General features: G+C 31.6%; 3 protein-coding genes across 11 annotated transcripts; 1 reads left to right on the forward strand and 2 right to left on the reverse strand.

The window, feature by feature from the left end:
- Positions 1-3664: 3664 nt before the first annotated feature.
- On the reverse strand, positions 3665-14719 carry LOC143242890 (glucose-6-phosphatase 2-like). 2 transcript variants are annotated; one of them, XM_076486496.1, is made up of 7 exons: positions 14590-14663; positions 13730-13907; positions 12598-12762; positions 11485-11600; positions 9875-9968; positions 7402-7523; positions 3665-7246 (listed from the first exon to the last, which is right to left on the reverse strand). In XM_076486496.1, exons 2-7 carry the CDS (start codon positions 13780-13782, stop codon positions 6726-6728), a joined length of 1071 nt encoding a protein of 356 aa, XP_076342611.1. In that variant the 5' UTR covers positions 13783-13907; positions 14590-14663; the 3' UTR covers positions 3665-6725. The 2 variants fall into 2 exon arrangements, with proteins under 2 accessions (XP_076342611.1, XP_076342610.1); XM_076486495.1 differs by having other exon boundaries at positions 3666-7246; positions 13730-13834; positions 14590-14719.
- Positions 14720-31809: 17090 nt separating this feature from the next.
- On the forward strand, positions 31810-76562 carry LOC143242206 (glutamate-gated chloride channel subunit beta-like). Of its 8 annotated transcripts, none has more exons than XM_076485572.1 (11): positions 31810-33165; positions 34345-34385; positions 45098-45831; positions 49749-49957; positions 50639-50709; positions 55047-55111; positions 55914-56134; positions 56509-56591; positions 60265-60405; positions 73127-73518; positions 74801-76562. In XM_076485572.1, exons 4-11 carry the CDS (start codon positions 49860-49862, stop codon positions 75053-75055), a joined length of 1326 nt encoding a protein of 441 aa, XP_076341687.1. In that variant the 5' UTR covers positions 31810-33165; positions 34345-34385; positions 45098-45831; positions 49749-49859; the 3' UTR covers positions 75056-76562. The 8 variants fall into 8 exon arrangements, with proteins under 8 accessions (XP_076341687.1, XP_076341685.1, XP_076341690.1 ...); XM_076485570.1 differs by having other exon boundaries at positions 49832-49957; XM_076485575.1 differs by having other exon boundaries at positions 49832-49957; positions 56100-56134.
- Positions 76563-90377: 13815 nt separating this feature from the next.
- Positions 90378-124384, reverse strand: LOC143242314 (uncharacterized). Its single transcript, XM_076485675.1, has 4 exons — positions 123991-124384; positions 100536-100639; positions 94400-94494; positions 90378-91227 (listed from the first exon to the last, which is right to left on the reverse strand). Exons 1-4 carry the CDS (start codon positions 124382-124384, stop codon positions 91005-91007), a joined length of 816 nt encoding a protein of 271 aa, XP_076341790.1. The 3' UTR covers positions 90378-91004.
- Positions 124385-144179: the final 19795 nt, after the last annotated feature.

The raw sequence follows: 144179 nt of genomic DNA on the forward strand, positions 1-144179 counted from the left end.
TTTCTAGTAATTGTTGAGTATCAGTACATGAGAAAGAGATAACTATGTTTCTGGTACTTGTTGAGTATCAGTACATGAGAAAGAGATAACTATGTTTCTGGTACTTGTTGAGTATCAGTACATGAGAAAGAGATAACTATGTTTCTGGTACTTGTTGAGTATCAGTACATGAGAAAGAGATAACTGTGTTTCTGGTACTTGTTGAGTATCAGTACATGAGAAAGAGATAACTATGTTTCTGGTACTTGTTGAGTATCAGTACATGAGAAAGAGATAACTTTGTTTCTGGTACTTGTTGAGTATCAGTACATGAGAAAGAGATAACTATGTTTCTGGTACTTGTTGAGTATCAGTACATGAGAAAGAGATAACTATGTTTCTGGTACTTGTTGAGTATCAGTACATGAGAAAGAGATAACTGTGTTTCTGGTACTTGTTGAGTATCAGTACATGAGAAAGAGATAACTGTGTTTCTGGTACTTGTTAAGTATCAGTATATGAGAAAGAGATAACTATGTTTCTGGTACTTGTTGAGTATCAGTACATGAGAAAGAGATAACTATGTTTCTGGTACTTGTTGAGTATCAGTACATGAGAAAGAGATAACTATGTTTCTGGTACTTGTTGAGTATCAGTACATGAGAAAGAGATAACTGTGTTTCTGGTACTTGTTGAGTATCAGTACATGAGAAAGAGATAACTATGTTTCTGGTACTTGTTGAGTATCGGTAGGTGAGGAACATATAACTGTGTATCTGGTACTTGTTGAGTATCACTACATGAGGAACAGATAACTGTGTATCTGGTACTTGTTGAGTATCGTTAGGTGAGGAACAGATAACTATGTATCTGGTACTTGTTGAGTATCGGTACATGAAGAACAGATAACTGTGTATGTGGTACTTGTTGAGTATCGGTAGATGAGGAACAGATAACTGTGTATGTGGTACTTGTTGAGTATCGGTACATGAGGAACAGATAACTGTGTATGTGGTACTTGTTGAGTATCGGTACATGAGGAACAGACAACTGTGTATGTGGTACTTGTTGAGTATCGGTAGATGAGGAACAGATAACTGTGTATGTGGTACTTGTTGAGTATCGGTAGATGAGGAACAGATAACTGTGTATGTGGTACTTGTTGAGTATCGGTAGATGAGGAACAGATAGCTGTGTATGTGGTACTTGTTGAGTATCGGTACATGAGGAACAGATAACTGTGTATGTGGTACTTGTTGAGTATCGGTACATGAGGAACAGATAACTGTGTATGTGGTACTTGTTGAGTATCGGTAGATGAGGAACAGATAACTGTGTATGTGGTACTTGTTGAGTATCGGTACATGAGGAACAGATAACTGTGTATGTGGTACTTGTTGAGTATCGGTACATGAGGAACAGATAACTGTGTATGTGGTACTTGTTGAGTATCGGTAGATGAGGAACAGATAACTCTGCAAAATTTTACAAATGAATTAATTTATAAAGATTTAAAATGACCGTAAAATCACATTTTTTATATAGCATGTTTATATAGCATGGTGAGCATGTTTAGCGCAACTCGGGCGCGAAACTGCGACCCTCAGATTACGAAGCGCACGCCTTAACGCGCTAGGCCATGCCAGGCCCAAAAACAAACAAACAAACAAAAAAGCAGCGAATAAAGAAACCCTTTTCATTTTAGCTATGAGCATGAGGGCTATCTGCCATAGCCGTCCCTAATTTAGAAGTGTATTACTGAAGAGAAGGCAACTATTACACCACCCACCACCAACTATTGGGTTATTCTTTTACCAACAAATAGTGGGATTGAACGTCACATTAAAACACCCCCACGGCTGAAAAGTCGAGTATGTTTGATGTGACGGGGAATCAGAACGCCAACACTCAGATTACGAGTCAAGAGCCTTAACCATCTGGCCATGCTGGGTCTTTTTTATTTTGATAAATTTAATTTCTGATTATTACTAGTTTAATTGTTTTGTTTGTTTTGTTTTTGAATTTCGCACAAAGCTACTCGAGGGCTATCTGTGCTAGCCGTCCCTAATTTAGCAATGTAAGACTAGTGGGAAGGCAGCTAGTCAACTATTACACCACCCACCGCCAACTCTTGGGCTACTCTTTTACCAACGAATAGTGGGATTGACCGTAACGTTATAACGCCCCCACGGCTGAAAGGGCGAGCATGTTTGGCGTGACGGGGATGCGAACCCGCGACCCTCAGATTTCGAGTCGCACGCCTTAACACGCTTGGCCATGCCGGGCCCTTTTATATCTAACAACCATAACATTCATAAATCTTTTTCGTATTTACTTTATTAGTGATTTAATCACCTCATAGCGAATGTCACTGATTCTTTGGTTCTGAGAAGTTTACCTAAATAAAGCGAACAAAAATATTATTCATTTTAGATAAACGTAAATAAAGACAAAACTCGTTAGAAAAATTTCATTTAGTATGCTATTAATATTAATTGAAAGTATCATAATGACAGTTTCAGAGTATAATAAAATCGCAGGATATTGTAGGGTCATGTTAATCAGGCAATGATTAACAGACTGTACTTAATTAAATACACATGGTAACGGCCGAGCCACGCAAGTTTTTATTTCTTTGGCTTTCTATCTTTTAATTAATTCTATAATTCATCACTTTAGCGAAAGAAAGTACTAAATAAAATCTGTATAGAGGTCGTCACTGTAGTAGTCAGTTTTCCCAGTTCACTTGACACCAGGTCTTGTGATAAAACCAGCTACAGCGTTCTCCAAGACTTATCACAACATTCAATTTTGAGTGTTTGTTATTTTAATCCATCACGTTAACTTTGTTCGCTACTGAGAGAATGTACAAAGTCGACATTTAATCTTCTTAAATGGATTTTTTCTTCGTATCATCCTTTCCATACTAATTATTTGGAATCCTAGAACGTGCGTTGATTTAAATATTACTTCCATAAATCAAAGTAGATGAAAATTAAAAGTGAACAAAATCTGAAAGACAGATATCAGATCAATCCACTTGAAGTTGAGTAAAAAACTATATCATAAATCAATATTAGTTTATTTGTCAAACTAATAAAGCTGATGGGTTATGTTAAGTTAAAATGATCAGTTATATATAAGTTATATATAACTTATTAAAGTTACTTATATCGGTAACTACGTCAGGGTAAATTAATATATCATAACAAGTTACTTACGTCGGTAACTACGTCAGGGTAAAATAATATATTCGAGTTACACACACCTTTGTGGATAACTAATTCGTAATTTGTTTAAGTTACACACATCTTTCTGTGAATTTGATTTTTAATTTGTTTAAGTTACACACACCTTTGAGTGCACAATGATTTTCTGTTGAAATGAAAACAGTAAATAAAGTTTAAGAGTTGTGTCATCAAGTATAGAGTAAATAAGACTATAGTTTGATACCATTTGAAACCATCCATTTGTTATATTAAAAACCAGAATGAAATAAGAGTTGGAATCTATTGTATAATACAATTCCACTGATATAAAAATACAAAATAGACGTATAAGGTAAAAAAATATATAAAACAGCGAGGCAATAAGTGAATTAACATATTACCTTAGATTTGATAAATATTCTAGAAATTAAAAATGATATTAATAATGACAATGACAATCTAAATTGTATTAAAACAGATTTATGCAACATTAGTAGGTACCACATCAAACAATACAACGGGTGTTAAAAGGCACATGCTAGTATTTTTTTTATCTTAAATAAATTTGTGTGTACCTAATTTCTTGTATTTAATGGCAGATAAACCTAGTGAAATGTTGTAACAGTATTAGCAAAAGTTTAACTCTGTACATCCGATAAAATTTGTTTGAAATTTTTAACAGTATTTCAACTACACTTTGTCTGCTGTGGTCATCGTCGGCGACACGTTTTGCTCAGTACCGTATGCCATCAGGCAGGTTCGGATACAGCAAATATATCAGTGGTCGTCAAAATGTTATAATTGTATGTTGATTGCGATAGTAACTACTGTGTATATCCGAAGGGTAAAGAAACACTAACAACGAAGATTAAATATATGCTATAGAATTTATTATATGAAACTACCGTCTACATAAATATATAATAAGGCAACACTTTTTACTATGGACAATTACGTCTGCGTCAAATAACTTCCCTCACAAACTTGTCAGAGAATGTAACATGAGTCAAATACAAAATAAAATTTAATATTTCTTACAATATTATGACAACAAAACCAGCTCTATATACTACGTCATAGTCGACTTTAAGTTTATTGTAATTGAAATAAATAATTTAAGCCAATTTTTAAAGGATTGTCTTTGATTACCATAATGTAGACATGAACTGACACATGTAATGACAGTTAGACATCAATGGGACGAAAACTGTTGATAAAAAGAACAGTTTACATCAACTAATTCAACTTGGTATAATTCAAAAAGCTCAATACATTTAATAAACATATGTATATTAAATCATTAAACGTAGATTAAGATGCAACCATAGAGTAGCTTATTGCCGTGTTACAACTTATATATATTCCAGCACCTTTGGTTCTAGTTAAACTATTCATATTTATTAATTCAGTGAAACAACAAGTAGAATAGAAAGTGTCCTTCATTATTCAGTGAAACAACAAGTAGAATAGAAAGTGTCCTTCATTATTCAGTGAAACAACAAGTAGAATAGAAAGTGTCCTTCATTATTTAGTGAAACAACAAGTAGAATAGAAAGTGTCCTTCATTATTCAGTGAAACAACAAGTAGAATAGAAAGTGTCCTTCATTATTCAGTGAAACAACAAGTAGAATAGAAAGTGTCCTTCATTATTCAGTGAAACAACAAGTAGAATAGAAAGTGTCCTTCATTATTCAGTGAAACAACAAGTAGAATAGAAAGTTTCCTTCAATATTCAGTGAAACAACAAGTAGAATAGAAAGTGCCCTTCATTATTCAGTGAAACAACAAATAGAATAGAAAGTGTTCTTCATTATTCAGTGAAACAACAAGTAGAATAGAAAGTGTCCTTCGTTTTTCAGTGAAACAACAAGTAGAATAGAAAGTGTCCTTCGTTTTTCAGTGAAACAACAAGTAGAATAGAAAGTGTCCTTCGTTTTTCAGTGAAACAACAAGTAGAATAGAAAGTGTCCTTCATTATTCAGTGAAACAACAAGTAGAATAGAAAGTGTCCTTCATTATTCAGTGAAACAACAAGTAGAATAGAAAGTGTCCTTCATTATTCAGTGAAACAACAAGTAGAATAGAAAGTGTCCTTCAATATTCAGAGAAACAACAAGTAGAATAGAAAGTGTCCTTCATTATTCAGTGAAACAACAAGTAGAATAGAAAGTGTCCTTCATTATTCAGTGAAACAACAAGTAGAATAGAAAGTGTCCTTCATTATTCAGTGAAACAACAAGTAGAGTAGAAAGTGTCCTTCATTATTCAGTGAAACAACAAGTAGAATAGAAAGTGTCCTTCATTATTCAGTGAAACAACAAGTAGAGTAGAAATTGTCCTTCATTATTCAGTGAAACAACAAGTAGAATAGAAAGTGTCCTTCATTATTCAGTGAAACAACAAGTAGAATAGAAAGTGTCTTTCATTACTTAACACAACATTCAACGGTAGAATTAAGGTGCATAACAGGCGATATTTATCAGCTTTGTGTCCACCAAAACAATTGACATTTTTCAAGTAAACCATAAAATAACCTGCAGCACTTCCCAGGTGGTCTAAATTACAAGTTTTAATTATAACATAAATATCTTAGACTTACTCTCTGCACCTCATCACACACGCTCCAAACGAGAAGTTTTAAATAAGACATCATATACCTTAGGCTTACTATCTTCACCACTTCCAAGACGATCTAAATTACAGGTTTTAAATAGAACTTTATATAACTTAGTCTGCGTCACTTCCATGATGGTCTAAACTACAGGTTTCAAATAGTACATCATATAACTTAGACTTATTTGCACCATTTCCTAGACAGTCTAAATTACAGGTTTTAAATAGAACATCATGCAAGTTAGACCTACTATCTGCACCACTAGGTTTTAAAAAGATTGTAAAACAGCTTAGATTTAATAAATGTATCATTTCCCACACATTCTAAAGACATGGTATTATCAGAATATAAAATGATCAATTATTTACAAATTTATTCTATAAGTAATTACTAATTGGTGAGATATAACAAACTAGCAAACACATTTAGTCTTTTTAGATTGGTTTACCTCTAACTCTAATGTTAATATTTTAATTAGAATTTAAAACAATGTCCAAATTGCTCTTTGTAATACTGTTTAAGATATTTCAAACATACAATTACGTGTAATTCATTTAAATTTGTAAAAGTGGAAAATCCATTTTTGAAAACTAGAGAGTAATAAAACCAGGAGATTCAAATTTTAAAAACAGAGAAAAAATAATTAGGTGTGCTTCCTGGAGACGTACTTAACTGGATTAAAATCTATGGTAATCAATTTCGACCCGATTAGTATTATTTCTAACAAAGCCAGAAATAACCATTTTCAAGCTTACGAATTATGAGAATGTTTTGTTTTATATTTCAAAATAATATCCGAGAATTGAGTATTATTACAGAAACTCTGAAGTTTTTTTACTTTGCTAGTATCTAAAGGAAAAACGTCATTTTTAACATAAATTGTTCACAAACATCTGTTTGTTTGAGTAGTTTGCAACATTTTTTATTTTTCCTTCTTAAATTGTTCGGACAAACAATAAAAAGTCGACTTTCCTTTTATAATGCCATAAGGCACCAGGGCCACAAACAATACTGGCAAGAATATATTTATCAAAAATGTTGAAATATAAAAGAAAACGGCGCTTGATCTGGGGAGAGGTATCCAACCCAACATCATTGACAGCGTGACAGATAAAACCATCATCCAGAGCTTCATAACTGGAGTAAAATGGACTTTGGCTGCTTCTCTGTTGAAACGGCTATTGAGACCGACTCCTAATCCGAGCATATAACCACAATAACGCATCACAGAGAAGAAAGGAGTGGTATCCAGACGTATATATTCTTGTTTCACGCACCACTTCATAGCTCTTTCCACTGACCAGAGAGGGTTCAGTCCTACTACCCACAGAGCAAAGTAGGTGGACAAAGCACTGACAAATAAACTTATTGTCATAATCACGTAGTGTCTCAGTTTCAGACCATCCAACGAAATCTTTGTCATCGTTAAAGCAAGGTAGAACCCTGAAAATAAAACAAAATTTTACTTATTTGATATACAATAACTACAAAATACTGAAATGTTGAAACTCTCTTCTCAACTTTTAAACTCGGCGAAAGATCTTGAACAGTTACTACGTATAAACAATTATTAAAGAAAATGTACCCTTTTTCCTTACCGAATATTATTCCTAGAAAACACTGATGAGGGAAATGGGCCGCAATGTAGACCCGGGAAAGGCTAACTACACATAAGAGGAGGGTGTAGGCTGTCCAGCACACAGATGTTATCAGGTTCTTACTGAAAAAAATCAGTGGTTGTGTTCACTGCGAGAATCGAACTGTCCAGTTAATATATTCTTAGTGAAAAAATTAAAATCGATAGTAGATTCTAAAATGATTTTATTGAAAACTTAAAATCTATAGTGGGTTCTTAATATGTTCTTATTGGAAAACTAACTGATATTTAGAGTTTTGTATATTTCAACTATGTTTGTTTAGAATTAAGAACAAAGCTACACAATGGACAATCTGTGCTCTGCCCACCACGAATATCGAAACCCGCTTTTTAGCGACGTGAGTTCGCAGACATACCGATTTTCCGCTGGTAGCCTTTCAGTTATGAAAAACATGATTACTGTTATTGAATAACTGAAAGAATACCTTTAGTTTATTTGTGTACATACCAAGTGACCATTGACCATTCATGTGATTTTACATCAATATGTCTATTACTGGAGTCCATCTTCATGCCCCTGAGCTCGTTCTTAAATAAAACGTTAACACCAAAAAAAGTCAAATAGCTTTATTCTGGCCAGCAACATGCCTCTTGCTAAACAAAAGTTCTGTTTATGAACCACATACTGAAACAGGTATATACACTGCTGGCCAATGAACATAAAAAAAAAAATATGCATTTTGCGTTGTTAGACTCAACCACTTATTTGAGTAGAGCTTCGAAAGATGAAAATAAGAAAAGGGAAAATAAAAATAAAAAACTTTTTAGCATTTAATAGGGAAAATGTGAACACTATGAAATTAGCCTAAATATTAGCTGGTCAAATGTTTAGACCATAATGAAACGAAGCGTTAATTGGTAAACACGTAACGAAATTTAGCCATTTATGTTCAAGCATTAGCGTTGTCAACATCTCCCACCGATATCTCCTGTGTTACATTGGGTAAAAACATGACAAAGGCTAAAAAGTTGGCAGAGTTTGAACGTGGCAGAATTGGCGAGCTGCAAAAGGAAGTTCTCTCTCGACGTGCCATCGCCGGTGAGATTGGGCGTAGTAAAACTGCTGTTGAAATTTCTTAAAAGACCCTAAGGGATACAGAACGAGAATTTCAAGTGGCCAGCCCAATAAAATTTCGCCGGCGTTGAGCAGGAGAATTCGACGGGTTGTCCGGCAAGACACCAGCCGATCGTTGAACCAGATTAAGGCCCTCACGGACGAAGAATGCAGCTCAAGAACAATCAGATGGTATCTACGAGAGCTTTAAAAGCCGTAAACGTCTTCAAAGGCCACGCCTCCTTTCACACCACGAAACAGCTCGGTTAAACTTTGCTGAGAAGCACCAAACATGGGACGTAGAAAAGTAGAAAAAGATTTTGTTCTCTTATGAGAAAAAAATTAACCTGAATGGTCCAGATGGCTTCCAACGTTACTGGTTCGATAAGGATATCCCACCAAAGACATTTTCTAGATGACACAGTGGAGGAGGTTCCATCATGATCTGGGGTGCTTTCTCAATGGAACAATGGAGCTTCAGGTTATATAGGGACGTCAAGCAGCAGCTGGCTACATTGGCATGTTAGAGAGAGCATCCTTATTGACTGAAGGCCCTCGCTTGTGTGGAAATGACTGGATATTTCAGCAGGACAACGCTACAATCCACAATGCCCGCAGGACAAAGGAAATTTCCATGGCGAATAACGTGATTCTTTTGGACCATCCTGCGTGTTCGCCCGAACTCTGAACCCCATTGAAAATGTTTGGGGGTAGGTGGCCAGGGAAGTCCATAGAAATGAACGTCAATCAGAAACAGTGCATGATCTTCGTGAAGCCATCTTCACCACGTGGAATAGCATTCTAGCCAGCCTTCTGCAAGCGCTTCTCGACCATGCCAAAGCAAATGTTTGCAGTTATTCGCAATGACGGCCGTGCAACTCACTACTGAGACCTCTTGTTGGGCATTTCCTATCCTGTTTAGGACTTCTTTTTGGCATGGTCTTAAACTTTTGACCAGCTAGTATTTAGGCTAATTTCGTAGTATTCACATTTTCCCTATTAAATGCTAAAACAGTTTTTTATTTTTATTTTCCCTTTTCTTATTTTCATCTTTCGAAGCTTTACTCAAATAAGTGATTGAGTCTATCAACGCAAAATGCATATTTTTTCTTTATGCTTATTGGCCTTAAGATTTTGGCCAGGAGTGTATTTTCGCTAAAATATAAAACTAAGACAACTTTTTTTTTCAGTTATCGGACCTAACCAGTCAAGAGGAAATAAACAATCGAACAAAGAACGTAATTTTTCTTTTTTAGAGTTTTCATCAGACAGAGTAATTGATATTGCCTGTGAAATTACAAAATCAAAACCAAGTAATTAATAAATGTAACAACGTATTTGATTTGTCTTTATCACTCACATACTTGTAGAAACGCCTCCGGACTTTTCAAGAAGTATATTAACGAGGATGTACCAAACAGCAGCAGTAACCATAGCATGGCCAGATGGATTACCTTTTGTGATAAACACAAAGAAATTAAAAACAAATAAAATTTAAAGCGCCGATAACTAGAAATATAGTTTCTGAAATTGTATCACATGAAAGATTAATAGCATTATGTCGAATGGCACTTATTAGTTGCAAGTAAAACATGATAAAATAATATACGTTTGTTTGTTTTGAATTTTGCGCAAAGCTATATGAGGGCTTTCCGCGCTAGCAGTCCCAATGAACAGTGAATTTGATCGAGCCTTATATCGCCCTTACGACTGAAAGGACGAGCATGTTTCGTGGAAGAGGAATTCGAACCTGCGACCCTCATATTACGAGTCGAACGCCCTAACCACCAGGCCAAAATAATATTCATGAACCCTCTTATTGGTTACCAACATTTTAATTCTATATGTACCTGACACAGCTTTTCTTTTCATATAAATATATTTCACACACCATCGTCTGCAATCTTGAACTAGGTCAGGTTGTCGTGTCAGTTCACACACAGTTAGAACAGTGTTTAACAGACCGATGAAATTTAAAGCAATATTTATTTTCCAGATGATCTCGTCAGAAGATAGAAAATATTCTTTCAGAAAAGCTGGAACCAGATCTAATCCCATTTTCATACAAGAACGTGGAGGTGTTGGTAGCATGGTCTGGACAGGACTATGCCCTGGTAAACATACCAGCCCTTACATTCTGAAGATCATACCAACCCTAATATTCTGAAGATTAGTCCTACACATTCGGCGATTTGAGCTATGTTGTGTTAGTTGAATAGGCCTAACTTTAGCCTGATACAAAATAACCTTTATCAACTAGTCGAAACGTTTCTTGAAGGAAAAGCAATTTGTCGAACGGGTGAGTTTCAGGCCCACCTGTCTTGAGTCCCAACGTATATGGAATACATCCTTCCAAACGACATTACAGATGCTCGATAAACATTATTTTCGATGAACCTCTTACTAAACTGTAACGGATCGTTGAAGTGCAAGAACAACGATGAATATACTGTTAGTTTTCATGGAATCCCCAGCGGTTTAGAAAGGCCTTGAAAGCGAAAGCTCTGACTTTAAGCATACATCATTGGTGTTAGGTTGTTCATAGTTAGTGACCTCACTGAATATTAAAGTAAAATGATGTAAGGTTATGTATACTATTTGTTCGTTTAAGGTCAATCATCAAATGCTTGGTTTCTCAAGACATTAAATGACGGGTAATAAATAACCAACTTATAAAACTGGTTTATCTTTCCACACTGCAATTGGTGCAGATAGCCTAGCTGCTTTGTGCCATAAAACACTAAACCAACCAACCAACCAACTTTCAACACTGTAAGATATTTAACTTATAGAACTAGTTTGTCTTTTCACACTGTAGGATAGAGAAAAAACAATATGATTTATTAGATTACAAGGCTAATACCTCCTTCAAAATTATAGAGTTACTGTCATTGTTTCTGAATATGAAAAAAACACACATTAATTTAACAACTGTTACAACTAGTTTTTAGTACTAGTTGACGTACAAACCTGGTCCTGTTTCGCAAGTCATGAAGTATTGCTGAAGAACTGGAGTGATAGCGCCAGTCTTGTTGTAAACATCAGTATCGTGGACCCACCAGTAAGGACGTTCACCGTGTAATATCCTGGTTTAGAAATATAATAAAACATCCTAAAATATAGTACTAGTACAGGACAAATTACCAAATAATAGGCCTGGTTTCAATACTCTTAGATTTAATGTTAATTATTTTAGAAGAGATTATTTATCACAGGTTAGCTTACGCAACTGTTTACAAATCATTTATTGTGTAATTTATTTCTTGTGAATTTACGTCACGTTACTCAAAATGCCAGCTAATACAATTCTATATATTAATAGGTTTGGCTCAGACAAAATAGCAATTAATAGAATATTATACAGCATTTGGTTTGTTAGAGAATGAATTACCCAATAACACAATTTTATGTAGTAAAATGTTTGATACAGACAAAATACTAGGTTTCGTACAACATAACACGATTTTATATTGTATATAGTGATTTATATTTATATATAATAATATGGGTGCTATCTTGTTATGATGGAACTATCAATGTATGACATTTAAATCAATAAAAGTTTCACACAAAGAGTTAGTTTCAAATATAAAATAATCAAAAACCAAACGTCATCTTATTTTGTTTTTCTTTAGTGAAAATGTCATGAGTGTTGCAACAGAAAAGCAAAGTGTTTTAAAAGATAACTAAAAGTGCTTTTAATGATAGCTCATTTTGGTGAACAATATTGAATGTCAAGTGTGATTATACTGTCCTAGAACTGTGAAACAATTCCAGAAAAGGCATCAGGCCCAACAGCTATCAGCAGAAACTTGCAGTTAAACTTGTATGGAGAGTGGATATTTCTGTGCAGGGTTCATAGTTGTACCTGTTATTATAACTGTGTTGTGAAGATATCAGTGTTTACATCTAACAATATATCTATTACTTAGAGAATATTGTTTTATTTTCTTCGATACAAAAATATTAATAATATTGTAATAATGTTTGTTTTACACCATTTTTAATATATTCATACTTAGGTATTTAATGCTATAAACTTGTTTAAGTTGAGAAAGAAATTTATGTATGTGTTATTTCTACCACTTTAAGAGTTGATTGGACCACTCAGCGGTGATGATAACCCATATCAACTGTTTTCCAATCTTCCAGTCGAAGGAGAAAACTAGGGGTGCATAGATGAGGAAAGCGTATCTAGGATCGGCCAGGTTGGAGATGGTGAAAAATGCGTTTTGTTGTTGCTGAAACCTAGAAACAGTAAAGATACTAGTTTCAAATTACATGCCCTGTAAAACGCTATTTATTTCACGATCTTTGGCAAGATAAAATTTAAGGGTAGCTATTATGTATTCTCTAAAATTTGTCGTTTGGTAAGCACCGTTTCTTTAATCTAGAATATATATATAATAATTACTGACTACCGGGCCTAAATGAGTAAAGTTTGTTCTGATACTTCTAAAGTGAAGCAAACTGGAGTACATTTCCTATATTGACGGTGGATTGCCTTAATCAGATGATTTTTTGAAAACACACACAATATTTAACTATTACGAATGACTGCTGATATAAAAATATTTCAAAACCTTTATTAAGTTTGTAATAATAAGAATAATACTGTTGAACCAAATGTTGCAAGTTATATATTGGTGTTCTAATAATTTTACAATCGATAATTAACGTTTCCAGCCTCATCTTTGAGACCATACTGTTCGAACAATTTAGTATTAAATTGAGTTAATTAGTCCTTTCTATCTCTCCATTTGCTATACATGTTCAGGATTTATATATTTAAATTGTTATTCTTTAGTTTGAAAATCGTATTGAAACGTTCTCACAGTTTAAAACCAGCCTGAAAAATATCTGAAGAGTAGTATCATGAATAGCATGATTGGGATAATAATAACACCTTCTGGGTTACTCTTTAACCTGTGAAAAATTAACTAACCTTAATTAAGAGTAGCATCATGAATAGCATGATTGGGTCTAATAATAACACCTTCTGGGTTACTTTTTAACCTGTGAAAAATGAACTAACCTTGTTTAAGAGTAGCATCATGAATAGCATGATTGGGTCTAATAATAACACCTTCTGGGTTACTCTTTAACCTGTGAAAAATTAACTAACCTTGTTTAGGAGTAGTACCATGAATAGCATGATTGGGTTTAATAATACCACCTTCTGGGTTGCTCTTTAACCTGTGAAAAATTAACTAACCTTGTTTGGAGCATCTCGATTGCAGAAATGCTATTTTTGTGCAAAAAATCCATTTCATTCGCTGGTACTGAGTTGGTCACAAACAGAGCGGTGAATAGCAATTACCTGTAGAGTCACAGTTCAGATTATAAATATAGAATTTTTATATGTCTAACTTGAGTGACATTCTGTATTCAACCTGTAATTACAGATAAGACAGTGATGAGTTTGCTAAAACTTAGATTTGCTTTACTTACTCACGATCTTGAGGCGGAAAGCCACAAAAGTGTGTTTATAATTTCTTTAAGAAAGCGAAATGTCGTAAAAGTATAAATATACACACTTAAATGAAGTGAAAAATTAATACATCAGATTAAAACCAACGTGTTTTATTCATTTTTCCACATTCTTTACAACCAACAAAAATAATAAAATATTAAACAGTAATAATAAACTTTTCATACAATGATATAATGATTTCCTTGTGAACATTGAGCTACGAATAACCTCAAATATATTACATCCTTCCAAGTTCAGGAACATCTTTAATCTGTCAACAGACGAGTAAATTGAACAAATAACAAAGCAACATTGAAGATAAATAAACACTTCTATTTGTCAGTTTATTCTGTCAACAGAAGAGTAAACTGAAGAAATAACAAAGTAATATGAAGATAAATAAACACTTTTATGTAATATCAAAGTTTAATCTGTCAACAGAAGAGTAAACTGAACAAATAACAAAGTAATATGAAGATAAATAAGCACTTCTATGTAATATCAAAGTTAATTCTGTCAATAGAAGAGTGAACTGAACAAATAACAAAGCAACATTGAAAACAACTAAAACACTTCTATATGTTAAAAGATATACTACACACCCATGAGCCGAGATCCAGGTCCTATCCTATTCACTTGAACTTGCTCTGTGGTGACTCTTGACTTGAATAAACACTTTTTTGTTCGTCCAACATTTTCGGTTATTGGTCCAAACTCATACGACATGATGACGTAACATCTGGTGCAGGGATGTTGGAAAGCCTAAGAAAGGTTGTTAGACATGATCATTTTAGTTTAATTAACAAATTAATGTGTTAATTAAAACTGTCTTTTAGAAATAGGATTTATAATATGATCTTTGTACGTCCAAAAATTGAATAGATTCGGCTGATAATTATCTAGTCATTTTCAACTAGGGGATTTGAATGAATGAAAATCAATTGTGGTTACAAGGTCACATACATGCGCATACAATAAAGTGGTTCATTGTTAATCAAAAAGAGCATAATCAACCTTATTGACATACAATGATTTGTGACATGTTAAAACGTGCTGGCGTGATAAATGAATGTCTTTCATCACGTGCTCCACCAGTGTATTTTCATGGTTGGTCATTGTTTGCTTCTTGAGTTTCCCTCAAAAGCTGCTCGACGTATATCTGTGATAGATGACCCTAATTGTTCAAAAAATAATATACTAAAGGAAAGTCAACGTCACTAACTTTTAGACTCTCTTTACCAATGAATACTGGGACAGCTACTCGACGTATATCTGAGATTGTTTTCCCTAATTGTTCGAAAAATAATATACTAAAGGAAAGTCAACATCACTAACTTTTAGACTCTCTTTACCAACAAATAGTGGGACAGCTACTCGACGAATATCTGAGGTAGTTGTCTCTAATTGTTTAAAAAAACAATATATAAAGGAAAGTCAACATCACTAACTTTTAGACTCTTTTTAACAACAAATAGTGGGACAGCTACTCGACGTATATCTAAGGTAGTTGTCATTAATTGTTTTAAAAAAATACACTAAGACTCTCTTTACCAATGACTAGTGGGACAGCTACTTGACGTATATTTGCGATATACGTCCCTAATTGTTTAAAAAAAACAAAACAATATACTAAAGGAAAGTCAACATCACTAACTTTTAGACTCTCTTTATCAATGAATGGTGGGACAGCTACTCGACGTATATCTGAGATAGTTGTCCCTAATAGTTTAAAACAAACAATATACTAAAGGAAAGTCAACATCACTAACTTTTAGACTGGCACATTACTTTGTCACACCGTAGACACAGACAGAACAAAAGGTGGTATTACTTACATATTACTGTGTCACAACATAGACAGAGACACAAGAAAAGGTGGTTTTACTGGCACATTACTGTGTCACAACGTAGACAGAGACACAAGAAAAGGCGGTTTTACTGGCACATTACTGTGTCACACCGTAAACAGAGACACAACAGAAGGTTGTTTTACTTGCACATTACTATGTCACAACGAAGACAGAGACACAAGAGAAGGTGGTTTTACTGGAACATTACTGTGTCACCACGTAGACAGAGACATGACAGAAGGTGATTTCACTGGCACATTACTGTGTCACAACGTAGACAGAGACACAACACAAGGTGGTTTTTCTTGCACATTATTGTGCCACAATGTAGATAGAGACACAAGAAAAGGTGGTTTTATTGGCACATTACTGTGTCACAACGAAGACAGAGACACAAAAGAAGGTGGATTTACTGGTACATTACTCTGTCACAAGGTAGACAGAGACACAAGAGAAGGTGGTTTTACGTGCACATTACTGTGTCACAACGTAGACAGAGAATGCTGCCTCACTCTGATATTTTTGTGTCTTTATGTAAAGAGAGATGGATATTTCACTCATATATTGCTGTGTTGCGACGTAGAATTAACATGACCTTACTTGCCCATTGATGTGTCACGACTATGTTGCTATAGCATGACACAGAGAAGAAGTGTCCTTACTCGTGTATTGATATCAGACTTATTTGGTAACGAAAGAAACTACAAATAAGCGAAGTGTTATATAATTTTAATTCAGTAAATATATTAAGAGACTCACGTGGAATTAACATACTCATAGTCTTAGAGGAAACATAATGGTGATTAAGTAACACGTTTAACGTACTTAAACCTTAAATATCTTATAAATGTTGAGGAAAACTGTAGAAGTAAGAATACTAGAAGATTTGTCTCTTAGGTTTCACGCTTAACTAGTCAAAGGATAATCACTCTTAATGTCCTTAATTTTGAAGTGAAAGACTAGATAGAGATAGACCATACATCTCCATCTCTTTTGTCAGAATGAATACCGGGATTTGAGTAACCCTTAAGGCTCAAAAGTGAGTTTTGTGTGTGCTGTAACCACATGGTACAGCAACCAGAGACACCTAAGAACAATACAGTGGTGAACAACATTTCATAAACTCATCATATCTTACTCCCCAAGAGGGTTATTAATGTATGTGTGCTCAACCTTTATTTCACTGATTACAGCTTAGTGAATGGAAATATAAAATCAAGTCTTAGAATACCGCTTTCAAAAAGGGACATCAATAAAATACGTCTTTCAATATAGTTTGACGTCACGTTTTTCTGTATAATAATTTTATTGACTAGTAATTATAAAGCAAAGGAAGAGACCACACGAATATAAAGGAAATGTAGTTAATTACTGTTAAATACGTTTGGCCACAAATATTATCTTAATAATCTCAAAGGGATTTCCCTATTAAACTGGTTCTTTGTTGTTACACAAAAGAATGCTCTTTGGTTGAATAATAAAAACAGACTCTAAAAGCCCATTTCAAGTTGTTTCATATTTATATTATTAATATTGTAACGAATTTTTACCAGAATGTTTGAAATGTTTGATAGTTTCTTGTAACTCAATGGAAAACATATTTTCGAAATGGCAGTTGGAGAGTAAGGTCATTAACATTTTAAAATTGTTTACGTTAGTGTTACAGGAATATTCTTATCAAATTATAAGTTACCATCTCACTTACATTACAAGTTACAGGAATATTCTAATCAAATTATAAGTAACCACATCTCACTTACATTAAGGGTTACAGAAATATTCTAATCAAATTATAAGTTACCACATCTCACTTACATAACAAGTTACAGGAATATTCTAATCAAATTATAAGTTACCACATCTCACTTACATTGCAAGTTACAAGAATATTCTAATCAAATTATAAGTTACCACATCTCATTTACATTACAAGTTACAGAAATATTCTAATCAAATTATAAGTTACCACATCTCAGTTACATTACAAGTTACAGGAATATTCTAATCAAATTATAAGTTACCACATCTCATTTACATTACAAGTTACAGGACTATTCTAATCAAATTATAAGTTACCACATCTCAGTTACATTACAAGTTACAGGAATATTCTAATCAAATTATAAGTTACCACATCTCATTTACATTACAAGTTACAGGAATATTCTAATCAAATTATAAGTTACCACATCTCACTTACATTACAAGTTACAGAAATATTCTAATCAAATTATAAGTTACCACATCTCACTTACATTACAAGTTACAGGAATATTCTAATCAAATTATAAGTTACCACATCTCACTTACATTACAAGTTACAAGAATATTCTAATCAAATTATAAGTTACCACATCTCACTTACATTACAAGTTACAGGAATATTCTAATCAAATTATAAGTTACCACATCTCATTTACATTACAAGTTACAGGAATATTCTAATCAAATTATAAGTTACCACATCTCACTTACATTACAAGTTACAGGAATATTCTAATCAAATTATAAGTTACCACATCTCATTTACATTACAAGTTACAGGAATATTCTAATCAAATTATAAGTTACCACATCTCACTTACGTTACAAGTTACAGGAATGTTCTAATCAAATTATAAGTTACCACATCTCACTTGCATTACAAGTTACAGAAATATTCTAATCAAATTATAAGTTACCACATCTCATTCACGTTACAAGTTACAGGAATATTCTAATCAAATTATAAGTTACCACATCTCATTTACATTACAAGTTACATGAATATTCTAATCAAATTATAAGTTACCACATCTTACTTACATTGCAAGTTACAAGAATATTTTAATCAAATTATAAGTTACCACATCTCATTTACATTACAAGTTACAGAAATATTCTAATCAAATTATAAGTTACCACATCTCATTTACATTACAAGTTACAGGAATATTCTAATCAAATTATAAGTTACCACATCTCATTTACATTACAAGTTACAGGACTATTCTAATCAAATTATAAGTTACCACATCTCACTTACATTACAAGTTACAGGAATATTCTAATCAAATTATATGTTACCACATCTCATTTACATTACAAGTTACAGGAATATTCTAATCAAATTATAAGTTACCACATCTCACTCACATTACAAGTTACAGGAATATTCTAATCAAATTATTTATAAGTTACCACATCTCACTTACATTACAAGTTACAGGAATATTCTAATCAAATTATAAGTTACCACATCTCATTTACATTACAAGTTACAGGAATATTTTAATCAAATTATAAGTTACCACATCTCACTTACATTACAAGTTACAGGAATATTCTAATCAAATTATAAGTTACCACATCTCACTTACATTACAAGTTACGGAAATATTCTAATCAAATTATAAGTTACCACATCTCATTTACATTACAAGTTACAGGAATATTCTAATCCAATTATAAGTTACCACATCTCACTTACATTGCAAGTTACAAGAATATTCTAATCAAATCATAAGTTACCACATCTCATTTACATTACAAGTTACAGGAATATTCTAATCAAATAATAAGTTACCACATCTCACTTACATTACAAGTTACAGGAATGTTCTAATCAAATTATAAGTTACCACATCTCACTTGCATTACAAGTTACAGGAATATTCTAATCCAATTATAAGTTACCACATCTCACTTGCATTACAAGTTACAGGAATATTGTAATCAAATTATAAGTTACCACATCTCATTTACATGGTAATTAAAGTCACGGTACGAGTTTATACACACTGCTCAAAAAATAATACCACCTTGTGATCACTTTTTATAATGAATACAGCAGAAAATATATGGCAAGTAGCTAACCAAAATTTATATAATTTATTTCTTTTATACATTATTAGATTCAAACACAGCTATAGTCATTACGTCTTTACATAACTGAACCTGGACGGGAACATCCATAAAACTTTATTTGTACGGATATTTTAACGTTGATCAGAAAATAATAAATCAAAAAAATAAATGCTATCAATAGCTAGTGTCAAAAGAAGGTTTTGTTCAATTGTTTAGTTGTGTCCTGGTTTTTGTACTGAAGAGCGACCTATAATGGTACACAAGAAAAAGAATGTTTTGTTAAATTGTTTAGTTGTGTCCTGGTTTTTGTACTGAGGAACAACCTTTAATGGTACACAAGAAAAAGAACATTTTGTTACATTGTTTAGTTGTGTCCTGGTTTTGTACTGAAGAGCAACCTATAATGTTACACAAGATAAAGAACGTTTTGTTAAATTGTTTAATTGTGTCCTGGTTTTTGTACTGAAGAGCAGCCTTTAATGGTACACAAGATAAAGAACATTTTGTTAAATTGTTTAGTTGTGTCCTGGTTTTTGTACTGAAGAGCAACCTATAATGGTACACAAGAAAAAAGAATGTTTTGTTAAATTGTTTAGTTGTGTCCTGGTTTTTGTACTGAGGAGCAAACTTTAATGGTACACAAGAAAAAGAACATTTTGTCACATTGTTTAGTTGTGTCCTGGTTTTTGTACTGAGGAGCAACCTATAATGGTACACAAGAAAAAGGAATGTTTTGTTAAATTGTTTAGTTGTGTCCTGGTTTTGCACTGAATAGCAGCCTTTAATGGTACACAAGATAAAGAACATTTTGTCATATTGTTTAGTTGTGTCCTGGTTTTTGTACTGAGGAGCAGCCTATAATGATACACAAGATAAAGAACATTTTGTCACATTGTTTAGTTGTGTCCTGGTTTTGTACTGAGGAGCAACCTATAATGGTACACAAGAAAAAAAGAATGTTTTGTTAAATTGTTTAGTTGTGTCCTGGTTTTGTACTGAGGAGCAACCTTTAATGGTACACAAGAAAAAGAACATTTTGTTACATTGTTTAGTTGTGTCCTGGTTTTTGTACTGAAGAGCAACCTATAATGTTACACAAGATAAAGAACGTTTTGTTAAATTGTTTAGTGTGTCCTGGTTTTTGTACTGAAGAGCAGACTATAATGGTACACAAGATAAAGAACATTTTGTCACATTGTTTTGTTGTGTCCTGGTTTTTGTACTGAAGAGCAACCTATAATGGTACACAAGAAAAAGAATGTTTTGTTAAATTGTTTAGTTGTGTCCTGGTTTTTGTACTGAGGAGCAACCTTTAATGGTACACAAGAAAAAGAACATTTTGTTACATTGTTTAGTTGTGTCCTGGTTTTTGTACTGAGGAGCAACCTATAATGGTACACAAGAAAAAGAATGTTTTGTTAAATTGTTTAGTTGTGTCCTGGTTTTGTACTGAGGAGCAACCTTTAATGGTACACAAGAAAAAGAACATTTTGTTACATTGTTTAGTTGTGTCCTGGTTTTTGTACTGAAGAGCAACCTATAATGTTACACAAGATAAAGAACATTTTCTTAAATTGTTTAGTTGTGTCCTGGTTTTTGTACTGAGAAGCAGCCTATAATGGTAGACAAGATAAAGAACATTTTGTCACATTGTTTAGTTGTGTCCTGGTTTTGTACTGAAGAGCAACTTATAATGGTACACAAGAAAAAGAATGTTTTGTTAAATTGTTTAGTTGTGTCCTGGTTTTTGTACTGAAGAGCAGCCTTTAATGGTACACAAGATAAAGAACATTTTGTTAAATTGTTTAGTTGTGTCCTGGTTTTTGTACTAAGGAGCAACCTATAATGGTACACAAGATAAAGAACATTTTCTTAAATTGTTTAGTTGTGTCCTGGTTTTTGTACTGAGGAGCAGCCTATAATGGTACACAAGATAAAGAACATTTTGTCACATTGTTTAGTTGTGTCCTGGTTTTTGTACTGAGGAGCAGCCTATAATGGTACACAAGATAAAGAACATTTTGTCACATTGTTTAGTTGTGTCCTGGTTTTTGTACTGAAGAGCAACCTATAATGGTACACAAGAAAAAGAATGTTTTGTTAAATTGTTTAGTTGTGTCCTGGTTTTGTACTGAGGAGCAACCTTTAATGGTACACAAGAAAAAGAACATTTTGTTACATTGTTTAGTTGTGTCCTGGTTTTGTACTGAAGAGCAACCTATAATGTTACACAAGATAAAGAACGTTTTGTTAAATTGTTTAGTTGTGTCCTGGTTTTGTACTGAAGAGCAGCCTATAATGGTACACAAGATAAAGAACATTTTGTCACATTGTTTTGTTGTGTCCTGGTTTTGTACTGAAGAGCAACCTATAATGGTACACAAGAAAAAGAATGTTTTGTTAAATTGTTTAGTTGTGTCCTGGTTTTTGTACTGAGGAGCAACCTTTAATGGTACACAAGAAAAAGAACATTTTGTTACATTGTTTAGTTGTGTCCTGGTTTTTGAACTGAAGAGCAACCTATAATGTTACACAAGATAAAGAACGTTTTGTTAAATTGTTTAGTTGTGTCCTGGTTTTTGTACTGAAGAGCAGCCTATAATGGTACACAAGATAAAGAACATTTTGTCACATTGTTTTGTTGTGTCCTGGTTTTTGTACTGAAGAGCAACCTATAATGGTACACAAGAAAAAGAATGTTTTGTTAAATTGTTTAGTTGTGTCCTGGTTTTTGTACTGAGGAGCAACCTTTAATGGTACACAAGAAAAAGAACATTTTGTTACATTGTTTAGTTGTGTCCTGGTTTTTGTACTGAAGAGCAACCTATAATGTTACACAAGATAAAGAACGTTTTGTTAAATTGTTTAGTTGTGTCCTGGTTTTTGTACTGAAGAGCAACCTATAATGGTACACAAGAAAAAGAATGTTTTGTTAAATTGTTTAGTTGTGTCCTGGTTTTGTACTGAAGAGCAGCCTTTAATGGCACACAAGATAAAGAACATTTTGTTAAATTGTTTAGTTGTGTCCTGGTTTTTGTACTGAGGAGCAACCTATAATGGTACACAAGATAAAGAACATATTCTTAAATTGTTTAGTTGTGTCCTGGTTTTTGTACTGAGGAGCAGCCTATAATGGTACACAAGATAAAGAACATTTTGTCACATTGTTTAGTTGTGTCCTGGTTTTGTACTGAGGAGCAGCCTATAATGATACACAAGATAAAGAACATTTTGTCACATTGTTTAGTTGTGTCCTGGTTTTGTACTGAGGAGCAACCTATAATGGTACACAAGAAAAAGAATGTTTTGTTAAATTGTTTAGTTGTGTCCTGGTTTTGTACTGAGGAGCAACCTTTAATGGTACACAAGAAAAAGAACATTTTGTTACATTGTTTAGTTGTGTCCTGGTTTTGTACTGAAGAGCAACCTATAATGTTACACAAGATAAAGAACGTTTTGTTAAATTGTTTAGTTGTGTCCTGGTTTTGTACTGAAGAGCAGCCTATAATGGTACACAAGATAAAGAACATTTTGTCACATTGTTTTTTGTGTCCTGGTTTTGTACTGAAGAGCAACCTATAATGGTACACAAGAAAAAGAATGTTTTGTTAAATTGTTTTGTTGTGTCCTGGTTTTTGTACTGAGGAGCAACCTTTAATGGTACACAAGAAAAAGAACATTTTGTTACATTGTTTAGTTGTGTCCTGGTTTTGTACTGAAGAGCAACCTATAATGTTACACAAGATAAAGAACGTTTTGTTAAATTGTTTAGTTGTGTCCTGGTTTTGTACTGAAGAGCAGCCTATAATGGTACACAAGATAAAGAACATTTTGTCACATTGTTTTGTTGTGTCCTGGTTTTGTACTGAAGAGCAACCTATAATGGTACACAAGAAAAAAGAATATTTTGTTAAATTGTTTAGTTGTGTCCTGGTTTTTGTACTGAGGAGCAACCTTTAATGGTACACAAGAAAAAGAACATTTTGTTACATTGTTTAGTTGTGTCCTGGTTTTGTACTGAAGAGCAACCTATAATGTTACACAAGATAAAGAACGTTTTGTTAAATTGTTTAGTTGTGTCCTGGTTTTGTACTGAAGAGCAGCCTATAATGGTACACAAGATAAAGAACATTTTGTCACATTGTTTTGTTGTGTCCTGGTTTTTGTACTGAAGAGCAACCTATAATGGTACACAAGAAAAAGAATGTTTTGTTAAATTGTTTAGTTGTGTCCTGGTTTTTGTACTGAGGAGCAACCTTTAATGGTACACAAGAAAAGAACATTTTGTTACATTGTTTAGTTGTGTCCTGGTTTTGTACTGAAGAGCAACCTATAATGTTACACAAGATAAAGAACATTTTGTTAAATTGTTTAGTTGTGTCTTGGTTTTTTGTACTGAGGAGCAACCTATAATGGTACACAAGATAAAGAACATTTTCTTAAATTGTTTAGTTGTGTTTTGGTTTTGTACTGAGAAGCAGCCTATAATGGTAGACAAGATAAAGAACATTTTGTCACATTGTTTAGTTGTGTCCTGGTTTTTGTACTGAAGAGCAACCTATAATGGTACACAAGAAAAAGAATGTTTTGTTAAATTGTTTAGTTGTGTCCTGGTTTTTGTACTGAAGAGCAGCCTTTAATGGTACACAAGATAAAGAACATTTTGTTAAATTGTTTAGTTGTGTCCTGGTTTTTGTACTGAGGAGCAACCTATAATGGTACACAAGATAAAGAACATTTTCTTAAATTGTTTAGTTGTGTCCTGGTTTTTGTACTGAGGAGCAGCCTATAATGGTACACAAGATAAAGAACATTTTGTCACATTGTTTAGTTGTGTCCTGGTTTTTGTACTGAGGAGCAAACTTTAATGGTACACAAGAAAAAGAACATTTTGTCACATTGTTTAGTTGTGTCCTGGTTTTTGTACTGAGGAGCAACCTATAATGGTACACAAGAAAAAGAATGTTTTGTTAAATTGTTTAGTTGTGTCCTGGTTTTTGTACTGAATAGCAGCCTTTAATGGTACACAAGATAAAGAACATTTTGTCATATTGTTTAGTTGTGTCCTGGTTTTTGTACTGAGGAGCAGCCTATAATGATACACAAGATAAAGAACATTTTGTCACATTGTTTAGTTGTGTCCTGGTTTTTGTACTGAGGAGCAACCTATAATGGTACACAAGAAAAAGAATGTTTTGTTAAATTGTTTAGTTGTGTCCTGGTTTTTGTACTGAGGAGCAATTTTTAATGGTACACAAGAAAAAGAACATTTTGTTACATTGTTTAGTTGTGTCCTGGTTTTTGTACTGAAGAGCAACCTATAATGTTACACAAGATAAAGAACGTTTTGTTAAATTGTTTAGTGTGTCCTGGTTTTGTACTGAAGAGCAGACTATAATGGTACACAAGATAAAGAACATTTTGTCACATTGTTTTGTTGTGTCCTGGTTTTGTACTGAAGAGCAACCTATAATGGTACACAAGAAAAAGAATGTTTTGTTAAATTGTTTAGTTGTGTCCTGGTTTTGTACTGAGGAGCAACCTTTAATGGTACACAAGAAAAAGAACATTTTGTTACATTGTTTAGTTGTGTCCTGGTTTTGTACTGAGGAGCAACCTATAATGGTACACAAGAAAAAGAATGTTTTGTTAAATTGTTTAGTTGTGTCCTGGTTTTTGTACTGAGGAGCAACCTTTAATGGTACACAAGAAAAAGAACATTTTGTTACATTGTTTAGTTGTGTCCTGGTTTTTGTACTGAAGAGCAACCTATAATGTTACACAAGATAAAGAACATTTTCTTAAATTGTTTAGTTGTGTCCTGGTTTTTGTACTGAGAAGCAGCCTATAATGGTAGACAAGATAAAGAACATTTTGTCACATTGTTTAGTTGTGTCCTGGTTTTTGTACTGAAGAGCAACCTATAATGGTACACAAGAAAAAGAATGTTTTGTTAAATTGTTTAGTTGTGTCCTGGTTTTTGTACTGAAGAGCAGCCTTTAATGGTACACAAGATAAAGAACATTTTGTTAAATTGTTTAGTTGTGTCCTGGTTTTTGTACTAAGGAGCAACCTATAATGGTACACAAGAAAAAGAATGTTTTGTTAAATTGTTTAGTTGTGTCCTGGTTTTTGTACTGAGGAGCAGCCTATAATGATACACAAGATAAAGAACATTTTCTTAAATTGTTTAGTTGTGTCCTGGTTTTTGTACTGAGGAGCAGCCTATAATGGTACACAAGATAAAGAACATTTTGTCACATTGTTTTGTTGTGTCCTGGTTTTTGTACTGAAGAGCAACCTATAATGGTACACAAGAAAAAGAATGTTTTGTTAAATTGTTTAGTTGTGTCCTGGTTTTGTACTGAGGAGCAACCTTTAATGGTACACAAGAAAAGAACATTTTGTTACATTGTTTAGTTGTGTCCTGGTTTTGTACTGAAGAGCAACCTATAATGTTACACAAGATAAAGAACGTTTTGTTAAATTGTTTAGTTGTGTCCTGGTTTTTGTACTGAAGAGCAGCCTATAATGGTACACAAGATAAAGAACATTTTGTCACATTGTTTTTTTTGTGTCCTGGTTTTTGTACTGAGGAGCAACCTTTAATGGTACACAAGAAAAAGAACATTTTGTTACATTGTTTAGTTGTGTCCTGGTTTTTGTACTGAAGAGCAACCTATAATGTTACACAAGATAAAGAACGTTTTGTTAAATTGTTTAGTTGTGTCCTGGTTTTTGTACTGAAGAGCAGCCTTTAATGGTACACAAGATAAAGAACATTTTGTTAAATTGTTTAGTTGTGTCCTGGTTTTTGTACTGAGGAGCAACCTATAATGGTACACAAGATAAAGAACATTTTGTCACATTGTTTAGTTGTGTCCTGGTTTTTGTACTGAGAAGCAGCCTATAATGGTAGACAAGATAAAGAACATTTTGTCACATTGTTTAGTTGTGTCCTGGTTTTTGTACTGAAGAGCAACCTATAATGGTACACAAGAAAAAGAATGTTTTGTTAAATTGTTTAGTTGTGTCCTGGTTTTTGTACTGAAGACCAGCCTTTAATGGTACACAAGATAAAGAACATTTTGTTAAAGTGTTTAGTTGTGTCCTGGTTTTTGTACTGAGGAGCAACCTATAATGGTACACAAGATAAAGAACATATTCTTAAATTGTTTAGTTGTGTCCTGGTTTTTGTACTGAGGAGCAGCCTATAATGGTACACAAGATAAAGAACATTTTGTCACATTGTTTAGTTGTGTCCTGGTTTTTGTACTGAGGAGCAGCCTATAATGATACACAAGATAAAGAACATTTTGTCACATTGTTTAGTTGTGTCCTGGTTTTTGTACTGAGGAGCAACCTATAATGGTACACAAGAAAAAGAATGTTTTGTTAAATTGTTTAGTTGTGTCCTGGTTTTGTACTGAGGAGCAACCTTTAATGGTACACAAGAAAAAGAACATTTTGTTACATTGTTTAGTTGTGTCCTGGTTTTGTACTGAAGAGCAACCTATAATGTTACACAAGATAAAGAACGTTTTGTTAAATTGTTTAGTTGTGTCCTGGTTTTTGTACTGAAGAGCAGCCTATAATGGTACACAAGATAAAGAACATTTTGTCACATTGTTTTTTTGTGTCCTGGTTTTTGTACTGAAGAGCAACCTATAATGGTACACAAGAAAAAGAATGTTTTGTTAAATTGTTTAGTTGTGTCCTGGTTTTTGTACTGAGGAGCAACCTTTAATGGTACACAAGAAAAAGAACATTTTGTTACATTGTTTAGTTGTGTCCTGGTTTTTGTACTGAAGAGCAACCTATAATGTTACACAAGATAAAGAACGTTTTGTTAAATTGTTTAGTTGTGTCCTGGTTTTGTACTGAAGAGCAGCCTATAATGGTACACAAGATAAAGAACATTTTGTCACATTGTTTTGTTGTGTCCTGGTTTTTGTACTGAAGAGCAACCTATAATGGTACACAAGAAAAAGAATATTTTGTTAAATTGTTTAGTTGTGTCCTGGTTTTTGTACTGAGGAGCAACCTTTAATGGTACACAAGAAAAAGAACATTTTGTTACATTGTTTAGTTGTGTCCTGGTTTTTGTACTGAAGAGCAACCTATAATGTTACACAAGATAAAGAACGTTTTGTTAAATTGTTTAGTTGTGTCCTGGTTTTTGTACTGAAGAGCAGCCTATAATGGTACACAAGATAAAGAACATTTTGTCACATTGTTTTGTTGTGTCCTGGTTTTTGTACTGAAGAGCAACCTATAATGGTACACAAGAAAAAGAATGTTTTGTTAAATTGTTTAGTTGTGTCCTGGTTTTTGTACTGAGGAGCAACCTTTAATGGTACACAAGAAAAAGAACATTTTGTTACATTGTTTAGTTGTGTCCTGGTTTTTGTACTGAAGAGCAACCTATAATGTTACACAAGATAAAGAACATTTTGTTAAATTGTTTAGTTGTGTCCTGGTTTTTGTACTGAGGAGCAACCTATAATGGTACACAAGATAAAGAACATTTTCTTAAATTGTTTAGTTGTGTCCTGGTTTTTGTACTGAGAAGCAGCCTATAATGGTAGACAAGATAAAGAACATTTTGTCACATTGTTTAGTTGTGTCCTGGTTTTTGTACTGAAGAGCAACCTATAATGGTACACAAGAAAAAGAATGTTTTGTTAAATTGTTTAGTTTTGTCCTGGTTTTTGTACTGAAGAGCAGCCTTTAATGGTACACAAGATAAAGAACATTTTGTTAAATTGTTTAGTTGTGTCCTGGTTTTTGTACTGAGGAGCAACCTATAATGGTACACAAGATAAAGAACATTTTCTTAAATTGTTTAGTTGTGTCCTGGTTTTTGTACTGAGGAGCAGCCTATAATGGTACACAAGATAAAGAACATTTTGTCACATTGTTTAGTTGTGTCCTGGTTTTTGTACTGAGGAGCAGCCTATAATGGTACACAAGAAAAAGAACATTTTGTTACATTGTTTAGTTGTGTCCTGGTTTTTGTACTGAAGAGCAACCTATAATGTTACACAAGATAAAGAACGTTTTGTTAAATTGTTTAGTTGTGTCCTGGTTTTTGTACTGAAGAGCAGCCTATAATGGTACACAAGATAAAGAACATTTTGTTAAATTGTTTAGTTGTGTCCTGGTTTTTGTACTGAAGAGCAGCCTTTAATGGTACACAAGATAAAGAACATTTTCTTAAATTGTTTAGTTGTGTCCTGGTTTTTGTACTGAGGAGCAACCTATAATGGTACACAAGATAAAGAACATTTTCTTAAATTGTTTAGTTGTGTCCTGGTTTTTGTACTGAGAAGCAGCCTATAATGGTAGACAAGATAAAGAACATTTTGTCACATTGTTTAGTTGTGTCCTGGTTTTTGTACTGAAGAGCAACCTATAATGGTACACAAGAAAAAGAACATTTTGTTACATTGTTTAGTTGTGTCCTGGTGTTTGTACTGAAGAGCAACCTATAATGTTACACAAGATAAAGAACGTTTTGTTAAATTGTTTAGTTGTGTCCTGGTTTTTGTACTGAAGAGCAGCCTATAATGGTACACAAGATAAAGAACATTTTGTCACATTGTTTTGTTGTGTCCTGGTTTTTGTACTGAAGAGCAACCTATAATGGTACACAAGAAAAAGAATGTTTTGTTAAATTGTTTAGTTGTGTCCTGGTTTTTGTACTGAGGAGCAACCTTTAATGGTACACAAGAAAAAGAACGTTTTGTTAAATTGTTTAGTTGTGTCCTGGTTTTTGTATTGAAGAGCAGCCTTTAATGGTACAAAAGCTGTCCAAACGTTTTGTTAAATTGATTAAAATAAGTTAAGTTCTCTTATACTTACTCACTTCAGGTGAAGAATAATTTATGTATAAAAGTACTAGTTATATGTTAACTACATTCAAATATTAGCACAGTACATATATACCACTTTTACATTTGGTTATTGTACACGAAACACAAAATTCCCTGATTTGCATGACAGACAGTTATTAATGTCAGTATATGGACTAAGGTTGGGGGAGTTAATCACTATTACAAACTAATATTACTGTAGTAATACAAATCCTGTAGTAATAATACTTTGTAAATCTATTTAATTTTATGTACTTGTATTTTTATGAGATTTATTTAGCAGAAATCATAAAACTATAGATTTTTATCAAAACTGGTTTTCAGTTTGATTTTTGGTTAGTACTTATTATTAAAATAATATCTTGATACTTTCTTGCTATAGGAATAAAGTGTAATTTTTGAAGTGTTTCATCAAAAAAAAATGCTAGTAATAATAATAACTGCTGTTTACACAAAACCAGTGAACATTTTAGAGGGATTCTTGTACCCAGAGTTCAAGTTATCCAAGTATGCATTGTTAAGGAGGCAGATGAAAGCCCATCTTAATCATGTCGTCTTTGTTATAGATGCTTCAGTTTTATTTGTTGTGATTTTCTCATTTTGATTTTACCTACTGAAAACTCAATACAAACAAGACAAACTAATGTGTGAAGTTAATTCTGACTAAACTTGCTGTGAATTCTTGCTGTGAAAAACTGAAGGTGATTTGGGGTTATTGGTTACTAGATGACAAATGGTTTAATTTCTTACAAATTGTATCAGGCTTACAATATTTGTAAAGTAAAATAAAAAACCTGCCAGTTTGAGCTCATTTAAAAAAAAACCAATACAAAATGAGTTAAATACCTAATCAGCAAGACTGTCATGTTGGCCACCTCCATGTTTCACAAATATATCTGCCAAAGTTATCTTAGATGATTCACAAAATGGGTTAGTATAATATAGAAGAACAAAAAACTGTCTTGAAACATACGTATTGGACATGAGAAAAAAAACCTATACCAGAAATTTCTGCCATGTTTCACTTTCCAGAACTTGTGGAAGATCAAATCAACAATTATGCTCACAGAACTGAGAAAAGTTAAGACAACTGTACATTTCACAAATACGTAATTTATTCACTACTGTAGCTATTGATAAATAAAGTATTTGTGAAAGATATAAATGTCTTCACCAAATACTGATGATTTTAAATATCAATCATAGAATTAATGGTGGAAAATCTTGTTTACAAAAAAAAGGCTCAAAAGAAAACAGCATTCAAAATAAAAAAATCTCTAATAATTAAAAACTGCAAAATATGTAGTTTGGTATTAAGTAATGCTAAGAACATTCTGAAATACCTTTTGATTTCTTTTGAACAAACAGAAACACTGTGTTATTAAAAGCTCTTTTTTTATTATTGGCATAACATTCTGTAATATTTTCTTTTTCATTGAATATACGTCTTTCCTACAAGAAATAACAAGAAACTGATAAAAATTTCAAAAGAGAAAATGATTTTTATTTTTAGTTAGCTCAATCAACTAGTGAAAGATTCGTGTGGATTCATTTATATAATATAAACTTGTATAAAAAATTAATATGAGCTTTCTATTTGTGGGAAAAAGACAAGAAAATAAAAGCAGTTTTTATGTACCAAATACAAACTAATGTGAATAAATTATTATAAACTTTATTTCTGTTGAAAAAGACATGAAGGTTAAATAACCTTAGGAGAAAAAAACGTTGTATAATTAACAGAAACTTTCAAAGAGAAATACTTGATGTATTTCCTAGAAAGGAAATCTTCTAAAACAAACTTATAATTTCTATTAGAAATATTGTTTGGATTCAGTTAGACACTATACTTGTAATAACAACCTTCATATTTAATACATAGATTATCAAATATTTAACAACATGCTCCTTACATCTTGTTCAGAACCTCGCGATGTAAGGCGGCTATATAACCACAAGAAACGAAAATTAACATCTCTGCTGTGCAGAGTTACATTCAACAGATGATTAATATAAAACTGTTGGTTTACACAAAATCTCTGATACCCAGTATTTAATAAAACCCTATTAATTTAAGATACGTATATGTTTGGTTGGATGAAAAACATTTCAGTGCTTTGGCTGTATAGGAGACATGATGTATGCCTACATAAGAGTGTAATTTTATCTTAGTGATATTAGAATATTTTAATGTAATACCATTTTTATGGTTACACTGTAGACTGATGATGTAAAATACTAGAGGGCGCTGCGGATGAAAGCGGACGTGTGGTTTAACTTGGATTTCTAAAAGTTATTTAATATTAATAATATAATTTGTAGTAAGTTGGATTAAATAACAAAAGAATAACAATATTTCGTAAGACTATAAGATAAAAATATAAGGTTCAAAGTATTTAATTTAAGAGTTTAGTGGTGTTAATTGTAATACAACGTTAAATTATGTCAATGTATGTAATGGTACTTAAAGCTTGGCTAAAATTCAACTTACAGGTTAAAACATTGTTTTATTAAATACATACAACCTAAAGACTAGTTTACTGTCTCCATGTGTTCTAACAATTAACTTGTGCACTTGAATTTTGGATCGTTAGTATAAATTCAACTTACAGATAGGTTATAATATAAGATCGAGATAAACACACTGTATTAGTATCATTAACGTTATGCGTACATCGAAGTACAGTTATACAATAGACTGATGTAAGCAAGATATTAATCTAATATCCATGTTATAAAATAGACTGATGATATTAACAAGGTATTTACCTGATACCCATGTTATATTATGTATTAGCCTAATACACATGTTGTGTTATACAACAGACTGATGATATAAACAATGTATTAACCTAATACCCATGTTATGTTATACAATAGATTGATGATATAAACAAGGTATTAACTTAATACCCTTATTATGTTGTACAATAGAATGATGATATAGACAAGGTGTCTATATGGACACCTGGTGTCCATATTATGTAAAACAATAGACTGATGACATAAACAAGGTATTGATCTAGTATCCATGTTATGTTGTACAATAGACTGATGATTCTTTGATGTAAAAAAGGTATTAGTGTAATCCTGATACTGGAATCAGTGATTGTAAATGATTTATCATTTATATGTTTTTTGTCTTTATCATGTTTAGTGTACATACTTTATTATTTACTACAAATATTTGGTACTCTTTGTTAATTTTTATGGTAACTCACACATTTTTTTTATTCTTTTAGTTGTATCTACTATATGTTTTCTTGTTAATAATTTGTATATCACATTTTTATCTCATTGTATTGCTAGTCATTATAGTTTCTCTTAAAATTTTTCTTTTTTTAACAAGATCTTTTTATATATTATTTCTTGCTGTATTGCACAACATAAATAAGTCATTCTTCTATCAGTCCTTTTAAAGCTAATCAAAATGCTTCTGGAATGTCAAGGTAGACCACTATGAAATGGCTTCAGTCTTCTCGCATTTAGTTTGACTTGTTGTTTACAGTTTGCTATAGTAAAGGAAGGTACACTTTTCAGAAGCACTTAGACCAAAATTATAGATGTAGAGAGATGACACTTTGTTGGACATACAAGGCCATTTAGTGTAAGTGTTGTCATTTAGTTTACTTTGTGATTTAATATCTAATAGTTATGTAGTTTTTTATAACAAGATTTTAAAGTTAATTGTTTTAAAGGTAATAGTTATAACAAATTTCTTTACTTATATCCAGTAGGAGTCATAAGGTATGTGTGTGTGTTTGTAGTTCAATTGTTTATGTCACATTTCTTGAAACCTCTTAAGTTTTTCTTACTATGTGGGTATTGTTACATCTATGTGTTTGTAGAAAGTTTAAGGCCTTAGTTAGGCAAGGTATACATACAGAGATCAAAGACAGAAGAAAGTTCATTAGTGGAAAAACATAAAAGTTAGCCAGTGTGTGAGTGATTAGCCTTAATGGTTGATTTCTGTAGTGTGTTTAATAGCTGTATTGTAATAACAGAAATAAGAAAAATAACTTGTATTGTCTATTGTTCTATATTATATGAACCAGCCTGAATTGACTCTTGATGAAAATAAGAATTGTGTAAACATCCAGATATAACTCTGATTACCAAAAAAAAGAAGTTAAGTGAGAAAACATGAATTTAATAAAAGTAAAATTAGACTAGAAGATTGTGTGATATTTTAAAGTGAGTGTAACAAAGGTAAGAACAATTTGTCTCACCAGAGGGTGTTGTAAAGTAATTGAACCAACCTGTGTTAAATTATTTAGGGTTTTAGATAAAACTGATTTTCTATAACGTAAATAATTTTTGCACATATATGTTTGATTTGCTTTGAATATATATTATTTTAAAACAAGTGGATTGTGTGCTGTTTGTTTATTGTTCAGATTTATCACCAACAAGTTGCAGACACGTATTTAAAAGAATTCAGCCTCTACGTAAACTGTGACACACCAAAGTTGTACTTATCAATTGTTGAATTACACTTAGACCACAGTTATACTGAGCAGTAGCGGGACTGTATTTTTAATTATATAAGGTAGTAGTTTGATTGCAATTACACCTAGAACATAAGACTTTAGTTCATATCTACAGAAATACTAAATACAAATCTAAAGAATTTATCATGATCATATTGTACAGGTTATTGGGTAGGCCACATTTTGAGTGCTGTGTTTAGGACATTAGAAAGGATGTTCATAGGACAGCTACTAGGTTGTTATCTAGTATATTATTGTTTTTATCTTCTTTCATTGATATATATACTGTATTTCAGGATCCTACCTTTTGGCAGGTGTTGCCTGGTCTGGTATTCAGGTATGCTTATTATTATACTAGCACTAAATCTCTATACTTCTGTAGTGTGTGTGTGTGTATGTATATAGGTATGTATGTGTTTTAATCACAATTTCATACATGAAGGACCATCACTAACTTCATAAGTAAAGTAAACAGGGATTTTTGCCTATTCCTACTGACCTATGATTCCTACAGTTGAGGTTTCTTCTGCTTTTCAAAGTAAGGAACTGTAGACATCCATTGTGTCATTTCTCCAGACTTCCCAATGCTCATTCTTTCCTTTCTTCTAGCTGAGTATAGAAGTCTTTCCCTCTTCTGGTTTCCAGTTGTTTTAGTGATGAACCATGGAGGTTTCATCCTGAGTGAGGTTTGTACAATAAACTGAAAGTTATAGCTCATGCATTACCCACTCAGAGGGCTGTGGTGTCTATTCTGTGATTATCCAATACATAATATCCTGAATGCAAGGCATTTCTCCTGGATGTTTTTGCCAATGTTGTCTACACTTGTTGATCATAAAATAAATTTCTTTTGTAAGGTGCTTACACTGGATTTTCTTCCCAGATGGTCTGCACTTGACATACTTATTAGTATTCCAAGGTGCCTTCCCTGGATGTTTTGCATGGGCAGACAGCATTTGGCCTAATCCTATGTATACATGATGCTTTCCCCAAGGTTTTACCCCTGTGAATTTCACTTGTTGATCTCTGTATCATGTGCAACGTGATTGTATTGGATGATTTTTGCCTGGATGGATCAAACTTGGGATAATAATACAATGTATTCCAAGGTGCTTCCCCTGGATGTTTTTGCCAGGAAGGGCTGCACTTGGCCTATTCATATCCAATTTATGTGCCTTTAGCCCTAACCATGTATGCTTATATCACATTATCAGACACCTTACTATGGCTAACTATCACTATGTTCCATGCTAATGCTTGCTACATATATTGACAAATTATGCACTATCTCATCACAATGGACTGGTAAAGAATTAGCTGGCTGTTTGTTTGTTTTTGGTGGAGAGAATCATTCTTACTGCTCACAGTATTTTTTACAGGGAATTTCCACTAGTGTTTTGTATGGCTGGACAGCAGTTGACATGCTCTGGGGTGCACTAAGAACCTCCCTTTGGCACATATTTATTTGGCCATGTTGTCAACTGCACATTAGATATTCGATTTTTGTCTATGCTGTGTCGTTTCTTGTAATAGGTGTACAACATTTGTTCATACAATGTACACCTCTTTCTTAAGGCTATGGTGCCCGCTTGCTATGTTCCACCCTTTATATATTACTGTGTTTGTTACTGGGCTAAGAGCATTCCTGTTCCAAAATTAATGTGTTTGTTACTGAGCTAAGAACATACTTGTTCCCAAAGTAGTGCTATACACCCCGTTGTGCCTTCTATTCTTGTTGTGGCACACCTTTTCTTTTCAGACTGTTGCTATTTGCTTGATTGAATACTGTCACAGCTTCATTCGCTCCCTTCATCTTTGCAGTTTGGGATTTGGGTGAGTGGAGTTAGAAGCATTATGGAAGTTAACATTCTTTTACACTGAAAATGTATTTCTCATAGGGTTTTTAAGTACTGGTGTGGTGTTTCCAAAAATGTTTTTGATAATGCTTGGAGAGTAAACCAGGATGGAAGGTAGAGGAAAGTATCTATCAGAAACACATTTTCAGGACAAGAAAATGTTAATATCAGCACAATTAGATAAAGTAAAATAAATAAATACATATCAGCACAATTACATAAACTACAATAAATAAATATTTCAACACAGTACAGAAAAAAAGAGTGTAAAACCAAACTAAGTCCTCATTTTTCTGTTTTAAAACCTTGTACAGCATACTAAGGAAACTAACCCATTTAGTGACATGAAATTCATGGTACACAACCTGGAAACAAACTCTTTCTAGCTAGCTTCAACTGGAGAGAAATGTCTATAAACTATTTAACAAAATCACCAAAATTTAAGAAGCCATCTTATAAAAACAGAAAAACAAAATTGTGTATTCCAGAAAAGTAATGATAAACACAAATAATAATACAACCTAAACCGTTTAAGAGTGTAGGATCCACAAAACACTGTGCACAATACATAACAGTGTATATTCAACAATACACTCACTGTACACTATACATCACTAAGCAGTGAAATCTTTAAACCTTTTAACATTGTACATTCAACAATATCTTACATCACTAAGGTCCGTATTTTAATAATCATTGGTTTTGTTTTAAGATTTTGGATAAGGATTATTCTATGGTAGTTTTCCATGGACCAATCTCCAATGCATATTTTATTCTTTGATTGTAAAGAACTAAATACAACAATAATTACAATTTTGAAAGCCTTACTATTTCATAATTAATATTCTTTGTATACAGAGAATTGAAACACTTAATAATTTGGACAATAAAAAAATGCAGGAATATTTGAGCAACTGAAATAACTTAGAAACCACATATAAACTTAATTATACAAACAAAGCAATTTGAAACTTTATTACTTTTGCAAATGAAAATAATAAACACTTAAGCATTAATACAAATAAAAGTGAACAGAAACTCAACCATTAGCCCTGACAACTAGTGGAAATGAAGTTACTTGGACAGATGAAATCATCTAGACACTCAACTACTTGGAATATTGGAATCTGATAAATAGGCAGTCACTTAAGCACCTAGATTTTGGGAAACCAACAGAAACTTCTTGGACTGTTAAAACCAATGGAAGCTTAACTTTTTGGAGTGTTAAAACCAATGAAAACTTAACTTCTTGACTGTTAAAATCAATAGAAAGTTAACATTCTACTTCTATTAATGACAATGGGTAGAAATTTTACACTTTGCTAAATTATAATCAGGAGAAGCAGCTTAATATTTCTATAAAAATCAAATGAATAAATGTTGATGTTCATACTAAATATGTAAATAAAGCAGTAGCAAACAATTCAATGTACTCACCTGGCTGTTGGCTATATATTAAAGAATTGAAAAAAATTATAACTTCTAGTTATACATTAAAGTTTTTAATAACTATTCTGTAATGACTGATTAAATTCATGGTGTTTCATCCATTTCTTGGACAAAGAGGTAGTGTAACAATAAAGTAGGTTATTGGTAATATTTATTTTATTGGTACTAAATATTATTAGTGACATTTTTCATGATGGTTCTAAGTATTATTAGTGACATTTTTCATGATGGTTCTAAGTATTATTAGTGACATTTCTCTTTATGGTTCTAAGTATTATTAGTGACATTTCTCTTGATGATACTAAGTATTATTAGTGACATTTCTCTTGATGGTTCTAAGTATTACTAGTGATATTTCTCTTGATGATACAAAGCATTATTAGTGATATTTCTCTCAGGGACACTAAGTATTATAAATGATATTTCCCTTGATGGTACTAACTATTAGTAGTGATATTTACCTTGATGGTACAAAATATTATTAATGATATTTCTCTTTATAATACTAAGTATTACTAATGATATTTTTCTTGATGGTTCTAAGTATTACTAGTGATAATTTTCTTGATGATACTGAGTATTAGTAGTGATATTTGTCATGATGATACAAAGTATTATTAATGATAATTTTCTTGATGGTACTAAGCATTATTAGTGATATTTTTATTCATGATACTAAGTATTAGTAGTTACATTTTTCTTGATGATACTATGTATTACTAATGATATTTCTCTTGATGATACTAAGTACTGTTAACGATATTTCTCATGAAGGTTCTAAGTATTTTCAGTGATAAATCTCTAGATGGTACTAAGTGTTATTAGTGATATTTCACACGATGATACTAATTATTAGTAGTGATATATCTCTTGCTGCTTCTAAGTATTATTTATGATATTTCTCTGGATGATACCAAGTATAACTAGTGATATTTCTCATTGTAATACAAAATATTATTAATGATACTAAGTATTACTAGTGAGATATAACTTGTTAATTGTAAGTATAACTGGTGATATTTCTCTTGATGATACTAAGCATTATTAGTGATATTTCTCTTGATGATACAAAGTATTATTGATGTGATTTCTCTTGATGGTTCTAGGTATTATTAGCAATATTTCTTGTGATGCTAAGTATTATTAGTTGTATTTCTCTTGATGATAGTAAGTATTATTAGTTATATTTCTTTTGATGATACTGTGTGTTACTAGTGATATTTTAATGATACTAAGTGTTACTAGTGATATTTCTTTTAATGATACTAAGTGTTACTAGTGATATTTCTCTTGATGACACAAAGTGTTACTAGTGATATTTCTCTTGATGATAGTAAGTATTACTGGTGATATTTTTCTTGATGACACAAAGTATTATTAGTGATATTTCTCTTGATGACACAAAGTGTTACTAGTGATATTTCTCTTGATGACACAAAGTGTTACTAGTGATATTTCTCTTGATGACACAAAGTGTTACTAGTGATATTTCTCTTGATGACACAAAGTGTTATTAGTGATATTTTTCTTGATAATACTAAGTGTGACTAGTGATATTTCTCTTGATGACACAAAGTATTATTAGTGATATTTCTCTTGATAATACTAAGTGTTACTAGTGATATTTCTCTTGATGATACTAAGTGTTACTAGTGATATTTCTCTTGATGATACTAAGTGTTACTAGTGATATTTCTCTTGATAATACTAAGTGGTACTAGTGATATTTCTCTTGATAATACTAAGTGTTACTAGTGATATTTCTCTTGATGATACTAAGTGTTACTAGTGATATTTCTCTTGATAATACTTAGTGTTACTAGTGATATTTCTCTTGATAATACTAAGTGTTATTAGTGATATTTCTCTTGATAATACTAAGTGTTACTAGTGATATTTCTCTTGATAATACTAAGTGTTACTAGTGATATTTCTCTTGATAATACTAAGTGTTACAAGTGATATTTCTCCTGATGATACAAAGTGTTACTAGTGATATTTCTCATTGTGATACAAAATATTATTAATGATACTAAGTATTACTAGTGAGATATATCTTGCTAATTGTAAGTATAACTGGTGATATTTCTCTTGATGATACAAAGTATTATTAATGTGATTTCTCTTGATGGTTCTAGGTATTATGAGCAATATTTCTTGTGATGCTAAGTATTATTAGTTATATTTCTCTTGATAATACTAAGTGTTACTAGTTATATTTCTCTTGATAATACTAAGAGTTACTAGTGATATTTCTCTTGATGACAAAGTGTTACGAGTGATATTTCTCTTGATGACACAAAATGTTACTAGTGATATTTCTCTTGATGACACAAAGTGTTACTAGTGATATTTCTCTTGATGATACTAAGTGTTACTAGTGATATTTCTCTTGATGATACTAAGTGTTACTAGTGATATTTCTCTTGATAATACTAAGTATTATTAGTGATATTTCTCTTGATGACACAAAGTATTACCAGTGATATTTCTTTTGATGATACTAAGTGTTACTAGTGATATATCTCTTGATGATACTAAGTGTTACTAGTGATATTTCTCTTGATAATACTTAGTGTTACTAGTGATATTTCTCTTGATAATACTAAGTGTTACTAGTGATATTTCTCTTGATAATACTAAGTGTTACAAGTGATATTTCTCCTGATGATACAAAGTGTTACTAGTGATATTTCTCATTGTGATACAAAATATTATTAATGATACTAAGTATTACTAGTGAGATATATCTTGCTAATTGTAAGTATAACTGGTGATATTTCTCTTGATGATACAAAGTATTATTAATGTGATTTCTCTTGATGGTTCTAGGTATTATGAGCAATATTTCTTGTGATGCTAAGTATTATTAGTTATATTTCTCTTGATAATACTAAGTGTTACTAGTTATATTTCTCTTGATAATACTAAGAGTTACTAGTGATATTTCTCTTGATGACACAAAGTGTTACGAGTAATATTTCTCTTGATGACACAAAGTGTTACTAGTGATATTTCTCTTGATGACACAGTGTTACTAGTGATATTTCTCTTGATGACATAAAGTGTTACTAGTGATATTTCTCTTGATGACACAAAATGTTACTAGTGATATTTCTCTTGATGACACAAAGTGTTACTAGTGATATTTCTCTTGATGATACTAAGTGTTACTAGTGATATTTCTCTTGATGATACTAAGTGTTACTAGTGATATTTCTCTTGATAATACTAAGTATTATTAGTGATATTTCTCTTGATGACACAAAGTATTACCAGTGATATTTCTTTTGATGATACTAAGTGTTACTAGTGATATATCTCTTGATGATACTAAGTGTTACTAGTGATATTTCTCTTGATAATACTAAGTGTTACTAGTGATATTTCTCTTGATGACACAAAGTGTTACTGGTGATATTTCTCTTGATGATACTATGTGTTACTAATGATATTTCTCTTGATGATACTAATTGTTACTAGTGATATTTCTCTTGATGACACAAAGTGTTACTAGTGATATTTCTCTTGATGACACAAAGTGTTACTAGTGATATTTCTCTTGATAATACTAAGTGTTACTAGTGATATTTCTCTTGATGATATTAAGTGTTACTAGTGATATTTCTCTTGATGATACTAAGTGTTACTAGTGATATTTCTCTTGATGATACTAAGTATTACTAGTGATATTTCTCTTGATGATACAAAGTATTATTAATGATATTTCTCTTGATGGGTCTATGTATTATTAGCAATATTTCTTGTGATGACACAAAGTATTATTAGTTGTATTTCTCTATATGATAGTATGTATTAGTTATATTTCTCTTGATGATAGTAAGTATTGTTTGTGATAGTTCTCTCAGTATTATATTCTGAAAGGGGTTCATTTTAATTGAAAACACTCCAGTAAATTAGATAATAATTATATTAATATTTTTATTTTAATACTGAATTATTTTGTTAATTATAATAATACACTGTACATGATACGTCACTAAGCAGTGCAATCTTAGAGCCTTTTAGCATAGTAGATTCAAGTGGATTGTAATGTATCATGTAAAAAGCTTATAACAAACTACTTAATATCAGTTTTCAAAAGGTTTGGGGTTTCTACTTCAACCAATTGTCTTGTGAAGAACACTAGTTTCACACACATTCTACTCATAGTTTTTATACAGCTTCTACTGGTATATGAAATTTCACCTCAGAGTCTTTCATGCTTTATTCACATCCAGAATGTTTATTAACAGATGTATGTTATGTGGAATTTCTGTTTTTGAATCCACAAGTGTACTCTCACACAATTATTATTCTGTACTGTGTATCAGTATGTTTATAGGCATTATACTTATTTAGTTTGATTGGTTTAATAACAGCTAATTACAATGTACAATGTCACTGTATTTTGGTGCAGTAGAGAGGAAGAAATTCTATAGCATTTATATTTATATCCATTATATTACAATATTTCTATAATTTTTTCTACTTCTGAGCATTCAATAACAAAACAAATAGACTAACAGGAACGTATTTGTATATTTCCATAACAATTATGGAACTTAAAATTTTTCATACCAAACTGCAAAGATAAATTTTACTGCAGAGTGCACGACCTGAAGAGGATTATGTGATACCGTTTTGGTCTTTATTACAGAATGAAAATATTACACTTTCTTTTATTTTTTAATATCAAGCTAGTACTTCATGCTTTTGTCCTATAACGTAATTGTATGTTTTTATTATTGTTATGCTTTTACTATGTAACACATCTAATATAAGTTATGGTCATAACTATCAACTAAATGTGAACCTGAAACTGGATATTTAAACCTAAAGCAATTAGGAACAACTTTCAGTCTTTCTACATTCTTTTAGTTCATATCTTTACAGTTAACAATTATAAACAACTTTCAGTCTTTCTACATTCTTTTAGTTCATATCTTTATAGTTAACAATTGTAAACAACTTTCAGCCTTTCTACATTCTCTTAGTTCATATCTTTAAAGTTAATTATAAACAAGTTTTAGTCTTTCTACATTCTTTTAGTTCATATCTTTAAAGTTAACAATTATAAACAAGTTTTAGTCTTTCTACATTCTTTTAGTTCATATCTTTACAGTTAACAATTGTAAACAACTTTCAGTCTTTCTACATTCTTTTAGTTCATATCTTTATAATTAACAATTATAAACAACTTTCAGTCATATCTTTATAGTTAACAATTGTAAACAACTTTCAGCCTTTCTACATTCTCTTAGTTCATATCTTTAAAGTTAACAATTATAAACAAGTTTTAGTCTTTCTACATTCCATTAGTTCATATCTTTAAAGTTAACAATTATAAACAAGTTTTAGTCTTTCTACATTCTTTTAGTTCATATCTTTACAGTTAACAATTGTAAACAACTTTCAGTCTTTCTACATTCTTTTAGTTCATATCTTTATAATTAACAATTATAAACAACTTTCAGTCATGCTACTTTCATTTATACTGACATGTTGTAGAGTGCCATCAAGTATGATATATGATGCAAATACATGTACTCACCTGTTGTGTAGTGCCATAAAATACGATATATTGTGTAAAAATATATACTGACTTGTTGTATAGTACCACAAAGTATGATATATGATGTAAAGACATATACTGACCTGTTGTATAGTACTATAAAGCAAGATATATGATGTAAATACATATTCTGATCTCTTGTACAGTACCATAAAGTATGATATATGATGTAAATATATATATATTGACCTGTTGTATAGTACCATAAGGTATGATATATGATATAAATATCTATAATGATCAGTTGTAGTGTACCATAATATATGATATATGATGCACGTACATATACTGTCCTGTTGTATTGTACCAAAAGGTATGACATATGATGTAAATTCATATACTAACCTGTTGTATAGTAACATAAAGTATGATATATGATGTAAATATATATGTATATACTAACTAGTTGTACAGTACCATAAAGTATGATATATGATGTAAATATATATACTAACATTTGTTCCATATGAAAAAGTATGATGTATGATGTACACATACATACTTTCCTATTATACTGTAACAGAAAGTATGGTGTATGATGTAAATATGCATACTTACATTTTATACAGTACCAAAAAGTATGACATCTGTTGTAAATATACATACTTACCTTTTGTATAGTACCATAAATTATGATATATGATGTAAATACATATACTGACCTGTTGTACAGTACCATAAAGTATGATGTATGATGTACACATACATACTTTCCTACTATACTGTAACAGAAAGTATGACATGTGTTGTAAATATACATACTTACCTTTTGTATAGTACCATAAATTATGATATATGATGTAAATACATATACTGAATGGTTGTACAGTAGCACAAAGTATGATGTATGACATAAATATATATAATTTATTGTTAGTAATATAAAGTATAATATATGATCTAAATACATATAGTGACCAGTTGTACATTACCATAACGTATATTTGGTGTAAATACATACACTGAACTGTTGAACACTACCATAAAGTATTATATATGATATATATACATATAGTGACCTGATGTAAAGTATCATAAAGAATAATATATGATGTAAATATACATACTGACCAGTTGCACAGTACCATAAAGTATGATGTATGGTATAAATGATATTCTGACTTATTGTATAGTACCATAAAGCATGATATATGATGTTGATACATATACTGACCAGTTGTATAGTATCATAAATTATGATATATGATGTAAATGCATATACTGAACGGTTGTACAGGACCATAAAGTATGGTATATGATGTAGATACATATACCGACCTGTTGTATAGTACTACAAAGCATGATATATGATGTAAGTACATACACTGACCTATTATATAGTCCCATAAAGTATAATGTATGATGTAGATATACATATGTATCTATTATGCAGTAGTAGTAAGTACGGTGTATGATGTAAAGATACATACCTGTTATACAGTACCATAAAGTATTTTATATGGTGTAGATACATATACTGACCAGTTGTACAGAACCATAAAGTATGATATATTGTGTAAATAAATATACTGATCTTTTGTACAGTACCATAAAGTATGATGTATGATATAAATACATATACTGACCTATTGTTTAGTACCAAGAAGTATGATATATGATGGAAATACCTATACTAACCCATTGTTTAGTACTATAAAATATGATACATGATGCAAATACATGTATTAACATTTGTTCAGTATCAGAAAGTATGTTGTATGATGTAGACATACATACCTATAATACAGTATGAAACGTATGGTGTATTATATAAATATACATACCTATTATACAGTACCAGAAAGTGTGGTGTATGATATAAATATACATAATTACCTGTTATAAAGTACCAGAAAGTATGATGTAAATATATATGCTTACCTGTCTCTCTCTCTCTCTCTCTCTATATATATATATATATATATGATGTTTCTAGTGAGTTTATGGGAAAGTGTCTTATCAATGATGTCATGTGAATGATGAAAATCTAACACTTTCATCATTGTGAATGCCTTTCACTTACCACAGGGAACCTACACTTATAAAATATTTTAAACGTATATAATATTACTGAGAATTATTTAGTGAATAAACTTCTTAAAATAAGTATGATTAATGCCCAGGCTATCATTCGAATGAATTATTCACATTGTGTTCTTCCATATTAAGACATGTTGGTTAATTCGCCATATGCAACACTTGTGGATGTTTTTGTGATCAGACTGTCATTTCACTGAACGAAGTGTGGAAACCGTACAACGACAAGTGGTGCGTTTTGTCTTTACGATGGAAACTACACTGCAGGACTACTGTCCGATAGATGTTGGTAACGAAATGCAGAACTCTGAGACTGCTATTTTAGTGAAACATTAGATGAATACATAATATACTCTATCATCACTCATGGAAGTTTATCTCACCGCCTCCTGTTGTAGTGAAACCCATCACGTAACGCATGAATTGTATTTGTTTACTACATCTGGTATTTTCAGTAATCATAAGTATTTCACCAAGATATATATGTTGTTAAATGTAGTGAAGTTTATAGTATCGTGTATATTTCATTAAAATATAAATAGAAACAGAATAGTATAATCTACTACTGAGTGTTTCAGCATTTTCTTTAACGACAGAATAAATACAGTGACTAATACAAATTTTATGGAGTTTTTGTTTAAGCTATTAGATAAATGAAAGTATGTAAGACGTTTAAGAATGTACGGGAGAAATGTGTATAATTTTGCACGAACACCACCCTTAACCAATCAATATAAGAGGTAACTAGGCGCGCAGTCAACCTGGTTTCTGCAAACCTAGAATGCCTGTAGCAGAGTCATGTGAAGGCCATGTTGAAAGAATAAAATTCACTTTGAAGGAAGCTGGTAAAGAAACTACTACTACCGGTAAGGAATTTTCAAATGTTTTCCTTAGTTCTGTCACAAGCTTTTCAAATGACAGATAGTACAAAACTAAAGAGCTAAAATAATGTAAATTTACTTCTACGACTTGTCATTAATATGTTTTAATTTATACAGATATCTCCGGTGTATGAAAAACAATAGATCGTAATGTCGTCGCATTACAGAAATATAATTATTTGAAAATAGTAAAAGTTTATTTCTCTTCTTCTAATATAATATAAAATATATGAATGATATTTGGTGATAATGAAGATACTGCTAAGCTTGTTTTAATTTGTATCAACATAAAGAGTTTAGTCATAAAGGTGTGAAAAGTAAATTTTGTTGACAATATGACTACATCAAATTTAATAACATGGGAACAGTAAAGAAATGATTGTAATTTTAGTCAATGTATATTTATTTGTTAGTTTTACCCATAACACAAATAAATAAAAAATCTTTTCAAGAGATGTAATAAAGGTATGCTTGGCTAATACCAATTTTTCAAAAGCAAGATAGAATAGACGACATTTGTATCGTCTTATAATAGCACCAGCACAGTGTAGTTGAATGTAACAACACGTATAGGATAAATTACATGGAACTGTGCCCTCCAGCGGCATAGCTGTCTGTCCACGGACTCACATATCTAAAAACCTGGTTTCAATACCCGTGGTAGGCAGCGCACTGATAATCCAAATACACGTAACTGTTATTGGATAGTTATATATATGTTGCCATACGTCAGTTCTTCCATTATCTCTAAAAGACTGATATTCTTGCATTTACTTCCTTATCTTCGTAGTTTTTCCTTACATCTTTGGTTGTTTAGTTTTAATAAACATATGAAGGTTGCACTAAGTTCTAAATGAAATGATATTCCAACTGTAATATATATTGTTTATCTATTATTGGCTGGTTCTTCTTATTTCACCCTGTAATTACATTTTTTAAATAAACTCCACATTTCTGTCAGGAGTTTATAATAACGTTTTTAGAATTATGATTTTTAAAATTACTAGTTATTAATACTACTACCATAGTGGATATTCTGTTTGAAACTATGCTGTTCCTCAAGCGGTAAGTCTACGGATTTGCAACGCTAAAATCAGGGTCTCGATTTCACTTGGTGGACTCAGCAAACTATGTTATCTCATTAACCTGTTGACTGCCAAGTATTTCAGCTGTTACAATACAACATTAATGGTTCTTTATTTTGTAACTTTTTCGTGACGCCATTTTGGATCGAAAGTGAAACAATTTGTAAGTAGGTCAAATGCATGTATGATGCTGACATTTAGCGTTGAAGTTAGGTATTATTGGGAACGAATTAACTCGTCCGTGGCACTGTGTTACCGATCGGCTTGGACGAGTTATCTCGTCTACGGCACTGAACAGGTTAGAACTGGTTGACATCATTGTTTTATTCCTGAGTTATCACATAATAAAAATGAATAAGAATTTAAATTATTTATTTAGATATTTACAAACATCCTCAGAACTTGTGACTCAGTCATTATATAGATGTTCTAAAAGGAAACGCTGTATAGTTGCGATACCCAGAACTTGTGATTCAGTCATTATATAGATGTTCTAAAAGGAAACACTGTATAGTTACGATACCCAGAACTTGTGACTCAGTCATTATATAGATGTTCTAAAAGGAAACACTGTATAGTTGCGATACCCAGAACTTGTGACTCAGTCATTATATAGATGTTCTAAAAGGAAACACTGTATAGTTACGATGATCTATGAAAGAGATATTAAAAAATAAATCAGTGATCATTCCGAGCGATCCCAATAGTACTACTGTTTGATCTTAATTCTGAAAGTGGTAACGTTTGAAAGTAAAAGTTGTGTTTGTTATTGTTATTAAACTACGATATACAATATATATTTATCTCCTAAACTATTTACATATGAGGGTAAAAATTGTGATTGTTATTTTTATTGAGCTATGATATAAAATGAATATCACAAACTAGTAACATAAGATAATTTTTTTCAGTTTTCTATTTAACTAATAATTAATATACTGAAACATCTGAAACGAAAGAGAATAAGTGAATGTTCTATGTATATCGTGTTTATTATAAAACTAGCGACGAAAATGTTTATATAAGTAACGTTCCTACAGCTTCCAACAACCTAGTTTATATGATATTTGTTTTCTCGGAGAGCTGTGTTAAACTTTGTCGATTTCTCTTGTACATGTTTCTCCTCCATCATTTATTTGTAATTATGATGGCGCACCTTCTGTACCAGACTTTATTATTTTACTCTTCTATTTTCCACACCCTCCAACTTCAAACACTATTTCAAAAATGAGCCCACAGATCAAGCGAAAATTGTCTATGTATTGACAAGATCCACAGTCGTGTTTTCTAGATATTGACAAATCTGGAATTTATCGATCGAATACATTGTGTGGTGATAAAGGCGCCACTGTAGAGCAAAATGGTCGATTTTTGTGTCTTACGCTTTATCTATAAATTGAAATTAGAATTTTGTAGCTTAGCTTGTAATGTTTCAAAATTACAAGGATATTTTTATGTAGTTTTCACTTCTTCTCAATAAACCACAAATAATATTTTATCACACAATTACCAAAAGTGTAACAAAAGCGTTTCTAATGTGTTTATAGACTGTTTATGAAATGATTATTGTCATACGGTTTCAACAATTTCCTTAGAAGAAGACACAGTAAGAGTCTTTCTTCAAAGACAAATAGCTAATAGTAAGGTATACAGATACATAATTTTTATATGATGGTTGTGCAGGTAGAAGAAAGTAAGATATACTGAAAGATAATTTTTATATGATAATTGTACAGGTACAACAAAGTAAAGTATACTGAAAGATAATTTTTATATGATGGTTGTATAGGTACAACAAAGTAAAGTATACAGATACATTATTTTTATATGATGGTTGTACAGGTACAACAAAGTCAAGTATACTGAAAGATAATTTTTATATGATGGTTGTACAGGTACAACAAAGTAAGGTATACAGATACATAATTTTTATATGATGGTTGTGCAGGTAGAAGAAAGTAAGATATACTGAAAGATAATTTTTATATGATGATTGTACAGGTACAACAAAGATATACTGAAAGATAATTTTTATATGATGCTTGTACAGGTACAACAAAGTAAAGTATACTGAAAGATAATTTTTATATGATGGTTGTATAGGTACAACAAAGTAAAGTATACAGATACATTATTTTTATATGATGGTTGTACAGGTACAACAACGTCAAGTATACTGAAAGATAATTTTTATATGATGGTTGTACAGGTACAACAAAGTAAGGTATACTGATAAATTATTTTTATATGATGGTTATGCAGGTAGAACAAAGTAAGGTGTACGGATAGATCAGTTTTATATGATGGTATAGGTAAAGTATGTTACATAGATCATTTTTACACTATAGTTTTACGTAAAGAACTAAGTAGGTTACACAAGTAGATCATTTTTACATGGATGTTAAATGTATTGATTAGTTTGGATATTTGTTGCCGTAAAATATTTATATCATTTAACTTCTCGTGATCCATTTAAAGGAACTGTCCGAATTATGTAGTTTAATATCGTTTAATGGAACTTTCGGTATGGTACTGAAAATTAACAAATGGCCTTAATTTTCAGATATGTACTATCGTTTTCTCTTTTGTTTCGTGATACTAGCGTTTTCAGATAATTGTCTGGTGACTAAAACAGAATATGTGTTTATTTGATAGTTTATTTGGGGTTATTACGTTAATGGAACAATTTTCAACTTTATTCTACATTACTCTTACTTGATGTACATATTATGTACTCGCTTCCAGTTAATAGTTCCCACAATGAAAGTAAAACGAGAATGATTACAATAACTGATGATAACATGGGTTCTGATGCAGGTGAGCCGGGTTTGTTGATAGGTTGGACCTTAGAATAGAGAGGAGTTGAAGGTATCAAATTAGTGCTTCGCATATATTTACAGTAAGGACTGACATGTCATTGAGAAGAGGATGAGAAAACGGCATTGGAATAGTAATGCTCTCTTTTCTTTCTGTCTTCTACTGTCCGGATATGTTTGTAGCGCCACCTATGAATCATTTTCTAAAGGGTAAGTCATTAATGTTCATTGTTTTGTCTGTAAAAATCTCAAAGTTAAACAAGAATATAAGCTGCCAGTTGAGTTATTATAGCAATATTTTCTTCAGATATATGAAAAAGGACTTACGAATTGCATAAAATCCTGTGAGGATGAATATCTAGTTGATTTATAAAACCCTGTATGGAATAACTTGCTGGCCCTAAGTAATATACTTTAATGCTGAAACTTCGTAGAATGAACGGCAACTACTTGTTGTGGAGACATAAGTGTGGAGGACGGCGTTTTGAAAGTCTTCCGCCTAAACAGAATACTTCATTGTTTCTCTTTCGCTGTAACTTCTTTTAAATGTTATTCTAAAATAGAAATGTAATAGTAGCAACAAAACTGGTCTTTAACTAAACCTTAGGGAAACTAAACTCTAAATGAATACACTTAGTAACCATAAATTCAAAACAGAGGTGACTTTAGAGAAACTGAAGGCATTTTTTTAATTGGCCAGTGAAAGTTTCATTCCTTCAAGACGTAGGATAATCTGACGTATAGCCAACACTGAAACATGAACAAAGTCAATTTTTCTGTTAATAAGTTAACCTCGAAAATGAATTAATCAATAAAAAGAATACTATTAAATACTGTTCAGTTTAGGTTATTAAATAAGTGTTATTCTTAAACTATATTATTTGTAAACAGCGATACAGACAAACAGATATTGGACTACCTAGTAGATCCGAAAAGATACGACTTCAGAGTAAGACCCAAGGGTAAGTCTGTCGTGGTCACTGTGTATTAGAATTTCAGGCGTTGTGAAGTTTATAACCTTTTGTCTAAAGTATGTTTATGTATAAATGTAACATAAATATTGTCTGTGTGAGAAAAACACCACGTTTAGAAAAGATTGTTGTTGTTTTTAATTTCGCGCAAAGCTTCATGAGGGCTATCTGCTCTAGCCGTTCCTGATTTTGCAGTGTAGGACTAGAGGGATGCAGATAGTCATCACCATCCACCACCAACTCTTGGGCTACTCTTTTACCAACGAATAGTTAACTCCATGGTATTTATCTAACCAGGTTCTTCGTTCCTACCTTAGTTATTTTACTAGACGTCGTTGTTAGTTCCATGGTATTTATCTAACCAGGCTCTTCATTCCTACCTTAGTTATTTTACTAGACGTCGTTGTTAGATCCATGATATTTATCTAACCAGGTTCTTCATTCCTGCCTTAGTTATTTTACAAGACGTCGTTGTTAGGTCCATGTTATTTATCTAACCAGGTTCTTTATTCCTACCTTAGTTATTTTACTAGACGTTGTTGTTAGCTCCATGATATTTATCTAACCAGGTTCTTCATTCCTACCTTAGTTATTTTACTAGACGTCGTTGTTAGGTCCATGTTATTTATCTAACCAGGTTCTTCATTCCTACCTTAGTTATTTTACTAGACGTTGTTGTTAGCTCCATGGTATTTATTTAACCAGGTTCTTCATTCCTACTTTAGTTATCTTACTAGACGTCGTTGTTAGGTCAATGATATTTATCTAACCAGGTTCTTCATTCCTACCTTAGTTATTTTACTAGACGTCGTTGTTAGTTCCATGGTATTTATCTGAAAACTGAGAAACGTTTTACTGTATATTATATTTTTCGATTGTTGCTTCCTGAATCTATCAGATTAAGAACGGATTTTGTAACTAAGACTTTTAAAATGTGTTTTTTTTTTCAAAGGGATTCTAGCAATATATAATGCATTCAACAAGTTAAATAGAAATACAGTCCATATTACAAGCAGTAAACACTTTAAGGAACACTGCGGGTATTACATGTAAAATAAATGGTTTGGATCAGTTCTATAATTTCAGTATTATAAAATAAAATTATTAAACAGGATGTAGTTGATGGAAAAAGAACAAATCGTGCATTTTAGTGTTAATATATATTTTACATACTTTAGTTCCACAACATATTTTCTCAATGACTAAATATTATCTACCATATTTATAAACATTGTGTTGGAAATAGTGCTATTATGTGTTAAAATAGTGGTGTATATGCAGTGTCTTTACTGCACTATCTATAAGTATATATATGTATGCTTAGCTGTCGTTGAGCTTATGATACCATTAGTAATCGATTGACATATGGCACTATACCCCCTTGTATAGATTAACAACTGCTCAACAGCATACGGTTTATTAAATTTGAAAATATAGTCTGTGTATTTTACAGTACGTGAACTGTGGGTTGATCTTACGTCCAACACTAAACATGATAATGAGGTTATCGTAAAATCACACCAGAATAAAACATACATCTTCACATAATTTCAGTGCAATGCACAATACATCATTTACACAACTGATTGTGAAGTCGATCTTCATGCATATTATACGTGATGAAACTTTGTGGAAAGTTTTTCGTCTTTATGTCAGACTTTTGAAGCGTCGTTCTCTTCATTTATGTCTCCACAACAGGCAGTTGTTGTCCATTCCACAAAGTTTCATCATGAATACTCTGCCTAAATAATCTACCAAAGAATACATTGTAAATTGTAAGAATGGTTAATTGATTGTATTTTCACAGTTTCAGTAAAGTAAGCTAATATTAAAAATAATGAAAACCTATTTTTAAGTGCTTCCAAAGTTAAGAAAACAAACATGATTTTAGAGCTGTAAATTTAATTATTAGATACGGGATGATTGCCATTATTTGTTAATGTAATATTTTTTTCGATGTCTTCAATACTTTGGTTTTATTTAAAAAATAGAGAAACTAGAAACTACAGGAGCAAAGCACACTGCTGTACACAAATTAAGGGAAATTATTAGAGGCAATTTGTACACATAAGTTTCGATCCATACAGTTGTGTTAGAGAGAGAGTTCGTCTTATAGATAAATCATTAATAAAGTGATTTCATTGTGGTTAAACATCTCTTATTTGGTGTGTGTTAGAAAGGCAACATATTGCTTTTCCTTTACATAAGCCCCCAGTAGCTCAGCGGTATGTCTGCGGACTTACAACACTAAAAACCTAGTTTCAATACCCGTGGTGGGCAGAGCACAGATAGCCCATTGTGTAGCTTTGTGCTGAATTCAAAACAACAACTTTTCCTTTACATAAGTCTAAAATTCACACCTGATGTTACTTGTGTTAACTATATTCCTGAAGATTTATAGTTTTACCGTTGGTATAGTCCAACTATACTTGAGAACCAAACCTTTCCTCTCAGTGTTATATATTTTCCTGCAGATAAACAGATTTACCGTTACTATAATTCAGCTTGCCTTAATAACGAAACATTTCGTGCGAATTTTATCTATTTCTCTGTATATAAACAGCTTAAATGTTAGTCCAAGTTTCCTTGATAAGCAACTACATCTTGCGAGTGTTATATATTTATCTGTAGATCAACAGTTTTCCATTAATATACCCCAGCTTTCCTTGAGAACCAAACCTTTCCTTCGAGTGTTATTTTTTTCCCTGTACATGAACAGTTTTAACGTTACTGTAGTCCAGCTTTACTTGTGAATCAAACTCCTCCTGCGAGTGTTATCTATTTTCCTGTACGTAAACAGTTTTAATGTTAGTATAGTTCACCTTTCCTTGTGAACCAAACTCCTCCTGCGAGTGTTATCTATTTCACTGTACGTAAACTATTTTAATGTTAGTATAGTTCACCTTTCCTTGTGAACCAAACTCCTCCTGCGAGTGTTATCTATTTCCCTGTACGTAAACAGTTTTAATGTTAGTATAGTTCACCTTTCCTTGTGAACCAAACTCCTCCTGTGAGTGTTATCTATTTCCCTGTACGTAAACAATTTTAATGTTAATATACAACAGCTTTCCTTCAGGTCTAAACTATTCCTGAGAGTGTTATCTATTTCACAGTAGATAAACAGTTGTAACGTAAGTATAGTCCAACTTTCCTTGAGAACAAACTATTTCCTGTGAGTGTTATCTATATCCCTGTAGATAAACAGTTTTCCTTTAGTACAGTCCAGTTTTCATTAAGAACCAAATATTTCTTGAGAGTGCTATCTATTTCGGCTAGAGATAAACAGTTTTAATGCTAGTATAGTCTAGCTTTCGTTGACAACCAACTCTTTCCTCAAGTGTTATCTATTTTCCTGTGGATGATTAGTTTTAAGGATACCATAGTCCAGTTTTTCTTGAGATCTTAATATTTCCTGCTCTGTTATCTTCAGGGAAATAGATAAACAGTTTTAACGTTAGTGTAGCTCAGCTTTCTTTGTGAACCATGTATTTTTTGCGACTGTTATTTCCCTGTAGATATATAGTGTTAACGTTAGTATAGTCTAGCTTTCCTTAAGAACGAAATCTTTCTTGCGAGTGTTATATATTTCCATGTACATGAATAATTTTAACGTTACTAATGTCCAGCTTTCCTTGAGAATCAAACCTTTCTTGTGAATGGTATCTTTTTGCCTATCGAGTGTTGACGTTAGTATAGTCCAGATTTCTCAGAAAGGAATTTTTTCCTATGAGAGGTAAGTATTTCTCTGTATATAACTTTAGTATAGTCAGAACAGTTTTAATCCAAACCTTTCCTGCGAGTGTTATCTGTTTCTTTGTACAGTTTTAGTACAATCCAGCTCCTTGAGCCCTGTACATTTTTAACGTTAGTACTTGTCAACCAAATCTTTTCTGCGAGTGTTATCTATTTCCCTGTATATGATCAGTTTTAATGTTAGCAATGTCTAGCTTTCCATGAGAACCAAATCTTTCCTGCGAGCGTTATCTATATCCCTGTAGATAAAAGTTTTAACGTTAGTATAGTCCAGCTTTCCTTGACAGCCTAATCTTTCGTGCGAGTTTTATGTATTTCCCTGTAGATGAACAGTTTTATTGTTACTAAAGTCCAGCTTTACTTGTGAACGAAATCTTTTTTGCGAGTGTTATACATTTTTTGTAGATAAACAGTTTTAACATTGGTATAGTCTAGCTTTCCTTGAGAACCAAACTTTTGCTGCGCGTGTTATCTGTTTCCCTGTAACTTTTATTGAGAACCATTCAACATGTAAAGCCAATAAATATAACTTCATTCAGTATACGTAATCAACGAAACTTTAATTTTTTTTTTAGAACAAACTCTCATAAATGTGAGCGTAGTTCTACTTTCCTTATCTTCTCCGGACGAATCTAGTCTTGTAAGTAAACTTTTTGTTAATATAAATATTTATAGTTATATCATAATTGGAATAATGTATCTTTTTTGATGGAGGAAACGTTATGCGAACATGATACGTGTTCACAGATGCTCTAAGCCTCAAATACAGTGGTGGTCGTGCTTTATTACAACCGAACTGTACCTGCTAATTCAGTGATTCTTTAGCTGTATCGTATATGAAGTGATAACATGGAGGTCTGTGCGATTGGTGAAATTTGACTGATCTCCTGTATGAGACAAGACAGAAATATAGATGTAAAAAAGAGTTTGCTCCCAAACTTTTTGAAGCGATCGTGTTCTAAGGTTTTTATTTCATTTTAAGATCTTGAGTGTGGGAAACATTATAGTTAATATGGGTTGGAAATGGATTAATCAAATAAACTAGAATAGCTGCTATGGTTATTTCAACTTTCTTCCATGGGTGAATTGAAAACAACCAGAAAGTGTAAAAGTTAGTGAAGTGGCGTTATGAGATCATGACAACATGGTGTGATTCCGTTAGTTGAAGGTGTTCTCGGTGCGCCAACAGGAGCTTGAGGAATATTATAGAGAGAAGGAATAGAGAAATGGTTTTTGATATGAAATATAATAAGAGTAACAGAGTTAGCTTTGAAAAGTTGTTTAGGTTATTATTGTGTTTCTTATGCTCGCTTTTATCGCACTCTTCCTGGGTTTCATATATCGAAATATTGCAACTTTAACATAAATAGTTTGTAATTTAAATTTTGTTCTTCACTTCTTAACTTTATATTTAATGATTTATTGTGAACTTTACCCTGAAGGAGTACGAAGTTGAATTCCTACTGCATCAAGTGTGGTACGACCCGAGACTAATTTACAGCGATAGAGGGCGCTATAGGTACTTAAACGGAATGAATCACTTTGACAGAATTTGGACACCAGACACTTACTTCATCACTCACGGCGACTTCAAAGAACCACTAATGCCAATTCATCTTGCCTTACAGGTGTCTCCAGATGGAAAGGTGTTCCACACTCAAAGGTGTGTATTCCCATACATATGCACATAAACATTTCAAAAGTAGGGATATTTGAAATATAAGTGAATAATGCACTTAGCCATGACATTTTCTTAATTTAATTTTTATAATTAATAAATGTGGAAAACACTTCTTATGCTTCATAAAAATGAAATACATGAGTAAAGTATAAATAAAACCTTTAAGCATGTATGAAATTTAAAGAAGAGGCTATTATACATAAGACCTTGGTCTCTATTCTTTCCCTAGCTGGAAACCACTGGTATTTCTCATTTGTTAAATCAAAATTAGCTGAGTAATTTACATGATAAATATCAGTTGTGATCGAAGTAAATCATCTGTTTCACATAATTTCTATATTTTATCTCATTTTCAGGAGAGAGGTTACTTTGAACTGTGAAGGCAATCTGGGCATATTTCCATTCGACAATCCAAAGTGTCCTTTTTCCCTCGAAAGTAGTATGCTGGTTTCTATAAGTTATTAACTAATTAGTATATGAATTATTGATTAATTAATACATGAATGATTAACTAATTAATACGTGAATTATCAATTAATTAAAACAAAAATTATTAACTAATTAGTACATGAATTATCAATTAATTAAAAGAAGAATGATTAGCTAATTAGTATATGAATTATTAATTAATACATGAATGATTAACTAATTAGTTCGTGAATTATTAATTAATTAAAACAAAAATAGTAACTAATTAGTGCATGAATTGTTAATTAATTAAAACAAAAATTATTAACCAATTAGTACATGAATTATCAATCAATTAAAACAAGAATTATTAACTAATTGGTACATGAATTATCAACTAATTAAAACAAAATTATTAACTAATTAATACATGAATTATCAATTAATTAAAAAAAGAATTATTAACTAATTAATACATGAATGATTAACTAATTAGTTCGTGAATTATAAATTAATTAAAACAAAAATATTAACTAATTAGTGCATGAATTATTAATTAATTAAAACAAAAAATATTAATTAATTAGTGCATGAATTATTAATTAATTAAAATTATACATGAATTATCAATTAATTAAAACAAAAATTAACTAATTATACATGAATTATCAATTAATTATAACAAGAATTATTAACTAATTAGTATATGAATGGTTTTATTATATTGTAATTCCTGTACGCTAAATCTGAAAATTTTATCAATTTTTCACCCTCAAGTTTAGATTTTTCACAAAGTTATATGTACATATAGATAAAGGAATCATTTTCATTGAAATCTGGTCACATTTTGTTATGCTTAAGATAGTGACAACCACTGGCTATAGATTTGTCTAGACCAATTACGTCTTATATATCAGTATAGACCTAAACATTAAAAATACGATAATAAAATATGTTTGTTCACTGAACGAAATAACAATTTTATCTGAGAGTTTTTCTTCCCGATTTGTAAAAAAAAAAAAAATTCTTACGTGATAGAAAAAAATGAATATTATATTCACGATCTACGTAACTGAATTACAGAAAATCTGTTATTAAAACCAAAGAAACTGGCCCGGTATGGCCTAGCGTGTTGAGGCGTTTGACTCGTAATCTGAGGTTCGTGGATTCGAATCCCGGTCGTACCAAATATGTTCGCCCTTTCAGCCGTGGGGGCGTTATAATGTGCGCTCAGTTCCACTATTCTTTGGTAAAAGAGTAGCATAAGAGTTGGCGGTGGGTGGTGATGACTAGCTGCCTTCCCTCTAGTCTTACACTGCTAAATTATGGACGGCTAGCGCAGATAGTTATCGTGTAGCTTTGCGCGAAATAAAAAAAACGAACAAACAAAAAATTAGTTTGAGTAGATAATTTAATTCATGTTAACATCAAGAAAATTAGTTTGAGTATGTAAAACAATAGCCATTTAAAACATCTGTTAACTTGAACAAAATCAGTTTTAGTATAAATAGTTTGAGTACACAAAATAAAACAATAACCATATAACACGTAAAACATCTTTTAGTATAAAAACAATAACCATATAACACGTACATTAGCATACACAAAATCAGTTTCGGTATAAAAACAATAACCATATAACACGTACATTAGCATACACAAAATCAGTTTCGGTATAAAAACAATAACCATATGACACGTACATTAACATACACAAAATCAGTTTCGGTATAAAAACAATAACCATATAACACGTACATTAACATACACAAAATCAGTTTCGGTATAAAACAATAACCATATGACACGTACATTAACATACACAAAATCAGTTTCGGTATAAAAACAATAACCATATAACACGTACATTAACATACACAAAATCAGTTTCGGTATAAAAACAATAACCATATAACACGTACATTAACATACACAAAATCCGTTTGAATATATAAAATAACAATAACGTATGTGAACTAATAGAACAATAACTTCTTAACACATATGCTAACTTCAACAAAATCAGTTGGAGTATATAACACAATAACCTTTTTAAATATATGCCAACTTCTACAAAATCAGTTTGGGTATATACAACAATAACCTTTCAACACATATGTTACATACAACAAAATCAGTTTGTTTGGGTATATAAAATAATCGTTTAACAATAAGCTTTTATAAAAACAATATATGTACTCAAATAAGTATATAAAACAATCAGTTTGGGTATATAAAATAATCAGAATTTAACACACATGTTGTCAACATCAATAAGTATATGAAAGTCAGTTTTGACAAAATCAGTATATAAAAACAATAAACATATGTCAATTTGGACAAAATCAGAATAAGTATATAAAACAATAAACATATGTCAATTTGGACAAAATCAGAATAAGTATATAAAACAATAAACATATGTCAATTTGTACAAAATCAGAATAAGTATATAAAACAATAAACATATGTCAATTTGTACAAAATCAGAATAAGTATATAAAACAATAACCTTTTTAAATATATATTGACTTCAACAAAATCATTTTGAGTATAGAAAACAAAAATCGTTCAGTACAATACAATTCAAAACCAAAGCAATTTTTATGAAGTTTAAACTTGTAGGCCTGTGTATTCCGCGTGTTTAGTGCAAAATAAATTTAACCATAATATTTTCAGCAATACAACATAGTGTTCAAGGAAGGGCTTGTTTTAGATCATGAAGAAACTCGTTGAATGACAAATAGATGCAGTTTCTTATAGTTACAACATCTACAGTTACAGCTTACCTTTACGTGATAAACCTACCTGAGACGAGGGTTAAAACAAGTGATGAAGATTTAGAAAACTTAGGGATGCTATCAGTAGTTAACAGTTAAAATCGACTCTTTCTTCATATATATGTATAAAAGTATGAAATATTTTGTGATTGTATTTAGAAAGTCAATAGTTTTCCTTTTTCCTCTAACACGATCAGTCATTCCCAATATCCAGCAATTATAATTACATAAGAACTTTTTGTGTTAAAAATAACATTGATAGGTTAACAAAAGTCAAGTTACATGTTGAGCCTACAACACAAAAGCTACTTATTTGTGATGTAAGGTACTTTGTTGTTTCGTTTGCCACAATGAACTGGAGCGTTATGTTACCAACAGCAAAACGAGACACAGCAAGATTATGTTACCAGAGGCCACTAAGCAACAGATATTAGCGACATACGAATACTGTCTCTGGTTTAGTTAGATGACTTGAGTGTTTTTTTTTTTTTTAAACCGATGCATACCTGTGATAATAAGTGGTATTGTAGCACTAGTGTTGTGCGTATTGAAGGATTTCACATCCACCACGACATTAAAATTCCTTAATATAAGAGAATAATGGATTTCCAGTCCATTTAATTTCATTAATCTGCTTCTCTGACAGGAGCATTTCAAAAGCTGTAATATAATATCCTTTTAATTTCATACAAGCACTTTAAAGTCATTATCTATATATCCTAAAGTGGTGCATTAAAATGAAGCAGCGCCATCTATACTTTGTACATAAAAATACAATATTCATATGTACATTTAACAAGAAAACCGATAAAGTAACCGATTTATTACTATTATGTTCTGATACAGCAATGTTTTAGATTAATAGATACAATCTATATATTTTTCTATATAGTGTTTCAATTTCATATTTTTGTTATGAACCAGCTTCCCACGAAAATTCCGAAGTACAGTTTGAGTGGTCTACTTCGACCCCAGGTCTTCAGGATGCTACCTCACTAAGGAAACATAATGCTTATTTAGTAAAAAATGAAACCGGGTTATGCGATGAAAGACACACATGGCGAGGTAAGAGGCTTGTAGACTGTCAACTACCACTAACTTGGAATTACAGATAGGAACTATTGTTTGTTGACCATCAACTGCTATTAACTTGTAATTACAGATAGGAACTATTGTCTGTTGACCATCAACTGCTATTAACTTGTAATTACAGATAAGAACTAGTGTTTGTTGACTGTCAGATCCTATTAACTTGTAATTACAGATCGTGACTATTGTATGTTGACGGTCGGATCCTATTAACTTGTAATTACAGATAGTAACCATTGTTTGTTGACTGTCAACAACTACTAACTTGTAATTACAGGTAAGAACTGCTGTTTGTTGACTATCAACCACTGATAACTTGTAATTACAGATAGAGATTATTGTTTGTTGATTATTAACTACCACTAACTTGTAATTAAAGATCGTGACTATTGTTTGTGACTATGAAATATCACTAACTTGTAATTACACACTTAAAATATGAACTAGTGAAGGCGACGACTTTTAAATAGTAAATCAGGTAGTCAAGTGGTGACAAAAGAGATCCTCCATGTAGTTGCTAAAATCGATGACTGCCTAATATAACTATTAATTTAGCCATTTTTACAATTGCGTAGTCAGAAAATAGTCAGGTGATGGTGGCAGGGATACCTGGCAGGTAATAAATTTGACTGCTCTATGATAGTCGTTATGAATTTCGTTAGGTAATCATTCTGACCAATGTTGACTACCTGACAATAGTCGCATTGCCTACCTGCAAACCACTACAGAGTAGTCATGACATAGTCAGTGTGACCCTATTCGTCCAAGGAGCAGTTGTCATTATGACCATCCATTAACAATGGACTGTTATCATTATGGCTATCCAACGACCATGGAAGATAAGTCATGTTGACCCGGTCAGGACCACCACTGCAATGTCACTGTTAGGCAAAGAGACCATCCTCAGTCAGATGTGGTCAGCAAAACAATCACTGAGTAGTCAACCCCGCAGCCATCTGATGATTCAACCTAAGTCCCAATAACCTGCCACCATCCTGAAAAATATAAAATGCATTTTAGCAGCACCATTTTTATTTCAAACTGAACACAAGTGTACATCAATATACATGTACCAAAATAAAATTCAAAATACAGTAACAACAACTCTCAGCAGGTTTCCTAACTTCAGTACCCACCATGATACTTTCACTTTCTTTTAGAAGAAAAGAGATACCAAGAATGGTAATACTAGATGTAACATCAGGCATGTGTGAGGACTGTTTCATAAGAAATGGATTATTTTCTGGTAATATGTTTCTTTCCTGCAGGTGAGAATTTACTGAGTCCTTATATTGAGAAAGTTGGATACTCCTTTTCTGCATCTCTTCCTAGCCGCTTAAATTCATTCAATAGCTGTGCTGGTGATGCCACAAGGAAAGGATAATGCTTTATTAGTTCATTGACAGGAGTGTTGTCAATGACCAGTTTCCCACGATCATGTAGAGTTTTGTCCATAAGCAAGTCCACTTTACAATGATCACCCTTTTTTTCTACAATTCAGAGGAGTTTTCATCCATTCCTTGTGATTTTCGGTGGAAGTTTCATCCTTCCCAACTGGCTTTTCACACAAGTATTGCTTTAATCCATATATCCTCACTTCTGAGATGTGGTTTGGAGATGGGATTTCATCTGTTGCAGTTTTCGTTTTTTCTTTCTTTCTTGGACAATGATGAATCCTTCCACTTTGTATTATTCTGGAATTTCTGACGAAGCCTCATCCTCTACAGCTCCTGCAATTAGAATTTACAGAATTAGTTCTATTGAGAATGAATAACTATGGTATAACTATAATTATTTTAAACAGTATTTCTTTTAAACCACTTTTGGCATTTTTCAGGTATAATCTGAGAAACTGAAAGTCATACACATACTGGTTAATAAATCAGTTGTACGAGTTCATCTTGACAATGTATTCTCTTTAGCATCAAATTAATTGAGTCATGTTACATCGTATACAAACAAAACAAATACTTCAAAGTATCAAAATAGTATTTCCCCTCCTTGGTAGATATATGTACTTGTGTGTATTTTAAAACATATAACTTCCCACAAAATTTCACTTGTTTCTTCACTAATATTATTCAACATAAAATATGCCATTTAAGTTATTTTATAACTAATGAACATATTTCTTGCAGAATACATTTACACCCTTACAAGTGGTGATATGGTCATTCCTGTTATGCACTTTAGGACGAATTTTATTGTCACATTGGCTATTGGGCTCATAAAGCCAAATGTATAGATAAAAGAATATATTTGTGATGAAAATATATTTCACAACAAACATAACATAATGCACATGTGGATAGAACTTACACGAACACCTTGGGGTGTTAGATTTGGGGCATCTGACAGCTGAGGGTAGTGCTTAAATATTTCATCCACTACTTGGTAATACTGCCTTGACGTGGGATATCTGGAAAATAGAGGTTGGGCAGGATATCAAGTACAGATGAAGACACCTGAAGAGATATGATTACACGCTTGTAATCAGAAATGGTACACATGGTATTCACTGCACAGCACTTACAAGGTATAGTTGGAAACCTCAGTGTAGACTGCATTCAGTAAATGGAAGTGACCTTCTTTCTCAACAGGCTTCCCTTGCGACAACAGCAAAGCAGTAGATCTAGGCAGACTTGACAACTTTTCCAGCTTAAAGGGTACTGGTACTGGCCAAGGCTTGAATGCTAAGATGCTGACCAAAGAAAATATCAAATAGTTCAAAACACTTACAAATTGGGGTTGATTGATTGCAATGAAATACTAACTAAGGCCTAATTGTTTCAAGTGAAAGATAAAACTATTTCTCCAACAGATTGAAAGATCTGTTTGACATACATTAGGACATACATGATGATATGGACTGAATTTTTCAGTACTGGGTACCGGGTGAAGATGCATTCTGCTTGCTTGAAGGCACTTCAGGGTTTGGTGGATTCTGGTCAAAAATACATTTTAAATGGGTCTAAATTTGTAATTAAAAAATTAACAACAGTAATTGTGCTATGTTGAATAATGTATATTGAACAATTTTACTTCTTTTCTTTGGAATAAAGTTTCCACAGAGTGATTTTCAATGACTACATAAATGATTATAATCACTTAAATTTAAATGAGTTGCACATTCTTACAAACGACTTATCACAACAGCTATCTCTCTGTCAGAGGCCCCAGCATTAGAATCCAGAGAAATGCACAACTTTGCTCATGGTTTTGGAATGTCAGATCATTGAACATCCACCCAGTCCTGCCAGTCACTGGCACTGCCATGTACACTTGAGCTGACAAGTTGGTAGCATCTACATCCAGATTTAGATTGTCAGACATCTTACTGGGCAACAATCTCAGATCAGCCACTAACACCACAATTTTTTTTTATTGTAGGTAATGTGGTAGGATAATCTCTAGAATCTAAAAGTATGGTTCTGATCAAGAATGATTTATATGAATACACATGCAGAAAAGTTGTCATTGAAGAACAACACCAAAAAAATATATTAAATTTCCATAAATTTAACATCAGCAGGACTGGTATAAATCAGCTAAATAAGTAATTTGATTTTTCCCTAACAAATAGTAGCCTTTAAAAGGTGAAAGCAAATATAAGTAGTCTGACCTCAATAGATGGTGATGATAATGGTGATTTTGGTGCAAATATGCATAATACATATTAATATGACAAAAGTTCTCTTTGTTTGAAAATTGTGATGAAATTTGTCACAAAAAGGCAGAAACAAATTGACATAAAATATGTCAAATATTTTGATGAAATTTGTCACTGGAAGTTACACACTCCAAGTTACATAAAATAGGTTAAAATTTACCACTGATTACCAAGTTATGTTTAAAATTTGTCATCATTCAGTCGCCACGAATGTAGTTGTGTAGGATGATCATATTTTTACCTTTGTTCACATAACAAGGCAATGATCATAAAGATCTGGAATGCTCAGGAATTCATAGCTTCTCATTGGCTCTACAATGTAAGCATGAAGATGCCTGTGATGATCAACAGTTTGGTATCTTTAACAATATAAAAAAGGTTTTGTCCAAAGAACAAAGCAACAGATCACTGAAGAAAATTGAAGACTGTCGAATTCATAGCTACTGACAACCATTGTCCTTGTGTTGTACGTGAGGCAGGTGACTGTACAACCTGATGCTTTAATGACAAAATCGCCTTCCCCAACAAATGCACTGACAAGGTTTTGCTCTTCTCCGAGTGAATTTACAGGCATTTTGACAGGATTAGTTAGGTCAAAGGCATCTATTCTAAGAATTCCATTGCTTTCCAAATGTGAACATTTGTTTGGTGTCTCATTGCCATTGTTTTGGCTAGATTCCTCCTGTTTTTGGTATGTCTTGCAACATCAACAAAAAACTATTTGACCTAGAATCTCTTGGTCCACACATTCCTCAGTGGACCAGATCTGCAGGTCATCTCTGGGTAATGCAAAGTAAAATGTTCCTTTGGGTTGAGAGTCCTATTTGGAAATTCTTTTTCATAAAGAGAATGGAAATGTTGTATCACATCATTTAAGAATTCAATGATTGCATATGACATTGATGGACACATTATCAATTCTACCATATCCAGCAGAGCCAACAGAACCTCCTATTTGTTGTTGCATTCTGGCACTGCATCACCCACCAATAATGGAAATAACCTTAAGAGACACCAAATTTGCACAGCATTTTGCTTAATGTGTACAGATCCTCTCAAAATAACAAGCTCAAGCCTATTGATTTTATCAGTTCCTTTGTAGTGGAACTCCTTCACTTTGCCTGCAAAGTACTGAAAGCTGAAGTATCCAGACAAGACATACTGATCTATGAGTAAAACTAAAATTTCTGACACCAAGCCAGATTCAAAAAGGTCATGTTATATATCAGGTGGTAGAGCAGTTGCCACATGAAATTGCTGCAGAACGTTTACGGGCGATCTTTTTTTAACCCCATATTAATTGACAAAGTCGGTTCAGTTTTGACCATTGCAACTTGGTAATTATAGGATGCAATAGATCTCTCTGAACATTTTGAAATATCAGTCAACTTTCTTAAATCATCCCGAGTTACCATGCAGAATCTACATGATCTGAGAGCAGAAAATGATTCAAGAAACCTCCAATTACATGGCTTCCCAAATTACCTGCAACAACAACAAGAGGTGCACCTTTGAATTTGAATGTTCCCTCTGGTTTGACAATGCCAATACCAATGTTTTCAAGAACAGATAGTTCTTCAATCATAGGTCTCATCACTGTATTTAGCCCATGTTTTTTTACATTTTGGGTCTTCACCAAGATTGCTAAGAATACACAATGAAGTTGAGATCTCAAAGCAGGTTCAGTATTGCCTAACTGATAGTAGAAAGCAGCATATTAGTAAGCAGGAGCTCGTATTCCAGCCTGGTTCACAGCTGTAAACTCATCAAAATAGAGAATGATTTGAAGGGCAAGGGGAGTTTCTTGCCAGAATGGATGGTTTTTGAAATGTTCACCATCAACGACATCTCTAAGACAATCATCAGCTGACTGGTGAGGATAAACAATCTGGCTAAAAATATCATCATGTTTAAGCAAACACTTCAGAGTATCTAATAAAGAAACTTACTGCATTCTGTCATGTTTTCCATCATCAGCAATTCCCAGGTCATAAACAATAGCTTTTGCAAATGACAAATTATCTTCATTGTAAGACTGGAAACTGTTGTGGTCAGGGAAATTTTCAGTCATGGAATGAAAGTCAAGAATTTCTTTCTTGCAAGCTTCCATCACTGTAACTATACTATTTCTAGGAACCTCCTCACTGATCAACGTTCTTGTTATGATTTGGAATAAATTTTCATCTTTGGCAGCCATAACAGAAAAAGACAAATTTAAAATAATTACTTGCAGTTTTGTAAGTAATGTTTTCATTTTCACGCAGCCGCAGAATTGTTTTAGTTAAGGTTCTTCACTTGTCTGTGAAAACCATCTCCTTATTACCATCAACTGTCTCATCACTGTTTCACACAGTGCAGAATTGTTTTAGTTAAGGTTCTTCACTTGTCTGTGACAACCATCTGCTTATTACCATCAACTGTCTCATCACTGTTTCACACAGCTGCAGAATTGTTTTAGTTAAGGTTCTTCACTTGTCTGTGACAACCATTTCCTTATTACCATCAACTGTCTCATCACTGTTTCACACAGTGCAGAATTGTTTTAGATAAGGTTCTTCACTTGTCTGTGACAACCATCTCCTTATTACCATCAACTGTCTCATCACTGTTTCACACAGCTGCAGAATTGTTTTAGTTAAGGTTCTTCACTTGTCTGTGACAACCATCTCCTTATTACCATCAACTGTCTCATCACTGTTTCACACAGCTGCAGAATTGTTTTAGTTAAGGTTCTTCACTTGTCTGTGACAACCATCTCCTTATTACCATCAACTGTCTCATCACTGTCAGAGTTTTTATACCTCTGTTCCATGAAATGCTTAGCACATTCACCACCAGCTTCATTATCATGCATACTGGTAGTAGCAAACCATCCATGCTTTTTATTTATATGTCTTTTCAAACATCTGATGCTTTTGAATGGTTTTTCACATCCATTAACCCCACATGGGACAACAAATCCAGGCTCATGCTCATGAACCAAAGAAATATGTGAAAGAAGCTTGCTAAAATGCCTAACTTTATAATTACATTTGGTGCAAGGGAAAATATTGAAAACTTCTGACTGTTCTGCCATGTTTAACTCCAAAGTTTACCAAACTTCACAGTGTCTATTAATAAATATCATGCAACACATGCATCCAAATGTCACGGGTTTTCATTCTGGAACGTAAAATGTATTATTTATTTAACTAAATTTAATGATAAATTTCAACAATAACAACTAGCAAATGTTGGTCGCCCACGAACCGACGGTGTATCCTCGGACTTGCCCCCAACCTAGCGAATGAAAAAGGTACTTCAAAATGCAAATTCTTGCCACAACCTTGCCAAAACATTCATTGGCCAGACCTCAACATAACTAACATATTCACCAAATTGGACAGAAATCCGAAAGGAATTGTGGACTGTAGAGTGAACAAAATAAAATCTCTGCAGACGCATATGCATGCTGATGCGTGATCCATAGTATCCCCCGATTTTCGTCAGGGTATACAACTTTTATTATTTTAACTACACAACTCGGTTGCTTCTGACTCGATGAAATATCCCCCGGATCCTACATTTCTCTCACCGGTATGGATTATGGGAGGGACCCAAAGTCTGAGAAAGTTCCCTGGGAGCAAAGAAGCGAGAGAGGTTGGAAGAATATTTTGCGGGATCACAGGCCTTCTATTCATAGTGTACGGCCTAGCGCTGGCTCCTATCTCGCACCATCCGATTTCAAAGTATAGAGTTTAAAAATTTAAATACATTATGTACCTAAAGAGATCTTTAGATAGTTTGTAATATTAAATAAAAAAACACATTAAACACAATATATGTTTCACTGTTTTCAAATGATTTGTCTTGCCACCCCCATTTGTAACTCCATTGTTGACTGTGTCAGTGGATCCCGCCATAACACACACATCGCATAAAGTGTATACGCTTTAGCATTTGTAGCTCTGCTGATTTATAACAAACAAGGATTTATTTAAATAATAAATTACGTATTATCGTATGTCATCCTTTATTATCAAAGGTCTATAACATAATAACAGACGAGGTCCATTTTAATGAGTATACAACTCTCATCTGTGGAGCGGTGGCCGTAACAAATCTTTTTAGCAGCGGTGTAGTTGGCGCTAAATTAAACAGAGCAGCATCATGGATCGTTGCGGGCTTTTGATTCTGCCACAGGATATGCATTCAAGATACCAAATATGTGCATTTGTGATGTCAAGACTGGGGAATGTTTTCGATTTCATACTTGCTTCAAAGCAATTCCTTAATATAAATATGCCTACTCTACTACTACTAGACTACAGTAGTACAGATCTACACAATGTAACCATCCTTGTTTACACATAACGAGCTGTACAAAAACATACGGATGGAGTCACTTCAGCTAATCTAGAAAGTTAAACATTCGTATTCTTATATTGTTTTATTGAAACATAGTATAGGAAAATAAGACATAAACAATTAATATTTACCTGGATTTCTTTCCGTCATCTGTGCGGTTGCATGGCAATTGTGCAATGTCAGTACAAGTTTCGGTCATTATAAATTATATAAACGTCATATGTAATTCTCCAATGTGCGACAAAATATTTCTGTGTGTGATTTCTCCCCCCCCGCCCCTTTGGGTTTATAGTGTCATCCCTATCTTCGGCTGCCGCAAAGGAGTGGGCCGTGCCGTCTTCACCCCCCCCTGTGTATGTATTGTTGTATGTGAGGCCCTAAATCCCCTCTGACTATCTTAAGGAATGATCAACCTTTCTCAACAAATAACACCTACAGCCCTCCTTGCACAAGGAACTACCGCCTTCAGATAAACTCCACTTGGTACACCCCTCTGGAAAAGAGATAGTCTCGCTCGCGCCTAATGTAGCTGCTTTCCATTTGAACTCGATTTGCACTGCGGACCACTAGACGAATCGGATGCATTTCCCGGATGTGTAGTGTCAGCGCGAGTGTTAACCACGTGGGGAAAGCTTATTTCAGTCATAACTTAGGTCGTTGCGGATTGTAATAAAAATGTATTGATTATTCGATGTCATATTCAAATATTCCAACATACCCACACAGCAATATAAAAACACAATTGTCAAATAAAACTGAAGAAATAGTAGTGGTCGATAAATAAGATTTATTTATCTAGTATTTATTTTGTGTGAAAGTAATTTATTCTCCCCCAAATAAAAGTAAATAAATAAATAAATTCTTGCAAAGTTTAGCCCTGGTCACGTTTCAGTTGTTGTATTTATTGAACAAAATGCATGTATACAGTCATCTGTTTGAACTGCACCTTAATGCTATAAGAAACATGAAAGGTGGCAGTTCATGAGTTAATGTTGACTATGGTGTTGGTCTTACTGACCACAAAGTGAGACCTTTTAAGACTAGCATAGCAGTGTTGCTATCAAGTAGTCAAGGAGACTGGGATATTTCTTGTTGACTGTCAACTATCACTAACTTGTAATTACAGAGAGAGACTATTGTTTGTTGACAATAAACGAACTTGTAATTATAGAGAAGAACTATTGTTTGCTGACTGTTAACAACTGCTAATTTGTAATTGTAGATATGAACCATTGTTTCTTCATTGTTAACTACTAATCTAGAGATAGAGACTATAGTTTGTTGACTATCAACTGTCACTTACTTGTAATTACAGATAGTGACTATTGTTTGTTGAATGTTAACTACTAATAACTTGTATTTACAGATATAAATCATTGTTTGTTTACTATCAGCTATCACGAACTTGTAAGTATAGGTGGTAACTATACATTGTTCACTGTTAACAACTACTAACTTGTAATTACAGATAAGAACTACATTGTGTTGACTGTCAACCATTGATAACTTGTAATTACAGATTGTGACTGTTGTTTGTTGATAATTGACTATCACTAACTTGTAATTACAAATAGTGACTATTGTTTGTTGAATATCAAACAACTAACTTGGAATTACATGTAGGAACAATTGTTACAACTATTACTAACTTGTTTTTAGAGATAGTAACTATTGATTCTTGACTATCAACTGCTACTATTTTGTTTCATGACTATATATTGTTTCATGACAATCAACAACTAGTAACTTTCTGTTACAGATTAGAACTATTGTTTGTTGATTGTCAGTTACTGCTGCTTTAATTACAGATGTGGACTATTGTTTGTTGTCTAGCAACTACTAATAACTTGTAATAACAGATAGGAACTATTGTTTGTTGTCTAGCAACTACTAATAACTTGTAATTACAGATAGGAACTATTGTTTGTTGACTAGCAACTACTACTAACTTGTAATTAAAAATAGGAACTATAGTTTGTTGAATGTGAACTACTAATAACTTGTAATTACAGATAGGAACTAATTTTTTTTTACTCTTAACTACTACTAACTTATAATTACAGATGGTGACCATTGTTTGTTGACTAGCAACTACAACTAACTTTAACTTGTAATTATACATAGAGAGCTATATTTTGTTGACGATAAACTACTACTATCTTGTAATTACATGTACGAAATATTGTTTGTTGACTGTCAACTACCATTAACTTGTAATTAGAGATAAAAACTATATTTCTTGACTTTCAACTTCTACTAACTTGTAATTACAGATTGTGGCTATTATTTATTGACTGTCAACTACCTCTAACTTGTAATTAGAGATAGTAACTATTGTGTGTTGATCCTCAAGTACTACTAATTTGTAAGTAAAGATAGGGACTATTGTGTGTAGATCCTCAAGTACTACTAATTTGTAAGTAAAGATAGGGACTATTGTATGTTGACTGTAATTAGAGATAAAAACTGTATTTATTGACTCTCAACTACCTCTAACTTGTAATTAGAGATAGTAACTATTGTGTGTTGATCCTCAAGTACTACTAATTTGTAAGTAAAGATAGGGACTATTGTATGTTGACTGTAATTAGAGATAAAAACTATATTTCTTGACTTTCAACTTATACTAACTTGTAATTACAGATTGTGGCTATTATTTATTGACTGTCAACTACCTCTAACTTGTAATTAGAGATAGTAACTATTGTATGTTGATCCTCAAGTACTACTAATTTGTAAGTAAAGATAGGGACTATTGTATGTTGACTGTAATTAGAGATAAAAACTATATTTATTGACTGTCAACTACTAATAACTTGTAATTAGAGATAGTAACTATTGTGTGTTGATCCTCAAGTACTACTAATTTGTAAGTAAAGATAGGGACTATTGTATGTTGACTGTAATTAGAGATAAAAACTATATTTCTTGACTTTCAACTTCTACTAACTTGTAATTACAGATTGTGGCTATTATTTATTGACTTTCAACTACCTCTAACTTGTAATTAGAGATAGTAACTATTGTGTGTTGATCCTCAAGTACTACTAATTTGTAAATAAAGATAGGGACTATTGTATGTTGACTGTAATCAGAGATAAAAACTATATTTGTTGACTGTCAACTACTAATAACTTGTAATTACAGGTAGTGACTATTGTTTATTGACTGTCAATTATTTCTAACTCGTAATTACAGCTAGAGAATCTCGTTTGTTGACCATCAACTACTAATATCTTGTAATTATAAATAGTGACTATTTCTTGTTACTATCAACCTCCTTTAACTAGTAACTACGGATAATAGTTATTTTTGTTGACTTTGAAATACTGCTGAGTTGTAAGAACAGATTGTAACTATTGTTCATTGACTATCAACTACCACTAACTTGTCAATTACTGCTGAGTTTTAATTACAGATAGATACTATTGTTTGTTGATTATCTTCTACTAATAACTTGTAATTATAGATAGTGACTATTCTTTGTTGACTATCAACCTCTATTTACTTGTATTTACAGATAGGAACTATTTTTTATCATCAACTTCCACTAACTTATAATTACAGATAGGGATTATTGTTTGTTGTCTATAAACTACTTCTAACTTGTAATTACATATAGGAACTATTTGTTTGTTGACCATCAACTTGTACTAACTTGTAATTAGAGATTGCTACTATTGTTTGTTGACTATAAACTACTACTAACTTGTAATTACATATAGGAACTATTTGTTTGTTGGCCATCAACTTGTATTAATTTGTAATTAGAGATAACAACTGTTGTTTGTTGACTATAAACTACTACTAACTTGTTAATACAGGCAGGAAATATTGTTTGTTGACTGTCAACTACCACTAACTTGTAATTACAGATAACAACTGTTGTTTGTTTACTATAAACTACTACTAATTTGTAATTATAGATAGGGACTGTAGTTTGTTGACTGTCAATTACTGCTAACTTTTAGTTACAGATAAGGAGTTTTGGTTGTTGACTATCAACTGTTATTAACTTGTAATCTCAGATATTATTCTTTGTTGACTGTCAGTTTCCCTTAACTTGTAATTACAAAAATGAAGTATTGTTTGTTGACCATAAACTTCTTGCAAATTGTAATTACTCATAGGGAATATTGTTTGATGACCATGAACTACTACTAACTTGTAATTACAGATTGGGACTATTAATTGTTGATGATGAACTACAAGTAACTTGTAATTACCAGTAGAAACTATTGTTTGTTGACTATCAACTACTTGTAACTTGTAATTACAGATAGGAACTACTGTTTGTTGGATATAAACTACTACTAAATTGCAATTATAGATAGGAACTAAAATTTTTTGACTGTCTACTACCACCAACTTGTAATTACATGGAGGGACACTAATTTGTTGAATACCAACTGTGTATTGATTATTGTTTGTTAATTGTTTATCCCTAATACACTGTGTACAGATCAAACGTTTAATAATGTTTTGTTTTTTTCACAAACTTTCTTACATTTTAACACCAAACCAGTGATTAGGAGCTGTTATTTCATTTCGAAACTTATGTATCCTTGCTTTACTTTGACAATTATATACATATGTGGTACCAACTGATACCAACTTTGGTATGTATAGGAATACTTATGTGATACGTCTAGTTGTGTTGTAAGTAATTTTTTTCCATAGGTAACTACAGTTGTCTAACTGTTCTTCTAGTCTTCACCAGAGATAAATCCTACTATTACACAGCTGTTTACGTTCCTGGAACCCTTCTTGTAACCAGTTCTTTTCTTAGTTTCTGGCTTGATATAAACGCTGTACCAGCACGTGTGATGATTGGTGTCACAGCTATGTTAAACTTTTGTACCACCACCAATAGTTTTCGGTCCACACTTCCTGTCGTGTCAGATCTCACTGCCATGAACCTGTGGGACGGGATTTGCATGTTTTTCATCTATGCTTCATTACTAGAGTTTATTGCAGTAAACTACCTGTATAGAAATAAGGAAAGCCCTCTTTATAACACAATCCAAGACTCTTTGGGGAAATGCCTTTCTCAGGATCGTTATCGGAGGCGGGTAAGTCCTAACCTATTACGTTATAAAGTAATACTTATTAGAATTAATTTCTTAACAAATGATGTTTATCTGTTGTTTTTTTTTACTCGTCTATAAACAGATTTCAGTTATTATATAGACTTTTTATCATTCTCTTATTTATCTACAAAATTTGTCAGGTATCAATTGTTTCGAATAATGCTGCGCCCAGCATGGCCATGTGGTTTTGAGCGTTCGACTAGTAAACCGAGGGTCATTGGTTTTAATTTTCAACGTACCAAACATGCTCGATCTTTCAGCCGTAGGGGCATCATAATGTGTATGGTTAATCCCACTATTCGTTGGTAAAAAGAGTAACTCACAATTGGTGGTGGATGGTAATGATTAGTTACATTTCTTGTAGTCTTTCACTGCTAAATTAGAGATGGCTAGTGAAGATAGCCCTCGTTACATAGTTTTGTACGAAATTCAAAAGAATGAAGTTTAATTTTCTTTTATTTATTGAAAATACGTATCATAATGTTGTTACTAATAACCTCTAATCAAAATAACTGAGAATTATATTACAGTCAAACAATTTCCTTGTTCTACGGTAATTTCTTTTAGTGGATATAAATACCATTGTTTCGAATGGGTTTTTGTCACTGGTTTCTGGATGGTCAGTCTAGTTGTCCCCATATTGTCGTTTAATCTATTTCTTTGACTCAACCTAGTTCGTGCGAAAATACATACACTGGAGAAACATAAGGAAAAGACAGCATTGTCGTAATGTATTTGCAGAATAAACTATATGATACACAGGAACCAGCATGATATGGGTAATACTGTAAAATTAGGAAAATTAAAACAATTGCTTTACATCAAATTACGAGAGAACACTAAGATAAGAAATAGACCAGAGAAGAACTCTACTAACAGAAGAGGGCAGTTCAGCAAGTCACGTGATAATCACATCCAATATAAAGATGTGACAGAATGCCACGTTTTCACATGTTTTGGTGTTGGGTAGGTAGTGTGATGTTAACAAACATTGTTTGTTTTCAGGAAGGGTATGTAACAGTTGTAAGATACTTTGATTATAAATATCTATTGGTAACCCTCCAGTGACACATTGGTATGTCTGTGGACTTATACCACTATAAACCCGTGGTGGGTAGAGCACAGATAGCTCTTTGGGTAGCTTTGTGTTTAATAACAAAAGACAGACAAAAGTTATTAGCATTCTAAAAGAAAACTATTATAGAATACATTACTATAGTTATATATGCTTTTGATATATAAATATTTATATGTTGCTTTCTAGGCTAAAAGCGATAAGATTGTATCTGAAGTACGGAGTCCTGAAATGGAAATGAATTCACCATCCTCTGTCGTTTCTGAACAAGATAAAGAGATTTCTAGATTTACTATTCCGTATTCGCACCCAGTCTTAGCTGTAAAAATTGATAAAGTGTCCAAGCTGTTATTTCCCGGCTTCTTTTTTATTTTTGCCTTTGGGTATTTCATAAACTACGCGGTTGTCCAAACTGCTGAGGAAGAGAACTGGGACCTTACTTAAGAAACAAAGCTTTGAAAAATGATATCTACAAGAAAAGGTCAAAGTTCATGTTGATATTCGACCACAGACTTTTTGAAATTTTGGGCTAAAGCTTTCTTAGACTATCGTTCTGTGAAAAAATGTACATAACACGAAGTAAATTTTTGAAGTAAAATAAACTGATAAAACAATATTTGATAATATACTTAATTCAAGTTCACTGGAAGTTTTTGCTCAGTAATAATTCAACCTTTTTACTCAGGAATAATTAATGTTTTTTTTTAATATTATCCGATCAGAAATACTCAAAACTGTATAATACTATTTTATTGAGCATAATACATAATTAAAGCTATTTATTTTGTGTTTCTTCCTGACTGGAAACATTAAATAGTTTGTTATGTAGTTATTAAATGAGTAAGAACTAGGAGACAAACCTGTTATATGAAACTAGTAATTTACCAACAAACTTAATAAGGCGTTTTGTGCTGTAAACTGAGCATTGCTACTGTGAAATTAATTGTAATAACGTTTATCAAGGTAATCTTTTGTATATTGAAATTGCGCTGTTAATTAATTATTTTTATCTGCACTTCCGCTGTTAAATCAGACAAATAACTTTATATTATTAATGTTTGAGTTTCGATGATTCAGTCATGTTAAAAATCCTATATTATTAATGCCAACACTAGATTTTTAAATCACGCAAATATAATATCAACACATTTATACTACTGGTATTCCTATTTGTCTTGTTTAATTTGTAGCATTTTGTTTTTACACTACGTTTGTAAATAAAACAACATACCATATTGTAGCTCATAGCTCCGTCATATCTTCTTCTAGTTTTGGACTCAGGAAGTCAAACCCTTTTTACTGATGTATCACGTTCAAGGTCTGCTCTAATCCTGCTTGTAAGTATATCAATTTCAGGGTAGTCTGGTAGAAATCCTAATGAGAAATAAAACTGAAACATATATACGCACGCCTCACGCTTGTTATTGTTAGCTAACAACAATAGAGCCAAATAGAAATGTAAAAATAGTCTCATAGGTTGATTTACTCTAATCCTGCCTAAAATAATTTAAGGTACCGCGGCTACTGAAGGTTCCCTCTTGTTATTTCCAGACTATGCACCGACGTTATTTCGTTAATGGTGATTAAAAAGAACAATAGTTCCAGGTTTTGTCCCTTCTTTAATGACAATTACTTGCATATTACATGAAAAGTTCGTAACTCTCAGGATGTAACGAAACAGTGAAACTGACAAGAAATTCCATGTTTTGGTTCCTCAAAGATTTTCTCATATTACATGCAACGTTCGTAACTCTCAGGATGTAACGAAACAGTGAAACTGACAAGAAATTCCGTGTTTCGGTTCCTCAAAGATTTTCTCTACATTTTTTCCTTTGTAAGTCGAATGGGAAATATCTTTTGTGATTATATAATTGTGATAAAACTGTCTTTCAATACATGTTTTACTCTGACTAAATATACGTGTCTTCTCAATAAACATAATTTAGGCCAACTTAGCGTGTTGTGTTTAATATTTTATAATACCAAGCATTACAACTATACTTTACCCAAAATAAACATGTTTGTCTCTGATATTCGTTAACCAAAAGAGGAAGCCTGGGGTTAGTAAACGATGCAGTGTAGAAAGAACACTTGTGTGTAGCGCTCTAACACATAGTAACAGATGTAGTGCGGCAAAACTTTGTTCTGTTTACACTACAATTTACTAGGAACAGAAACGTAATTTTAATGTGATCGTAATCGTGTAGGTCTCTACACAGGGTAAAAGTAAACTCTACCACGTGAGTTGTGTACGCGTCGTATATGTGTTCATAGCGGTAATATTTAATCATTCATAATTTTCTACAGGAGGTACATTCCATAAAGAAAATATATTTACAGGTAATATTTATTTCTAGAATAATCGTTATTTTAAGGCATGACCGTACAAGGGGTAAACCATAATAGACGGTCTGCTTACGTCCCGTGAAATACATGTTAACCATTCCAGTTTCATTCTGTACAGTTTCATCTAATATTTCGAATAATTTATCTTATATCAGTATTTTAATAAATTCAATTTTTGTCTTTGTCCATATGATGAATGTCTTAAGGTTTGTTGAAAATTTTTAACGACAACGTAATGCGAATGTAATTTATAGGAACTTTTCAAATCGCTATATAACCAGCATATATAATTACAGACAGTTTCATAAAAGGAACACAAGTCTTTTTTCAAATGACAGAAAATTAATTTTATCTGATTGAATTGTATTCTATGGTATAGAAGTTGTCAAACATAACCTTTTGACATACACGTTAAATTCAACAAAATCAGTTTGGGTATATAAAACAATAACCTTTTAACACATGTTAACTTCAACAAAATCAATTTGGGTATATAAAACAATAACCTTTTAACACGTGTTAACTTCAACAAAATCAGTTTGAGTATATAAAATAACCTTTTTTTTTCAAATTACCATATGTTTTGAACAAAATCAGTTTGAATATATAAATAACACATATGTTAACTTCAAAAAAATCAGTTTGAGCCCAAAAAGAAATAATACGTTTAATACAAATGTTTACTTGAACGAAATCAGTTTGACCGTATACAACAATAACCTTTAAAAAAAAACATATGTTAACTTCAAGAAAATCAGTGCGAGTCCAAAGAGAAATAATACATTTAACACATATGTTAACTTGAACAAAATCAGTGCGAGTCCAAAGAGAAATAATACATTTAACACATATGTTAACTTGAACAAAATCAGTGTGAGTCTAAAAATAAATAATACGTTTAACACATATGTTAACTTGAACAAAATCAGGTTGAGTATATAAAAGAATAACCTTTATAAATATATGTTAACTTCAACAAAATGAGTTTGAGTATATAAAACAAACCTTTTAAATATATGTTAACTTCAACAAATTCACTTAGAATTTATAAAAAATTCATCGTTTAACACATTATCTTGAACAAAATCGGTTTGAGTGTATGAAAATATAACTTTTTGAAACATATGTTAGCTTCAACAAAATTTGTTTGACTGCAAGAAACAATAACCGTTTAACACAATTATTCAGCAAAACAAAATGAGTTTGTGGACAATGACCGAAGAAGGTCGAAACATTGTTCGCTCCTCTATTAGTGCCTTTTCTACCCATACCAGCCGTTTTAAAATATATAGTTTTGTTAATATTTAAATACATTTATCTGTAAATAAAAGAATATTTGCCCTTGCCACAATAGACAACTTTTATTATTATTTATATGCATTTATTCATTTCTAATTGAGAAGATTTAACTTTATTACCATAGGCAACATTTGTTAGTATTGGAATACTTTTAATCACCTCCAATTTAGAATATTTGACCTTGTTACAATTGGAAACTTGTTAATGTTTAAATTTTTTATTCATCTTCGACAAATAAAATCTGACCTTGATAGAAAAAGAAAATTTTGTTAATATCCATATATTTTTATTCATCTCCAATTAAGATTTGATTTTGTTACAATAGGTAACTAACTTTTGTTAATATTTAAATAATTTTATTCATCTCGAAATGAGAAGATTTGACATTTTTAAAATAGGCAACTTTTTAACATTTAAATACTTTTAATCATCTTCAGTGGAAAAGCTTTGGCTTTATTACAATAGATAAGTTTTGTTAATATTTAAATAATTGTATTCATTTGAAACTGAGAAGATTTGATCTTGTTACAATAGGTATATTTTGTTGATATTTAAATAATTTTATTCATCGCTTATTGAGATGATTTTCACTTTTTACAATAGTGAAATTTTGTTAGTGTTTAAATACTTTTATCTGTCCCTAATTGAAAATATTTGAATTTGTACAATAGGCAACTTTTGTTAATATTTACATACTTTCATTCATCTCCTGTTAAGGATATTTGATCTTTTTAGAATAGGCAACATTTGTTAATATTTAAATTTATTTAGTCATCTCTAATTGAGAACATTTGACCTTGTTACAAAAGGCAACCTTTGTTAATATTTAAATACTTTTATTCACCTCGGATTGAGATGATTTGACCTTGTTACAATAGTCAACTTTTGTTAATATTTAAATTCTTTTAGTCATTTCTAATTGAAAATATTTGACCTTGTTACAATAGGAAACGATTGTTAATATTCAGGTAAGTTTATTAGATGTTTTTTCTGAAGCATGAGAAGTTAAAGTATCATATTTGTTGTATATTTATTTGTTTTATTTCGAAACTTGTAATCGAATGGTATATAAAATATTATAGTACTTCACACCTAAAAATATGTTCAAAACGTTATCTTTTTCATGTCATTTAATCTGATTTTAACTTTATTTTCGATGTATTGAAACGTTTTTCTTGTGAAAAAGTATTTTGACTCAGCGAGATCTCTTTAAACTTATAATAAAGGAGTTTCAAGGATGCGTAGGAACAAAAGTAAAATATTAATTAATTTCGATGACGTAATAGAATGAAAATATATTTGACGTGTAGTCGTCAGATCATTTGAAGTTCTAGAAGAAGCCACAGTGATTCCAAGTAGAGAATAATTTATAATTATTAGGCTTAGCAATTGAATTGTGTGTGAAGTCGATAGCAGGTGAAGAACTAAAGTGGGTATTCATAGTAAAAGAACATCTGTTAGTATATGAGATACTCGAGAATATGAACATATACATTATTTCAAACACTAATACACACGTACAGCTATTAAGACTACAAAACCTCACTATTTTCGGTATAATTTACGTTGCTAAAGGAATTATATTCCTTCTTTATTGGTGTCAAAATGAGATATAAAGGAAGGAGAGACAGAGTTTCAAGACATATTCGTTTGGTTAGACCATCTGGAACGAGTTCACAGACACATTGGTTTACTTAAGTCGAGTGTAATATGTTCATTGTGTCTTGACAAGTGAGTAACACGCATTGTTCTGTATCACAAACAGCAGATTATATATTATATATGACATTAGTATATAATTTGATGAACCATACTGAAACACAATATTTAAAGTGTTTAGTATAACATTTAGCTAGAATAATTGCTAATCTTTGTACAAATATTTGAGACACAAGTGGGCTTAAACATAATGCACTCTTCTGGGTTAATATTAGTTAGGGCCCGGCATGGCCTAGCGCGTAAGGCGTGCGACTCGTAATCCGACGGTCGCGGGTTCGCGCCCGTGTCGCGCTAAACATGCTCGCCCATCCAGCCGTGGGGGTGTATAATGTGACGGTCAATCCCACTATTCGTTGATAAAGAGTAGCCCAAGAGTTGGCGGTGGGTGGTGATGACTAGCTGCCTTCCCTCTAGTCTTACACTGCTAAATTAGGGACGGCTAGCACAGATAGCCCTCGAGTAGCTTTGTGCGAAATTTCCAAACAAACAAACAAAATATTAGTTAGTGTTTTTATTTTATTTTTTATAATATGTGCAACATAGCATAAAACAGATAAAAATAGAATTATATTCTTACATAAAGGCACTTATCACTCTTGTGTATTCTAATTTAAAACCGACAAAAAATTGAAAATAATGGAAGGGAAATCAAATTTTAGTATCGTGAAAGGAGGTGAATGTACCGAATTTATTAGACTTAAGTAGTTAAAAGAAACTTCAGTAGATGTCAGCACATACTCATGTTAAAACAAAACGAAAATTATTGTAGCGTTCAGTGGTTTAGTAATAACGTAAAATGTTTTAAAATATGATAATAAATAACAAAAGGTAGTAGAAGTTGAGATGTTGTGAGTATAAGCACTCAACTCTACAACCTCAGTTGGATTTCCATGATTGACAACTAGTTTTTCATCTGCGTTTGAATTTTGTCAGTTATATAGGAAATTCCCAATGCTTTTGGGTGCTATCACCATAGCCAATTTTCGTTATTACTTCAAATATATGACCGGAAATGACAATGAACTTCATAAAATAACTCGGAGACTTATTGTATATGTATATACATGCAAAGTGTTTATTACATCATATGACATTAACCATCTTATTACTGTTTTTTGCAAGTTGTTTGCTTTGATGACAACTTAATATTCATTTTTATAACATTCTTTTAATACAGACAGTATGATATCCTGTTTTTGTTTCAAATTTATATCTACTTTAACATGAGTCAATACCGGAATACAATCAATTTAAAAATGCTTGTACTTAGAAATGAAATATAACCATTTTGTTTACCTTTATATAAGACTGAGTTACGTGTAGTGATTACAAAGTAACGACCTCTATGATTTTCCCAGTTTTTTAACACGTATTGCACATAGCCTCGATATTGATGTTCATTTCAAGTAATTATCTAATAATTACGTGTAGCTTATCCATACAATTTCTTTAAGTAACACATTTGATATGTAATGTAAATAAAAACTTTCTTTGGGGTGGATGAAGAAAAATATTTTTAAGACACTGAAAATGTAAACAAATTATTCATCACGTCATGTGATATTTTGTTTGTAAATGTATACAAACTATTCATCACGTCTCGTGATATTTTGTTTGTAAATGTAAACAAACTATTCATCACTTCTTGTGATATTTTGTTTATAAATGTAAACAAATTATTCATCACGTCTTGTGATATTTTGTTTATAAATGTATACAAATTATTCATCACTTCTTGTGATATTTTGTTTATAAATGTAAACAAATTATTCATCACATCTTGTGATATTTTGTTTGTAAATGTAAACAAACTATTCATCACGTCATGTGATATTTTGTTTGTAAATGTAAACAAACTATTCATCACGTCATGTGATATTTTGTTTATAAATGTAACTGTTGGGTCACTCACCGTAAAGAATATTACCTGTGATCTATTAACATGTGAATACAAGGCCATTTTTACCTGAGGACATTAACTATCCAGCATTTAATCTCTGAACGAAGAAAAAGGAACAACTTTCGAACTTGGACAACATTCAAAACGTGGAAATTGTGATGCACCAATAGAATAATTAATCAAATGTTTACTTATAATAATCAGTTGAATATATTTGACATAGATTTAAGCTGTTTATCACACAAAATGTCATAAATGAAGAAACAAAACATGGGAAAAGAAACGTGCAAATTCTCTCTCAAGACTTTTAATCTAACGATTTTTGTAACTTTCTGTTAAAATACCTCGATCAAGATGTGTATACTCACAAAATCTCTTGTTTAAAAATGAAACTCCTGTAAAGCTGTCTGAAGAAGTATTTGACATTTAGACCAGAGTATTTACATAATTTCATTTTATTAAATCACGATTATATTTAACAACCAGAGTAACAGTAATACATAGATTACAAAGATCGTTTTTAAAACAAATAGGATTCTCAACTATTATATTCAGTTATAACGAGTTCATTACCTGAAACAAACTTACTCTCTTAACCGTACATATTATTTGAACGTACAAGAAACTTTGTGTAACCGAGTTCGTACCTAAATTTAAATAAATCAAATATGCTTCATCATTATATAAAAAGCAATGTTATTATTTAAAGTTATTTATAAAATAAAAATAATGAGGGATATGATGTTAAGGAACGGGTTTTGAACATTTTCCATATAAGAAGAAATATTTTCGTATGTAAGCAGTGGAGGATAATATCGTCAGGTGTCTAATATCGTCACCTGTGACGTAACTAATTTATTAACCAATGAGAATTCAATATACGGGTTGAATAGTGCGGGAAATTTTCATCGCGAGAGTTTTGCTTACCAACGATTATGTAATCATTCCAATTACGGGGCCTCGATAGAGGCCCATGTCGTTATTTTTCGTCACTACCTCCCCGTTCTGGGAGTGGGTAATTTGCGCGCCTGCTGCCTTCCTTGGATGTGGTAGCCGTTTCTCAGGCTCCCTCTCCGGAATCGAACCTTGATTCCCCGTTACGACCATGGTAGGCGCATAACCTACCATCGACAGTTGATAAGGCAGACACTTGAAAGGTGCGTCGCCGGTGCTAGACCGTGCGATCAGCCAAAAGTTAGTAATAAAAACACAAAAAACAAAGCACCAGGTAAAGATGAAATACAAGCCATCCTTCTAAAAAAGGGCACTCCGAAATTGTTTGACCACCTTAGTTCACTTTTTAACCTATATCTATCCTCAGGATACATCCCAGTTTCTTGGAAGCTTGCAAATATATTAATGTTCCATAAGGAAGGAAAACCAACAAATAAACCTAATAGCTACCGACCAATCAGCCTGACCAGCTGTGTAGGCAAAATTCTTGAAAGAATAATCAGTAATAGACTCTCCACATTCTTGGAGATAACATCGAAATTACCAAAAGAACAAAATGGATTCAGGAAATTTAGACAAACGACAGACCACCTAATCAGATTAACCGAAACCATAATAGATAGCTTCAATAAAAAAGAATGTACTGTCGCTTGCTTCCTTGATATCGAGAAAGCATTCGACACTGTTTGGCACGATGGTCTAAGGTTCCGAATGAATGAAATGGAACTACCGCGAGGAATTATTCGCTGGTTATCTAACTTTTTGTAAAACAGAAAATGTAGAGTAAATGTTGAAGGAACTTTTTCTGAATACTTTACTCCTGAAGCTGGTGTCCCTCAGGGAGGGGTGGTTAGCCCTATACTCTTCATCATGTATGTAAACAATATGCCACTGAGGGATCCGAATCATGGATTCTCTTCACAGTTCGCAGATGATGTGGCAGTCTGGAAAAGTGCCGCAACACCCACGACAGCAGCCACTAACATACAACCGTAACTAAACAGAATAAGTGAATACTGTCAAAAATATAGAATAAAAATAAACACAGCAAAAACACAACTCGTAGTCTTTACGAAATTGACAAAACACAAAAAACAACAGCCAGAATTATATATGAATGACACAGTACTCCAGACTGCCCTATCGGCAAAATTTTTAGGTCTGACCTATGATTCAAAACTGACTTGGATCAATCATGTGAACGAAATTAAAAATAAAGTCTGGCGAAGAACTAACTATGCTAGGAGTCTAACTGGTAACAGTGGAGCATCTACAGATAACATACTAAAAAATCTATAAAACATATATTAGACCAGTAATAGACTATGCAGCTCCAGCATGGATAACTGTAAGCAATAAAATAATTACAACCAAACTACAAACAATCCAAAACACACTCCTCACAACAGCATACAGAGTTCCAAGAACTATATCATCTCAATTCATTCACAAATACTCGAACATACCAACCATACCAGATAGACTCCTACATAGTTCAATAATGTACTTTAATAAGAATTGGATAAAAAACGAATTACTATGAGAACCAGACAGGTACCTCATACATGATGAAGCTAGTCTTAAACATCTCTCCCCAGTTAACTTATATTTTAAATATAAAAATAAATTAAAAAATATATGTATATTAAATAATAAAAAATAATAAAAATATATATACATATATATATATATATATGTATTAAACAATAAATAAATGCCACCAACAAACTTGACATTCTGCTGATAGATTAAAATAATCAGTGTATACGATTATTGCATGTTCACAATACATGGACATTGCCCTGAAAAGGATCAAAATAATATTCAGTTCTACAATTATAAATACCAATCCGTCAAGAACATACGTACGGGGAGGAGGAAGAGTCATAGAGAACCTGACCCTCCAGGGTATGAACTTTTCTTACCCAAACACCGACAGAGATTCGAACGATTGTGTTTCTCTGGTGCCATGTCCGTACGAGATATCTGTCGGTGTTGCATCATTTAACAGAATCAGTTGCGGTCAGAAATTTATAAATTATTTTACCATTAGAGTTTGTACATCTACAGTTGAAGATGATATGTTTACTATTTAAATCTCCTATAATTACTATATTGGGGTTGTGGTTATGTATGGAATGTAATAGATTGGCATTCATAGACCAAATTTTACTGAAGGAAGTACTCAACTTTGCCGCATCAGATATAGATGTATATAGTCATATGATCTCCGAGTGCCTAAAACATGCAGCCAACAGCTCAATACCGAAACAAAAACACTCCACATCAACACTCATATGACAACCACATCAAGAAATAATACACCTAATAAAAGACTACTAGACTACATAGAAAACTACGCAGACAGTACATACAAAATCGAAATCCGACAACAAAAACAAGACAGTTGAGACACAATTAAAACAGATCAAAAACAATTGTGGACACACTTGAAAAGATATACCAACACAGGAAAAACAACCAAAGAGTGGGTACCACTCGAATTACATGGAAAAACAGTTTACACTAACTATAAAAAGCAGAAATGTTTAAAGATTACCTGAAAAACACGTTCAAAACACACCATAAACCAGACATGAACAGATGCTTGTATAATAAAGTCAATAACTTCATTGAACAGAACAAAACCATATATATGCCAAGATTCCCAGTAAACACAATAAACACATTAATAAAACCAGATAAAACAACAGAATGGAGCACTCATCAACTGATAAAAGATATAACAGTAATGGAGGTATCGATAGCCATCAAACACAAAGTACCTGAAGAAGATGGTATACAACTACCTGGAGAACATGGTATACAGGGTACTAAGAAATTATATGAACACCAAACAGCTCTATTTAACTTATCATTTTCAGCTGGATATATCCCTGTTTCTTGGAAAGAAGCAGTAATATTAATATTCCAGAAAGAAGGAAAGCCAGCAAATAAACCAAATAATTACCGCCTGATTAGTCTAACCAGCTGCATCGGAAAAATTTTAGAAAGAATAATTAGTAACCAACTATCTATACACTTGGAAACAAAATCAAAATTACGAAAGCATTCGACACGGTCTGGCATAACCGATTACGTCACCGGTTAACGGAAATGGATTTACCCCAGGATTCGCTGGTTATCTAACTTCCTGTACCACAGAACGTGTAAATAGATGTGAATGGGACCTACTCAGGGTCTTTTTCACCTGTGGCAGGAGTCCCACGGGGATATAGTTAGCCCTGTCTTATTTATCATGTGTGTAAGTAATACGCCACCGTCGGACCAAAACTTAGGTTTTTCATCACAGTTTTCTGACAATGTAACGGTCTGGAAATGTGCCTCCACTCCTTCAATAGCAGCAACAAACCTCCAACCAGTCCTGAATAATTTAGAAAAACACTGCCAGAAATATATAATACAAATAAATATTCCGAAAAACCAAGTAATACTATTCACCAGATTAAATAAACTGAAAAATATCCACCAAAGTTATACATGAACGAATCATTTTTACAGACTGCTACTTCGGCTAAATTTTTGGGATTAACTTACGATACCAAATTAACGTGGATACAGCATACTAACAATATCCTGACTAGAATCTGGAAAAGAGCAAATTATGCAAGAAGCCAATCGAATAAAAATCAAGGCACATCACCTGATAATACAGGGTGTTCGGAAAGTTACTGTGCAGTTTTGTAATCATATGTCTATTCAGTCTGTTTCAAGCCAGCAACTGATAGCGGTGCTTAGAAACAAAATATGAAGGATCCAGGCCTGTATTAATGCAAACGGGGGTCACTTTCAACATTCTTTATAATTGTCATTCATATTTACCTCCTGTATTATATATTTAAACATGTCTCTTAATAAATATATAAGTGCACAGTGACTTTCCGAACACCCTGTATAATAAAAATCTACAAAACATACATAAGACCCATTATAGAATACGCATGTCCAGCCTGGATAAATATGACACAAAAACAACTACAAAAACTACAAAAAATGCAAAATTCAATCTTAACCTCAGCTTGTAAAGTACCCCAAGGTACTTCATCTACATTTATGCACAAGTATGCAAACTTAGAGACAGTATCCGATAGACTCTGGCATAATGCACTGAATTATTTTAATGAAAATTGACATAAAAATGATTTATTGTGTGATCTCGACAGATACTACGCACATGATTAACATAGTCCTAAGTACCTCTCTCCAATGGATATATATTTAAGAAATATAAATCAAGCTGACCACCATGCACTAGACGTTTAGAACTAGTATAATATTCATAACTCTTTTATTTTATTTTTTTCTTTTCTTTCTCTATTTTTTGTTATTAAATATATATGCACATAAATAGATTTAAAAATATAATAACGAAAAAAACACATACATTAAAAGAAGGTAACTCAAGCTAATATATAAACATTGCCCTGAAAAGGGCCGAAGTACGTGTGTGTTACTCTGGCCCTAAAGCACTATATCTACAACATAGTAGTAGCCAACATGAAAGTTAGGGGTGGAGGACGTGCACCTGACCCTCCTGGGTATCTATAATCCAATATACATACCCAAATAACCATAAAGAAGAAGCGAAGCGAACGATTGTGTTTCTCAACGGCGAGTGATAATACGTCAAAGTGAGTATGATCGTTTATAATTCCTTACCTATTGATGATACATGGGAAATTGCATAATAAGCAGTGTTCATAAGGGAAACAGTAAAAACTTATATCCCACTAAAGTTCAGAAGTAGAACAACAAACTTCAGCCATTATTCATTTAAAAAGTGCACAACAGATTGTTGGAGGCCGCCATGACAAATTACCTTGGAACGTGACAGGACCAGGCATGACGGTATTACCCACCCAAAATTTCAATGTTCGGGTAATATCGTCACCTTGAAGATCGAAGGAAAATCCTGAACATTCTTAATTTACAATTTAACTGTTCCTGATAAATAAACGAAATATCACACGTGAACATTTAAGTTACAATATCAATTCTGCGAAAGGGATTATTTTCACATATAGTGTGTTTGTAGCAGCAATCATGCATGGCGTATGAGAAACCTGAGAGGGAAAGACTAATCAATGCTCTATATGATTCAATCTACAACGCTTATTCTGAATTTTACAGATATCATCTCAATTAGTCATCGGGAAGAAGAGGCGGCAGTATGATGAAGAATCAATCAATGCTCTATATGATTCAATCTACAACCCTTATTCTGAATTTTACAGATGTCATCTCAATTAGTCATCGGGAAGAAGAGGCGGCTGTACGATGAAGGGCAAATGGCACGAGCCATTGCAGTCGTCAGAATACTTCCTCAGCAGGCAACATGTCCAGTAGAGATGAGGAGGACTTGAATCTGGGTGGCGCGTTACGCCAGAGTATTTTCATCCCTTCCCCAGACTCACCGCCATCATCCACATATTATTCTTCCAGCAATTTGCAGACTCCAACAAGTCAAACCAAACCGGAGTTCACTGATCCCAGACTTCCGGGAGCTCAAAACATCCAAAATATCTTTGGCACCCATGAAAAATCAAAAGAAACAAGAGGCCATGCTGAAAGCTCTGTCGGGCAAGGCTGCGCTGGAGTAGCATGCCAAAAAGGAAGAAGAGAAGAAAAAATGAAAGGAACGCGCGAGGATGAAAAGAAAGAGAAAGAAAACCAGAAACTGGAGCGAGAGGAATAAAAGAAAACAGTCAAGAAATGAGAGGATATCAAGGAGGATGGTTGATTCTGAGAGTCAGGAGGAAGATGAAATTCAATACATGAAAGAATGGTATTAACACCAATGTGTGCACTGGATGTGGGGACAGCCACACGAAGGAGAAAGTGAAAGGCTGGGTAGGATGTGACAGATGTCCCCGTTATTGGTACATCATGTGCACGGACTATTGTTTCCCTGATAACAACAGAGGAGATTGCTAGTTTTATTAGTTGCATTTTGTAAATGATTCAATGACGATCTTGTTGTTATTATTATATAGTTATTATTGCAACTGTTCATCTACATCAGTCATTATGCATTAAAATTTTTGAGGAAGACTCATAATGAATTCCATATTATTGCCAACATTGCTTCTACCTGACAACATAGTATTTTATATATAAAAAAGATACAACAATTCATAGTTAGCTCTTTTAATTCAAAATGATACGAGTGGGAATATTGAACACGTTCAACAAAAAAACTTCAGTGACGATGTCAACCTCCCTATGACAATATTACCCACAATGCTCCACTTGAAAAATAATGTCCCTCATTCCATTGTATTCAGTTAAACATATGTTTTATTCATCACTCATAAGGCTGCTGCCATAAAGCACCACGAACAAATCAGTTTGTATGATAATACTAATGAGCGACTTTTCCTTTAAAGTGAAGATATTACACTCCACTGCTATACATATATCGCAATAAAAGTAAATAAATTATTTTATAATCACAATAGCATTGATTAAAATAGCCTTACCTATGGTATATTTGGAATAAATCAAACAAATAATTCAAAAGAAAACCCTTTTACTTTTTTATATCGATTTGATTTTAACTCATATAGAAGAGTCGATCATTTATAATTAGTCAAAGGAAATCTATCAAATCTGATTCAGTAAATCAGCACAATGAATCAAACTGACTACTTTAACACAAGTACAGTCAATCAGTTTGACTCTTTTTTAACACAAATATAGTCATTCAATACATCTGTATAGTGAGTCAAACTATTTTAACACAAGTACAGTCAATCAGTTTGATTCTTTTTAACACAAATATAGTCATTCAATACACCTGTATAGTGAGTCAAACTATTTTAACGCAAGTATAGTCAATCATTTTGACTCTTTTTAACACAAATATAGTCATTCAATACACCTGTATAGTGAATCAAACTATTTTAACGCAAGTATAGTCAATCAACACACGTGTACATTGAGTCAAAGTAACCTCTTGCGCTCGGACACGGCAAATAAACAAAAAATAACGAACTAAGCTGACCACTTACACTCAGGTACAGCCAATAAACACCTCTAAATAATGAACCAAGCTGACCACTTACATTCAGGTACAGCCAATAAACACCTCTAAATAATGAGCCAAGCTGACCACTTAAACTCAGGTACAACCAGTAAACACACTTAAATAATAAACCAAGATGACCATTTGTACTCAGGTACAGTAATTGCGTCTGAACAATGAATCGAACTGACCATCCTGTGTTGTAAATTTTGATTTTGTTTTTTAAAGCTATCTCCAGTTGGAAATGTTCTGTTTTTAGTATCATTTAAATTGTTGTTGTTAACGAAAGAAAAGTTTGGTTTTAATCTTCTTCGTGATTTGTGTTTAAAAAATAAGGTAAACAGTTTAACGTTTAATATCCTTGACTGTTTAACGTAATTTGTAATGAGACGTTTGTATAAACGTAAATAAAATTATAAGTTGTATATTCATAGTTGTAGTACTATTTGTGTTGAATATAGAATATATGGGAGCTTAAGTTCTTATGGTATTTTTATAAAACGTGTACCTAAACTACATCGTGAAACTTAATTTACTAAAAATCAGTTTCATAATAACAATATATCAAAATGGAGCACAAAACTAGTGCAATTGTAACAGTATAACAACAAAATCACGCTAAAGCTACATACAGTACCTTTCCTTTCAAACACAGTAAAGTTCATAGACTTAGAGCAGTTTTTCTTAACATATATTTTAATATTGTAACATCACTTATTTTTTTCGGGGGAAGACAAACACGATGAGAGAAAGTTTTTCGTCCGTGATTTGTCTACTTTACGTAAGGTGTTGCTTCTATTGAAACATGTATTCTAAGATTATCAAGACATATCAAACGGAGAATTTTGAAAGTTTGCCAAAACATTTAACAACATGAATGGTTAACAAATTGTCTTTTACTTTCATCTTGCACAGCGGATTAAACATATTTGTTTGAACGAATCTTTGCTTCTGTCTAAATCACGAAGTGATGTGTTGCTGCAACACTGACCAGTAATAATTGACAAACATGTTTGTAGTGTAAAAATTCAATTGTTTTCATTGCCAGTCATTTAGAGTAGAAAGTCCAAATAATAAATTATTATATATATGTGCACATTTATGAGTATGTTTCCCTTTTGTTCTTCTTATTAGGGTAATTCTTTTTTTTTTCCCTGCTCTGACACTGGAGAATCATTTCCACAGACCAGACCCATGGCAGAAGTAGACTCTTCCGAGGCCAGAAGAGGTCTTATTCCTGCGGAACCTAGAAAAGGACTAAAGGCATGACTTGCTGTTAAGTATGGTGCTGACCAGATGCCTTGTCGTTGGGCCATCTTCATACGAGCGGTCATCTGTTTCTTCCATTTCGTTCTAGTTTGGAAATCGACACAAGAGAGGAAATATATATCTTGTCATTCTAATTAAAACAGCAATAAAATCGAACAACTTTATGATAAAATAATTACAATACTAGCAACACTACAATGTAAAGATAAACTAAATTATAAACACAGGCATGTTTGTTTCTTTAAGATGTGAGAATAAATAAAATTAAAAGCACAGGAATCTGGTATTATTTTTAGGATATGAGGATAACCTGAATTACAACTCACGGAATGTGAGGGTTTTTAGGATGTTAATATAGCCTGAATTACAACTCACGGAATGTAGGGGTTTTCAAGATGTTAATATAACCTGAATTACAAAACATATGAATGTGGATGTTTTCAGAATGTGACGATAGCCTGAAATACAAAACATGGAATTGGGGGTTTTTAGAATGGAAATACAGCCTGAATTATAAAACACGGAATACGAAGGTTTTCCACAAGTGCAGATAGTCTAAATCACAAAACAGAGGAATGTGGGGGATTATCGGATGTTAATATAGCCTGAATTACAAAATACAGAAATGTAGACTTTTTCAGGATGTTAATATAGACTCAATAACAAAACACGAAATATGAGGGTTTTCAGGATGTGAATATAGCCTGAATTACAAAACATGTAATGTGGGGGTTTTGAGCATGTTAATATAGCCTGAATTACGAAAAACCGAGTGAGGAGCTTTTAGGATGCTAATATAGCCTGAATTATAAACACTGAATATGGAGGTTTTCAGAAAGTAGAGAAGTGGAGATAGCCTAAAATATTTTTTTGTTTGTTTTGGAATTTAGCACAAAGCTACACGAGGGCTATCTGTGCTAGCCGTCCCTAATTTAGCAGTGTAAGACTAGAGGGAAGGCAGCTAGTCATCACTACCCACCGCCAATTCTTGGGCTACTCTTTTACCAACAAATAGTGGGATTGACCGTCACATTATACGCCCCCACGGCTGAATTACAAAAGACAGAAATGTGAATGTTTTCAGGATGCGAATGTAGTCTGAATTACACAACACGGAATATGGGGATTTTCAGAATGTGAATATAGCCTGAATTACAAAATACGGAATGAGGGTGTTTTGAGAATGCTAACATAGTCTGAATTACAAAACTCAGAAATGTGGGGGTTTACAAGATGTTAATTTTGCCTGAATATGCAATGTGGGTGTTTTCACGATGTGAAAATGGCCTGAATTACGAAAGACAGGAATGTGGGTTTTTCATAATGTGATGATAGCCTCAATTAAAAAAACACGAATGTGGGAATTTCAGGATGTCTAGATAGCCTGAATTATAAAATAGAGAAATGTGGTTGTTTTCATGATATTAATATAGCCTGAATTACGAACAACCGAAATGTGAGGATTTCAGGATGTTAATGTGTCCTGAATTACAGAATACAGAAATGTGGGTATTTTTAGGATATTAATAGAACCTGAATTACAAAATTCAGTAATGTGGGTGATTTTAAGATGTGAATATATCCTGAATTACAAAACACGGAATGTTGGGGTTTACAGGATGTTAATATAATCTGAATTACAAAATACAGAAATGTGGAATTTTTTTAGTATGTTAATGTAGCCTGAAATACAAAATACAGAAAAGTGGGTGTTTTTAGGATACTAATATAGCTTGAACTACAAAATACAGAAATGTGGGGGTTTTAAGGATGCTAATATAGCCTGAATTGGAGAAAAATGATAAGTTCTTTATTCTCTCTGATTATTATGAAAATATAAGTAATTGTTTATTTTATCAATGTAACATTAAAGAACCTTTCGAACTAAATAACAGAAGTATAAAATCTGCTCACTATATAAACACGAGGTCTACTCTTCTCAATTATAATATTTGTCTTAGCAGCAGATGTTGTTTCAAAGAATTTGCAGGGCTGTAAAAATATAGGTTATAATGTGTTCCATACTGTACTCAGAGAAGGCACTGAGCAATTATTGTTTATTTATTGTTTGTCGATATTATTGTACAATGAAATGTTAGTATATTCAGTTAGCGATTCAGTACATCTGTTTCACGAAGTTAGGTGTGAGGTAAAATGATTCAGTATATCGGTTTCACGAAGTTAGGTGTGAGGTAAAATGATTTAGTATATCGGTTTCACGGAGGTAGGTGTGAGATAAAGTGATTTAGTATATCGGTTTCACGGAGATAGGTGTGAGATAAAGTGATTTAGTATATCGGTTTCACGGAGGTAGGTGTGAGATAAAGTGATTTAGTATATCGGTTTAACGGAGGTAGGTGTGAGATAAAGTGATTTAGTATATCGGTTTAACGGAGGTAGGTGTGAGATAAAGTGATTTAGTATATCGGTTTAACGGAGGTAGGTGTGAGATAAAAGTGATTTAGTATATCGGTTTAACGGAGGTAGGAGTGAGATAAAGTGATTTAGCATATCGGTTTAACGGAGGTAGGTGTGAGATAAAGTGATTTAGCATATCGGTTTAACGGAGGCAGGTGTGAGATAAAGTGATTTAGTATATCGGTTTAACGGTGGCAGGTGTGAGATAAAGTGATTTAGTATATCGGTTTAACGGAGGCAGGTGTGAGATAAAGCGATTTAGTATATCCGTTTAACGGAGGTAGGTGTGAGATAAAAGTGATTTAGTATATCTGTTTAACGGAGGTAGGTGTGAGCTAAAATGATTCAGTATATCGGTTTAACGGAGGTAGGTGTGACATAAAGTGATTTAGTATATCGGTTTAACGGAGGTAGGTGTGAGATAAAGTGATTTAGTATATCGGTTTAACGGAGGTAGGTGTGAGATAAAGTGATTTAGTATATCGGTTTAACGGAGGTAGGTGTGAGATAAAGTGATTTAGTATATCGGTTTAACGGAGGTAGGTGTGAGATAAAGTGATTTAGTATATCGGTTTAACGGAGGTAGGTGTGAGATAAAGTGATTTAGTATATCGGTTTAACGGAGGTAGGTGTGAGATAAAGTGATTTAGTATATCGGTTTAACGGAGGTAGGTGTGAGATAAAGTGATTTAGTATATCGGTTTAACGGAGGTAGGTGTGAGATAAAGTGATTTAGTATATCGGTTTAACGGAGGTAGGTGTGAGATAAAGTGATTTAGTATATCGGTTTAACGGAGGTAAGAGTTAATTAAAAACTTATTATTTTATTTCTTCTTACCTGCGGTTCTGGAACCAAGTTTTAATTTGAACCTCAGTTAAGCTCAAAGCTGCTGATAATTCCATTCTTTTATTAACACTAAGGTACTTGTCAACCTATTCCGAAATAATAAAAACAATGAATATATAAAGTTAATGTCTCGAGAGAGATTAAGTTACTTACCAAGTAATCTGAAATATAACAAGTGTAGAACGATAAACGTACAAAAAATAATGTTTGCAGAAAGATAAATGTACTTGTCAAGTTAGACTAAATTAATATGAGTCGAACTTTACAACTACAATGTCTGTTGAAACACGTGAGTGTATGCGAAAATAATTTTAAATATTCTTTAAAAATTCAACATACAATGATGATGTTTGTTCTAACACATAAAGTTTATTGTGAAACTTGGTTAAAGTAAAGAAAGTAGTTTACATTAAATGTCGTTAATGTATGTAAAAACGCTGAATTACTTGTCAGACTGGTACGAAATATAAAATCAGTAAGAATATATATATTGTCTGCAGAAACACAGAGAAGCTACACTGAAATAAAAAAAAATCAATAACAGTAGACCCATGCAAAACTTGTAAGGTATATACATAATTTACTTTGTGTCAGCTAGAGGGAGCTGCGAGACATGAACATGATGATAACGGTACTTAGGTCGGATGGGACAAGGAAATTTTAGGGATTTGCTATTATATTCTAGAATAATTATGATTCTATTGGTCGGTGTTTTTGTTTGATTTTTACGGCAGAGGACTGTTTTAGGCAAGAAACGATAGAAGTAAATTTATTTTTAATGTTAGTATAATGCAGTTAGAGTTAGTTGTAAACGTAACCCACAGACATGAACACTGAATGCAGTTTGTGAGATAAAGACAAAATGCTAAGAAAGGAGTTTTATTCTCTTTCAAACTTCGAGCAAAATTACTGGAGGGATCGATGCGCTAGCCGTCCCTAACTAGAGTAGGATCATCTAATCAACATCATTTATTACAACTCTTGGGCTACTCTTTAACAATAAGAAGTGTGTTTGACTATCACGTTATAACACTCCCACAACTGAAAAACGAATATGTTTGTCTGTGGGATTAGAGCCCGAGACCCATTGATTACAAGTCGAGTGCACTAACGTCTAGTTCATGTCAAGAAGAAATAAATTAATTTATTATCATTTATATGGAAAAGTTATTTGAATTATTTTAGAAAAATTTAGAAAAATCATTTAGAAAAACAGCTATAAAATTATAACAATACAACACTGGTGTTACGAGAAGGAATTATTTGGGAGAAAATAAAATAGAACTTTGATTAAACTTCAATTATGTTAAAGAAGACCATGGCCATAAAGGCACAGACAGAGATGGACATGTTAAAACATAAGGGCACAGACTGAGATAGACATGATATAACAATAGAGAAAAAAACATACAGAAAAGACAAAGAAGAAATAGACAGAAAATAAAGGAAATTGATAAAAAATTAAAAGAGAAAAAGAAAGAAGGAACACAAAAAGAAGAAAAAGATCTAAAAATAAAACATGAGAAAAAATAAAATTTATAGGAAATCGGAAGTAGGTTTGAAAAATAAAACATGAGAAAAAATAAAATTTATAGGAAATCGGAAGTAGGTTTGAAAAATAAAACATGAGAAAAATAAAATTTATAGGAAATCGGAAGTAGGTTTGAAAAATAAAACATGAGAAAAATAAAATTTATAGGAAATCGGAAGTCGGTTTGAAAAATAAAACATGAGAAAAATAAAATTTATAGAAAATCGGAAATAGGTTTGAAAAGTAAAATATGGCCAACAATAAAATTTATAGAAAATCGGAAATAGGTTTGAAAAGTAAAATATGGCCAACAATAAAATGTATAGAAAATCGGAAATAGGTTTGAAAAGTAAAATATGGCTAACAAGAAAATTTATAGGAAATCGGAAGATGATCAAAATATTAAAGAAAGGAAGTAAAAAGAAAAGAGACGAATCGTTTAAAAATCAAAACTAAACCTGATTGAATACAAGTTCCTTGAAAGGATTGTAGATGTACAGAGTAATTAGAACAATAAATTGAAAAAAATATTGAAAAGGCACAATGACAAAATTAACGAATTAAAAAATGGAAGTAAAGAAAAGTATAAATGACGTAGAAAAGAGCATTAGAGACAGAATAAGACATCCGAGAAATGAATTATCAAACCCAAATATTGAACTGGCCACGCTCTCTATAAACCCTCTTCAGAGTTCCAAATGTAAACACCGTGTATTATTACTGAATATGAAATAAGATATCTCATCTAATCAATACATATAACCACTACTGCTATGTTACTTGTTACTGAATGACATTCTTTGACCAGTTCAAACATGACACCACTAAATCCAATTTCAATATTCAGTTAGCCAGTTCAAGAATGGTCATCAGTGAAACCAACGAGCTATGATGGAAAGATACCACAGGATTCAGAGTTTAAAATAATTTTCAGAGTGAAGGAGTGGAGTAGTGGACAACAAAAACCACACATCTTATCATCCATAAAAAAGTATTACTTTGCGAATCTTAAGTAACCTTCCATCCGAGAACCATAACAAGTATCAAACATTGGTAGTTGCAATGTTCAAGAGGTTTGAAGTGTCGTACCACAAAGAAGCATCTAGTTCTGATGAGGAGGAAAGAAGAGATCTGAGCTGGAGACTGAAAAAGGCTTGTTCTATTATCTTAGCCAGGAAGATTCGTAGGCAAGATTTGTAGTATATGAATATTAGAGGATCAGGTAAAACATTAACGTCTTTAAAGAAAGTTCTCCAGCTGACGATGAGTTCATTTAAGATGTAGTTAGGCTACTAACAGTCATCTGGAAGTTACGTGAATATTAGATGTTGTAACACTAAAACAGAACTACTCTTCATGTAAAATATGTACCAGTTAAACTTGAGTTCATTCAAAGTAAATATTAGTTTTAGAATTAGTTAATTTGAAATAAACTATAACACAATTAATATTTTAAATATAACATGAAGTGTAATGTTGCCAAAAACTGCAATAAAAATACTTCTATCAAAATAAGGTAATTGTTATAAGTTTCGAATCAAGCATTAAACCTAGAACGTAAGAAGGGTGTCTTTAAGGGAAGGGTATAAAGTTCAACTAAAAAATACAGAGTTAACAAAACCTTAAGAAAACTTAGTTGGATTCATAATTTAGAAACAGAGCAAGAACAGTGTTGTAAGTTACATTTTTAATGTTGAACTTTGTTTTTTCAACAAGAATGATGATGTTAACAATAAGTAGGCCTAGAACGTTCAAAGTAATTTGATATCAAATTTGTTGGTACTTTGAAGGATATATTATAAATTAAGTGTCACTAAAGCATCGATAATGAAGCCGAGGGAACACTGTAAGGAGATATAGTTTTTCTAGCTAGTAGAGTGAATATTTTTGTTTGTGTGTATCAACCATGAATTTGTACAAGTATGTTTATTTGTTAATCATTTGTAAACTTGAACTACAACTGTGGACAGTGAAGACAGTCTGTAGAAACGTTAATTAAGAAATCAGTTAATTTGTTATATTTTGTATGGACTAGACTCTGAATTATTTCCAGGAAATAAATTTAAAAAATCCACCAAAGAAAGAACAACGTTACAGCACAAATATAATACCTGTAGAGACACAAAGGTACTTTTCAACTCATTTTGATATATAGAAAAATTAATAACAATAGAGTTATAAAAAATAATACTTAGAACCGTCAAGGTAATTATAGTTGTCAAACGTTTATTTAATACAAACAATCAACAACAAAAGACCAAAACAAATACAATGCACTTAGCAACATAAAAAGATATATTAAAAAAATATGTTTCAATGCTAATATAAAGTCTGTAAATTTAAGATAGTTGCTACATGTTTTTGTACGTTTATCTATTTTTAATACACTTCAGCAGATTGTTATAAAAATGAGTGATTTCTAAAATGTTTGAAGAAGGAATACTATTCAATAAATGTTTTGTAAATTCAGAAAATTTGAAACAGATCATAATGATCGCATTCAATGTAAGACTGAAACATAATATAAGAATTACAATTATGAACGATTATTTATGAAAGAAATAATTGATAGTTTTTGTCACAACTCTGCATATGAATGGTTGGCAGGTAATATTAAACTTCTAAAATGCAGTGAAAAGTATTGAAAACTTTAGGGATAAGACCTATGTATTTATCACACGTAATTATTTCTTTATTCAAGAGTCTTCGTAGTGACTATTGTAAAATATGTTTATTAAAAACATGCAAAATAGAAATTCACAAGAAAAGAATAATCAATAAAATATACTCTTCAAAAAAAGAAACGCAAAAGGCAAAATTTGAGACACATTGTTAACAAGTTTATTCCGGGTAGTTCTGTATGACATGTGTGAAACTTTGCACATTCACTGCTAAACATCCAAAGTCTGCAAAGGTGAAGTCCACGCTCACTGGTTGACGTTTAACGTCACTCAACGTCAATAAAGGGTATGCACCCCTTGAGCATCAATAACTGCTTGGCATCTCCTGCCCACGGAAGCGATGGGATGACGAATCACATCCTGTGGAATGGCTGTCCACTCAGCCTGCAAAGCTGCTGCAAGCTGAGGTAGAGTCTGCGGTTGAGGTTGTCGCTGTCGCAGACGTCGGTCCAACTCGTCCCAAAGATGTTCGATGGGGTTTAAATCTGGTGATCTGGAGGGCCATGGAAGAACGTTGATGTTGTGGTGTCTCAAGAAGACAGTGGTGAGTCGGGCTGTGTGAGGACGGGCGTTGTCGTGTTGAAAAACGTCGTTGAGCTTCACCATGATGGGTTGCACATGGGGCCTAAGAATCTCGTCGACGGTTGCGTACGGTCTGATCGGAAATCCTACGCAGCCCTGATATGGTTGCGGCAGTAAATGTCGCAGTGGTGGTCCTATCCCGAAGGTGACATAACCGGATGTAGCGATCGTTTGCGGGAGTGGTCACACGAGGTCTGCCAGATCGTGGACGGTCATAAGTTGATCCATGTTGTTGGTGACGATTCCATAGCCTTGTGACAGTGCTTGGGTGGACATTCACAGCTCTGGCAGCATCCGATCGAGATTCGTTTGCTTTCAAGCGACCAATAACGTTGTTGCGTTGTGCTTCAGTCAGTCTTGGCGTAACAGTATTGCGTGTCGGTGGCTTAACACTGAGCTATGGAAACCGAGAACCTGTCACTTTTACAGGGATTTTGCACATGTTGAACTTGCAGAACATGCAGATCTCTCAAACAAATTTATTGGACACGAATGCGTTTTGGTGAAAAATCATTTTGGTCTGACAATCAGTGCCTTAACACGTGTAACATCACATACTCTGAGCTTGTAACGTTATTACATATATTTCTCTTTAATATAACAAAAATATCCCTTTTGCGTTTCTTTTTTTGAAGAGTATATATCAGAAAATATTAATACAAGAGAAAACAAGAACCATTACAATTATTTTCATATATTGCTCTTGTAAAGTTATAACTCACTTCAAAATGAAATTAAAACATATCACATTAAAAGTGTTTTTTTATGTTTTGTTCATATTAAATTGAATCGATAAATATAATTAGTAATTTAACTAATCGTAACCTGATTTCATGTAAATAACATACTATATACGTACCATGGACGTCCTGACTATTGAATGTCACTGAATATTATAAACAGACACTGTGTACAATACGCAGTAAAATTACACTAGAAGTCACTGCATATTGTAACACACATTGTAGAATACACAGTATAGCTACCATGGACGTCACTGAATATTATTAACTCCCACTGTGCAATATAAGTAAAGCTACCATGAACTTCTCTCAATATTATAAACACATACTGTACAACATGCAGTAATTTACCATGGATATCACTGAATATTGTAAACATACACTTCACAATACGCATTTAAGTGATTACGAAAGTCACCAAATACCTTTAAGAAATTAATGTACTTTAAAAATCTTAGCTTACGAAATGTTTGTGTAGTTAAAACAATATTCTGTCAGAACTTTACGTTTGTAATGTAACAGTGATTTTGTTGTAATAAAAACGTCTTAATTTTTCTCTTGAACTCACTACTGAAAAATAAATAGCTAACCTTAAACTCTGCTTCTAGTCTTTCCAGCTGTTTAGCACTGTAGGCCTGGCGAGGCTTACGTTCTACTCCCGGTTTACGTGGACGTCGTCCTGATGGCTTTGGAGCTAATAAAACAGAACACAAGGTTGATATTTGAAAAAAAAAATTACGTGAAATATAGTGGTATCTATGTCCAAACTTGTTTACTAGATTACGTAAAATATAGTGGTATCTATATCCAAACTTGTTTACTAGATTACGTGAAATATAGTGGTATCTATGTCCAAATTTGTTTACTAGATTACGTGAAATATAGTGGTATCTATATCCAAACTTGTTTACTAGATTACGTGAAATATAGTGGTATCTATGTCCAAACTTGTTTACTAGATTACGTGAAATATAGTGGTACCTATGTTCAAACTTGTTTACTAGATTACGTGAAATATAGTGGTATCTATGTCCAAACTTGTTTACTAGATTACGTGAAATATAGTGGTATCTATGTTCAAACTTGTTTACTAGATTACGTGAAATATAGTGGTATCTATGTCCAAACTTGTTTACTAGATTACGTGAAATATAATGGTGTCTATGTCCAAACTTGTTTACTATATTACGTGAAATATAGTGGTATCTATGTCCAAACTTGTTTACTAGATTACGTGAAATATAGTGGTATCTATGTTCAAACTTGTTTACTAGATTACGTGAAATATGGTGGTATCTATGTCCAAACTTGTTTACTAGATTACGTGAAATATAGTGGTATCTATGTTCAAACTTGTTTACTAGATTACGTGAAATATAGTGGTATCTATGTCCAAACTTGTTTACTAGATTACGTGAAATATAGTGGTATCTATGTTCAAACTTGTTTACTAGATTACGTGAAATATAGTGGTATCTATGTCCAAACTTGTTTACTAGATTACGTGAAATATAGTGGTATCTATGTCCAAACTTGTTTACTAGATTACGTGAAATATAGTGGTATCTATGTACAAACGTGTTTACTAGGATATGAAAATCCTAAAAACTCAGCAAAATGTTTGTAAAGAGAAGATTAAATATTATTTTTATTTGAGTATTATCATAGGTGTTATAAAGAAGTAAAATAAAGAGATTAATACTCCATGTACCTTCAAACTGGTACTTGAATCAAGACCGGCATAAACAAGTAAATCGAATAGATTATTACTACACTTGTCTTGAAACTTGTCTTTGAATAAAGGGCATTATCAAAAAGGAAAATAAAGAGATTACCACAACATCTGTTTTCAAGGTAGTCCTTGAATCAAGCGTGTTATAAAGAAATAAAATAAAAAGTAAAATAAACAGATTATTATTACATCTCTCTTTAAAGTAATGCTTGAAATATTTTGTCTTAAGCAAGGAAAATAAATAAATTATTACTACATTAATCATTAAACTAGTCCTTGCATCAAGGATGTTATAAACAAGTAAAATAAACAGATTATTATTACACCTCTCTTTATAGTAATCCCTGAATCATGTTTGCCTTAAACAAGTAAAATAAAGAGATTATTGCATCTATCTTCAAACTAGTTCTTGAATCAAAAGTGTTATAAACAAGTAAAAGAAAAAGGAATATTACTACACCTGTCTTCACAGTAATCCTTGAATCAAGGGTGTCATAAACAACTAAAATAAAAAGATTATTCCTACATGTATCTTTACATTAGTCCTTGAATAATTGATATTATAAACAAGTAATATAGAAAGATTATTACTACACTTGCTTTCAAACTAATCATTGAATCAAGGGTGTTATAAACAAGTAAAATAAAGATATTATAACTACACGTATCTTCAAACCAGACTATGAATCAAGAGTGTTATAAAGAAATAAAACAAAGTGATTATTATTACATATACCAACAAACCGGTCCTTGAATCAAGATTGTTATAAGCGAGTAAAACGAAGAGATTAGTTTTACATGCATCTCGAAAATAGAGCTTGAATGAAAGGTGTTGTAAAGAAGTAGAATAATGAGTTTATTACTACATACATCTTCAAAATAGTCCTTGAATAAATTGCGTTATAAACAACTAAAATAAAGATATTATAACTAAATATATTTTCAAACTATACATTAAATGAACGGTGTTATAAACAAGTACAATAACGTGATTATTACTACTTCTGTCTTCATACTAGTCGTTATATCCATGGTGTTAAAAACAATTAAAATAAACCGATTATTACTACAGGTATCTTAAAACTAGACCTTGAATCAAGGGTGTTATGAAAAAGTAAAACTAGTACTTGTTATGAAAAAGTAAAACTAGTACTTGCATGAAGAATGTTATAAGCAAGTAAAAAACACAGATCAGTATTAAATCTCTCTTCAAAGTAATATATGAGTCATGGTTGTCTTAAACTAGTAAAATTAAGAGATTATTTCTACATGTAACATCAAATTAATCCTTGAATCAAGGATGTTATAAACAAGTAAAATGAATGGATAAGTATTACATCCGTCTTCAAAGTTATCCGTCAATCATGGGTGTTTTAAACAAGTAAAATAAAGAGATTACCACAACATCTGTCTTTAAAGTAGTCCTTGAATCAATAGTTTTATAAAGAAGTAAAATAAAGATTTTTACTATATGTATCTTCACACTTCAATATATGTATCTTTAATAAAGGGTGTTATAAACGAGTAAAATAAAAAGATTGCCACTTCATGTATCTTCAAACTCGTCTTTGAATAAAGGGTGTTATACAGAAGTAAAATAAAGAGATTATTACTACACGTATCTTCAAACTAGTACCTGACAAGTAAAACAAATAGATTATTACTACACTTGTTTTTAAACTAGTCTTTCAATAAAGGGTATTATCAAAAAGTAAAATAAAGAGATTAACACAACGTCTGTCTTTAAAGTAGTCCTTGAACCAAGGTTTTATAAACAAGCAAAATAAAGAGATTATTACTACAAATGTTTTCAAACTAGTAATTGAATGAAGGGTGATATAAACAAGTAAAATAAACAGATCATTACCATATGTAATGTCAAACTAATATTTGAATCAAGGGTGTTATAAAGAACTATAATAAAGAGGTTATTACTACACGTATCTTGAGACTAGTCCTTTCATCAAGGGGGTTATAAAAAATTAAAATAAATAGATTTTTACTAAACCCATCTATACACAAGTCCTTGCAACAAGGGTGTTATAAAGAAGTAAAATAAAGAGATTATTTATCCATGTATATAGAAACTAGTACTTGAATCAAGTTTCGTATGAAAAAGTAAAGTAAAGAGATTATTACTACATGTATCTTCAAACTAGTTCTCGAATCAAGGTTGTCATAAACAGGTAAAGTAAACAGATTATTACTATACGTATATTCAAAGTATTTCTTCAATCATGGGTGCTATAAACAAGCAAAACAAAGAAATTATTACTAAGTATATCTACAAACTAGTCTATGAATCAAGGTGTTATCAACAAGAAAAATAATTAGAGTACTATTATATGTCTTAAAATTATTCACTGAATCAAGAGAGTTTTAAACAAATAAAATAAAGAAATTACAACAACATGTATCTTCACCGTAGTCTTTGAATCAGGAGAGTTTTAAACGAGTAAAATAAAGAGATTATTACTAGATGTATCTTCAAACTAGATCTTGAACGAAAGGTGTTAAAAAAGAGTGAAATAATGAATTTATTACTTCATGTATCTTCAAAAAAGAACTTGAATGATGAGTGTTATAAACAAGTAAAATAAAGAGTTTGTTATTACACGTATCATCAAACTAACCCTTAAATCCAAGGTGTTACAAAATAAAATCAAGTTCTGAATCAACGGTGCTATAAACAAGTAAGATAAACAGATTACTGCTGCATCTGCCTTCAAAGTAATTCCTTAAACACGAGTGTTTTAAACAAGTAAAATATAGAGATATATATTTATAAGATATATCTTCAAATTAGTCCTTGAAATATAAGTGTTATAAACAAGTAAAATAAAGAGGTTATTACTATATGTATCTTCAAAGTAGTCCTTGAATGATGAGTGTTATAAACAAAAACAATAAGATTATTAAAGATATATCTTCAAACTAGTCCTTGATTCAAGGTTGTTGTAAACAAGTAAAATAAAGAGATAATTACTACACATGTCTTCAAAGTAGTTCTTTGATTAATGGTATTACAAACACGTAAAATTAAGAAATTACTACTACACGTATCTTCAACCAAGTTCTTCAAACAAGGGCGTTATAAACAAGTAAAATAAAAGATTATTACAATATTTATCTTCATACCAGTCCTAGAATAATGGGTATCGTAAACAAGTAAAACAAAGAGATTATTTCTACATATATCTTCAAATTGGTCTATGAACCAGGAGTGTTACAAGTAAAATAAAGAGATTATTACTACATGTATCTTCAAACTAGTCCTTGAATCAAGAGTGTTACGAACAAGTAAAATAAAGAGATTATTACTGTATGTATCTTTTTACTAGTCCTTGTATCAAGGGTGTCATAAATAAGTGTCAAATAAACAACTAAAATTTTAAAAGATATAGATGAGATTATTCCTATATGATATAAGTAAGTATAGACATATGTAATTTTAACCTTGATGGTAAAGATGAGTGGATGTAATTATTCCTCTATGATATAAGTTAGTGGAGATATAAAGTATCAGATGGAATTAATTCTTCGTATATGGTAGAAGTAAGTATAGAAACGTATTATATTTACCATGATGGTATAGATGAGATTGATCTAATTTTCCCTATATGAAAAGGTTATTATAAAGATGTTTTGTGTTTGCCATGATGGTATATTTATGTTTACCTGAGATGGAATGGTGAAGATGAGGTGGACCTTATCCGTCCCTTATGATATAAGTACCTAAGTATAAAAATGTTTTATGTTTACCTTGATGGTAAATGTGAACTGGATTTAAATGTACCTATATTATATATGGAAGTATAGACATATTTAATATTTACCTTGATGATAAACATGAGATGGATCTAATTGTTCGTTTATGATATAAGTAAGTATAGAGATAATTTGTGTATACATTGATAGTAAAGATCAGATAAATCAAACTGTTCCTCTGTGATATAAGTAAGTATGGACATATTTTATTTTTACCTTGATGGTAAAGGTGAGATGAATCTAATTGTTCCTATATGACATAAGTATGTATAAAGATGTTTTATGTTTATTTTAATGGTGAAGATGAGATGAATCTACTTTTTGCTATGTGATATAAGTAATTATAGAGTTGTTTTACGTTTATCCTGATAGTGAAGATGAGATGGATTTATTAGTTCCTATACATAGTGTAAGTTTAGATATGTTTTATACTTTTCTTAATGGCAAAGGTCAGATAGATTTCTTTGTTCATGTATGATATAAATATGTATAGAGATAATTTGTGTTTACATTGGTGGTAAAGATCAGATGGATCTAATTGTTCCTGTATGATATAAATATGTATAGAGATAATTTGTGTTTACATTGGTGGTAAAGATCAGATGGATCTAATTGTTCCTGTATGATATAAATATGTATAGAGATAATTTGTGTTTACATTGGTGGTAAAGATCAGATGGATCTAATTGTTCCTCTGTGATACAAGTAAATATAGATATATTTTATTTTTATCTTGATGGTAATGATGATATGGATTTAATTTTTCCCATACGATATTAGTTATTACAAGGGTTTTTTATGTTTATCTTAATGGTGAAGTTGAGATGAGTGTAATTTTTCCTATGTGATATAAGTTATTATAGAAATGTTTTGGACCTTGGTGGTGATGATGAGATGGATTTGATTGTTGCTATAAGATATAAGTTATTATAAAGATGCCTTTTGTTGTCCTTGATGATAAGGATGAGATGGATCCAATTTTTCCTATATGATATAAGTATGGTAGAGATGAGATGGATGTTGTTGTTCGTATATGATATAAGTAAGTAGATATATTTTCTGTTTACCTTGATGGTAGAGATGAGATGGATGCTATTGTTCGTATATGATATAAGTAAGTACAGATATATTTTCTGTTTACTTTGATGGTAAAAATGAGATGGATCTAACTTTTCTATATGATATAAGTAAGTACAGATATATTTTCTGTTTACTTTGATGGTAAAAATGAGATGGATGTAAGTACAGATGTTCTTTGATATGAGATGGATGCTATTGATATGATATAAGTAAGTACAGATATATTTTCTGTTTACTTTGATGGTTAAAATGAGATGGATCTAACTTTTCTATATGATATAAGTAAGTATAGAGATATTTTATGCTTATTTTGGTGGTAGAGATGAGATGGATGTTACTGTTCTTATATGATATAAGTACAGAAATGTTTTATGTTTACCTTGGTGTTAAAGATGAGATGGTTCTAATTTTTCCTATATGATGTAAGTTATTTTAAAGATGCTTTATGTTTACGTTAATGGTAGAGATGGGTATTTGAGGCATAATTTTTGCTCTATTATAAAATTCATTATTTAGTATTAATAATAAAAGCATTAAACAAAGTGAGAGGTACAAGAAAATATAAATGGCTTAAAAATCGCTTTAGTCTGCGAGTGATTCTCCTGTAAACTGGTAATCCTGTAATCCTACCTTTCGTTGTCTGTTCTTTAGTATATGATAGTTCTCTACAACTGCGTAAATTTTGCATAGCGGAACTGTTCACTCTAAGATCACGTGACTAAATTAAGAAATCCTACCATTGAGAAATCTACAACAAAGGCCACCGCCGCCGCCTCTTTAACAGAAGGTCGATCATCACAAATGGTTGTTTCGTTTGGTAATTACTGCCTGTAACTAGTGGTAACTTACAGGAAATAATTATGCTTGTTATTAATAACGAAAAGTGTTAACACATTTCCCTGAAGCAATAAAACATGTAATGGGTTTTGTTCGTGCTTCGAACTTGGTGAGAAATGTAAATGAATCACAAACCTAGTAGTTTTCACTTACATTTTAATAAGGTAGATATTTAAAGAAAACTTCTCGTTGTATTCTAATTTTTACTTTAAAATAGTTCTTTATTGATAAACATAGTTTTCATATACATTTTGATAAATTAAGTTCTACGTAAGGAAGGTACGGTATCAGTGTGGGGTGTTTCAGAAAATCGTTACTGAAGATGTCACGTTATTAATACGTTTCCACTTTGATAGTTAATTCGCGAAGCAAATATGATATAATTGTTTAACACTTAAGCCTAATTTATGTAGTTATATTAAAACCATTCGTTACTTTTAATTTCAAGTGCCAAAAGAAGTTGACAACACACCTTATTCTAATTTAAAAGAAAGAAAACTACAAAATAACTCAGCTTTCGTATTACTTGTTTAGAAACCTCAGCGTCATCGAACTTACACTTTATCAGTTCAAATGCTAGGTGAAATATGTATTGCGTTGTTAAAAATCTTTTATTTAACAGAGAAAGTTTATTAATCTATTCGATGAAAAGAAATTGTATTTTCAATTAAACATTTATTTTTTGTTATAATTCGAAGCATTTCTACTTTGCTAAGCGCGTGATGTTTTTATTAATGTATTCTATTGAAATACAGGTTGTATAGCGATTACTAAAAACGAATATAAAGCATATGCAAAATTCAGCCGATTTTTTTTATCAGAACTGAGTAATATGATTTGGGCATAATTTATTTCTTCCAAACAGTCCAAACGTCGTCTGAATAATCAAAACGTAAATAACTGAAATGTGACAAGCATATAAAAGGATACCCTACACCTCCTATGTCTAACTAATAAAAACTTCCCAATAAGAAACAAACACGGTATTTCATCAGTAAAAACAAAGTGTCGGTTAAGAAGTAAAATTATGTAGTAATAATCATTGAACGACAAGGCTATTTGCTGTCGCGTATTTTATACGTAACAACAAACATCGTAAGGCACGATCTAGTAAAAGGGTGCAAAGACATTTACGCGTCATGAAAAGTATACAAACTACCTCGAAAACCATTCATTTAATGAAAGCTTACAAATAACCTCGAATATCATTTCTTTAATAAAACTTTACAAACAACCTTGAATATCATTCATATAATAAAAGCTTACAAACAACCTTGAATATTTTTCCTTTGATAAAAGCTTAGAAACTATCTTGACTATTATTCATTTAGTAAAATATAAAAACTATCTTGTCAATCATTCATTTAATAAAAGCTTACAAACTATCTCAAATAATATTCATTAAATAAAAGCTTACAAACTATATTGAGTATTATTCATTTAATAAAATATAAAAACTATTTTGTCAACCATTCATTTAATAAAAGCTTACAAACTATCTCGAATAATATTCATTAAATAAAAGCTTACAAACTACCTTGACTATTATTCAGTTAATGAAAGCTAACAAACTATCTTGACTATTATTCATTAAATAAAACCTTGCAAACTATCTGACTATTATTCATTTAATAAAAGCTTACAAACATCCTTGAATATTATTCATTTAATAAAATCTCAATTATCTTGACTATTATTCATTTACTAAAAGCTTACAAACAACCTTGACTACAATAACAATTTACAAACTATCTGGATTATCATTCCTTTGATAAAAGCTTTGAAACTAACTTGACTATTATTCATTTATTAAAAGCTTACAATTTCGAATATCATTCATTTTAATAAGAGCTTACAAACTACCTTGAAAATCATTCATTTAATAAAAGCTTAATAGGTATCTTGACTATAACTCATTTACTAAAACCTTATAAACTATCTTGAGTATTATTCCTTTAATATAAGCTTACAAACTATCTTCACTATTATTCATTTATTAAAAGCTTATAAACTATATTGACATTTATTTATTTAATAAAAGCTTACAAACTATCTTGTCTATTATTCATTTAATAAAAGCTTACAAACATCCTTGAATATTATTCATTTAATAAAATCTCAATTATCTTGACTATTATTCATTTACTAAAAGCTTACAAACAACCTTGACTACAATAAAAATTTACAAACTATCTGGATTATCATTCCTTTGATAAAAGCTTTGAAACTAACTTGACTATTATTCATTTATTAAAAGCTTACAATTTCGAATATCATTCATTTTAATAAGAGCTTACAAACTACCTTGAAAATCATTCATTTAATAAAAGCTTAATAGGTATCTTGACTATAACTCATTTACTAAAACCTTATAAACTATCTTGAGTATTATTCCTTTAATATAAGCTTACAAACTATCTTCACTATTATTCATTTATTAAAAGCTTATAAACTATATTGACATTTATTTATTTAATAAAAGCTTACAAACTATCTTGTCTATTATTCATTTAACAAAAGCTTACAAAGTATCTTGAATACCACTCCTTTTACAAAATCTTACAAAAACCTTGAATATTACTCCTTTGATAACAGCTTACAATCAACCTTGAATATTACTCCTTTGATAACAGCTTACAATCAACCTTGAATATTATTCCTCTGATAACAGCTTACAATCAACCTTGAATATAATTCCTTTGATAAAAGCTCACAAACTATCTTGAGTATTATTCACTTAAAAGAGTTTACAATCAGCCTTCTATATATTTCCTTTTATAAAAGCTTACAAACAACGTTGAATATCATTCCTTTGATAAAAGCTTACAAACAACGTTGGATATGCTTCCTTTGATAAAAGCTTGCAAACAATTTAGAGTATTATTCATTTAATAAAAGTTTAAAAATAACCTTGAATATTATTCCTGTGATAAAAGCTTACTAGCAATCTAGACTATCTTTTGTTTAATAAACGTTTATAAACATTCTTGAATATCATTCCTTTAATAAAGCTTACAATCGAAATTGCTAATAATTTACGTATTTATTTTGATACTGTAAGAAAACACTGTTTAGAATTATTAAGAAAGGCATGTTTTTCTTCTCCTGCTGTTTGACAGGGTCATATTTTCCTTCCTTGTACTCAATGACTAGGGTTCTTCTGATATTGTATCTTTCTGGCTTACCTGCCTGTAAAGCTGTGATGATTTATCCATCTACATTCGCTATGTATCATAGAGATGGCTATTTGAGTAGAAATTATTTTGTTATGTAACTTTACCGAGATATGTTTTACTGTTTGACGAAACCTGAAGATTGACTTGAGTTAAACTGATAACAACGAATTATAAATAGAAAGTCACTTTCTTTAAGGCAGACATGCTATTCTGATAATAGTTGAATAACATATTTCATTTTTTATCAATAAAAGCTCGTTATGACAGCTTAAGTTTAGATAAGAAAGTGAATAGAAAATAAAGAAACGTAATTGTGGCGTCTAATTCTTTATATAGGTGTCGTTGTGCTAGATTATAAATGTGAGAACGCTCAACAAGTGAGTATTCTTTATGTTGGTAAACCTGGTGTATGAGTTTTTCATAGACAGAGAGAGATAAATACAAGATAAAAATTGAAATGGGAGATAATAGAAAGAAAGACAAATGGAAGGTATGCAGGTGATGTCAGGCAGTGTTGTTTGTTTTTATCTGAAAAGATGGTTATCCATGTGACTGAATGAAAGAAGGTTAGTAATTTCAGCAATAGAGGCAGTAATTCCATGTAATAGGAAGTAAGAATAAACAGCAGCCATATTGAAAGATGTAATTTTAATAATTTGTGAACGAAACCACTGTACTTTAATGTCTATTATTATTCACACAATTATTTATAACAGGTCAATAAATTATATTTCTATAATTTTGAATTCATTCTACTGAAAAAATCTTTCATACGTTAAAATTTATAGAATATACCTTCAAATTATCCACACAGTTTTATTAATTAACGTCTGTCAACCACTTTAGTAGGCTTGTGTACATATTTTATCCATAAAGGGTTTGATACAGTTATTTCTACTTAACTTACATTTTTATAAGTAGTTATTACTGTTATTAGTAAACACAGATGGCGCTCCGCAAGAGTAACTTGTATTCAGAATTTTCATATAACTAGTCGTACACCGGAAGTCTGATGGCTTCTATCGCTAAACATCGGATTTAGATTCCTTTGGTGGGCACAGCATAGAAAGGGTTTACACTGACTGTAGGCAAACACACACACTAAAGCGCATGTGCATAGACGTATTTCCCACCGAAGTAATTACAAGCGAGAATCTCAGTACGCTTTTACGAAATGACATGTACAACAAAGAATGCAAAATGATCTAAAGCAAAACATTTATATTTAATGACGAAACAGTTGTAGATGTTCTGTATTGGTATTTTATCATATATTAACACCAACAGACAGTCAACACCTAATAGTCCTTAAACACTTTCCTACACCACGGTGTTTAATAATTTTCCCATTAACATACAACCAACAAACTTCAAACACTTTCCTACACTAAGATTATTAATAACTTTAATAACATGGCCATTAACAAACAATCAACAACCAAGAAACTTTAAACAATTCACTAACCAAGGTTATTAATAACATGGCCATTAACAAACAATCAACAACCAAGAAACTTTAAACAATTCACTAACCAAGGTTATTAATAACATGGCCATTAACAAACAATCAACAACCAAGAAACTTTAAACAATTCACTAACCAAGGTTATTAATAACATGGCCATTAATAGACAATCAACAACCAAGAAACTTTAAACAATTCACAAACCAAGGTTATTAATAACATGGCCATTAACAGACAATCAACAACCAAGAAACTTTAAACAATTCACAAACCAAGGTTATTAATAACATGGCCATTAACAAACAATCAACAACCAAGAAACTTTAAACAATTCACAAACCAAGGTTATTAATAACATGGCCATTAACAGACAATCAACAACCAAGAAACTTTAAACAATTCACTAACCAGGTTATTAATAACATGGCCATTAACAGACAATCAACAACCAAGACACTTTAAACAATTCACTACACGAAGGTTATTAATAACATAGCCATTAACATACAATCAACAACAAAACAATAACTTTAAACAATTCACTACACGAAGGTTATTAATAATTTTTCCGTTAACAGACAATCAACAATAAAACAATTACTTTAAACAATTCACTAACCAAGGTTATTAATAACATGGCCATTAACAAACAATCAACAACAAAACAATAACTTTAAACAATTCACTACACGAAGGTTATTAATAATTTTTCCATTAACAGACAGTCAACAACCAAGAAACTTTAAGTCCTTTCTCAGACCAACATTATTAATGATTTACCGATAACAGATAATCAACAACCAAACAAAATTAAACACTTTCTTATACCAAGGTTATTAATAACCTTACCATTTGCAAAGTTTCAACAACCAATAATCTTTAAAACCTTTCTTACATCAATATTAGTGATAACTTTACCATTAACAGATATTCAACAACCAACAAACTTTAAGAACTGTCTTACTGCAAATTTATGAATAACTTTATCATTAAGATAAACAAGACGTAACAGTCTTTAAACACTTTCCTAAACCTGGGTTATTTATAACTTCCCATGAAAAGACAGTCAACAAGTCCTTTCTTAGTACAACGTTATTAATAACTTTAATAATAACAGATAATCACCATCAAAGACACTTTAAAGTCTTTCCTTCACAATGGTTATTAATAACCATACCGTTAACATACAATCAAGACCTGACAATCTTTAAATACTTTCCTTCACCAAGGTTATTAATAACTTTAACATTAACAGACATTCAGGAACCAACAAACTTTAAGATCTTTCTTATTTTAAACTTATATATAACATTACCTTTAAGAAACAGCCAACAACCAACAAACTTTAAGTACTTTCTTATTTTAAACTTACCAATAACATTACCATTAAGAAACAGCCAACAAACTTTAAGATCTTTCTTATTTTAAATTTATCAATAACATTACCTTTAAGAAACAGCCAAAAACCAACAAACTTTAAGATCTTTCTTATTTCAAACTTATCAATAACATTACCATTAAGAAACAGCCAACAACCAACAAACTTTAAGATCTTTCTTATTTTAAACTTATCAATAACATTACCATTAAGAAACAGCCAACAACCAACAAATTTTAAGATCTTTCTTATTTTAAACTTATATATAACATTACCTTTAAAAAACAGCCAACAACCAACAAACTTTAACTACTTTCCTATTTGAAACTTATCAATAACATTACCTTTAAGAAACAGCCAACAACCAACAAACTTTAAGTACTTTCTTATTTGAAACTTATCAATAACATTACCATTAAGAAAAAGCCAACAACCAACAAACTTTAACTACTTTCTTATTTGAAACTTATCAATAACATTACCTTTAAGAAACAGCCAACAACCAACAAACTTTAAGTACTTTCTTATTTGAAACTTATCAATAACATTACCATTAAGAAACAGACAACAACCAACAAACTTTAAGATCTTTCTTATTTTAAACTTATCAATAACATTACCATTAAAAAACAGCCAACAACCAACAAACTTTAACTACTTTCTTATTTGAAACTTATCAATAACATTACCATTAAGAAACAGCCAACAACCAACAAACTTTAAGATCTTTCTTATTTTAAACTTATCAATAACATTACCATTAAGAAACAGCCAACAACCAACAAACTTTAAGTACTTTCTTATTTAAAACTTATCAATAACATTACCATTAAGAAACAGCCAACAACCAACAAACTTTAAGATCTTTCTTATTTTAAACTTATCAATAACATTACCATTAAGAAACAGCCAACAACCAACAAACTTTAAGATCTTTCTTATTTTAAACTTATCAATAACATTACCATTAAGAAACAGCCAACAACCAACAAACTTTAACTACTTTCTTATTTCAAACTTATCAATAACATTACCTTTAAGAAACATCCAACAACCAACAAACTTTAAGATCTTTCTTATTTTAAACTTATCAATAACATTACCATTAAGAAACAGCCAACAACCAACAAACTTTAAGTACTTTCTTATTTTAAACTTATCAATAACATTACCTTTAAGAAACAGCCAACAACCAACAAACTAAGATCTTTCTTATTTTAAACTTATCAATAGCATTACCATTAAGAAACAACCAACAAACTTTAAGATCTTTCTTATTTTAAACTTATCAATAACATTACCATTAAGAAACAGCCAACAACCAAGAAACTTTAAGTACTTTCTTATTTGAAACTTGTCAATAACAGTACCATTAAGAAACAGCCAACAACCAACAAACTTTAAGATCTTTCTTATTTTAAACTTATCAATAACATTACCATTAAGAAACAGCCAACAACCAACAAACTTTAAGATCTTTCTTATTTTAAACTTATCAATAACATTACCATTAAGAAACAGCCAACAACCAACAAACTTTAAGATCTTTCTTATTTTAAACTTATATATAACATTACATTTAAGAAACAGCCAACAACCAACAAACTTTAACTACTTTCTTATTTGAAACTTATCAATAACATTACCTTTAAGAAACAGCCAACAACCAACAAACTTTAAGTACTTTCTTATTTGAAACTTATATATAACATTACCATTAAGAAACAGCCAACAACCAACAAACTTTAAGATCTTTCTTATTTTAAACTTATCAATAACATTACCATTAAGAAACAGCCAACAACCAACAAACTTTAACTACTTTCTTATTTTAAACTTATCAATAACATTACCATTAAGAAACAACCAACAACCAACAAACTTTAAGATCTTTCTTATTTTAAACTTATATATAACATTACCTTTAAGAAACAGCCAACAACCAACAAACTTTAACTACTTTCTTATTTGAAACTTATCAATAACATTACCTTTAAGAAACAGCCAACAACCAACAAACTTTAAATACTTTCTTATTTGAAACTTGTCAATAACAGTACCATTAAGAAACAGCCAACAACCAACAAACTTTAAGATCTTTCTTATTTTAAACTTATCAATAACATTACCATTAAGAAACAGCCAACAACCAACAAACTTTAAGATCTTTCTTATTTTAAACTTATCAATAACATTACCATTAAGAAACAGCCAACAACCAACAAATTTTAAGATCTTTCTTATTTTAAACTTATATATAACATTACCTTTAAAAAACAGCCAACAACCAACAAACTTTAACTACTTTCCTATTTGAAACTTATCAATAACATTACCTTTAAGAAACAGCCAACAACCAACAAACTTTAAGTACTTTCTTATTTGAAACTTATCAATAACATTACCATTAAGAAACAGCCAACAACCAACAAACTTTAAGATCTTTCTTATTTTAAACTTATCAATAACATTACCATTAAGAAACAGCCAACAACCAACAAACTTTAAGATCTTTCTTATTTTAAACTTATCAATAACATTACCGTTAAGAAACAGCCAACAACCAACAAACTTTAAGATCTTTCTTATTTTAAACTTATCAATAACATTACCATTAAGAAACAGCCAACAACCAACAAACTTTAAGTACTTTCTTATTTGAAACTTATCAATAACATTACCATTAAGAAACAGCCAACAACCAACAAACTTTAAGATCTTTCTTATTTTAAACTTATCAATAACATTACCATTAAGAAACAGCCAACAACCAACAAACTTTAAGATCTTTCTTATTTTAAACTTATCAATAACATTACCATTAAGAAACAGCCAACAACCAACAAACTTTAAGTACTTTCTTATTTGAAACTTATCAATATCATTACCATTAAGAAACAGCCAACAACCAACAAACTTTAAGATCTTTCTTATTTTAAATTTATCAATAACATTACCATTAAGAAACAGCCAACAACCAACAAACTTTAAGATCTTTCTTATTTTAAACTTATCAATAACATTACCATTAAGAAACAGCCAACAACCAACAAACTTTAAGATCTTTCTTATTTTAAACTTATCAATAACATTACCATTAAGAAACAGCCAACAACCAACAAATTTTAAGATCTTTCTTATTTTAAACTTATATATAACATTACCTTTAAGAAATAGCCAACAACCAACAAACTTTAAGATCTTTCTTATTTTAAACTTATCAATAACATTACCGTTAAGAAACAGCCAACAACCAACAAACTTTAAGTACTTTCTTATTTTAAACTTATCAATAACATTACCTTTAAGAAACAGCCAACAACCAATAAACTAAGATCTTTCTTATTTTAAACTTATCAATAGCATTACCATTAAGAAACAACCAACAACCAACAAACTTTAAGATCTTTCTTATTTTAAACTTATCAATAACATTACCATTAAGAAACAGCCAACAACCAAGAAACTTTAAGTACTTTCTTATTTGAAACTTGTCAATAACAGTACCATTAAGAAACAGCCAACAACCAACAAACTTTAACTACTTTCTTATTTTAAACTTATCAATAACATTACCTTTTAGAAACAGCCAACAACCAACAAACTTTAAGATCTTTCTTATTTTAAACTTATCAATAACATTACCATTAAGAAACAGCCAACAACCAACAAACTTTAAGACCTTTCCTACACCAAGGATATTAATAACTTTACCATGAATAGACATTCAACAACCCAAAACTTCAAGTTGTTTCTAAGACCAAGGTTATTAATAGCTTTAACATTAACAACCAACCAACAACTAATAAACTTTAAGTCCTTTTTTAAATTAAGGTTATTAATAACTTTAACATTAACAGATAGTCAACAACTAATAAACTTTAAGTCCTTTTTTAAATTAAGGTTATTAATAACTTTACCATTAACAAACAATCAACAATTAATAAACTTTAAGTCCTTTTTTAAATTAAGGTTATTAATAACTTTAACAGATAGTCAACAACTAACAATTTATAAGCTCTTTCTTAAACCCAGGTTAATAATAATTTTATCTTTAACAAACAGACCACACATAACAGTCTTTAAACACATTCCTACACGCAGGTTATTCATAACTTTACAATTAAGAAATAGTCACTGAAAGAAGTTAAGATATCTGTGGTTTCCGACTTGACTAGAAGTAATGTCCTTATTTTAATGTAATGTGATGTAAATTGTATTCTCAGCTCTGATGATTGGGTTTCTTGCTTTCCAATTACAATAAATTTAACGTTGTTTTTGGAAACTAAGATTCATTTCCTTATACGTATAATATTGAAATAGCATCTTATACATATTAATTGTTGTTTGGAATTTCGCACAAAGCTACTCGAGGGCTATCTGTGTTAGCCGTCCCTAATTTAGCAGTGTAAGATAGAGGGAAGGCAGCTAGTCATCACCACCCACCGCCAACTCTTGAGCTATTCTTTTACCAACGAATAGTGGGATTGACCGTAACATTATAACGTCCCCACGGCTGGGAGGGCGAGCATGTTTGGCGCGACTCGGGCGCGAACCCGCGACCCTCAGATTACGAAGCGCACGCCTTAACGCGCTAGGCCATGCCAGGCCCACATATTAATTAGTATCTTATATGGCAGTTATCATGAAAAAAAAAACATTGTGTCTTAGCTGTTTATGTTTTCACCATCGCTAGTCTTTTTGCTAAAAACTTAATATAACAGAAGTTTTCTGTGTTGTGAAAACACTTCAAAAAACACTTGGTTTCAGAATGTGTTTTACGAAACTAGAGAAACATAATTAAACCTAATTGTGTTGACATTTATTTATTCGGGGTTTTCATTTTTACAATACTTCTAGGGGTTTGAAGTCTTTGAAAGTTTCAACGTTTAATTAAGAAAGAGAGTCGACTTATCTTTTAATAAGTAAACATTCTTTCAATACCTTGTTATAGATACATATTCTACAGTTTAACCTGTATTTAAAAATATAAAGTTAGCTCAGATTAATCGTAGAATTCAATATATATAGAACGTTGTATGTTCAGGTACATCTTGTCGTTTCGTGTCGTTAATGTATCCATCTGTAAAAGGTGAGAAAAACTGATTCATGGCTCATTTTAATGTTTGTTGTATCTCTTTTGAGAATAAAATTAATAATTTTGCTATTTAAAATGAATGCTTGAAACCAAAGGTTTATATAGTGGAGTCTGTTTTTCCAAGCACTATCAACACGCCTTGATAGGACTGATGAAATATCTTATGTTCGAATTTGGTTTATAATTAAACATGCAACCAGCGAACATTCAACTAAGAGAAGAAAATTCATTTATATGGGAGGAGTGTCGTAGAAACAGTCTGGTTTTACTGTGATTAAAAATATTTTCTTCTTTCATTCGTTTTATTTATCAATACGTGGTTTTTATCGCGGTATTGCATGCGTTGTTACCAGAAAATACATGTGGATCTCCTGTTTATGGCTGAGCTTGTATTGAAGACGCACATCACTAAAATATAATGGGCTTGTGTTTGATGGAATTAACACAGGGGGCGTAAGGACGATAAGTTAATCAAAATAATTAATACCTTTCCTTTTACGATTGATTAAAGAATTGCGGAAACTACGAAACTGTCCGGTTGCCAATAATTACTATTGAAAATTGTATTTGATTGTTAAGTTTAACGTTTTATATTTGATTTTCAGACTATTAGAATAACACCAACATGGCGTACTACAACTCATGACATTTTTTGTGAGTTTTATAGGTGTTAATCGAGCAATTAATCGGTTTCTTTTCAAGTTTTAACTCAATCAGCTTCTAAAAAACATGTTTCAATATCTTCTTTACCAACACTTTAATAAAGGTAATTGTTTTATTTCAAGGATTCTTTATTACCTTTAGAACAGTAAATTTCAAATATGTATTCAGTAATGTAATAAGTAAAATATTCACAATTGTTCTCTTGATTCTAATTAAATATATACTATTTTACCTTTGATCTTAATTATAGTTGATTCTGAACTGTAGTGTATTCGCTCTTAGTTATAGTTGATTCTAAACTTAGTTTATTTACTCTTAGTTATAGTTGATCCTAAACTTTAGTTTATTCACTCTTAGTTATTGTTGATCCTAAACTGTAGTTTATTCACTCTTAGTTATAGTTGATCCTAAACTGTAGTTTATTCACTCTTAGTTATAGTTGATCCTAAACTGTAGTTTATTCACTCTTAATTATAGTTGATTCTAAACTGTAGTTTATTCACTCTTAATTATAGTTGATTCTAAACTGTAGTGCATTCGCTCTTGGTTGTTGTTAAGCGTAACCTGAAGTGTATTCTCTTTTAAAAGTATATCTTTACATATGTTGTGTCATCACTTATGTTATGTTTCGTTTATTGTTACTTGATATTGTGTAGTGAACACCTTTTTTTTTTTTTTTGTAATTGAATATTCCATTCAAGTGACTGCAACATGTAATTATCACATTTTAATATTATAAAATGCATATGTTACGGTGACTTTGTTTCCCTACCTTATGTTTTATTTCGTAGCTGGTATCTACTTTTCTGATTATAGTATTTAGGTGATAACTATTCATGGTTGTGTTATAACAACACTTACTTCATATATAGTTTTAGTCAGTGTAACGTTTATACATCGTTTAAGCTAATACTTTCGAGTATAATGAACACAGCGTATACATATAGCTAGAGAATGGGCTATATACTCTCTGCTCATCACGGGTATCGAAACCTAATGATTACCATATAAGTAGTTCATGCATACAATTAAGACAAGAATGTCTTTGGTGAGGGTAACGTAGTCTTCCATTCTAATTACTTTAAGATCTTAGAAAACGATAACAGTAAACAGGTAGAGTACCCATTATAAAAAGATAACAGTAAACAGGTAGAGTACCCATTATAAAAAGATAACAGTAAACAGGTAGAGTACCCATTATAAAAAGATAACAGTAAACAGGTAGAGTACCCATTATAAAATGATAACAGTAAACAGGTTTATTATAAAATGATAACAGTAAACAGGTAGATTCTAAAATGATAACAGTAAACAGGTAGATTCTAAAATGATAACAGTAAACAGGTAGAGTACCCATTATAAAGTGATAACAGTAAACAGGTAGAGTACCCATTATAAAAAGATAACAGTAAACAGGTAGAGTACCCATTATAAAAAGATAACAGTAAACAGGTAGAGTACCCATTATAAAATGATAATAGTAAACAGGTGGAGTACCCATTATAAAATGATAACAGTAAACAGGTAGAGTACCAATTATAAAAAGATAACAGTAAACAGGTAGAGTATAAAATGATAATGGTAAACAGGTAGAGTACCCATTATAAAATGATAACAGTAAACAGGTAGAGTACCCATTATAAAATGATAACAGTAAACAGGTAAAGTACCCATTATAAAATGATAACAGTAAACAAGTAGAGTACCCATTATAAAATGATAATAGTAAACAGGTAGAGTACCCATTATAAAAAAGATAACAGTAAACAGGTAGAGTACCCATTATAAAATGATAACAGTAAACAGGTAAAGTACCCATTATAAAAGATAACAGTAAACAGGTAGAGTATAAAATGATAACAGTAAACAGGTAGAGTAATACCCATTATAAAGTGATAACAGTAAACAGGTAGAGTATAAAATGATAACAGTAAACAGGTAGAGTACCCATTATAAAATGATAACAGTAAACAGGTAGAGTATAAAATGATAACAGTAAACAGGTAGAGTACCCATTATAAAAAGATAACAGTAAACAGGTAGAGTACCCATTATAAAAAGATAACAGTAAACAGGTAGAGTACCCATTATAAAATGATAATAGTAAACAGGTGGAGTACCCATTATAAAATGATAACAGTAAACAGGTAGAGTACCAATTATAAAAAGATAACAGTAAACAGGTAGAGTATAAAATGATAATGGTAAACAGGTAGAGTACCCATTATAAAATGATAACAGTAAACAGGTAGAGTACCCATTATAAAATGATAACAGTAAACAGGTAAAGTACCCATTATAAAATGATAACAGTAAACAAGTAGAGTACCCATTATAAAATGATAATAGTAAACAGGTAGAGTACCCATTATAAAAAAGATAACAGTAAACAGGTAGAGTACCCATTATAAAATGATAACAGTAAACAGGTAGAGTACCCATTATAAAAAGATAACAGTAAACAGGTAGAGTATAAAATGATAACAGTAAACAGGTAGAGTACCCATTATAAAGTGATAACAGTAAACAGGTAGAGTATAAAATGATAACAGTTAACAGGTAGAGTACCCATTATAAAGTGATAACAGTAAACAGGTAGAGTATAAAATGATAACAGTAAACAGGTAGAGTACCCATTATAAAGTGATAACAGTAAACAGGTAGAGTACCCATTATAAAGTGATAACAGTAAACAGGTAGAGTACTTATTATAAAAAGATAACAGTAAACAGGTAGAGTACCCATTATAAAATGATAACAGTAAACAGGTAGAGTACCCATTATAAAGTGATAACAGTAAACAGGTAGAGTACCCATTATAAAAATATAACAGTAAACAGGTAGAGTATAAAATGATAACAGTAAACAGGTAAAGTACCCATTATAAAATGATAACAGTAAACAGGTAGAGCACCCATTATGAAATGATAATAGTAAACAGGTAGAGTACCCATTATAAAAAGATAATAGTAAACAGGTAGAGTATAAAATGATAATGGTAAACAGGTAGAGTACCCATTATAAAATGATAACAGTAAACAGGTAGAGTACCCATTATAAAATGATAACAGTAAACAGGTAGAGTACCCATTATAAAATGATAATAGTAAACAGGTAGAGTATAAAATGATAATGGTAAACAGGTAGAGTACCCATTATAAAATGATAACAGTAAACAGGTAGAGTACCCATTATAAAATGATAACAATAAACAGGTAAAGAACCCATTATAAAATGTTAACACTAAACAGTTAGATTATAAAATGATAACAGTAAACAGGTAGAGTATGAAATGATAACAGTAAACAGGTAGATTATAAAATGATAACAGTAAACAGGTAGATTATAAAATGATAACAGTAAACAGGTAGAGTACCCATTACAAAAATATAACAGTAAACAGGTAGATTATAAAATGATAACAGTAAACAAGTAGATTATAAAATGATAACAGTAAACAGGTAGATTCTAAAAAGATAACAGTAAACAGGTAGAGTACCCATTATAAAATGAGGTCTGATGGTTAGTTTAGTTGATGAACTATTTTTGTCGTATAATTTGCATAATGACCAGATCTACGTTACTTCTATATATAAAACACAATGTAATGGTTACACTTATATTACAAACAACAATATAATAATTATGCTTATGCCACAGATAACAATGTAACGGTTATAATTATTTCACAAATGACACATTGTATATGTGTTTGTGTCTTATAGCAAAACCACATCGGGCTATCTGTTGAGCCCACCGAGGGGAATCAAACCCCTGATTTTAGCGTTGCGAATCCGTAGACTTACCGCTGTACTAGCGGGGGGCGACACAATGTAACGGTTATAATTGATTTGTTTAAGTAATATAAGATTACGTTGTTTCCAGGACAGTGTACAGTCCACGAGGGTACATTCTCATATGATGGTGGTCATAAACAGAGGGTCACATTTACTTTCAAATGATGAAAATTAATTGATATTCTAATTCATGTGTATTTGGATTATTATATGGCTAAAACCTAGGTGCAAAGAGCCCTCTACCACTACTACACGGAATGTTCTTACTTTAAGTGGTTATATGGCCGCCATCTTTAATATTCTACATTTCATAAGGATACATTTAGAAATGAATTATATAGACCTGAACACCTATATCAGATGATTTCTCAATGGTATGTACAATTGAACACAAAGAGTTGTCTATATATCTGGAAGCTATCTTAATTTTTGAATTATTTAAAAAAAATAAGCTTTTTGGTTTCACATTTGAACTTTTAGACTTTGTAAACCTAGATGAATACGCCACTATTCTGGATTATGTAAAAGTCGAGATCTTGAATATCTAAACATGCTCAAATCTGACAAATGGGATATCCGTGATTAGCGCCCTCTAATTATTTTTAATCTATCAAGAAATTTTATAAAGGCCAAGTCCTGTTTCATCACGTCGACTGCCTGACAATTAGCGTTACATGTAGAAACACAATCGCAACTGTAGGTTAACTAATGAATCATGTAAAACAAAAAGTTGCATGTTGAATCACATGTTGCAGGCCGAATTGTACGTTAAATATAGAATCATATGGCACGCATAATAACATGTATTTTGAAACTTAAAACATACATACTTATTCACACATACATATATACATTTTTAGGTTCCTTCTGTACATATTTATACGAGTAGATTTAAAACATAATTATGAAAGATCATCGCTTAAAATCAGAGCTAGTTTTTGGTTTATGATTTGGAGGCTTTAAATTAATACAGCAACATACTCACTCTAGAAAATTGGACCATGTTAAGACTAACTTCGAGAAAATGAAGAATTCTTTACTACAGTCTTACCTGATAACGTCAGAAATGGAGATCTGCCTAACCAGTAGCCAAGCCCAGAGGTTTGGCTCAAGGCAGAGTTTCCGTAGTGTCCGGCCATATCAGATTCTAATCCAACACTTGAAGGAATGGATGAAGGAGAGAACGCGCCGTCAACTGAAAGTCCCAAATAGTTGGAAATATATCCGACGTGGAGCTGTGTCTGTGACGACACTATCCCTGGATGATAAAGAGTTGACAAAGTAATGGGAGTCGGTCGAAGACAGCTGGGAAGCACAGGGTAGGGCTTCTGTTGTACTGACGTGTCACTTATACAGAGCGACGGGTCGTTGCTTCTGTGCTTCTTCACAGACCCCAGGATAGTATCTATGGAGAAATTGATGACATCTTCAACGTTGGACGCCATCAATCTTCTAAATATAATAAATTGTAATCATGAGAATATATTTTTATAATGTTTTACATATAGAACTGTTTTAATGTTATCAGTTGGCAAAACTAACCTCTTGTAATTTACATAAAGCATATGTTTGTATCATTTGGTAACAGTAACCTTTAGTATGGTACATGATGTATATACATGTGACAGAGTGTGTGAGTTTTTGTATAGCAAAGCCACAACGTCCTATCTGCTGAGCCCACCGAGGGAAATCGAACCCCTGATTTTAGCGTTGTAAACCCGTAGACTTACAGCTGTACTAGCAGAAGCTACATGTGTCAGTTGGTAATAATAACTTTTAGTAGGATACATGATGTATGTACATGTGTCCGATGGTAACAATAACCTTTAGTAAGGTACATGATGTATGTACATGTGTCAGTTGGTAAAAATAACCTTTAGTAAGGTACATGATCTATGTACATGTGTCAGTTGGTAAAAATAACCTTTAGTAAGGTACATGATGTATGTACATGTGTCAGTTGGTAACAATAACCTTTAGTGAGGTACATGATGTATGTACATGTGTCAGTTGGTAAAAATAACCTTTAATAAGGTACATGATGTATGTACATGTGTCAGTTGGTAACAATAACCTTTAGTGAGGTACATGATGTATATACATGTGTCAGTTGGTAACAATAACCTTTAGTAAGGTACATGATGTATGTACATGTGTCAGATGGTAACAATAACCTTTGGTAAGGTACATGATGTATGTACATGTGTCAGTTGGTAACAGTAACCTTCTGTAAGGTACATGATGTATGTACATGTGTCAGATGGTAAAAATAACCTTTAGTAAGGTACATGATGTATGTACATGTGTCAGTTGATAAAAATAACCTTTAGTAAGGTACATGATGTATGTACATGTGTCAATTGGTAACAATAACCTTTAGTAAGGTACATGATGTATGTACATGTGTCAGTTGGTAACAGTAACCTTTAGTGAGGTACATGATGTATGTACATGTGTCAGATGGTAACAATAACCTTTAGTAAGGTACATGATGTATGTACATGTGTCAGTTGGTAACAGTAACCTTCTGTAAGGTAGACGATGTATGTACATGTGTCAGTTGGTAACAGTAACCTTTAGTGAGGTACATGATGTATGTACATGTGTCAGTTGGTAACAGTAACCTTTAGTGAGGTACATGATGTATGTACATGTGTCAGATGGTAACAATAACCTTTAGTGAGGTACATGATGTATGTACATGTGTCAGTTGGTAACAGTAACCATTAGTGAGGTACATGATGTATGTACATGTGTCAGTTGGTAACAGTAACCTTTAGTGAGGTACATGATGTATGTACATGTGTCAGATGGTAACAATAACCTTTACTGAGGTACATGATGTATGTACATGTGTCAGTTGGTAACAGTAACCATTGGTGAGGTACATGATGTATGTACATGTGTCAGTTGGTAACAGTAACCTTTAGTGAGGTACATGATGTATGTACATGTGTCAGATGGTAACAATAACCTTTAGTGAGGTACATGATGTATGTACATGTGTCAGTTGGTAACAGTAACCATTAGTGAGGTACATGATGTATGTACATGTGTCAGTTGGTAACAGTAACCTTTAGTGACGTACATGATGTATGTACATGTGTCAGTTGGTAACAGTAACCTTCTGTAAGGTACACGATGTATGTACATGTGTCAGTTGGTAACAGTAACCTGTATAGTACATAATGCATAAACTCGTGTCAGTTGGCAACAGTAACTTTCTGTAAGATGTTTAAACAAAAATGTGTTTCTAAACGGGGACTGGAAATAATTTCATTATTGGTTTCTATCAATGTGGGTTTGTAGTTGATTGGACAAAACAATAGATTAAGTGGAACAGATAGTGGTTGACGCTTGTTTATTACAACAAAAGACAATTCATACAGCGATCCTCTATTATACATTACGTTATGGAAAGATTGGAGTGCAAAAACAAACAAATTGTATGCGACGAATGTATGCTCTAAAAACGTTAAGTTCAAATATTCAAAGTTTTGTATATTACTACACTTTCACTCACTTCTAAACCCAGTCGATTCTCTTAAGAATAACCACAACTGAAGGTAACATGCAACTCACTACAGAGTTAACGTGTAACCAGCACAACTAACAATAAAATTCGTTATATAGTTAACTTGTAACCAGCACAATTAACAATAAAACTGCTTATACAGTTAACATATGACAAACACAATTAACAATAAAACTCCTTATATAGTTAATAAATAACTAGCACAATTAACAATAAAACTATTTATACAGTTGATAAATAACTAGCACAATTAAAAATAAAACTGCTTATACAGTTAACATATAACTAGCAGAATTAACAATAAAACTCCTTTATGAAGTTAACTTATAACCAATACAATAAAATTTCCTTATATAGTGAATATATAACCAGCAAAATTAACAATAAAATTTATTGTATAGTGAATATATAACCAGCAAAATTAACAATAAAATTTATTGTATAGTGAATATATAACCAGCACAATTAACAGTAAAATCTACAGCTCTTGATACAGTCAACATTTTAAGGACATTTACCGATAAGGTCTATAATTAAAAATGCCCACAGTTTCATTGGATTTTTTTAAAGGTAACCCACAAGATATAATTCTGTCCAGTATTGTTATTATTTTACAAGCTTATCAAAATGTACCTTATTCCTGGTATCCAGTTATATCAATTGTGTGGAAAGTAATGAAAGCACCAACAAGTCATCATTTCTTCAGTCATTGAAGAAAAATGATGAATTTTCCCACAGTTAGTTACGTCCTCAAACAATCACTGAAGAGAAGCTATCAATGTATTAACAAATTATGTCGTATTTTCAGCAGCTATTGACGAAAATAACTAAATGTTATCTTTTTAGAAACGCTCAGTAACTGAAGATCTGTAAGGCTTTAAGTAACCACACTGAAACAGAATTAGCCAGAAAAGACATGTGGCCATAAAATATGTACATTATTCTTAACAGTTACATGATTTTGAATATTTTTCTCACTTACAGAGCCGTCGAGATACCACTCAGGTTTAATCTTGTAATTTATCGTGCAAAAAATTTTCCTTATAATGTTTATTTAGTTATATTCATGTAAGTACTTTTTGTTTAGAATTTACATGTACTGATTACGAGTTTATATTGCATTCTAGCGCCAACACTTACCAACAAAGTGATGTAGCGGTTTCACCTCATGCAGGAAGACAAATTTGTATCATGGTAACAGGTGTGCGAACGATATCTGTGAAAGTCCAAAACTCACTTCATATTCATTCAGGCTGAGATTCCCGCTACACCTAGCGTGACGCTCGGCCAATCCACGAGGTGATACAGAGAGTGCTCATTTCTAAGAAGTGTCCAATGTTCTCCGATTAGCGGTTCCTTTGAATTGATTGGAACTCGTTTCTGTAGTAAGAGAATGGTTTTCCTTCATTTACAGGTCTAATTACAGGTGTCGAAACTTAGTTAGCCACGCCCATTCTGGCAACAACTCACAATTGTCAACACCCTGAAAAAGGAAACACGAGCGACTCTTTCCCAACCGCTCAACTACTAAGCACAAATCAACGGCTTATGCTGAACATCTCGAGATGACAGCGTTCATTCTGGTGTTGTTAGTAACTAAAGGACTTCCCTTCACTTGGTGTGAAAAAAGCTGTATATCGGAATTCGATACACTTAGACAGACAATTCTCTATTTATATAGCACATAATTAAAGCAAACAGGAGTAGGACCTAAACGTTATTACAGCATGCGAATGCGAACTTGCTAATGTATGGACAAATATTATTATAATTTACTAATATCATACGGAAACCGTAACGTTTGTACAGCAGATATATAAACATTTCGAACATTCTACACTCGTCATTTTAATTGTGGTTCAAGGTTAACAGTACTTCCTGTTATAAAGATTTTAATTATGGTTGAAGGTTTGTAGCACTTAGCGATACAAATATTTTTAATGGTTGTTCAAGGTTAGCAGTACTTTCTGATATAGAGATATTAATGGTAGTTCAAGGTTAATAGTACTTGCTATTATAAAGATTTTAATAGTGATTTAAGGTTTACAACAGCACTTGCTGTTATAAAGATTTTAATAGTGATTCAAGGTTCATAGTACTTTCTAATATAAATATTTTAATAGTGATTCAAGGTTTACAACAGTACTTTCTGATATGAATATTTTAATGATGTATCAAGGTTAACGGTACTTTCTGATATGAATATTTTAATGGTGATTCAAGGTTTACAATAGCACCTTCTGTTATAAAGATTTTAATGATGATTCAAGGTTAACAGTACTTTTTGATATAAAGATTTTAATTGTAGTTCAACGTTAATAGTACTTTCTGATATGAATATTTTAATGATGATTCAAGGTTAACAGTACTTTCTGATATGAATATTTTAGTGATGATTGAATGTTAACAGTACTTTCTGATATGAATATTTTAATGGTAGTTCAAGGTTCACAATAGCACCTTCTGTTATAAAGATTTTCATTGTGATTCAAGGTTAACAGTAGTTTATGTTATAAATATTTTAATGATGATTCAATGTTAACAGTAGTTTCTGTTATAAAGATTTTAACTGTGGATCAAGATTAGTAGTACTTTCTGATATAAAAATTTTTATGGTGATACAAGGTTTATAATGGCACTTTGTGTTATAATCACTTTGTGATTTGAATTGTGGTTCAAGGTTAGTAATGTTTTCTGTTCTAAAGATTTTAATTATGGTTTTAAATTAGTTTGTTATTATATCTGTTTTAGGAACAATTTTTATTGTTTCTGTTTACATCTGTTTTATACAAGTTATATTGTTTCTGTTTACATATATTTCACTCAAGTTACACTTGAGTTACCTGTTTTACACAGGAATTACCTTCTTCCTCTTTATATCAGTTTTACACAGAGGTTATACTGTTAGCGTTTACATTTGTTTTATACAGGAGTTACATTGTCCGGTTTATATATGTTTTACACAAGAGTTTCATTGTTTCCGTTTAGATCTATTTTGTAGAAGTTACATTGTTGTTCTTTACATCTGTTTTACACAGGTGATACCTTGTTCCTGTTTATATCTGTTTTACCCAGAAGTTACACTGTTCCTATTTACATCTGTTTTACACAGGAGTTACATTTTCCTTTTTTATGTCTTACACCAGAGTTACCATGTTCTTGTTTACATCTATTTTTACATAGGAGTCGTATTGTATCTTTTGACATCTGTTTCACACAAGAGTTACATTGTTTCTGATTACTACTGTTTTACACCAGAATTTCAATGTTCCTGTTGTATCTGTTTTACACAGGAGTTTCAATGTTCCTGTTACATCTGTTTTACATAGGAGCTACTTTTATCTCTTTACATCTGTTTTAAGCACATGTTATATAGTTTCTGCTTACATTAGTTTTACACAGGAAATACCCTTTTCTGTTTACATCTGTTCTACACATGAGTTACATTTTTCTGTTTACATCTGTTTTACACAGGAGTTAAATTATTTATTTTTATATCAGTTTTACAGAAGAGTTACATTGTTCCTTGTTTCTGAAACAGATATAAGTTACATTGTTTCTGTTTTAATTTTTTTTACACAGGAGTTACTTTACATCTGTTTTTCTCAAGAGTTCATTGTGTCTGTTCACATCAGTTTTGCACAGAAGTTAGATTGTTTCTGTTTACATCTGTTTCACCTAGGAATTACATTGTTTCTGTTGATATATGTTTTACAAAAGTTACATTGTTCCTGTTAATATCTGCTTTACACAGGTGTTACATTATACCATTTTTATGTCTGTTTTAGGAACAGGTTACATTGTTTCTTTTTACATCTATTTTAGAAACAGGTTACATTGTTTCTTTTTACACCTATTTTAGGAACAGGTTAGATAGTTTCTGTTTACATCTGTTTTACACAAGTTATATTGTTTCTATTTACATCTGTTTCACACAAGTTACATTGTATCTATTTACATCTGTTTTAAACAGGAGTTATAATGTTCCTGTTTAGATCTGGTTTACTTAGAAATTACCTTGTACCTCTTTTTGTCAGTTTTACACAGAAGTTAAATTGTTCCTGTTTACATCTGTTTCATTGTTTTCGTTTAGAACTGTGTTAAACAAGATAGATCGTTCTTTTTATATCTGTTTTATAAATGTGATATCTTGTTCTTCGTTTTACCTGTTATACACAAGAATTTCATTATTTCCTACTAGATCTGTTTTACACAATAGTTACATTGTTCCTACTTACATATACATTACGCAGGAGTTACACTGTTCTTGTTTACATCTATTTTACGCAGGAGTTATATTGTTTCTGTTTTTATCTGTTTTACTCCGAAGTTGCATTGTTTCTGTTTATATCCGTTTTACAGAGTAGTTACAATGTTCGTGTTTACATCTGTTTTACACAGGAGTTACACTGTTTCTGATTAAACCTGTTATCACATGAGTTAAATTGTTCGTGTTTATCTTTGTTTTACACATAAGTTACTTTGTTTCTGTTTGTACATGTGTTACACATGAGTTAGATTGTTCTTGTTTATCTTTGTTTTACACATAAGTTACTTTGTTTCTGTTTGTACATGTGTTACACATGAGTTAGATTGTTCGTGTTTATCTTTGTTTTACACATAAGTTACTTTGTTTCTGTTTGTACATGTGTTACACATGAGTTAGATTGTTCGTGTTTATCTTTGTTTTACACATAAGTTACTTTGTTTCTGTTTGTACATGTGTTACACATGAGTTAGATTGTTCCTATTTACATGTTTTAGACAAGTTACATTGCTCCTGTTTACATCTTTTTTAGACAATGTACCACATGTCTAAGTGTTTACATTTGTTTTACAGAGTAGTTATATTGTTTCTTTTCACATCTGTTTTGCAAAGGACTTACATTGTTTCTATTCACATACTAGTTACATTGTTGCTGTTTAGATACTAGTTACATTGTTTCTGTTTACATCTCTTTTACCCAGGAGTTATAATGTTCCGGTTTACATCTGTTTTACACAGAAATTACCTTGTACCTCTTTATGTCAGTTTTATTTAGAAGTTACATTGATTCTTTTTACATCTGTTTTAAACATAAGTTACATTGTTCCTGTTTATATCTCTTTTACTCAAGAGTTTCATTGTTTCTGTTTGTATCTGTTTTACAAAAGTTACATTGTTCCCGTTAATACCTGCTTTACCCAGAACTTACGTTATTCCTGTTTACAACTGTTTTACACAGGAATTACATTGTTTCTGTTTACATCTGTTTTACCCAGGAGTTCCATTGTTCCTTATTACATCTGTTTTACACAGTAGTTACATTTTTCATTTTTGTATCTGTTTTAGGAACATATATATGCAAAAACGGCTCGTTTGGGTTGAGAAAATATTTTACATAGAAGAGCGAACAACGTTTCGACCTTCTTCTATGTAAAATATTTTCTCAACTCAAACGAGCCGTTTTTGCATATACATTTCTCTACAAGTGGGTTTTCTCGACATCACTGTTTTAGGAACAAGTTACACTGTTGCTGTTTACATCTATTTTACACAGCAATTACCTTCTTGATGTTTATATCAATTTTACACAGAAGTTACATTGTTTCTGTTTTCATCTGTTTTACACCAGAGTTACATTTTTTATTTACCTCTGTTTTACACAGGAGTTACATTGTTCCTGTTTAAATCTTTTTTGCACAAGAGTTACATTGTTGCTGTTTAGATCTGTTTTACGCAGGAGTTACTTTTTTGTTTACCTGTGTTTCACGCAGGAGTGACATTGTTTCTTTTCACATCTGTTTTGCGCAGGGGTTACATTGTTTCTGGTTCACATACTAGTTACATTGTTCCTGTTTACATCTCTTGTACACAGGAGTTATAATGTTCCAGTTTACATCTGTTTTACCCAGGAATTACCTTGTACCTCCTTATGTCAGTTTTACCCAGAAGTTACATTGTTTCTGTTCACATTTATTTTATACAGAAGTTACATTGTTCCTGTTCATATCTCTTTTACTCAAGAGTTTCATTGTTTCTGTTTATATCTGTTTTACATTGGAGTTATATTGTTTTTACGCTTTTCACGTTTTTAATATATCTTATTAATTTGAGGAGTTTAATATTTTGGGAAGTCGAATGTTACATTACGTTTAGTATACCATTAGTGCAGGGCTTTTTAAGAACTACTTTGTTTTGTTTTTTCAAAGACTTCTTTTAATGTAAGAATCATAACACATATCAACAACACACGAGGAAAGTTACGTCATTTTGATTGCGTTAAATACTTTTTCTTATTACAAGCGAAAGTTTTATTGAAGTAATATTTGAGCTGCGTGTAGATCGAAGAAATTGCTTATCTAAAGTGATGTGATAAGAATCAGAACCCTCATAGATCAACTATATATTAAATACAAAATAGGAAAGATACAAGTAAAACGGAAAAATTGAGACAATTGAAATAACCGATTCCATCCTTCTCAACAGTAATGGCCATATTAACTTTGTTTTCGATAGTTTTCTAGATTAAAGCTGGAAAGGGGAGAAAAAAAACCAATTACTGTTACTACCGTCTAAAAAATGGTTATTGCTAATAGAAGGAAGAGGCAATTCCACGGATCTTATGAAAAACATTGTTGGTCACCACTATTAGCTTGACGTTTGGATTAATGTGACGGGTATTGTGTGCACAGCACGATTTTACTGCAATCACTATAAACAACATTTCGCCTTCTGGTAACAATACTCTCCGTGTGAATCGTATCTCCGTCTGCCAGGTAGAGCGACAATATCAGAGAAGGATCCTAAATGATATCTCGTGGCTGGGCCTTTAGGAGCAGCGTGTTCAAAGCAAACCTATTGTCTGGATGGCTGTTAAGGGCTCGAAGAGAGCCGTTTACACCTTTAACGGGACGGGCTAGGTCCAGTGCTGATGCATCACTGCAGTCCAATGCAGAGAGAAAGTAATTAGGCTACAGAATAGGAGGAGGTTACCGTGAGAAACAACCACCTGGATTCGCGGACGGCGATCAATGATCGTTCATCACCGGTACATTTCAGCACGCGCTGCGCGAGACTGCTAGCATCTATTACTTACTAAACTAGCAAGAGCCCGTGTTGCCACTCGATGGGTTATCCCCTCCCACCAGCAAGAGTGTGGTCAAACTTGAGCCCAATTCCCTCTGCAAATGAGATAGGCGCAAAACAGTTTGAAAGTGTATAACTACTTAAGGGCTGTTTGCGATGGGGCGAGGCAAGCTCTGTAATTGAACAATAAACATCTGTACCAGAGCCACACTAGACGAGTACTTTGTCTCTAGAAGTGTACCAAGTGACGTTGGAACACTGCTGCTACACTCTCACGAAGTTTTCTCATTCTATCCGCCTTCAATGTAAATTCTGTTCAATTTGTATTGTCACAGAGAAAACTTGTTTAGTAACACCAGAAGCGAAGCCTTCGATATCAGCTGTCCTAGTTTTGTATTCACGTTAAATATACAAACATTTATATAAACATTTCATCTACTCATCTAATGACGAGATTCAAGAAAAAGCAAACTACATCTCAGTTAACACTTACAAAACGAATTAATTTCACTCTGCTTAAAAAAATATAATCTCTTCCCTAAAGCCATAATTCAATACTCTCCAGTAAACCAGTTATGATATAAGAAAACTTAAATTTGAAAAGACATCTATTGAAACTACAATATTAATAGTTATCTTAATTTTTTTCGTCGTAGAGATAATTTGATTTATCGCCGATGTAAAGTCACAGAAGAAAACGCTGCAGGATTACGTAGAATATAATTATTCATTTTAATGAATTAATGACAACTAATTAACATATTAAGATAATGCAATGGTAAAATAACTGTTATTGTTATTAATACAATACTCACATTAACTTCTTAACATACTTCTAGGGTAACGTAAGTCTTACTCTTGTTAAAACAGTACATACATTAACTTTTTTACATACTTTTATGGTAAGATAAGTTTTACTGTTGTTAATACAAGACAACCTTAACTTTTCCACATACACTATGGTAACATAAGTCATTGTTCTTAATACAATACCAACATTAACTTTTCTTCACACTTCTATGGTAAGTCTTATTGTTGTTAATACAATACGAACATTAACTTTTCTTCACACTTCTATGGTAAGTCTTATTGTTCTTAATACAATACGAACATTAACTTTTCTTCACAATTCTATGGTAAGTCTTATTGTTGTTTATACAATACGAACATTAACTTTTCTTCACACTTCTATGGTAAGTCTTATTGTTCTTAATACAATACGTACATTAACTTTTCTTCACACTTCTATAGTAAGTCTTATTGTTGTTAATACAATACCAACATGAACTTTTCTACATTATTCTATAGTAATATTTCTTTTATTGTTGTTAATACAATACGGACACTAACTTTTCTTTATACTTCTATGATAAGTCTTATTGTTGTTAATACAATACCAACATTAACTTTTCTATATACTTCTATGGTAAGATACGTTTTATTGTTGTTAATACAATACGTACATTAACTTTTCTTCACACTTCTATGGTAAGTCTTATTGTTGTTAATACAATACCAACATGAACTTTTCTACATTATTCTATAGTAATATTTCTTTTATTGTTGTTAATACAATACCAACATGAACTTTTCTACATTATTCTATAGTAATATTTCTTTTATTGTTGTTAATACAATACGGACACTAACTTTTCTTCATACTTCTATGATAAGTCTTATTGTTGTTAATACAATACCAACATTAACTTTTCTACATACTTGTATGGTAAGGTCAGTCGTATTGTTCTAAATACAATATGACGATGACCGAAGGAGGTAGAAACGTTGCTCGTTCCTCTACATATAAAAGTTTCTCAACCCAAACCAGCCATTTTTACATATATATTTCTCTATAAGGAGGTTTTCTGGTCATCACTGATTTCTACATACTTCTATAGTAACGTAAGTTTTATTGTTGTTAATACAATACGTACTTTAACTTTTCTTCACATTTTATAGTAAGATAAGTCTTATTGTTGTTAATACAACAAAACATTAACATTTCTACATACTCTATGGTAAGATAAGATGAATTGTTGTTAATACAATAAAAATTAACTTTTCTACATAAATCTTTGGTAATATAACTCTTGTTGTTGTGAATGCAATACGTACATTAACTTTTGTACCTACTTCTATTGTAAAATAACTTTTGATGTGAATGCAATACGTACATTAACTTTTTTACATACTTCTATGGTAAGATAACTTTCATTGTTGTTAATACAATACGTATATTAATTTTTCTTCATTCTTCTATGGTAAGGTACATTTTGTTGTTCTTAATATAATACGAATGTTAACTTTTCTTCAAATTTCTGTATTAAAACAATTCTTATTGTTGTTAATATAATATGTAACATAACTTTTCTTCATACTTCTACGTTAAGGTAAGTCTTAATATTGTAATAAAATATATACATTAACACTTCTTCATAATTCTATGGTAAGAAAATTCTTGTGTTTATTTATAAAATACGCTAACTTTACTAAATACTTTTAAAATGATAACTCTCATTGTTGTTAATATAATACCAACATTAACTTTTCTAAATACGTATATAGTAAGATGCGTTTTCTTGTTAATACAATACGCACATAAAGTTTTCTTCATAATTCTATAAGGGTTATTGTGTTTTTATTTAATATCTATGTTAACTTTTCTTCGTAATTATGTGGTAAGAAAAATTTTTGTTGTTAATACAATACGTGCATTAATTTTTCTGATACTTTTATGGTAAGATAAGTCTTATTGTTGTGAATACAATACATACATTAACTTTTCTACATACTCTATGTGTTATTGTTGTTAATACAACACGAACGTCAAGGTTTCTACATACTTGTATTATAAGATAAGTCTTATTGTTGTGAATACCATATGTACATTATCTTTTCTTGATACGTCTATGGTAAGATAAGTGTTATTTTTTAAATATAGTACGAACATTATTTTTTTAATCTACTTCTAAGGTAAAATACGTTTTATTGCTGTTAATACAATACGGACATTAACTTTTCTACATATTTATCTTTTGTAAGATAAATCTTATTGTTGTTAATACAATACGTATATTAAATTCATGCTTCTATGGTTAAATAAGTATTGTTGTTGTTAATACAATACAAAGATAAACTTTTCTACATACGTCTTTGCAAAGATAAGTCTTATTGTTGTTAATACAATACGAACTTTGACTTTTCTTGATACTTCTATAAGTCTTATTGTTGTTAATACAATACGAACTTTGACTTTTCTTGACACTTCTATAAGTCTTATTGTTGTCAATACAATACGAACTTTGACTTTTCTTGATACTTCTATAAGTCTTATTGTTGTTAATACAATACGAACTTTGACTTTTTTGATACTTCTATAAGTCTTATTGTTGTCAATACAATACGAACTTTGACTTTTCTTGATACTTCTATAAGTCTTATTGTTGTTAATACAATACGAACTTTGACTTTTCTTGATACTTCTATAAGTCTTATTGTTGTCAATACAATACGAACTTTGACTTTTCTTGATACTTCTATAAGTCTTATTGTTGTTAATACAATACGAACTTTGACTTTTCTTGATACTTCTATAAGTCTTATTGTTGTCAATACAATACGAACTTTGACTTTTCTTGATACTTCTATAAGTCTTATTGTTGTTAATACAATAAGAACTTTGACTTTTCTTGATACTTCTATAAGTCTTATTTTTGTTAATACAATACGTATACAAACTTATTTACATACATCTATAGTTGAAATAGTCTGTTTGATTTCACTGTGATACAGATTTCAAGTTATTCATATATTTCTATAAGATATATTGACCATGATACATGTTAATATTACATGATACACAGTAATATTAATAGTCGTTTCATGTTGTGATGTCATTTATTGATTTGTAATTGCCTCTTGCATGATATAATCTCTGTGTACCTACCTTGAAATGTAGCTATTTAAAACTTCTAGCTGATTGCTAAACAATCTTATAGCCTTGTCCGAAAGAAACTGGTGAAAAAAAGAAAACTTATCTCAATGAAACAAACACTTAGGCTAAATGTTGTTAGAATGAAAGGTGCAGTACAGATATGTCGGCTGGATGTTGTTAGAATGAAAATTGAAGCACAAACATTTTGACTGAATATTTTTGGAATGAATGTTGAAGCACAAACCATTAGAGTGAATGTTGTTAGAATGAAACAGTGCTGTTACGAACTTTAATTTGAACATTGTCTTCGTGATACCAAATGCCATAGTATGAAATGTCATAGAATCATCGGGTGAACAATGAAACTGACTGGCTATACAACACAGATAACAACACAATAGGATGGACTATTATCTGGTTAACATAGAAATTGACTGGCTATACAAGACAGATAACAACACAATAGGATGGACTATTGTCTGGTTAACATAGAAATTGACTGGCTATACAAGACAGATAACAATACAATAGGATAGACTATTGTCTGGTTAACAATGAAATTGATTGGCTATACAAGACAGATAAAAACACAATAGGATAGACTATTGTCTGGTTAACATAGATGCCAGAGGAATTCCAATAATACATAAGATGGAAACAGTGTACTGGTTAGGGTTAGGGTTAGGGTTAGGTTATGTTAGGTTAGGTTCCGTGTGTGGCAGAACTTTAATAAAGTTTACTACCTTAACACTTTTTCAACGTTTAAAAGCGATAGCAGTAACGCACTATTGAGTTTTAATTTATTCGTATAGAGGCAGCGCAATAAAATTTACTCATAGGATAAGACAGCATATTTCAATAAACCTTATTCACTAGATACTATTGATCTTTCACACTGGGTATTACTAGTATGATCTCTGTGATAAACGTTGTTCATTAGCTAAAAATGATATTGTCATTAGAGTAAACGATATTTAGTAAAACCTGTTTACCTAATAAAGAGATATCATTGTAGTAAAACTTGTTTACGTAATAAAACAGATGTCATTGTAGTAAAACCTGTTTACGTAATAAAACATGTCATTGTAGTAAAACTTGTTTACGTAATAAAACGGATATCACTGTAGTAAAACCTGTTTATCTGATAAAATAGACATAATAGTAGCAAACCTGTTTGCCTGATAAAACAGATATTGTGGTGAAACCTGTTTACCTGATTAAACAGATATCATTGTAGTAAAACGTGTTAAACTGATAAAACAGATATTGTGGTAAAACCTATTTACCTGATTAAACAGATATCATTGTAGTAAACCTGTTTGCCTGATAAAACAGATATTGTGGTAAAACCTGGTTTCTTGATAAAACAGACATTATCATATCAGTAATAAATATATTGATTGGATATTTATAGTATTTGGTTCTCTTTCTATGTATTTTCCTCTTTACATTACAAACATTTCGTGAGATTTAAATACAAGATGTTAAGACAGCTTTTTACAAATCTAGAAATTACCAGTTCCCTAATTTTCTGAGTTTCGAATATAAGTCGCTCAGGTATTTACAAATCAATCGATAATTATTAGATATAAATGTCTTTACGAGACATGCTTTCTGATTTTTCACGCTAGTTATATGTTTTTCGTTTCTCTCTGCTCAAAATAATTAGAATGATATGAAAACGTTAATATGATTTTATAAATTGTTTTATTTATAATAATCCGTTTTCTGTAAGTAAGAAAAATGTTTTGTTATTAAAAAGCTTTCAATTTGTTGGAAACCTGTTTTCATACAGTTCTGTGAAAGTTACGGACTTATTAATGTTAAAATATCATCTATTTAATGTTTAAATAAGAATAAATATACCTTCGGTCTTTGGGATTTACAACAAGTCGATATGCTTTACTTCTATTCTTTCAATACATCTACCAGAAAACCTCTCAAACGAGAAACAATATTTTAGTGTTTTGGCTATACCACGTTTGATTAAAGAAAACTTCCACGTCAGGGCTAACCGAGTATAACTTCTCCTCAGGTTTCGATAAATAAAAAAGTAAATAACTTTTTATTACATTCTTCGTTTCACTCGTACAAGTATGAATAGTTCTCTACATCGATACAAACAGTCCTGTTGAAGTGAAAGTGCACAGATGTCTCTATTGTGAGCACTTTCTTTACTGAAAATTCACCGATTACGTGCCTGGGATGTTTTCTGTCAGATCAGATCTATTTGCAATACCTGACACAGTTTCTCCTGTGTTGTGTATACATCTTTACACCTTCAAACTATTATTTAGTTTTTTCTTTGCGGTTTTATACATCGCTCTTTATTTAAATAGCCTTTTCGATCCAAACCGATTAATCTGTGAACATTTCCGATAAAAAATATCCAATGAAATGGTTGCTAAGCTTTCTTAATGCATGCATGGGAATTCAAATTGATGACGAACTCAATTTCCAAAGGTTAGCGGGATGTGCCTTACTTCTTTTACATTTCAGAAGTTTGGTCCGAAGACCACCTGTTTCCCGAATGAAACTTTCCCGCCAGTTTATCTGATGTTATCATAGGCATCTGTGTTATTGCCCTGGAACCCATCAAGAGGCATATCTAATGCTTTATAACTTGAACAACAGTGGCGTCTCTTGTGAAAGTGTGCTTGGTACAAAGGTTTTCTGAAGAACGGAAAATAATGACATATCTGCTGTTAGAGCGAAGTAATTGGGACGTACTTGACATAAAATTCATAATGGAGGTTTTGGCGTCAGCGTGAGGAAAACCCCATTTTATCCTCTATTACCTATATTCTGTTGGAGATTTATTAATGAATGGCGAAGTTTGCGGTGAGATAAGATATTTACTGCCAAGCAAGAAACTGATTGCGGATTAAATCCATCATTGTGACGGACCACTTTCGCGTGCAGCACGAGGGGCGTCTCTCCACGTGCTATTATAGTAGTACCTAATGGATCATCTGATCCGTGAGGGGGCCGAACTTGCACAAATATCCATTCAACTCGGGTGAGAGGTCCACTCGTATCGGCTGCCGAAATCTTCGCAAGGCTTGGATCAATCGAATAGAAAAATATCTTTTTTGTACAGAGGTCAATCATGACCGCAGTGAAACTCAATTTATAGCCACATCAAGTCTGACATGTATACTACCAGTCTCTGCATAACATGGACAAGTGGAAGATGACGTCAGAAAGGATTAAAAAAGAATGAAACTGAAATGTGAATCAGCTCCAAAAATTCATGTTTACTGTATCTGAATTTCTTCATTTTTATTAACTCACAAGATATATCACGTAATGTGTTGTTGTTTTAAATCAGTTCCAATAATAACAGTTCCATGAACTTCTTCATTTTTATTAACTCACAAGATATATCACGTAATGTGTTGTTCTTTTAAATCAGTTCCAATAATAACAGTTCTATGAATTTCTTCATTTTTATTAACTCACAAGATATATCACGTAATGTGTTGTTGTTGTTGTTTTAAATCAGTTCCAATAATAACAGTTCCATGAACTTCTTCATTTTTATTAACTCACAAGATATATCACGTAATGTGTTGTTTTAAATCAGTTCCAATAATAACAGTGCTATCAACTTCTTCATTTTTATTAACTCACAAGATATATCACGTAATGTGTTGTTTTAAATCAGTTCCAATAATAACAGTTCCATGAATTTCTTCATTTTTATTAACTCACAAGATGTATCACGTAATGTGTTGTTTTAAATCAGTTCGAATAATAACAGTTCCATGAACTTCATTTTTATTAACTCACAAGATATATTACGTAATGTGTTGTTTTAAATCAGTTCCACCAACTGTTGATTGTAATTCTCAATGGGCATCTGAAATTTTCTGTTTAATTTCAAAATATTGTTCATAAAAAATAAGTTGTTTATAATGAAAATCTGATCACGCTGTGTTTACTGCTTGTAACCGAAATTTCATTAAAATACACTGTTTACAACAGAAGGTTGGTTATATTATACAGCTTATAACAAAGGATTGAATATACTATATTATTTGTAATAGAAGTTTGGTTACCAAATACTGTTTACAACAAACGTTGGATTATACTACATTATTTATAATTGAACTTTGATAACACTATATTATTTGTAATATAAGTTTGGTTACCAAATACTGTTTACAACAAACGTTGGATTATACTACATTATTTATAATTGAACTTTGATAACACTATATTATTTGTAATATAAGTTTGGTTACCAAATACTGTTTATAACAAACGTTGGATCATACTACATTATTTATAATTGAACTTTGATAACACTATATTATTTGTAATATAAGTTTGGTTACCAAATACTGTTTACAACAAACGTTGGATTATACTACATTATTTATAATTGAACTTTGATTACACTACATTATTTGTAATATAAGTTTGATTACCAAATACTGTTTACAACAAACGTTGGATTACACTACATTATTTATAATTGAACTTTGATTACACTACATTATTTGAAACCGAGGTCAATAATGAGACGAGGAATTTCTCAACTCGATTTAACATAGAAAAAATCAGAGCTGCTTGTCACGGGTGATACATACGAAGAACGGTTTCCAAATCAGAGCTACTTGTCACGGGTGATATATACAAAGAACGGTTTTAAAATCAGAGCTACTTGTCACGGGTGATACATACGAAGAACGGTTTTTAAATCAGAGCTACTTGTCGCGGGAGATACATATGAAGAATTGTTTTAAAATCAGAGCCACTTGTCACGGGTGATACATACGAAGAACGGTTTTCAAATCAGAGCTACTTGTCACGGGTGATACATACGAAGAACGGTTTTCAAATCAGAGCTACTTGTCACGGGTGATATATACGAAGAACGGTTTTCAAATCAGAGCTACTTGTCACGGGTGATACATACGAAGAACGGTTTCCAAATCAGAGCTACTTGTCACGGGTGATATATACAAAGAACGGTTTTAAAATCAGAGCTACTTGTCACGGGTGATACATACGAAGAACGGTTTTTAAATCAGAGCTACTTGTCGCGGGAGATACATATGAAGAATTGTTTTAAAATCAGAGCTACTTGTCACGGGTGATATATACGAAGAATGGTTTTCAAATCAGAGCTACTTCTTACGGGTGATACATACGAAGAACGGTTTTCAAATCAGAGCTACTTGTTGCGGGTGATACATACGAAGAACGGTTTTCAAATCAGAGCTACTTGTCATGGGTGATAAATACGAAGAACGGTTTTCAAATCAGAGCTACTTGTCACGGGTGATACATACAAAGAACGGTTTTCAGATCAGAGCTACTTGTCACGGGTGATACATACGAAGAACGGTTTTCAAATCAGAGCTACTTGTCACGGGTGATACATACGAAGAACGGTTTTAAACAACAAGATGTGAAGATTGTATTTACTGAAATTGGTGACAAGAACATAGAGGTAAATCGTTGAATACTTTTTGAATTATCTAATTGAAATTTGAAAATCATTGTTAAATATTATTATTAAATATTATTGTTAAATATTGTTAGATGTTATTATTAAATATTATTGCTGAATATTATTATTAAATATTATTGTTAAATATTATTGTTAAATATTATTGTTAAATATTATTATTAAATATTATTGTTGAATATTATTATTAAATATTATTGTTAAATATTATTATTAAATATTATTATTTAGTACTCTGAATTCATACAGTTATTTTTCTTTAATTTATCATTATTTTAGATCATAAACCCTGGAAGAGAGTAAAAACATTTTAAAGACGTTTGAAAGTGCTATTGTTTTCAATTTTATTTTATGGAACCTTCTTTGATTACAAAACTTAACAATTTCATTTGCACCATAATTCCTGTCTACCAGATTTCGCTTCTCTAGATTTATCAAATGCTACGAGAAACCATAGAAATATTGCGACAAAGCTTCGGTCCGCAGTATTTTTCTAAAATACGCCATTCTGTTGACACGTTTTCGACCTGTGTGCACACATTTATTTGAGATAAAAAGTAAATGGAACATCTGTAGAAAAGAAAATCGTACATCAGTACCAACAAATACGTTAACGTATATCTAAATATTTTTAATGCATTAACTAAGCTACCTAATTGCAAACCACCACCTACATGGTGCAATGGAAGATGTTCACGCAGTTAACCTACTGATTCATTTTTTCTTTAAAACTGAAATAATTCAGGACTAATTTATTGGTTTTCAGAACGAATCTAACGAATGTATTAAAAATAAATCTACTGAAAGTTCTTTTTTTTTCAGAACCAAAGTATACGTTTAACAACCTGTGACATTTAACAATTACCTTATAATAATGTAGTCTAGATTATAGAGTCCGTAGTCAGTGACATTTAACAGTAGCCTTCTTGTTGTTTTGTGTTAGATAGACAATCTTAAAGTTATCAAACGGAAAAAATAACATTTCGTTTCTTGTAAACCTTTAAGTTATGATTTTATCTTACCCACCAAGTTACTTAAAAAACGTGACGTTCCTAACTAATGAAATAATATTTGCCGTAAAATTCTTATGATCGTGTAAGTAGCAGTTTGACCACAAATTTTGTTTTCAATCCTTTAAGTCACAGATACAGTCCAATTTTTGGCAGCACCTTTATTTCTACAAATCTTTTTTTGTCAGATATTATGACTTTTGTCAATACTCA

The sequence above is a fragment of the Tachypleus tridentatus genome, unplaced genomic scaffold (genome assembly GCF_004210375.1).
Source record: "Tachypleus tridentatus isolate NWPU-2018 unplaced genomic scaffold, ASM421037v1 Hic_cluster_2, whole genome shotgun sequence".
NCBI classification, from domain to species: Eukaryota; Metazoa; Arthropoda; class Merostomata; order Xiphosura; family Limulidae; genus Tachypleus; species Tachypleus tridentatus.

Coding starts and splice junctions, on each gene's coding strand:
- LOC143242890 (XM_076486496.1), bottom strand. CDS start 13,782: ATGGATTTTTTGCACAAAAATAGCATTTCTGCAATCGAGATGCTCCAA. Junction 9,969..11,484: donor GACTTGCGAAACAGGACCAG/GTTTGTACGTCA, acceptor TTATCACAAAAG/GTAATCCATCTGGCCATGCT. Junction 7,524..9,874: donor GGAGGCGTTTCTACAAGTAT/GTGAGTGATAAA, acceptor GATTTTTTTCAG/TAAGAACCTGATAACATCTG.
- LOC143242206 (XM_076485572.1), top strand. CDS start 49,860: ATGAGAAAACGGCATTGGAATAGTAATGCTCTCTTTTCTTTCTGTCTT. Junction 60,406..73,126: donor TGAAAGACACACATGGCGAG/GTAAGAGGCTTG, acceptor TTTTTTCCATAG/GTAACTACAGTTGTCTAACT. Junction 73,519..74,800: donor AGGATCGTTATCGGAGGCGG/GTAAGTCCTAAC, acceptor GTTGCTTTCTAG/GCTAAAAGCGATAAGATTGT.
- LOC143242314 (XM_076485675.1), bottom strand. CDS start 124,384: ATGGCGTCCAACGTTGAAGATGTCATCAATTTCTCCATAGATACTATC. Junction 94,495..100,535: donor GACTAGAAGCAGAGTTTAAG/GTTAGCTATTTA, acceptor ATTTCGGAATAG/GTTGACAAGTACCTTAGTGT. Junction 91,228..94,399: donor ACTTGGTTCCAGAACCGCAG/GTAAGAAGAAAT, acceptor TTTCCAAACTAG/AACGAAATGGAAGAAACAGA.